We start from the raw sequence: 144,179 nt of genomic DNA on the forward strand, positions 1-144,179 counted from the left end.
TCATTTTATACTATATAGAGATTTGCACTGTTTATGTTTGGAGTCATCATTATTCAAGTACTTGAGTCTTTTTGACACCACAAAAAGCATTTGTACTTGAACATTCTGCAAGAAGTGCACATGTGTAATTAATTGAACTTCACTGTTAAGAAAAAAGGTGGGAGAGTGGCTCAGAGCGGGCATGTCGCCCAAAGCGGGTAGGCCTTCGTAGAAGGAATAAACATTTACAAAATAGGTGTTCACTTATTTCGTTAAGTTCGAAGAGGAAATAAAGCCATAATTGTGTATGAGAATTTGTTCAATATTTTCTATGTCCTATTATGTATAAGTTATGTTAAATATGAAGAATATGCTTACAGTTAAAAAATTAAGTTCGGAAAAATAATTAAATTGTACAATGATCAAGAAAACGGATTATTGCTTGATGGGAATTGTGCTTGCAGTATATATATGAGGAAAATAAGCGTGATAGTCGATAAGTTGAAATAGAAAATTTGTATCCAATCCGTGAATTTTTTCCATTTTGAATAAACGCACATTAATGGCATATTTTGTTTTAAATAATTTTAGGAAGTGTTTTTTTTTTGTATTTATTGTTTGAAATAAAACACAAATCACTTTTTATTTAAGTTCAAGAACCCCTGCTAGGAAATAAAACAGATATTGTTGCGATAAAAATCCAAAAACTACATTTTTCGAGCGTTCTTTGAAAACCTACCCGCTTTGAGCCACCCGCCTCCCCTTTATTTCTCCTAAAATCATGGATCACTTTTTAAGAACATGCAGTAGTTTCAATAATATGATTTTTTCTTTTAATCAGCTCCATTATCAACTGCATAATTAACTGAAGTTTGAGCTGTAAAATAGTACTTGAAAATCACAAACCAGTTTTTTCTTTTTCTTTTTCTTTGAGCAAACACGATTGCTTACTGTTCTCACTGTTTTGATGTTCTTTGATTTTATTTTCTCACCGCCACCCTCTGCAGCATCACCGTCGACCGGGTCCTCACGATGCTGCTCCTATAGCGAAAGCCGTGTCCAGGTTGCATCCATGTCTTACACACACGCGCATACATACACAACTACACACACACTTACACCTACACACACAAACACATACACACACTTACACCTACACACACAAACACATACACACACTTACACCTACACACAAACGCACAAACACATACACACAACTACCCACACATTCATGCCTGCATACACACATACACATACCTCACCACCACCCATACACACAACTACCCACACACTCATGCCTGCACACAGATACAAACACACATGCCCCACACAAACCCCTACACACAAACACACATACCCCCACACACAAACAGACATGCCTACACACACATACCCCCACACACAAACACACATGCCTACACACACATACATACACATACCCCTACACACAAACACACACGCCTTTCATACACACACACACTCGTGATTGCGAAAAACATAATTTGAATTCAAGATGTCAAAAATTCAAATTAATTTTTTTTTAATCAAAACCTCTTAAAACCTTTATTTGAATTTTTTCCTACAAAACAAATAAAACCACTACCGAGGCAGATCAAATAAATGCACTAAATTCATCAAGCGCATGAAAGTCATACTTCGATTCATCACACCTTTATAGACTACTACGGTACATTACTTCATCGATATTTCTATTCACAGTAATGCTAATTTCTCAGTTTATCATGTAACATCATAAATCATTAACATCGGACAGATACTATTGCATTTGTCTCAAATACAGCATTATTATTTCGAATCATTACTGTGGTAAGTTTTGTTTTTCTAAATTTCCAACGTAATTCAGATGTATAATTTCAGTTCATAATGTATGAAACCAAAATAATTTAGGCAACAATAACCTTAAAGAATTAGCCATTAAAATTGTCACGATACTAATTCTTATTTAAATAAACTAGAGCACGATGTATTTAGAAGAGATAAACTGCAACTCAAGAGACTGCTTACGTTTGAAAAATTAATATTCACTGCCACGCGCGACGAGATTCAACACTAATTGGAATTAATTGCTTTGATTGCGTTACAGAAACCAAGCCGTAGTTTTAAATTTCATTTAACAGCAATGTTTCGCGGAGAAGGTGCTATCAAGATAGATTGGAAACGTGATTTGCATTAAGATGAGATTGCTCCTTTAGATTCAACTCATGCTAGCTAAATGTTAAAATTGATTTTCCTTCGTAAAATTATTCGAAATCAACAAAATAATTCTACAGAATCCTACCGTAACTTGTTAACACACAATTCTCTCGGGGAAAAAAAATTAGATGCTTTAGTGATTTGAAAAATAATCGAAAAGTAAAGAGTACTTGTATTCTAACGAGGGGACTTATTCTCCAGAAAAAAAAAATGACATAGTTGTTATATGTATCGAGAGCACGAACCCCGATGTTGAAGGGTTTATTTCTTTTTTTGCAGCTTTTGCAAGTTCGAAACAAAATCGATTGAAACACAATGATATATTTCAACGATTAAATCTCGGGAGTTAGCTATGCAATGCTTGTATGATTTTCCGGTCTTTTCGAGTTATTCTCTTAAATAGAGTGATTTAGTTTTAAATTCCTATATGAAATTCGGTGTCCTTATGTAAAGTAGTCCCAAGTTAGTTTTCATATTTAAATGTTGCATGAAAATTTTTCGAACTTTATCGACGCACCGAAACTTACGCGATTGAAATATGCCATTTTATGCTACATCTCAACAGTATACGTCTCAAAAACGAGAAGCGTAAAACATTAGACTCCTACCACAAGTTCATACCGCCTTTTCTTAAGAATGAAAATGAATATCGCTTTTGGTTCAGAAGATAATTAAAATCATACGCAGACACTTATTTAAAAAGAAAATAAATTCGAAATCTTTAATTAAATGCATCTGGTGAATTAACAAGTATGTAGGACATTTTGTTTAATTCGCCATGCTTGAAAATGGATAGGTATTTGTTTTTTTTTTTATTAAACTAAAGAACTCTACAACTCAATGTTTTTTGTCTTTTTAGCGTAAAGACAAACCAGACATGCCTGACAAAGAAAAGGCAAATACGGGATATTTCTTTAATGCCTTTTTTAAAAAACGGGTTCTCAGAATTACTCTGCTCTCGATATCATACAAATACCAATTCCATAGTTTTCTGTGCTTAATATTTTCAATTGAAATGTAATAAATATCATACAAAAGTTTTAGCTCCCCTCTTACGTTTCGAACTCCGATGAGCGAGTTACTAAACGGTTAAATTTGAATGAAGAAATCTTTACTTTAATGAATCAATTAACCAACGTTTTGAAGAACAAAAACTGCAAATAACTGCATACAAGTGTTACGGTGTGACAAGGAAACACTTTTTCAATGCAAAGAAGTGTGTGCTTCTCGATGAAAAGTCATCTGAGGAAAGCCTACAGTAATTTGACATCTTTGAAATTCAAATCGTTGGTTAATTGATTCATTTAGTTTTCAGCACAAAGGTATTTATTCATTAAATCTTTACTTAATTGTTAGCAAAATTTATTTTCATTTTGCCAATGCAAGATTTTTCTTTTTTTTTTTTTGCTCTCCAAGTAGAAATGCGTTTGTCCGATGTCAGACGTTTTGCTATTACAGTTAGATTATAGTAATATTTTCTCGTTTATCGGAGGGCTACTATTTGTTGGTTTTTTAGTAAAAACGTATAAACCTTATGTTTATAACTATTTAATGAGTTTCGCTATAACTATTAGTTGGGTGCAAATATTTCTTGCAATACACGGATGGGAAAACAGCATACTAGTGGTATTAGAGATTAAACAGTTCAACGAATATTATTTTTAGGTTCAAAAAAACTGAATTACGGGTATATTTCAACAATGAATTTGGCACAGTCACTAACAATCGTTTCATTCTATCAATACCAGCAATACATTACATCTTAATTTTTGGCGAGAATAATCAAAATTATCAGAACTTGGAGAATTTGGCGTGTTTTATTTATTTATTTATTTTTTTTCCCATACATCAAAACAAAGAAATTATCTGCTTGTTAATCCTTGCCAAAAACAATATTGCTGATATGTATAAATTGAATATTTAATTTTCAAACAATATATTAAAAAAGAAAAAAAAGGGGGAATATAGAAACTTCCGTCAGATAAAATATAAAATAATCTGCCAAAAAGAAAACAAGTCATCAAGTATATTAGAAATTCAAGTATGATGAGCAATAACGGCAATAGTCATTATTTCATCAACAGGACATTTTTTCGCCAATTTGGCATGTTCTATTTTATAACCGTTATTAGTTTTTGGCGTCTTTTAAAATATCCCAGGAAACCATATTATCGAAATCTTCACAGTCACTAAACAGCACATGATATTCAAGTTCATTTTTTAATGCACTGTGAAAACCTATTAAACATCATCATTTGTTAAATTTAATCCTGTTAGTTGCATAAAACGTCAACACATTCAATTCGCATTCTTAATATTACTTATTCTTTTGTAAATGATTTAGTAATACCTAGTAACAACTCTAAAATTTCCGATGACAAATATCTTGATCCGATAAGCATTAAAACTCTAGACTCAGGTAAAGATCAATTATTCAGTTTATGCCAAATACGGCCCATTGGGAATGCAACTTTGAAAATCGGTCTTCTGTCTTCCACAGATGCAATGTTTAACTTATACATTATATTACACTATTTGGAATAGTTGCATACAATATCTCTCAACTACGTTGCAGGCCGATATCTTCGTTTTAATTGAAATTTCTTCATTAACGGTTATGATTTTAAGAAAGTTGTGAATTTTCATTAGCTTGTTATAGAATTAATTATCTTTTTAGTTAAGTAAGCTTTTGAATCAAGCTTCCTTTTTTTCAACCACTCTAAAAAAGTGTTGTTTTAAATATTCTTTTCATTCGATATGGCTTTATTTAGACACACGGCAGTGTGTCAGCCAAGTTCGGAAATCAGGCGACACATCTGCCAGTGTGTATCTTACACGAATCATTTCAAGCTACTTTTGACCCCCTCATTTCTCAAAAACTATTAAATCTACGTGCTTGAAATTTTGTATGTCTAATAGAGCTGCATAGTAGTCCTATAATCTTAAATTTCATGAGTGTACCTCTTATAGTTATGGAATTATTAAGATCTGAAAAGTGTCATTTTTAACACTGACTCACTCACTCACTCATCAAAATGTTTACGAACTTCCATACTTGAAATTTGGCATAAAGATAGATCTTCATGCATATGTAAAGGAAAAAATCTAAAAAGTCCAAAAAACTACATTAAAATAGCAAAAAATTACGCTATTTTTTATGAGCATCACGGCGTAATCACTTTACCGCGCGATTGCAAAATATTTTGTCAAATAAATCAAAACAAAAGGGCTCGTCAAACGTTGCCAAAACAAGGTTGTTGATGTTTTAAATTAACAATTAAATTTCTAACCAAAATGGGGCTTTAAACGATACTTTAAATTCCGCTAGAATGAAAAATGATCAATCAAATCATTAAAATTACAAATTTTAGAGCAAAGCCTTTAAAATCAAAAATAACCAGCTTTAAAATTTATAAAATGTTTAGATCTCAATTAAATACAAAGTTTTACAGGAGGAGCAAAAATGGCAGCAATAACTTAACAATTGAGAAATATTTTCGCCAATTCTGTATATTTTACGATCTACGTTATGATTATCCCCCTGAACAATAAATTTCAGACAGATTTTGAGATGAGGCAGCAATTTTCCTAATTGTCGACAAATTTGAGGACGTCAAAGACCAAGAACTAATGTACTTTGGCCTTGCTGATAAATGGGAAAAACAGACGATTACTGCCTAAAATTGGCGATCGCGCCAAGTCCCCAGCTATCAAAATATCTTCAAAACTTCTAATAAAGAGAAACCGCAAACCAGTGAACCGTAAAAGCAGGGGGAAAAAAGGAAATCATATAGTTCTATACGCTTTTGCATTTATAATCGTCTGAATTAGAACATAACATTTGATTTCATATAGTTCTATACGCTTTTGCATTTATAATCGTCTGAATTAGAACATAACATTTGATTTAGCTTTGCAAAAAGTGATGATATCCCAACAAAACATAAATGTGAAAAAGAAGCCAAGTTTGGTCGAAACGAGGTTCGGGGTAGACGGTGTCACCGACAAAAAATAGTTCAGATCTAGATGGTTACCAAGTTCCATTGCAGTTCCACATAGATGTTGGATTTTTCCCATGTTCTTCAATTCATTTAGAAAACAATTTTTTACTTTCTTTGATAATGGATTTTAAAGTTGCGGCAAGTTCTAATCATCGCTATTTTTTTTTTTCAAACTTGCCAAGTTTTAAATCCAATATCAAAGAAAGTAAAAAATTGTTTTCTAAATGAGTTGAGGAACATGGGAAAAATCCAACATCTATGTGGAACTTTAATGGAACTTGGTAACCGTTTAGATCTGAACTATTTTTTGTCGGTGATACCGTCTACCCCGAACCTCATTTCGACCGAACTTGGCTTCTTTTTCACATTTATGTTTTGTTGGGATATTGTTTACTTTAATGTATAGTTTTTTTTATGTAAGGATAAATGAAAGGCAAACAAAGCTGTACAAAAATTAAATAAGGAAGAAAGAGATAATGCAAGCATTGATATTATTGAAGAGAAGGAATGGAATGAACGTTACAGAAAGCTTTTTTATAACCCAGGTGCTCTATAGTTGTAGATATTGGAACAATATCTAAAAATGTATGACAGTATTAAACTGAGTCGCAGTTACAGGTATGTGCTAAAAACAACTTAAAAACAGAAAAGCTGTTGGCATAGAAAATATAAACTCTGAGCTTCTGACACACGGAGGTGCTTTGCTAAATGAAAAGTTACTGCATTTCTTTAGTTCCTGCTGCAAAAAATGTAAAATATCTACAGATTTCCAAACTGAAGAAAAATTGAGGGATTTTTCTACATTTAATTCAAGCATGACAATCCCAGGACCAAAATTTAAAAAAAAATAATAATAAAGGCGAAGTTTAAACCAACAAAAGAGTTACACAGGGTTCTAGTCCACCTTCAACTTTCTTCAATTTTTATACCGATCACATTCTACAATTATGGAAACTTTTAATAAATACCGGTATTTATCTGAATGTATCAACTTTTTTCAATAAATTATTGGTTGCTGATGGCCAAATAATGATTCAATCAAATTAAGATGACCTTCAAAAATCCACCTATTTGTTTTAAAAGATTAATCAAGATTATAATATGGAAATCTCAGTATCAAAAAGCATAACGTTGGCATTTAAAGGAAAATAATCTGTTCGAATGAAATACGTTATTTATCACTAAATTGTAGAGCATTTCACCTATCCAGGACGCGATATCACCTTTGACTATGATAGTTATTAAAAAAAATAATAAAAAAATAAAAAAAAAAATTTGAATTTCGGCTTCTTGAATTCAAATTATGTTTTTCCGCAATCACGAGTGTGTGTGTGTATGTAGACGTGTGTGTTTATGTGTGTGGGGGTGGTATCTGTATTTGTGTGTAGGGCGGTATGTGTATGTGTGTGTAGGCATGTGTGTTTATGTCTGTGTGCAGGTATGAGTGTGGGTAGTTGTGTGTATGAGTGTTTGTGTGTGTAAGCATATGTTTGTGTCTGTGTGCAGGCATGAGTGTGTGGGTAGTTGTGTGTGTATGTGTAGGTGTCTGTATGTGTTTGAGTGTGTGTATGTGTAGGTGTCTGTATGTGTTTGAGTGTGTGTATGTGTTTGTGTGTGTGTTTGTGTGTGTATGTGTTTGTGTATGTAGACGTATGTATGTATGTGTGTGTATGTGTTTGTGTGTGTGTACGTGCGTGGATGTATGCGTGTAAGTGTAGGATATTGACGCAACCTGGAGACGGTTTTCGCTAGAGGAGCAGCATCGTGAGGAGCCGGTCGACGGTGATGTTGCAGAGGGTGCTGGCAGGAAAATAAAATGATAGCCAATCAAAACAGTCGAATAAAAGCAATAAGCAATCGTGATTGCTCAAAAAATCCAGCATACTTGCGGCAATCTCAAAAATTAAAAAAAAAAAAAAAAAAACGCTAAAAAGAAAAACAAGAAAAGAAATACAATCAAAACTCTACATGTCATGGCAGTTCTAACGTTACTATATGGCTTAGAGGCATGGACTCTGATTGCCCAAGATAAAAGCAAAACCCAGGAAGTTGAGATGCGGTACCGAGGGGGGGGGAGGGATTCTTTACTTGTACTTATTATAAGGTTTCAGTTCGTTCTTGATTGTATGCAGTGTTAATACATGTAACTTAAGATATTACCCTTGAGAAAAATTAAAATTAAGTGAATAATAATAAATGAAAAAAAAATCTTTCTTATTTCAAACTAGTCTTTGCTTTAATGCTAGAGCTTCATGTAATATTGGGGTATAAATAATGTAATGTACAAAACATTAACAGTTCGTTTCGAACTCAATGAGCAACATATTTATATTAATTTCAGCAAACAAGCATAAATTGGGTTGTATTGAAAGACTCATTTCTAATCAAGATTTTTTTAATAAAAAGATATTTTAGAAATTCAATAGATTCATCTAAATATCTGCTAAAAAGTTCAAGATTTGGACATTCAAATTCCAAAAAGAAAATGACAAGCAGCCTCCATATCGATCTGATTGTTCAAAGGAGCAAACAAATAGCCGTCTGGTAAAATCTTTTCGAGGTTCCAAAAATGAAATTAGTATTTCTATTTATTAATTTAGCGCCATAGACAATATTTAGTTCTAAAACAATCGTGACATTGCAACACATACGATCATCCATCTCAATGATCTTGTCGTGTGCCATCTAGGATGGCAAATCGAGGTGAGCTGCTTCACTTTTACAACTGTACCGTAATTTGGTGTGAAGTCCGACTTCCACAGCATGCCATAAGGACGGACTCGTTTATACGGAGGCAACTATTCACAACACACGAACGCAAAGGAAGTACAAGGACTCTGGAGAGAGAAAGTACATCCGTGCCCGTACCGGGATTTGAACCCAGGATCTCCGCATTGTAATCAGACTCCTCTGGTCACTAGACAAGGCAGGAGGCGTCTATCTCAATGAAGCACGAAAATCATCAACTTTTTGTGTCTTTAGATTTAGTCTACATTCATTTTAACAATACATATTGTTACACGTTCGGTGCAAACTTCAAACTTTCTTTAAATGACGACACAGTTCTTGAGAAAAGCACAGGAGATTTATTTACAACTATGTACAGGAAATGTAGTAACAACTGCTAAAGGGAAGTTTCCAATTTTATTTTTATATGATAGAGTAACATGTATGAACATCATAGATGAAAAAATTTTTGCGATACGATAAGTAGTTTTTTTTAAATTAATTTTTAAAGTTCAAGCGCTTGTGACGTCAGATGGCATAGGAAGTGACGTCATGCGCTCTTCCGATAGGGGAGAAGCCGAAGGTCACGCATTCGACTTCGAAGACGAAACGCGAGGAATTAGATGCTTATCTCCTCGCATCTAACTCCTCGCGTTTCTGGAACATTAAACCTCTCATCCTCTCGGAAATATTCGAATATCATCATTGATGTTACATGAGGAAGATTATTTAGATTGTGCTTTAACGAATCCGGTCTCCATAGTGTGTTCAAAAGGATTATTGAATTTCTAAAAAATATAAATATCAGCGCGCTCAAAATGTCCCTAGCGAAAACAAGGGATCTTCGGCAGAAGGCTGTCCATTCGCGCCCTGTGACGTAGGCTCGTGACGTTTCAGAAAAGCGCACTTTTGCGCGTGGGTTTTTAAAAATTCATTAAAAATCAACCACGGTGTTTTAAAATTCGGCGATAGTGAATTTTTTAGTTTTGAGGTTCAATTAACAATGTCCAATAGCCAAAATATGAACATTTAATAGGTTGCAACTCCCCTATTAAACAAACGTCAGTTATCACCGTAAACTCAACGATGGCACACGTATTTACATTCAAATACACACAAAAAAAAAACACAGCGCAAATGCTTCACAAAACAGAGCTAATACACACTCTCAGCGCAACTTCTCAATAGAGACTGACTCCCGCCGTCGGCCGTGTCTATTTATAAATCTCGAAAGAGACCTCGCAAATATTCCACAAGATTCCCGAAGTTTCTTTCCATTTTCATTCACAAACCTTATCATTCAGAAATGGAGGGACCATATATTTCATTCGAATGTTAGGAGGGTTGTATGTACATTACAAGAAGCTATTTACAGGTTGCGTTACTAAGATAATTTTAGATGCAAAATAATGGAACAAACGCCTAATTTAGCCAGATTACAACAAATTAATCACAAAAATTATTACAGTTTACAGAATTTGTAACAATATAAAATAGCTCTTTTAGAGTCTCGTGAAAATTCCCACAGCTCACTCTAAGGCCCCTATATATATACGAGCCGACGCATCAGCTTAAGATCAGCCTTTTTGGATCGGAGCGCGTGTTTGAGTGGTTGTCTTTTCTGGCGAGTAATCGCGTTTGGTGATTGTTCACTGCGAGCGATTATTAGCGGCACGTGAATTGTTTATTAAATAAAGTATTATTTTCGGCAAATTTGGCGAAATCCGAAACTTTGTTATGGTAACCCTAGCAGTGCAACAATGAAAAATCCGATCCAAAAAGGCTAAACTTAAGCTGATGCGTCGGCCTGTCTATATAGCGGCTCTAGCTCACTCGGCTAGCTTTTGGGAGTCCCGATTTTGCATATTAAGATAATTAACTGTTACACTGCATGCTTAAATTAACTACACAAAGTTTGAACCCTATGGAAACATTAAAATTTTTTATAGTGAAATCATAAAAGTGCCACATCGTAAAACAAAGTATTATGAGAATTATTATGTGCAAAATGATATTTTCTTCAACACTTTTTTTCCTGATTTTCTTTCTTGATGCTGCACTTCTGCTCAATATTGTATGACACTTGATGAAGTATCTTTCACAAATTCCATCAACTCCAAAAAATAATGAGCTTCACTTTTTCAATTTTTATTTCTCTTAAGATCTTGAGGATTTTTTTCGCGTGTCTTCAAGCACTTCCCCTCAATTATTAAACTTCTCCCCAGGTTTAATTAGCGGAGAACATATTTTCTAGAAAAAAAAACGCCAAATAAAAATGCATTCTTGTTTTGACTGAAACGTGCAATAACTAGATTTTTAATTGCGTTATTATGTAGTTTCTACTTTAAGAAGTAATCAATATGAGCTATATTGGCAGCTTACTCTTGAAGACTCAATGTGTTATGAAATGCACCCCATTTCCACACCTCTGTCATCGAACACGTTATCGATTAACTGCCAAAATTTATCGTTCCAGTGCTGCCAAATTAGCGTTTCAGTTCACTAGCGCTATTCATTAAACAAAGTGTCCATTCTATTTCGAGTTTAGGCGAATATTGTTTGCGTCTTAAGTCCACCTGAATATCTTCCAAGTATTAGTAATTTTCATATTTTTTAAAACTGTTCTCGGTTATGTAGGTATTTGTTAAAATATATTTGGGCAATATGAAGGAAGTTATTCCAGAGCTATTATGAAACGTAGAATATGTTTTCCCCGAAGCGGTTTTTACTGTACATTACGTAGAAACCTTTTCATGGTATATTGCGTCGTAAAGATGAATCTGAGGAAAAAATGCTGTAAAATATTAAAAGAAAAAGCACGCGAAAATAATTTATTACGAGTGAAATGCACATAGCTCGAAGAAACTGTAACAGTAATCAAATATCCAAAGGTAGTTATATAACATGTGCAAGACGAGCTGATGTGTGCATTACATGACTTCTTTTTACCCCAATTTAATGTAATTTCCCCATTACTGTCAATTTTAATGTGATTCAATAGTTTTCTCTCTAAATATCCCCAACAGTGGCCAAATTAAAATCAGGTTTTAAAAAAAATCGCCAAACTTGTCGCGAAGTTGGCGACAAAACTTGGCGGCCAAAAGACTGGCCATATATCGCCAAGTGTCCGCCACATTATAACACCACTTGAGTTTACATCGAAATTAACAATGATTTCCCCCCAAAAAAGGGAAAAAGACCCCCTTTGGAGCATCCAAATGCAACCCAAAAAGAGGTGCACAACTAGACCCTACTAGGAGTCTGCGTAACAAATTTCAACTTTCTAGGACGTACCGTTCTTGAGTTATGCGACATACATCCGTACATACGTACATACAGACGTCACGAGAAAACTCGTTGTAATTAACTCGGGAATCGTCAAAATGGATATTTCGCGTGTCTATACGTCCTTAGGCACTTATCCACGTGTGGTCGAGTCGAAAAAAAAACTCATCATTCATTCGGAGGTGAGTAAAATAGAAATTAAGGTCGATTTTTGAGTGAAAATTTTTTCGCGAATACAATAAATAATTTTTTGTAAAAGGGAGTAAAAATTTTTATTTATTTTTTAATGTTTCAAATTGCTAATACAATTCAATGTCTTGCTGTTTTTTCAACTAGGAGGGAAAAAACTGCAAGAAAGATAAGTTCACCATTTTTTGTCTCGAGAGCCTAACCTCACATTAAGAGGCAGAAAATGTGAGGCGGTGAGAAGCAAGGGATGTAACTAGACTTTATAAAATTTCGAGTAAAACACGTTTAAAGTTCAGAACCTAGGTAGGCTTTCATTGAAACGTTTTTATAAATCTTACTAGATTGCAAAACCCACCAGAGCTACTAGTAACATCTCTTGCCCTAAAACAAAGTAGATGTTCTCCTACTATTTGTACTGATTTTAAGTCCAAATTTTAAATTTTGGCCCTTACATTTCTTTGCTTTTCAATGTCTCTATATAAAATTTAAATCCATGCAAAAACTTAGTAAATAACACGGGAGAATATGAAATGCCAACAAAATTATTGTAATCACAACCTAATGCATATTATAAAAATGCAAACGAGAAAAAAAAATCCAACTATTCGACTGTTTGTCTGCATCTAAAACATTTTAGCAGATGGTCAGAAAAAGAAAGTTTAACAGCTGTGGAGAAGTAATTTCATTGACTGTGGTTTTCGATTCGCCAAATAAAATTGGGTCCCACGAGTCATCTTTGTGGGTCGCATGTTGACCACGCTCCGTTAATTGGACATCACTGCATTAGAGAATGTCCACTCTAATTGAGTACAGTGAAACCAACTTGAAGTCAAGTGAATGACTGAATTGTGATAACATTTTTCATGTTGACTGCAAGTATATTTTGTTTTTCTACAGTGGGAAATTTAATCATGCACAATTAAAAATTCAGGAATCTTTTATGGTAAATATTATCGTAAAATGAAGTGTTTACAGTGCAGAAAAAAAAATACAGTAAAATGTACCGAAAAGAAAAACGATTGCAGCGCCAAGTGATACACCACATGACTTACATTGCAAAGCAGATAACACCGTATTTCCCCTCACTCGATCTGACCCAACTGGTATAAAGGACAGCAGAGCCGCCTGCCAGTAAGAAGGTCCTAAGATCGAGCCTGCGGCTCAAATTTTGCGTTTTTTGACTCTCGTTTATTCTACTGTTGTTGTTGTTGTCGAGTGCCAGCTAGGCTCCCAATTTGGGCTGCGCTTCTTCATTTTTCCAACCGTACCGTAATTTGGTGTGAAGACCGACATCTACAGTACACACATGCCATAAGAACCCGTTTATAGGGTAAGTAACCATTCACAGCGTAACAACACATTCACACAAAGAAAGGACAAGGACAGGAGAGAGAAAGTACGTCCAGGCCCGAACCGGGATTCGAACCCGAACCTTCCTGTCGTAGTTAGACTTCTCTCACCACTAGATAAGGCAGGCGGCTTATTCTAACATAATTTTTTTTTTCGGGATTTTTTAACAGTGTACGAATATTTCAAATTGTATTGCTATAAATACATTCATTTTCAGTAAGTTACCGCCCTAAACCAGGGATAAAGCAGAAATAGATGAAATACACCACCAACTCAATGATTCCGTCCAAAGACTGCAGTTTCGAGCTTATTAGCACTCTTCAGCCCGGCTTCGGAACTGACTGAGCTAGAGGTGGAATATCTCTTAAGGAAGCCAAGAGTGTCAAACAAACTTGTAGCTAATACAGAACTAGCTCTGACCAGATGAGTCACCGAAGCAATGGTTCGATTCAAATCGCAGATTAAAGGCAAGGCATGGTAGTTTCAGTAAGTTGCCGCCCTATAGCCAGGGCTAAGGCAGAAATACGTGAAATACACCGCCAGCTCAGTCATTTCCAGCCGAGGACAGCAGTTTCGCGCTTATTAGCACTCATCAGCCCGGCATAGGAAAGTGACTGAGCTGGAGATGGAAAACCTCTTAAGGAAGCCAAGAGTGCCAAACAAACTGGTAGCTAATACAGAATTAGCGCAGACCAGACGAGTGACCGAAGCAATGGTTCGGTTCAACTCGAATTTTGAAGGCAAGGCAGGTATATTCAGTAAGTTACCGCCCTATAGCCAGGGCTAAGGCAGAAATACGTGAAATACACCGCCAGCTCAGTCATTTCCAGCCGAGGACTGCAGTTTCGTGCTTATTAGTACTCATCAGCCCGGCATATGAAAGTGACTGAGCTGGAGATGGAAAACCTCTTAAGGAAGCCAAGAGTGCCAAACAAACTGGTAGCTAATGTAGAATTAGCGCTGACCAGACGAGTGACCGAAGCAATGGTTCTGTTCAACAGAAAATACTATGCCTTGCCTTCAATCTTCGAGTTGAACCGAACCACTGCTTCGATCACTCGTCTGGTCTGTGCTAATTCTATATTAGCTACCAGTTTGTTTGGCGCTCTTGACTTCCTTAAGAGGTTTTCCACTTTCAGCTCAGCCACTTCCTAAGTCGGGCTGATGAGTGCTAATAAGCACGAAACTGCTGTCCTCGGCTGGAATGACTGTGATGGTGGTGTATTGCTAGTAAATACATTTATGGTTTGAGCGTGTGGAAATATTGATGTGTTTGCAGATAATTTCCTAAGGTAGGTTGTACAAGCTTCAGAAAAGATACGAAATTACATTTGAGGACTAATTTGTCAAAAGGGAACATATCCACTTAAAAAAAATAAATGTATGTCCACCAATCCAATAAATGTAAAATCCACTTAAAAAAAATATACCATGCCACCTCAAAGGCATGGTATATTCAGTAAATTACCGCCCAATCGCCAGGGCTAAAGCAGAATTACATGAAATACACCGCCAGCTCAGTCATTTCCAGCCGAGGACTGCAGTTTCGTGCTTATTAGCACTCATCAGCCCGGCATAGGGAAGTGACTGAGCTGGAGATGGAAAACCTCTTAAGGAAGCCAAGAGTGCACAACAAACTGGTAGCTAATATAGAATTAGCGCAGATCAGACGAGTGACCGAAGCAATGGTTCGGTTCAACTCGAGGATTGAAGGCAAAGGCATGGTATATTCAGTAAATTACATAGCTAAAGAAAAAACTTTCATATGCTGAAGAGAGTTAAGAACGTTGAATGTAAAAAATAAAAAAGGACAGACGATAAAATAAAGGCTATGTCCGAATAGGGCAACCAATTTTAAACTAATTTAAAATGAAATTCTAGATGAAAACGTTGTTTTAAGATTTGGACAGCAGCCAAAAAAATCTCTTTTAAAGCAATTATTAGAATTTTACTTGCTCACGCATATGCAAAATGGCAACAGGAAAGAAATAAAAATTCCTGAATAACGTTATGTTAATTAACGTTTTAATTAATATATCCGCTAATTAAAGTCACACGATTACGAGATTGGTCCTATTGTTTTCTTTGGAAAATTTCGAATTGATCGGTACCTCGTTTGACTCTCGATTCGCAGCGGTTCTCGAGAAGATCGATCTTCAGACAGACAGACGGACGCGAACAGATTTTAATATTATAGTAGATATTAATGAAAATTAAACGAATATTACTGGTTTTACTTGAACAATATGCACTCACATCTCTATTAAGATGAAATGTAAGTAAGAGAAAATGTATAAGAAGAAATAACTGTGCTTCGTATTTTTGAAGTACAAAAATGACAAAGCAGATTTATTAATTTAAAACGGCAATTTCACTCGTTACCACAAACAAACAATTTGTTTGACTAAAAGGTTTTGAAGCCAACTTTAAAATACTAAAAAAGGAAAATGTATTTCAATTAATGTTTCCGCAAAAAAGTTTTGTATCCTTTAAATTTTATGCTTGAGTCAAAAATTATACTTTCTATTTCAAAACTCAACCAAGCAAATATTTCTTTAACATGCTTTAAATTTTGGCAGTTTGATTCCTTCGGGATTTTATTATTTTCCACAATCGAAAGATTTAGAAGGGTAAAAATCAGCTGCGAGCAGATATTTTTCTAAAAACGAGAGGAAGAAGGATATTTAAATAAAGTAGGTTTTTTTCATGCAGTCTGAATTATTTAACATTGAAGCCTCTCTAAAATTGAAAAATCCTAAATCGATGTAAAATATTGAGTGGTAAAAATCGCAGGGAAACGATTTTCTCTTTCAGATTACTTCTTAAAATTTTTACTCTTAAGTTACCTTTCGAAGCGAAATGTTTTATTCGGGCGATTTTTTTTTACAATTCACCCTAGCAACAGAGTTACTGCTCAAATCATCATGTGATGTATCCTGTCACAAACCCAGGAACATGGGTTTTTCTCATAGATAAAGAAAAAGAAAATTACAATAATAAGCTCATTTGCAGTAGAAACATTAACCACAGACCTAGTACGATCGAATTCAAGAATTTCAACAAAGGACACTGTTTAAGTTATTTTATGAGCTGATAGTACATAATCCGTGTAAATAATACCTTTAAGAAGATGATTAATTTTTTACTGAAGATGCAGTTTTGTGAGAGCTTTGCTTTAAATAAAGCGCTTCAACATTGAACATCAGATAAAATGTGTGTCTCTTAGGTTTCTTATTTAGAAACGATGTTTTTTTTTCCTTGAGGGGGGGGAGGAGGATACTTTAGATTATTAGACCAACATAGATCAAGTACATTTTTGGATGGGTTATGTTGAGTTAACATGCTAACCAAAACAATAATATGACCATGAACAGTATTGTCAGAGCAAAAGCCAACTGATCCTCTGCATGTGTAGTATCGACATGCTAGGATAGGCGATATTTCTTACCTCAGATTCTGTGGTCAAACCAATATATATATATATATATATATATATATATATATATATATATATATATATATATATATATATATATATATATATATATATATATATATATATATATATATATATATAAAATTAAGCAAACAGAATTACAAATATTAAACAAATTATAAATAACAAATGATGATAAAAAGAAAAAATGCAAACAGCAATTAAGTAGGAATAGATAAAGAGTGAATCCAGAGCTCATCAGCCGTGGAGGATTCATTAATTATGGTCAAAAGACCAAAATTTTAACTATGAACTAGAAGAGAATGTTTAAGCTCCAGTGCATGTAATATAGAGTAACAATGGGCAAACGCACCACTTTGCTAAACTAAAAACAATAAACTAAAGCTCAAACCTAAAACTAAAAGCAGGGGGTTTCGCCTCGACTAATTAGGAAAACAAGTTCCGATAATTAGCCTTCCACGGGACAGTACCTGCCTATAACAAAATTGTCTTACCTTGAAATCCTGTAAACAAAACCAAATCCATTGTTCAACCTGATAAAAAACATTCCAATTGTCAACAAAACATTAAAAACATAAAAACATATCCAGAAATCAGTCCATAGACATACCGAGTCGTCTGTTTCGCACGTGTAAAAAATTCATACTGATTTCTGGATATGTTTTTATGTTTTTAATGTTTTGTTGACAAATGGAATGTTTATTATCAGGTTGAACAATGGATTTGGTTTTGTTTACGTGGATTTCAAGGTAAGACAATTTTGTTATAGGCAGGTACTGTCCCGTGGAAGGCTAATTATCGGAACTTGTTTTCCTAATTAGTCGAGGCGAAACCCCCTGCTTTTAGTTTTAGGTTTGAGCTCTAGTTTATTGTTTTTAGTTTAGCAAAGTGGTGCGTTTGCCCATTGTTACTCTATATTACATGTACTGGAGCTTAAACATTCTCTTCTAGTTCATAGTTAAAATTTTGGTCTTTTGACCATAATTAATGAATCCTCCACGGCTGATGAGCTCTGGATTCACTCTTTATCTATTCCTACTTAATTGCTGTTTGCATTTTTCCTTTTTATCATCATTTGTTATTTATAATTTGTTTAATATTTGTAATTCTGTTTGCTTAATTTTATATTTACTTGGCTTTTTAGTTTTGCTGCGTTGCGCATCTATGGGCTCTTGGTGTGGTCTTTTCAATATTTTTCACTTTTATTATATATATATATATATTTCCACTGAAAAGTTATTCCAACACAAAAGTTTGACATTAGTATGACCAATATTCCCCGAGATATGAAACGTAGCGTTTTATTACTTACACCACTTTACAATCGTCGTCAATAACACCTTTTGAGGGGAAATATAGCACTTAACAAGGGTTTAAAATTATATATGTGCATAGAGTGGTTTTCCAAATTTATCGAGGTTTTGCAGTGTGTTTTTGCGTATCACGGCATAACATTTGCATTTATTTTTGAATAACAAAAAAAAATATATAAATAGTTGTTTTTTTTTTTTACTAGAACAACATGTCGTTCCTCTGAAAGGGCGATAAGTTCCAATCTCAACTTCTATATGGTCCCTAACTTTGAACTCGAATATCTCTTTGAGATATGAGTGTCAAATTTTTGGTCGAACAAAAGTCAAATTTTTTGTGTTAGTAATATCTTTCAATGGAGATTATTTCTTTAAATATAAGTTAGCGGACCTAAGGCATGTATAAATAGTTAAATATTGTATTTTTTGACCTATTTTTATTTTATTTTTTTATAACTCTGAATCTGATTTTGAAAATTTTTGCAATTGGAAGTATGCTTACATCTAGGATTAAAGGTTGCAAAAATAGAGGTTTTGCAGGTTAAAACGGAACACCCGGTATATATTTCATTTCTAGTAGTGGATTTGTATCTTTAGTAAAAGTGGAAAATTGTCACATTATTCGAGGCTACCTGATAGTTCAAATATTTTTCAATGAAATAGTTTCTACCTGATTTTTTTCTTTAAATGAATAATTGAATGATAAAATAAATTACTGCTTTTATAAATAATTTAAATGTATCATTACTTTAATGTTTTTTGCAATCAGAGGTATACATTTAGGACTAATGGTTGAGGATATAAAGGCCATTTAGGTCAAACCTGAACACACTGCATACTAACAAACATTAAATTCAAATATTTAAAGCTTTACTAAAAAGGGTTTTTGAATTGATAAAAGAAAATGAAAAGATTTCCTGATAAATTTCCTATTAACTAATCCCGGTAGGATATTGTTGCAGGGTATTTTGCAATACTTAGCGATGTCAGGTGGCTGTCGCAAGGTTTATTTACCTCGAGAAACATTAGTCAACTATAGGAAGGATTAATTAAAGTGTACTCTGTCTTCACTTTATGTATTATCAATAAGACTCATCTACGAGCGATTTCGGAAATATTTCCTTAACAAAACAGGACATCAAAGCGAGTATATATATTTGATTTTGTTTTTCAATCGTTATTAATGATATTTTCCGGATCTGGTCTAAAGTTTATGCTCAATCGGAGCAATATATTTAAGCTGCAAAATAACATTTAAGGCAAGTCGTAATTTTGAAATTCCTTATGATCGATAAATGCAATTTTTAATTTCAGTTCTAGTTTTTGAAATTGATTTTGTCCTTTCAGCAACATCATTTGTCAGTTTGATTCTGTGAATTGTAAATCAATGTGTTCAGCTCTATAATTAAGTTCAAATCAGACTCTAAAACAGTAAAGACTACAAACGTATTTGAACAATTTTTTATTAGAGGCACTTACAAGTAACCCTAAATAAGTGTTAATCACCGATTGGAGTCAAGTTTTGTACATCAATGGAACACTTAAAAATATAGAACGTGTTTTTTTTTTTTTATAGGCAACAAAAACCTTTAACAGGGTGTAATTCACCCCGTAAGTATCCGAAAATTTGAAATAAGAGGGTATAATATTTTTTTTATTTTAAATTTTAACTACAAAAATTCAAATAATGATTGAAAATTTGAAAAAAATAAACAAACATAAGTTGACATGCTTCGGGACTTTTCTGAAAATACTATTTAGATGGGCAAACCATCCAATATCACTCCGTCACGGTGACTGACCCCAAAACTTAAATCTATCGTAAGAAGCTCAATAAAAATTTGTATTGTTTAGCTTTACGAACAGGAAGGAAGTTACAGTCATTTGTAAGAACCCACTTTTAATTATTTTTGCATATTTTGAGTTTTATAACAGACCTCTATTTTGAACAATTTTCAAAATAGAAATATAAAAATTGATAGGATTACATATCTTGTGATATGTGTCCTTCATGGCAAATTTTATTTGAATCCGAAATGGTGAGGTAAAGAAGTTGATTTATCTGACACTGAATTGCTCATAGTCAACTAGCCGTGCGACTGAGTAAGATTGCGAGGGGTGGTTTACTCTTATAAATAATATTTTCAGAAAAATCCTGAAACTCGTAATTATTTGAATTTTTGTAATTAAAATTTAAAATGAAAGAATATAGTGTACATTCTAATTTCTCAACTATCCAATATTTAGGGGTAAATTTCACCCCGTTGAAGGTTTTTGTTGCCGATAAATGAAACACGCGTTCAATATTTTTAAGTGTTCTATCACTGTGCAAAGTTTTATTCCAATCGGCGACTTACACTTCGGTAAAGTTATTTGTTAGTAAACAATGAACTATATAAAATAGTTTCACTTTTATCCTTTAAAACACGGTTCTATGATGCAGATGTAAAACAACGAGTTACTTCATAAAAATAAGTTAGAAGGCATCCCATTAAACAATGGAAGAAGAAATTTTCGAAAAAAAAAATGTATGTCATATTTTGGTAATTTTTGCATCTGGGAACATTGGCGTGAATTATGAAACTTTTCTACTAATGCTTTTCATGGGTTACGCTTAACGCTTTTGGCCATGATTTTGTGCTTCTGCAAAAATAGTTGATATAACTAATACAATATTGGTCACACTCATATGCATTTTAAAGGCAGTGTAAAAGTGCTGCATTTCATCCCCTATAAAATTTTCATCTTTGAGTAGCATATGTTATGATCAATCTATCCAAAAAAATTATATAACTCCACCAACTAAGCCTACACATGGTATTTAAGCATAAATACACGAAACACAATTTTATTTCCTGTTAAAAATAAGTTTTTAAAAAATGCAATTTTACCAGAATGGACAACAACAATCTCGTAAATTGTTCCAATTTTTGTGCTAACTTATCAAAAATGGTCTCCTAAATCCGAAAATCCAATTATTTTTTTCCGCCTAAAAAATATTTAATTACTTATTAAGCATTGTAATTGCCCCAAAAGTGCAGCGAGAAGAAACGATACCTGATTGGCCTGACGTCAGTCGTGCCCTCGTTCACCACGCCCCCTTCATTTCGAATTCGTTTTTCAACGAGAGTTTAACGCGATGCTCTTCTAATTTTCATTATTTGATATTGATACATTTGGCATTTGGAATATATTTTCGAATTATAAAGCTTTTTGTATATGATGGAACAAGAATGGTAATAATAATTATAAATACGAGTTGAAAATAGTGTTAAAGAAAAATATCACGGATTGTGCATTTTTTACAAAATGAATAATTAAGTAAGGTAAGATTGATTTTCAAGCCTTGCAATTACAATGTAGAATAATTACATAGCGAATCTTGAAGTTCAAATTTGGGCGGTTGTTTTCTAATTAGTTTCTTAAGAATTAATGCATTTGATGAACTTTAATTTAAAAAAAAAACTTTTCTGTTCGTAGACGTATTTTCCAGTAAACGTTAAAAATATATAAACATTAATTGTTATTAAAAATTGTAAAAAAGTAAAATTAAAGAGCCAAAAAATAAAAAAAAATCGGAAGATGGAAAATTATTCAGGAAAAGGAAAGAAAACTTATGAAGTGACGTAATGTGCATATGTTGATCTATTTCAGACCCGTGTGCCCCCCCCCCCCAAATGCAATTATCACCTACTATTACTAAGTAATCAAGTTGCTATTATTACGTTTTTAAGCAACGGATAGCATTAAGTAGTTTCTTTTAGAAACTGACGTCAAATTAATTTAAGTAAACCTTATTATAACAGAAACAAAAATTACACCTCTTTTAATCTCCAATTTTATCTTGAGTGGGTAAATTTTGCTTCTCCTGCTTTTTCTTTTTTTTTAAATTACAGTACTTTCTACTCATCTTACGCATAATATTTCTCATATGCTGCGTTAAATGAATTCTTTAACTGTGAGTGGCACAAAATAGTACTAAAACTTTGCCAAACGTCATGCTATAGAGCACAGTACTAAAAATACTATAAACATAAGATATTTCAATTCAAAATAAAAGTGCATTTTGATAAATCTCAGCAATTAGCACTAGATAGTTTAAGTAAAATGTTTTTCTATTTAAATCTTAAACGTCATGATTATTTTTATCTTATGCTAATAAGGTATTATTTTTTATTTTCCAGGCATAGACTTGTCAAGTACAGATGAAATTTGCGAAAAAGTTGAAACTCAAATTGCGTGAAGCAAATTTTCAGTAGACAGTTAATTAGAATATTTTGGACGGAAAGTTTGGTTCATTGACATGAACTGAAGCATACGAGTTCCAGAAGAAACGCACTGATGAACTGGATAGAATTTGAATTGCTTTTTTGAGACATTTTTCGCATAGTCATTGCAATACAATTTGATGCATAGCTTGAGCTCAAATGTTTTGCTTTAAATTTAAAGATTTGTTACTCTCTAAACCTAAAACATGCTAGAACTAATCATTGGACAACGTTCGGGAGTGATTCGCGTTAATTATTTTGTCATGAAAGCTATATTTTGGTCTCACATTTAATTCATAAATTTTCGAAAAGCCAGTTTTGTTCGAGATTATAACCAATATTTTTGAGATTTATTTAAAAATGTAAAACACTATGGCTAGCAACGATTCATTTATGGCACTTGTTTGGAGGGTTAAAAAAAGTGGTAAGTTACCTCTTTAAAATAAGTGCTTTCACTTACACCATTTAGTTCTTGTTAGAGTTAATGTTTAAAACATTCTATTAAGTCATCAGCAGTAGCCTATTACACTACCTAACCATTAATTATTGCTGTCATTTTGAAGGCCAAATAGCTGCTATCATTTAAACTTCGATAATAATTTTCCGAAATTTCCTAATATAAATAGTCAACTGACACTTATAGCACCTGAAGCTTATGGAAACTATAAGCAACTGAAATTGTCATAACACATTCTTTGTATACAACTATTTGCATTGCATCCCACTAAAGAGTGTGGTGTTCACTCGTACGTAATACAACAAATGAATAAGACGATGAACGAAATACTCACAGCCTCTTCAAAAATGAATAGATTCAAGGCAGATTTAGTGTCGAAACAGTTTATGTTTCACAGACATGAAGAAAACGGTACGTGTGTAAAGAAGATGAGCCCATATAGCGCTTGAACTAAACTTGCGAATTCGCTTCAAACACTAATTTTCTGTCTACATAAAGTTATTATGATTCAGCAGTAAATAGAGTGAAGCACAACTTTTGATATCAATCTTCATCATGGCCAACATCTGGAATGATACTCGTGCTGATGGGGAAGAGAGCATGGAAGAACTGTTTTCGGAAGAAAAGAACTGCAAAACCAGCTATGAAAATTTCACGAAAAATTTTGAAGGTAAACATATTTCATTAGTTCTTATCATTTTTTTTACGAATTAATTAAATTTGATGCCGTGTTAACCTTTTTACTTCCTTTTACAAAAAAGGAATTATTGTATTCGCGAAAAAAATTTCACCCAAAATCGGCCTTAATTTCCATTTTGCTCACCCCCAAATGAATGTTGAGTTTTTTTTTTCAACCCGAACACACGTGGATATGTGCCTAGGAACCTACAGACACCCGAAATATGCATTTTGACGATCCCCGAGTTAATTACTACAACGAATTTTCTCGTGACGTCCGTATGTACGTATGTATGTGCGTATGTGTGTATGTATCTCGCATAACTCATAAACGGTATGTCCTAGAAAGTTGAAATTTACTACGTAGACTCCTAGTGAGGCCTAGTTGTGCACCTTCTCTTTTGGTTACATTCGGATGATCCTAAGGGGGTTTTTTGGCCCCTCTTTGGGGGGAAATCATTGTTAATTTCGATGTAAACTCAAGTGGTGTTATAATTTGTCGGACACTTGGCGATATATTGCCAGTCTTTTGGCCGCCAAGTTTTGTCGCCAATTTGGCGATGTTTTTTTTTTTTTTAATTTTAAATTTGGTTTCTATTTGGCTATTGTTGGTGATATTTAGAGAGTAAACAATTGAATCACATTAAAAATGTCAATAATGGGGAAATGACATTAAATTGGAGTAAAAGGAAGTCATGTGATGCACACATCAGCTCGTTTATAAACACTCTTGCATGTCGAAGGAGAAAAACATAATTAATGTACATTGCATCTAATCTACATTGGCATGCATTTATATTCGCCGTTCATTCAATGGTTATAAACTGAAAGTACAGTAGTACTATTACATACTGACTCCGTTATAGCTCAACATCGTTAATGTGGAGTTTTCAATTTTTTATTCATATATATCTCCCGACGTTTCGATCCGAAAATCTAAACTTGAACTCAAAATAGGTAAAATGATTTTCTCTTTAATTTTATGTTAGCAATTTCTTCAAATTGAAGCCGAAGTAGGTTTTTTAAATAAATTTAACATTTTGTCTGCAGTCTATGCGTGTTGTGCATCGGGGATATTGATTTTTCCTCTTGCTCTAATATTGGAAATCTTTTAATTGTGTAGGAAAACTACAGAAGTTTTATAAACTACGTGATGGGATGTTCAAGAATTTCAATTTATTTTAAATAAAACTCATCAGAAGTTGTAGAAGTGCCCATTCCTGACTCCATGTCATCGCAAAAATGCATTAATTTTGCAACACCCAATCCAGGAACTTTTGTCTTCAAGTGAAGGAGAAATTAGAGTCTTACATCTCTAACCAGAAATTCAAAAGACGAATGTGGAATTAATCTCACCGCAAAATCACATACTTTGCGCAAATCCATTAGTTATTCGATTTTGTTCCTGAATTTTTTGGAATTTGTGTTGATATTAATATTTTCAGAACGTAGTGATATTGGGAATTGAATTCAAAATTTCCATGTTATGTCATTTTCAATTGTTTTTTCGATTGCCAACAATATTTTACTGTAAAACGAAGAATGTTTCAATTATTTTTTGGTCGCTAACACAATTAATAATTAATTAGTGCGTTATTATTGCAAATAGACATTTTACAATTACAGTTACTTTAAATGATTTGTTATTTTAACAGTAAAAAGATATGAACATACTCTATATTCAACATCCAGCAGTAAATGAATTTTTATCTGCTCATTTCTTGCTTTAAAAATATAAATAACATCACTACGCGTTAGAATATGCTAGTTATTTCTATTTTTAACTCATTATATTCTTTTTGGATTTTTTAATTGGTTAAAATTTTATTGAAGTTGAAAACTTAACAGAACAGTTGGTACTTTTGCATTTATCCAGGTTTTTTTTCTTTGATTAATGATGCATGAATTCGGTTTTAATAAAAACAATCGAGTTGATAGGGCTATTGAAATTTTTCTTGCTCTTATTGACGAGTTATTAACCCTACAAACAAATTATAAGGACTCACTTTGCATTGTTTGCATCGTAACTAACGATTATTTTTCTTTTTTCATTCAAAATTCCTAGCAAATGTTTGAAACAATGATAGACACAAAAAATCAATATGGTAGAAGATACTTAATATAATTTTTTTGCACGAAATAAAATTAGTGCATGGAAAATCAGACTTGTTAAAATGTAGATGAATTCCTGATATTTTATGGGAAATTCTTAAACAATTACCCTGCATGACAAAATTTTACTTTCTTTTCTATAACATTGAGTTAAATACTGTTCAACCACGGATTGCATGGAATTTTCAAACGCCCAGATAAGATGAATCTATGTGAATAAGGGGGAAAAGTAAAAATTTGATGCGCGTATTCCGCTCATTTGAGAGAGACTCTGCTTCTGCAAAAGCTGACATCGCTAAAAAATAATAGATTCGTCCATTTCCGGCTGTAAAACGGATGTTTTTCTTTCCATACAATCCGTGGTCAGACAGTACCTGATTTATGCCAATTTGGACCTGCTAACGAGGAAACATCACGATCAAGGAAATTCAAAAAAATTCCAAATTGGTGGCATTCGAAAGAACATTGGAAAACATGTTTATGGCACTGAAACTACGTGCCCTCGTGACCACGTTATCGAAATATGATGTCTTAAAAATTGCCGAAATTTTTAGTAAAGTCGCCAAATTTAGCGAGTTTTGTTCAGAAATGGAAGGTACGGCGCGAATTCAACATCTGCATCTGACAAGACATTTCACTTCCATATTTGGTCACCACCAAAGCGCGTGAGAAATATCGCATTAATTCTTTACTCGGGGTGACTACAATGGCGCGGGGTGCCGTGGCACAGACTGCGGCATTGAAATTTTTAGGGGCTTGTGTCCGGCATATTAACGTGCAACTGTATAGGGGAAAACGCCACAGCCCGAAATATTTGTTTTTTTTTATTGTAAAAACAATGGAATTTTTTGTTATTCTTAAGACTGTTAAAAAAACTGATGTTTAAAACTTTTATGCTTCTGCGGGTGAAATATTTCCACTGAAAGAGTTTATTCGATGATGAAACTGTTTTGAAAAAAATATGATAACCGTAGAGAAACGGTAAACACACTTTAAAGTCTTTTTTTTTTTTGAAAAGTCGTAAATCTGAAGTCTTCAACAGTATCTAAATACGAAGAAAACGACATTTTTAAAGATTTCAAACCATGTTCTCAAATTTAAAAAAAACGATTTCTGTCAGATATTTCCAGTGTGTTTTTCGTTATGTATATCGTTTTCAAGTTATGTGTAAACCCTCTAACAAGTCAAATAAAAAAAAAACTATTAATTTTTATTTTGCTCGTATTTGAATTCCCTTTTAACGTGAAACATAATTGGTAAAAGTGACTTCAGTATTTTTAAAAAAGACTAAATAACATGCAATATGATGTGCATTTACGTTATAGCTACTTTCAGTTGCAGTGACAGACTTTTTCGAACTACAGGGGTTGTTGTAATGAACGTCGACTATAAAAATTTTGATAAGAATCTGTTATGAAGTAATTTCCGACATCGTTAGTTTTGCTGTGCAAATTTTTGACATTTACTATCCGTTGTTTTCTTTTTTTAATTATTATTTTTTTCGATTTTAAATTAAACATTTTCGCTAGCAGTGGTCAGACAATAAAACTTCATGAATGATAATAACTTTTGAAAAAATAAATAAGAGCTGGGATACTACAATCCATGATCATGTTCTTTCAACATCAAAAACTATCCATTTTATTTTCAATATATAAGCTTTAATAAGCATGTTTTTTTTACTTATTCATATTAATTCTCGTACATAATTATTAATTACTTACAACACATTTCATTACAAGAGTACAAACTTAAATTAGTTAAGTAAAACACACTTGAAATGCACTTAAATTCTGAAATGCATTATTATCACGATTACAAAGTTAAATCCTTCGTTCAATTTCGTTATAAAGTTGTAGCTCCTCTGGATAAAGCTCTCTAGTTTCCATTTCACAGGCTTCATAGTTACTTTTTAATTTTACCCACACAAGTAAAGGGTTGATTCGAAACATCGTTTACGCGCTTTGCAGATGACCAGAAATGGAAATGAGAGTCTTGCTAGACGCAGGCGATGAAATCACGTGGTATTTTCCATTTCTTGCCAAGTCTTTAAATTTGGCGAATTTTCGTAAGATTTCGACAGACTTTGACCCCCCATATCTCAAAAACAAAAGGACGAGGGCACACAATATTTGGGTCAAATTTTTTTCTAAAGATACTCTTTCGAATGCGACCATTTTTAACTTTTTTCATGATTACTGAACTCGTGATGTTTCCTGGTAAGCATAAATATATAAACTAAAGTCCTGTAACACGTACCATTTTAAAGTTATGACAAATTTAATTTCCATAAATGGCTAACAACTGATTTTTTTAAAATCAAATCTTAACATGTTTATTTACTTATACATTGAATTTTAATGCAAAAATGGTAATAATATACACTTATACATACATTATGAGGAGAAATAGCACAGGTTTTAGCAGAAAGTAGAAAAATAATTCGCATGTTATAAAAGAAAAAGACGAAAAATTAATTTTTCCTCGTGTGGATAGTAAAATTATCTTGAATTAGAAACCATCAGTAATCTCCCAAAATTTTTCCTTCCATTTTCATTGGTAACATTCTTTTATACGTATAATATCTTTATCAAAGCGGTCACCTTGCTCATCACTCGCTATTGCTAGATTAGGAGGGAAAAAATCGAACTGAAAATGCAAATGTATCTTCAAGGGCATTTTACACAGCATTCGTTTCATATTTTTGCAAGTTTTTCACTTAAAACTTGGCATTTTTAGTTTAAAGACGGACTAAAAATCCTCGAATTTCCTCCTTTAGACACAACTAAGCCGCTAGTTCTTTTTGGGTGAGAGAGGTTATCGTTCTTCATGAGTTTTTTTATTTGTGGGTTGACAAAAATGCCCTAGTTTTAATGAAACATGACTCGATTCGGGAAAAATGCTTTTAAAATATGAAAATCCTATGCCATTTTTGTCTGTAGCTTTGAAAAAAAGTTTCGATTTTATATGTGAGGGCGGAAGAATTATTTTCTTCCTGATTAAGAGCAAAATTCAAACACTAAGTGTTGCCAGTTCAGAAACTTACAGCAATTCTAATTGAAATAAAATATTATGTTAAACAACAACTGTTGCTGATATTTTTTACATTATATACTAATAAACTGTTCTATACTTCTAATTATTGAAATAAATATGGAATTAAATTATTTTTTATCAAGTTATAAACGAGGGTAAGGGAAAATGTTATAGAGGCTATAACTACGAAAAGTGACGTGTTAGACATCCATATAAATTGGTAATTTTGATTACAATTGTGTTAATAATTTAATACACGTAAAATAATTCATGTTAGAAAAATCGTGCCACACAGTGTTATTATTTTTTTTCATTATGAAATAATATATCGTATTCTGAGCCATGAAGTAACAAATCACTCAAAATTTGAAATTTAATTAATATTAAAGTGAACAGAGTAAAACCAAGAAAAATGCGCTTACAAAGGAATAATGTTCTAAAGCGTTAGTAAAGAAATAATATGGGAGAGAGAAATGTGTATTTTCTGTAATTTGAGTAACGTAAAGTTTGCTATTTCAATTCAGAAAACTTGCATCGATACGAACGATTTGCTATAATAACAATTTTTCTGGTTGAAACTGGTGCTTGTCAAGGTTAGTCTGATCATAAAACACAAACATTTGCTTAATATTTAATAATATTCTAACTTATATTTATTACAAACAACTTTTGATGATATAATCAAATATGAATATAACAAAGTTACTGAACAAATATACTCGTATACTTATGCTATTGAACCGAAGTTGGATTATTTATCAGCCCAATAATTTCAAATTAATCTTATAAGGTATGGAATTAAATGTGTAATGAACCTACCGGGCTTCATAAAAAAATATTTCACAATGATGAGGAAAAACATAGTTTTCCAAACAATACAATTTGCTGCGCAAAGTAAAAACTTAAAGTTAAATTTAAATATTGCATAAATTGTGTATGCAAAAAATCTAGTTTTTAATTTTTACTTAGCCTATTTTTCGTTGACAACTAAAACAGATTAACATAATAAATATTTAAACAAATTATCCAATTATAACAGTAGTAATGGGAACATAACTGAAGTTTCTTACAGAATTGAAACTTCAATTTTTTTTCCCTGAAGTCAAACCATCAAAGGGATTAACCACTACAAAAAGATACCCCTATCTTACCAAACATATTTTCTTAGGAAAAGCAGAACTTCCGAAAAGAAAAGTAAGTTTTTCAGCATTGTTATCGTTTTCGAATTCTTAAAAGAAACCAGCATCATGTGAAAACTGCAGCTGACTATGCAAGCTGAAAGGAAGAATTTTGTCTTCCCTTGGAAATATACTCTTGGGTCCTAATGGAGCCGGAGTTCGTAGAAATAAAAGGTCCGTTGAGTTCAGAGTAAATACGGAGAAAAATATTTTCTGCGGTCTATTTGCTGAGAATGGACGAAAATAGAAATGCAAAACTTGGACTCTATTTAAAAAAAAAAAAAAAAAAACGAGACTTGTGTCTGTTAGAAATCTACAGCAGTGATAATTATGGTTGTTCTGTAGTTAGTACTAGAGGGCTTCTGAATTGAACATGTTATTCCAAAAAGAGATAATAAATACCTATCAGAAGCTGAGGAATCTAAAAAGATTATAAAGATCTGAATTTGAGTCTAAGTAGTAAATTACACTACTACTGAGATTGCAGCAAGTAAGATGGGTCTAACCATCAATGAAAATAAAACTAAATTTTTGATTGCATCAAACAGAAATGTAGATACTGCCCCTTTAAAGTAAACAACTATACATTTGAGAATGTCAAGCAGTTTAAATACTTGGGTATAATAATCTCAAGCAGCAATGACCTATAATATTGAGATTAAAAACAGGCTATCCATGGCTAATAGGTGCTTTTATGGCCTTAAAAACAATTAAATTCAAATTACAATAGCATTAAAGCTAAAACAATTCTATATAAAACATTGATAAGACCTGTTGTCCTGTATGGAAGTGAATGTTGGGCTCTCAACAGGGCAGAAGAAGAGCTTTTATTGATTCTTGAGAGAAAAATTTCAAGAAGGATTTTTGGACCAATAAAACAAGATTACTGTTGAAGAAGAGCTTATAACCGTGAAATTTTCATAAAGTATGGCGAACTTAACATCTTAAAAATTATAAAGGCATCTCGCATTAGGTGGCTGGGCCACGTATTTCGATATGCAAATTCATTCCCCATAAAAAGAGTCACCTTCTCCAACACTGAAGGAAAACGCCGAAAAAGAAGACTCCCTGTCGCATATAAACAACCTTTACTCTGCTAGAGACCATGTAAAAATTTGGAGACTGCTGTTTGGCTACCGTGTGGAAACATCATCCGTCTTCTGAAAAGCTTGTTTTGCACGCTCTAATTATTGTTTCATTTCAAAACAAACCATGTCTTCTAGACATTATGAAAAGAGATAACGTTAATTTAAAACATTCAAACGTGAATGTATAACTTCCGAGGAACGAAATTTGTTCATTACGTTGGAGGGGGAAAACATGGCTGACACATTTGTGTCGACTGGCCAATCAGGAGTATCAATACTATTATAAGGTCTCTAACTGAGTAAAGGTTGTTTATATACCTCCCGGTCAAGAGACGGTCTTGGCCTGCAACAGGCTGTAACACCAGCGAAGAAGAAGTAAGTTACACTAAAGGGAAATTCAAATCATTGTTATTTTCAAATACTTTCTGCTAAGTGACTATAGAAATCTAATTGCAACCGGGATTTTGATCTCACTCACAATTTCATCTTTCTAGAAATAGTTGCAACAAACATCTTGGTCTCACAAAATAACGATAATCGCAACCATATTAAAAATTCAATCAGCTGCGAGAACAGTGATTGTTGCCAATAAAACACAGCATTTTGGCACTTAATGTAGCTTAGAATCACTTAAAGAAGAATAAGCCTATACATATACACTCATTACTTTGAGCAACTTCCAGTTTTTAGCGTATCTGAATTTAAAAGAAAAACTTGGTGGCCCACTGCTACCCTCCTCCTCAAGATAATGAATTAAGTTTTATAATTTTTATTTCTGTTCAACGGGCTATCAAAAGTCACAAAATACCTACGTTGCGGGATAGAAGGAAAAGGTTTGCCTAGCGCAAGCAAAAAAAGGGGGACAAGCTTTTTTTTTTTTTTTTTGAGCAATCACGATTGCTTATTGTTCTCACTTGACTCTTCTGAATTCCTTAGATTTTATTTTTCCCCGCCTCCCTCTGCAGCACCACCGTTGACAGGCCTCACGATGCTGTTACTCTTGCGAAATTCGTCTCCAGGTTGCGTCAATATCCTACCGCATACATACACGCACCTACACACATTATAAATATATACACCTACACACACATACATACACATACAAACACATACATACACCTACACACATACACACAACTACCCACACACTCATGCTTGCACACAGACACAAACACATGCCTACACACACATACAGATACCCTCCCCCCCCCACACACACAAACACAAATTCAAATTTTTTTTTTTAATCCCTCTACTAAATATTTACAACGGATTTTTTTTTTTTTTTTTTTTTTTTTTTTTTTTTCGAATTACGTTCATATGGCTCGAAGCGGAATAGAATTCTACATACAATACACTTACAAACGGAAAATCGCAATTTTGGGACTTACGCTTACAAAAAGAAATTTGTCAATACTGTAGACTAGAGTCGCTATATAGACAGGCCGACGCATCAGCTTAAGTTTAGCCTTTTTGGATCGGATTTTTCATTGTTGCACTGCCAGGGTTACCATAACAAAGTTTCGGATTTCGCCAAATTTGCCGAAAATAATACTTTATTCAATAAACAATTCACGTGCCGCTAATAATCGCTCGCAGTGAACAATCACCAAACACGATAACTCGTCAGAAAAGACAACCACTCAAACACGCGCTCCGATCCAAAAAGGCTGATCTCAAGCTGATGCGTCGGTTCGTATATATAGGGGCCTTACTGTAGACAGCTCATTACATCATCCAATGGTTCTGGGAATAAACCTTTTTTGAAGTTTTTTTGAAGTTGTTGAAATCGTTCTCCCTACACTGTAATGATCTATGCAATAGTGCAAAGGCAAAAATTTTGTGACATTGAGAAGTAAATTTTTTGCTGCGTTAAATACTACTTTTAATAAAATTACCAAAGAAAGGGCAAAGCAATTCTGCTTATTTCTTTCAAATTTAAAAGCAGAACCAACATGAAAAAAGCTTTTTTTTTTTCTGGGTATGCTGTTGGTAAACAAATCTTGCTGGTATTATTCCTTAAAAAGGGTTTTATGCAAAACCCTTTTTAGCTATTCTATATCTTCTATAGAACCATTTATTCTTTTAAAATCAAATCGTATGTTAAAAAAATTAAAAACAATGCTTGCCGATGTAAAATAAAAATATATGGTAATATGAAGTAATTTCAAACTTATATTTGATTTAAGGCCAAAAAATACTTTTGGCAAGCTGCTTATTTACTTTTCTATTAGGTTGTTGAAAACACGTTGTTTACTTTTTCGTACAAAGAGTTCAATTTTTATCCTGAACTTAGTGCATTAGTGCATTCTATAAATTCTTTTCTCCCTTTTTGTACCACCTTAAAAAAAAAAAAAAAAAAAAAAAAAAAAAAAAAAAAAACTGACTAGAAAGTTTTATTTCTTTGTCTAACATAAAGTTCAGGCAAAAAGCATTTCATTTCAATCTGAAGCGATCTTTCTTCTGAACTTTTTCAATTATTTTGTCATTTTATTTAAAAAAATGGAAAAAAGTATTTGCTAAACCAACCTTAACGAAAGAGTTAAAGACAGCTTAATATTTTCACTTTACTTTACCGTCAAAGTCTAAAACTCGCTGAAGTTTTTGATCGTGACGTGGTTTTTTAATTAACTTTGAGAACTTTTATTTCTTAAATTTTACAGGAAATAAAAAGTTTATTTTTATCTTCAGAACTTCAAATTGTGTCCGAAAAAGCTTTAAAGCGTTTATTATTATTATTATTTCTTTTTTTTATTTTTTGGTGCCGTATGTCTTACATATTCTTGTTTAAGCTTTTATGAATGTGTTTATTAATAATGCAAGAACTTGAAGCATCCTGAAGTTTTCTAACTTTCTTTTTTCTTTACATTAATAATGCTTCACCTTTATCACAATGTAAGACTTTTCTTTAAAATCATAATGACCAACATTTTGAAATCAAGACTTAAAGGGAAACACAAGTTTAAAAAAAATACATGCCCTGCTTTAAAAAAAAACTTTGTTTTGTCAATCTTTTACATTTTATTTTAAATTATTTCCAGTGCTACAAAATGTTTTTCATCAAAAAAGTGTGCTTTATTTGAAAACTTTTTGAAGCAACAAAGTTTTATCTAAAACACTAAATTTAACCAGTTTTGTTTAAAATAGTACTTTTTCAAAATTAGAAATTGAAAACTATATTTCTTATTTGTCCGTAAAGCATGCTAGGGCATTGTTTAAAATTGTGTTTCCCGTTTATTTTTTGCAGTAAATTTTGACAAAGAGACGTTGTTTCACTGCTTTTATTTAGTACTTGGGCAGACAATTTTTTCCGTCCAAAAATTTCTTTTGATGAGTTTCTATCTGACTCTGCACACGTTTCTTGAGGATCAGAAAAGAAAAGTTCCGTAAAATTTGTTTTGTCGTAAACACCACTGAACCATTATTTTATTTACCTTTGTTAGGATTTTGGAATATGAATTTTTACTGTTATGCCTTGTCGTGTTAAAAAATATAAGTATGTATAAATGTATGTATATTAGGGTGGGTCGAAAAATGAAAATTTTAGATAAGCAAAATTCTAATAGCAAACAGAAGTTGTGTATTGTCATCATAAACATGGGAAAAAATAATGAAAAAAATTAATATTTCTGTCTTTAAATCGCGCATTGGCAGCAAAGTTTGAAAAAAAGATTTAAAAAAATGATTCATTTTCAAATATTTTTTAAAAAATCCAAATGTTAAAGTTTTTTGTTCTAATACCATTTAACTGCTTTCTTTTAATACTCTTTTCATATATCTTTGAAAATATTTACATTCTTTTAGTTTTTACCTTACGTATAAGCAGCAAAATAATGTGAAATCAACCAAGAATCGACGTTTCTAGTTTATTTTGCATATTGCAGTATTTCGTCTTTTTGATCCCAGTTGTATTTTTTTTACAATGAATGTGCAGAATACAGCTTATCTTTATTAGTTCTTGACTTACAAGAGTTTGAATGCAAAAAATCGGGGAACATTGCGTCATGGAGAAAAACGCGTTTAAAGATTTCAAGTTAAATATAATATCAGTTAAATGCTTACATCAAACGTAGTTATGTCTTTTGTTCTAATAAAGATAGAAACAAGATTCAAACGTTCTTTTAAGCAGAAAAAAATTAAAAGTTTTTAAGTGATTTTAAAAAAAATCAAAATTTGACAATTTTTGTGTCTCGGTACCCATTATTACCCCCGACATATTTGATTTTAAAAAATTATGTTGGGGACATTTCTTAAAGAAGAACAACGTAAATGAAATATCTTTTAGGTTTGAACAATTTTTCGTTCAATTGTGAACAGTTCAAAAAACCTGAGCAAAAGCGACTATGGGCGAATATAAATCTCGTACTTAAAGACAGATTTGCTTCAAACAATCCTTCGCGCATTTTTAAACCGTTCAAAAAACCTTAACATGAGCATCGACGGGAAACATAAGATTAATATAGATTCCGAACTTAAAGGCGAATTTACTTCAAACAAACTTTGCTCGAAAAAGCTTTCAATAAGGATTATGTACAGGAGATATTTTTTAGATTTAGCTATTTTAATGGTATTTTTTTAAAAATTTAATTTTTTTTAACATTTACGACAGCACGAAAAATTATTTTAAAAAATGTGCAGATTCTGAATATAATCTCAATTTCGGTTTTAAGAACTATCAAAGAAGTCATGAAAAAAAATACCATATTTCGTAGAATTTTCATAAACATAAGTCAGAGAAAACTACGACAGTATCAAAAGGAAATGAATTCAAAGATCAAATATTTTTACCAGGGCACAGACACTGTGGGAAAATGACCAGCTCCTGCCTCCAACTACAACTATTAGGATTTTAGAGCCTTCAACTCCGACTTCTATATTCCCCAGAACCAGTGTAGCTCCCTCTTAGGCTCTTACTCCACTGCCTTGGTAGAATTACAAACTCGGAGGGAAAATGACCGAATTCGACTCCTGGAACTAATGCCATCTACTCTCGAATCCAACTCCTTTATCCCAAAACCAGCCCGACTCCGACTCCATGACTTCAACTCCGACTTCACAGCCCTGGTTCTTACTCTGAAATGATCGTTGTTGAGATGGTTTGTTTTTATTTTCATTCTAAAGGTTTAATTATGATTATTATCACTTAATTAATTAATTATGATTATTATTTGGCAACGAGAATCAAGAAGAAATTCGTAGTGTTTTGTTTTACTTCTTTTTGCATAGAAAAGGAAGTGTATTCACGGGGAAAAAATTCCCTCAAATTTTGAACCAAATTTTCCATTTTACTCATCCTCGAATGAATGTTGAGTGGTTTTTTCGACCCGACCGCACGTGCCTGTATGTCTAAGAGCGTATGGACGCCCGAAATATCCATTTTGATAATCCCCAAGTTAATTACCAAGAGTTTTCTCGTGACGTCTGTATGTACTTATGTATGTATGTCTCCCTTTTTGGTTGCTTTCGCATATTCTAAAAGGGAACTTTTACACTTTTTTGGGAGGAAAATTGGTGTTAAGTTCATTGCAAACTCAAGTGATTCTATAAGTTGGTAAACATTTGGCTATCGATCGCCAAGCTTTTGGTCGTCATGTATTGTCGCCAACTTAACAACATGTCACAAAATTTGGCGGGGAAAAAAAAAAAAAAAAAAAAACAATTTTTTGAATTCGGTTTCAATTGGTTGCTATTGGCGATAGAGTTAACCATTGAACCACGTTAAAATTCCGATATTGGGGAAGTTTATTTGTGTAAAACGCTTTTTTTGCTTCGTTTCAGGGCAAACTAGGGGTGGACATTTTTAAAGTGTTTCCTTGCTTACCCCAAGGCACTATTATCATTAAATTGGCGTAAAAGAAAGTCATGTGATGATGCTCCCATCAGCTAGTTTTTCTTGAAGAAGGAGCTGTGCAGGCGATTTCGACGAAAATGTTTTTATTGAAAATGAGATTTATTGTTTATTTATTTTCTAAAATATAATAATATTTTTTTTTCTTGGCATCAAAGAAAGATAAAAGCCGTAGAAGCTGCATGTTTAACCAAAAGAACGAACAACAAACGATTCTTTTCAAATAAAATGCATTTATTTTGATGCGCTTTTTAGCCTACTTTCCCAGTAAAAGTCAGAAAAAGAAGAAAAAAGCATGAAAGAAGGCTTAATGCATCTTAAAAATATCCCGAAAAACAAAAAAAAGTCAAAAATAAATAAAATAGTTAGATAAATATTGAAAAATTAAAAATTGGAAAGTAGGGTATTGAAATGGGGAAAAATGTCTGTCGGTCTGTCCGTCTGTCTGTCGGTCCGTCTGTCGGTCTGTCTGTCGGTCTGTCTGTCTGTCCCCCCCCCCTAATAACTTTTGAATGAATAGTCCGATTCAAAATAAACTTTTTTTCGTTCGAAAGATCTCGGCGACGACATCTCATTCCCATAATTCATTTTTTGATTTTAACTATTTTTTGTTCAATTTTGAACTGTTCAAAAAACTTAACATTAGCATCTACGGGGAAATTCAAGGCAATTCCGAACTGTGAGGCGCATTTACTTCAAACAAATTTTGTAGGAAAAAGCTTTTGATGAAAAAATTGTAGATAAGATATCTTTTTGATCTGAACAATTTTCCGTTCAATTTTGAACAGTTCAAATCCCTTTACATTAGCGTCTACGGGGAAACTGAAAGTCAATGTAGATTCCATATTTGAAGGCGGATTTGTTTCAAACAAATTTCGTTGGAAATAGCTCTTGACGCCAATTCCAGACTCCGACTCCGAGAATTTAGGGGCACCTGACCTTGAATCCGACTCCTGTGCCCGACAATTAATCGGACTCCGACTCCCCGACTTCGACTTTGACTTCGTAGCTTTGGCAAAAATTTATACACGGAGGACAAATGACTGACTCCGATTGTTGGATATTCGTCTCCGACTCCTTTACCTCAAAATGAGATTGACTCCGACTCCGACTCGGCAGCTATGGTGTTAACTGTGAAATAATTATTGTTGATATGATTTGTTTTTATTTTCACGCTAAAGTTTTAATTTAGGTATTCAGTTTTCGGCAAATAAACTCGAAGTCATTTATGTTTCTACATAAAGATATGCGCAGACGATTTTTTTTTTTTTTTTTTTGACGATGAAAAATATTTAAGTTGCCATTTTATTGTCTTTATTTATTTTGGTAAGTGCATTAATTCATTTAAAAATCTATTTTTGACAACAGGGGAAAAAGAAACGATTTTTTTTCTTTTGATATGATGTATTTATTTTAATAAGCTTATTGATTTTAATTATTATTTTTTCGTTTTGAAAGCTGTTAAAGAATTTTTTAATGGAAAAAAATGTATTAGCTGCTTTGTTTAAAAGGTGCTGCTATTTTATTTGTTCGTTTTTTTTATAGATGAGTGAGGAATATTTTATTCCTATAAATTAACTTAAAATAATAAAAAAATACGTTTGAAGCAATTTGCGATTTTAGCTACTTTTGAGAATATTGATCAGGTACTAGAAAGTAGTATGGGTATACGAGAAAGTAGGCTCGTATAGTTCTAGACGGAACTTTTTGTTAAGAATTGCTTTTTTAAAATGATTTATTGCGGAGAAAATATATTAGCTGCATTGTTTAAAAGAAGCTACTTCTTCATTTGTTCATACGTATCTATTTCATCAGATAAGACAGGCATAATATGTTTTTAGAAATTGACTTTAATTGTTAAAATGGTATCTTTGACATGATTTGCACTCTTAGTTTCTTAAAACAATACTAACCAGATACTAGAAAGTCAATGTTGGTATCCGAGAAATTAGACTCGTTGAGCTCTTAAACGAAAGTCCAGTTTCTCCGAGTGTGTGCACTAATGTTTCAATTTTACCCTTTTCAAATGTAAATTTTAAGCTCCCTTTTGTGTGATAGTCCTTAGTAGTGATAGCTAGCATTTGGTACGTTGTTAAGATCTTTACTAAATGAACTAAAATTTTTAGAGAAACGTATTTACGCCAATTACTGTATGAACTCCAACATGACAACCAATGCTGAATGCTGTGAACTTGCAAGAAATTCATCTATTATTAAATCGCTTATCAAATCACTTTCATAGACTCACCAACAGACAGAAACCAGTTTTTTCCTAAGTGCACTAAAACTGGGTGAAGAAAACGAACTTTTTATTGAACGTGAGCTCTATGATTTGCATCTCTCTATTTCAAATTCTATTTCTGATTTTGATTATGTTGATAGAACTTCTTGGTCTAGAACCCTTCATTCTACGGAGAATCATCAAGTTGTTTTGAAAAAGAAATTAGCTAAACTTTGTAGAAATTCGAAAGTTGTTCCTTCGGAAAATTTACCAGTGGTAAATAAAAATGTTGTCGTTAATATTTCAAGTGTTCCTTTAAATAGTTCTCAAATTAATGCTCTAAAATGCAATGATAACTTTGCTCTGGCCAGCAAACCTTCTTTTTCTAAGCTTATTGCTCCTATTGAGAAAGCTTTTAAATTTAGTGCCTTATCATCCAATCAAAAAGATTGCGTTAGGCATCTTATTGCTTCTAATGTGGACTTTAATTCTAGAATTTCCAATCCCGTCTTTACTAATACTGTTCGGCGTACTGTAAAGAATTTAACTTCTAATTCAGATATTGTTGTTACTAAAGCTGACAAGGGTGGTCAAATTGTTGTTCTTGACAAATCATCTTATGTTGACAAAACTAATGATTTGATTTCTTCTGGTCCATACTTAGAGATTTCTAAAGATCCTAGTGAAAATGAGTTAAAGACTATTTCTTCGGCTGTCAAGTCTGTTCAGTCTATTCCAATAAATGTTAAACGCTCTGTTATTCCTTCTATTGCTAATTGCGCTAGATTTTATGCTTTACCCAAGGTACATAAAGCTGGCATTCCTTTCAGACCGATTGTTTCCAATATTGGTACGGCTTCTTATAAACTTGCAAAATATTTAGTCTCTGTGTTTTCTCCTCTTATGAGTAATAATGTATTCACTGTAAAAAACTCTATCGAGTTTGTCAAAAAAATTCAGAATTGCGTTCCAAATAATTCTTTTATGGTTTCTTTTGATGTGAACTCATTATTTACGAACGTTCCGGTCGAGGGTTCATTGTTATGCCTTCAGAGTAGACTGTCTGAATTTCATTTTACCTCTAAGGAAATTGAGGATTTAGTTTTCCTTACTCATACTTGTCTCAGGCAAAGTTCCTTTGTTTTTAATGGTAAATTTTATACTATGTTGGATGGTTTGGCAATGGGAAACCCACTTAGCCCCATCCTTAGTGATATTTACATGCATTACTTTGAGGTCAAGTTGTTTCAGAAACTACAGTTTCAATTCTATGTTCGCTATGTTGATGACTGTTTTGTTCTTTTGAACCACGGTCAACTAAGCATTGATGATGCTTTATCCATTTTAAATTCCATTGATCCTCATATTCAATTCTCTTGTGAAAAAGAACAGAATAATTGCCTTCCATTTCTGGATGTTCTCGTTTCTCGAACTGAGTCCGGTTTTGAAACTACGGTTTATCGTAAACCTTTTGCTGTTTCCTTACCCCCACATAGATTATCGTCTCACCCTCCTAATCAAAAATATTCAGCTTTCAACACATATGTTTATCGTGCAATGAATATTTGTTCTTCACCTGAGCTTCTTAATGCGGAACTTAACTATATAAGAGCTGTTGCTGTTGATAGAGACTATCCGCCCACCTTAGTTGATTCCATTTATAAAAAACTTTGCAAAAAATCTCAAAATGTTGTTCTTAATAGAACTTTTAACACTAAGAATTTAGTTGTTCTGCCTTTCTTCCCTGGTATCAGTTTTCAGGTTGCTAAGATTCTGAAGCGATTCCAATTCCAAGTGGTATTTTCTCCTATTAATAAACTTTCTTTCTCTTCTCTTAAAGATTCTATTCACCCTCTTAATTGCTGTGGGATCTATAAAATTGTTTGCAATTGCGGACTCGGATACATCGGACAGACCCGCCGTTCTTTGAAATTTCGGTTAAAAGAACATCAAAGCTATGTGAGAAAACAACAGCTGAATAAATCCAGTATTGCTCAACACTGTTGGGAATCGAATCACTCTTTTGATTTTAGCTCTTATCAAATTATCCAAAAATGCCCCAATTCGTTGGATCTTGATTTTTGGGAATCTTTTCACATACTGAGGAACCGTTCTAATTTAGTTAACGATCTTACTGCAATTCCCTATTTTTCCTCTGTGTGGACTCCTTTGTTAAAATTGGTTTAGATTTGCTATTATTTTTATGTAAACGTCGTACATTTCTTACTTTTATTTTTTCATTTTTTGCTTTCTTATTTCGTTTTGTGATTAACTAATTCCAATATGTTTATCCTTCACTCTGTTTTTTCTGCATTTCTCCATTTGATACATTGCTTCCATACATAGTTTTTCCCGCTGGTAAATTTATTGCTAATTTATTCAGAGTGGTTTCATTTTTGGACTTTTTGCATTGTTTATGGGTTTTCTTTTAAAATTTATTACTTAACGGTTTTTTCCTGATGGAATTATATAATAAATTTTGTCTCCATGTGTCATTTTATCTTTTTTGTTTTGTTTAATTTCTATTTTTTGATATTTATACTACCTCCTGTTCCGCCGTGTTGCTCTTCTCGGATGACTTTTCATCCAAAAGCTCACACTTCTTTGCATTGAAAAAGGTGTTCCTTGTAACACCGAAACACGTGTCTGCAATCATTTGCAAGTTTTTGTGCTTAATAACGTTGGATTACTGACATTTCAATTTTTCAGCACAAAGGTATTTATTCTTTATTTACTTTATCTAAGGTTTTATAATTGTACGTGTTCTCTAAGTGCAATCACTTTATCAAACGATTCTGAGCTATATTAATGACGCTAACGATGACCCCTGCAACAAGCGAGAAACTAACATTGCGGAATACTTTCTACCTAGCTCAGGAAATTAAAGACTTGCTACCGAAAAGGTACATAGGAACACTTTCTACTTTGATAATAACTGACATTTAAAATCTAAGCTTACTTAAATTGCTTCGTCTTAAGCTTACGCGTGATAAAACGAAAAAATAACATTTCTCATTTAATTGCCACACTACTGTATATCAATTCAAATATTTTACAAAGATGCTTTCCTTACTAAAGCCCAAAGAATGTGTAACGGCTATTTAATTATATATCATTTATAGCTTCTCAAAACTTGATAAGGATACTTTAAATCAACTTTTGTTTACTACCTGGAGAAAAAATCTAGTATGTACCGAATTAATGTTCAGACTTTTTTAGAAAACTAAATCAATATAATAAATGTTTGTTATTAAAAATAATTAAGGGAAAAAGAAAAATGCTTGGGAACAGAAGCTTCAGAATATTTAGAGCAAAATATAAACACAGTGATTTGAACGGAAAAGAACAACGAAATAATTGACGTAAAAAAAATCACTTTTTTATAAATTAAATATATACACCGGTTATGTTTTTTTTTTTTTTTTTTAGTGCAACACATTTGGTTGTTTTTGAAAAAGTTTTTTTTTTATTCAACTAAAAGGACCAAATATGCAAAAATAAAATTATTGCCTTTAGCTAATTTTTCTAGAGAACATTTTCGCAGCCTAATTAATATTCCCTCCAGCCCGCAGGGTATTCTGTAAGATAAAATGCAATAAAAATTTCTTTTAAAGCAAAATAATACTGCGGTCATTTTTTTTACTCGTATAAACATTCATGCAAAATTCATCACTGAATTGATGAGCAAATTTATGTCTCTTTTTTGTTGAAATGAAAAAAAAAGAGCTCACTTTTAAAATTTCAATCTCATTTCTTAAAGTACGAGACTAGTTCCTATTCATTTTCAAAGAATTCCCCCCCCCCTTTTTTTTTTTTTTTGTTATCGTGTTTCAGATATTCATAACAAATAATATAAGTAATAACAAAAGTGGAATATATTAGGACCAGCCTATGCTCTTGAAGTGAAATAATTAAAAACGTTTTTGCTCTAATGAGAAAAGGAATTCAAAAACCAATTTTTAATTAAAACATTTCTTCATGTTATTTGCAATGAGTACATTGATTTAATAAGAAAAGGAATTAATGGATTTAATATTAATTTGCAATTACTAGTCAAATTAAGTTTTTATTTTAAAAGTGAAAATACGATGAAATTACCCGAAGGTTTCATACATTAATATCAAAAAACTTTATTCTAATCAGAAAATGAATTCAAAACAAAATTTTAGTCAAGTATTAAATGTCATATTTATGTGCTCATTAGCTAAACTTTTATATTCTAAAGATTTAATGGACTAGTTAATCTACAAGGTCCGGCAATTAATTTCCAGGACTGACGTAACTGTAGGAGAACGAAAAGCCGGAAGATGGCGCTAGTGATTGCACATTCAAGAGCGTTTTCTGGCGCATGTGCAGTGCGATCGGTGTCATTCTAAAGTAAGTGGTTCTCGTGGAAAAGCGCATTAAAACGTTGCTCTCAAACTCCTGTCGTTGAAGTGAAAATGGAGCAAAGAATCAACATGAAAGTTTGCTTCAAATTGGGGAAGACAGCTGCAGAAACAAACAAAATGTTGAAACACGTGTACTTGAACTTTTGAATAGTTTAAACACTTTCAGGACGGGCGCAAAAACGTCGATGAGATCCACACACAGGTTAGAACCCCTATAACTGGAGAGACCGACGCATCCGCCATTTTGGAGCAAGCGTACAACAGGGAAAGCTAACCTTTATTGGCAATCATTCGCCAAACAGGGAACGAGAGAGTCGGAGAGCGAAGGTGAACATTGGCGAAATTTTGGAAACAGTTGGCGTCGATTCCAGGCTGCCCGTCACTTCGCGGGCTATTATTTATCCATTTCTTTTTTCTTTCTGCATCTACCGGAAATCTGAAGAGTAGAAATCTTTTTTTTTTTTTTTTTTTGAGCTGTTTGCACAATTAACAGCCGAACAACCACCCATTTGACTCAATTTAACACATGCCAAAGAAATGTAAACATCAGCAGCAATGCTATCGCTACGAAGCACTGGATCAAGTTTGCTCCAAAATGGCGGATGCGTCGGCTCCTCCACTATAGGGGCATTAACACAGGTCGGCCGCAGTCCGTACGCACACTGGAAGCAATTGAAAAAGTTCGCATTATGGTGACAACAGGAATTGAAGAACTCGTTTTAATGCGCCTTTCCACGAGAACCACTTACTACAGAATAAAGCCGATTGCACTGCACATGCGCAAGAAAACACACTTCAATATGCAATAATTAACGCCATCTTCCGGCATCTTACTTCAATCCTGGAAATCAATAGCTGGACCTTGTATTTTTGATCAATAAGATTCAAAAATATTTATTTGCTAAAAAATCTAGTGAAAAAACAAACAGTTAAAGCATTTTATCATGTGACTCGCTCTATCAGTCATGAAGACGATACAAGAAACGTTAAGTCATTGCCAAGAGAAATCCGTAAGGAATATCGATTTCTTACCCAAAATAATCGTTATTTATTTTGTTTCATTTGGTAAAAGTTGTAACTAGCTTAACACTATGTAGTACTCAAATAGCTAATAATATAACAAATGTCTTACTTTCATTACTGCTGCATTTTGTTTCAGTACTGTGATATAATTTCAATTAATGCCTACGTAATCAATAAATAAAAAAATATGACTGTAAAATCGAATGAATAAATAAGGGTCGGTCTCTGTAAGAAAATAAATAATTTAAAAAAAAGTCTTCAAAAAGGAACAAGTAATGCAATAAATCACGTGCCTTACTATCTATCCACAGCATCACAACATCACCATACCTATGATCTATTCGTTATCAAAAACAATAAGTCACGTGACACGCTGTCTACCAATTATAAAGTCAACAGATAGAGAAACGCCAATTAGTCGCTAAACGGAATCAATAAGCAATCATGATGTTTCAGTAAAAATAATCATTATTTTATTTATTTAGATATAGGGTCATTCCATGTCAAGTGATCCAAAATTTGGGAAATTTTTTCCCTCACCCTTTTGTATTTCTTTGAAATTTGGCTCATCGATCGTACCCTTTGAGGTAATCAAAAGTCCAAATTTTTTAGGTTTTTATCTCGATTGTTTTTTTTATTTATGACACTTTGATTTTTCGAAAAACCCTCTTTTTTTTCATGGATGTTTGAACATAAAATGGACGATAACTCAGCACCAAATATAGCTAGGAAGATTTGGTAAAAAACATTTTAAAGAACATTAGTTGCTGTTTAATGGGATATGCAATATGACTAATTTCAAAAAAAATAATATTTAAAAAATGAAATTTTAATTTTAAATTTAAATTTTTTAGAAAAGGTATAACGAATTTAAAAAAAAAATCTCAAAAACTTTTGTGTATTTTATCTTCATTTGTGCAAAGTTTCAAGTTTGGATCTCAATGGGATCATATTTTTATGAATTTTTAAATAAAATTTGACTTATGAAATAATGACATTTTTCATATTCTAACTAGTTAAATATAGGGTTCTCTTACTAAGGATGGTCTAGTAAGTAGTAATTGATCATGACTATGCTTGAAATGAGCTGACATGAATGTATAGATTGGTACCCCCCCCCCCCCTCCAGCCACACAACCACTTTTTATCTTTTTTTTTTTTTTTCAAAACTGTATTAAAAAAAAAAAAAGCTGACACGTAAGAGTTATAATCATAATAAACTGGGATGCACGCTGCTAAACATCAGCAGTGACTAAGGCTTATAAATGGGGGGGGGGGTCATAAAAACTAAAAGTCAGAAAAACTTTAACAGACAAATAGAACCACTCATTTGCAGCTTTTTTTTTTCTTTCGAAAAGTGGGACGATAGGGGGAGGGGGGAAGAGCAATCTGGAATGAAGCTTAACAACATGGAAGGTTATGCTCAAACTAGCAAAATTTGTTTTATCTTTAACTGCTTTTAATATATGCATAAATATATCTCGCTGCGTTGCTCTCCTTTACAACTGAAACTAAAAAGAAAACTAGCATTAAAGAAAAGAAGACCGCCGCACGCCAAATGTTGTAGAAAGACAGTTTTATGCGGAGATACATATGATCTGATACTTAGATTGAGTTTTAGTTTAGTGTGAAAAGAATGAAACATAATGAGGGGAAACACTCCTATTTTACTATGATCTTGGAGCAAACTATTTCTTTCCTCCCTCCAAAATTGAAAGTTGGCGCAGGGGTAGGGGATGAAATGAATCATAACTTTCCTTATCAGATAGCGAATTAATCAAGTAAATTTTGTGAAGTTCGGATTGAAAAAGAAACACTTGGTCCGAAAAAAAAAGCGTCAGGTGAGGCGTGATACTATTATGGTGTTAATTGTATGTGTGGGTGGGGGGGGGGGGAATGTACGTCGTCTTGCTTTAAAGAAGAACATTTTTATATGCTTTCTATTCATTTTGTTTTATTTTATTGATTTATTTATTTTTTGCGTTTTGAAAATTGTTTTGAAAAAAAAAAAAGTGGTGGTGCTGGGGGGGGGGGGCTTTTTCTTGCTTTAAAGAAGATTATTTACAAACTTTTAATAAGTTTACTATTTATTTTGTTTTATTTATTTATTTATTTATTTAATTTTAATTTTTGAAATGTTTTGAAAAAAAAAATTAAAAGTGGTGGGGGGGGGGCCTTACCAATCTACAAATTCATGTCAGCTCATTTCAAGCATAATCATGATCAGTTACTACTTACTAGACCATCCCCAGTAAGAAAACCCCATATTTAACTAGTTAGAATCTGAAAAATGTCATTATTTCATAAGTCAAATTTTATTTAAAAATTCATAAAAATATGATCCCATTGAGATCCCAACTTGAAACTTTGCAAAAATGAAGATAAAATACACACAAATTTTTGAGAATTTTTAAAAAAAAAATCATTATACCTTTTCTGAGAAATTTAAATTTAAAATTTAAATTTTATTTTTTAAAAATTAAAAATTTTCTGAAATTAGTCATGTTGCATATCCAATTAAACAGCAACTAATGTACTTTAAAATGCTTTTTACCAAATCTTTCTATCTATATTTGGTGCTGAGTTATCGTCCATTTTATGTTCAAACATCCATGAAAAAAAGAGGGTTTTTCGAAAAATCAAAGTGTCATAAATAAAAAAATAATAGAGATAAAAATCTAAAAATTTGGACTTTTGATTACCTCGAAGGGTACAATCGATGAGCTAAATTTCAAAGAAATACAAAAAGGTGAGGGAAAAAATTTCCCAAATTTTGGATCACTTGACATGGAATGACAATATATTATTTATCTATATATATAAAAATGAATGTTTGTCTGTATGTCATCCATGAACTCAAAAACTACCCGGCAGATTTGGCTGAAACTTTCATCGTTTGTTATTTTTGGTACTGGGAATGTTTATAGACCAGTTCGAAAAAAATCCGATCGATAGTTCCTTTTTTATTCCAATTTAAGTCACAATCCATTGGATAAATACGAATAAAATTATCGGCTGCAGAAATGAATTCGCGTGAAAGATCTCATTGATAAGAAGTTAGCTGTTGCCATTTTTCTTGAATTTGAACAAATAAATTCTTTCTTTACTGTTTTATGACTTTTCATGCAACGGGGGGATTTAAAACTTTTTCTATTTGATATTTTTAGCGATTGATTGATCTTGCAAACTGCGTGAGTACAAAATTTGAGTATAGTCACGGCTTCACTTGATACCTGGACCGATTATTATGAAAATTGCTATATACATGTATTTTTCCACGGAGAAGGTGCATAATATGCTCATTGAAGCCACTCGCCACCAGGTGACACTGCAGAGTAGCAACTTCTGCCCCGTTCAACCGATTGTCATGAAAATCAGTATAATGATGTATTTTTTTTGTTGTCATAGCAACGCGCGTCGGGTACAGCTAGTTGATTTTTTAAATTAAATTTCATTTTATTTATTTATTTATTTGTCTGAATGTGTCAGAAGTGAATTTTTGAGTTTTTCAACCAGTATGACACTATCGAGAGGTCAAAATACTATTAAGAAAATAAAGCTCAAAGCTTTCTTAATAGTATATTTTCAGTACTATGGTTATTTCTAACAACACTTTCGTAAACTTAGTGAAAAAAAAAAACTTTTGGTTTATCATAATAATTTTTCATTAACGTTAAAAACACAGGTATTGTGCCTTTTAAGGGGGTCCGGGACACAAAAACCGTCAAATTTTGCAATTTCTTTTTTTTTATGTTTTTTTTTTTTTTTTTTGCTTAAAAGGACGTTTAAGTCTTTTTCTATCTTAACTAGAACGAAAGATATAATTACGTTTCTTGCATGCATTTAACTAATTAACTAATATTATACATAACTTTAAAACTTTAAACGCGTTTTTCTCCATGATGCATTTCTTTCCCTATTTTTTGCATTCAAACTCTTATAAGTTAAGAACTGATTAAGAAAAAGTAATGAAATTCGGTGCATATCTTTTTTCAAACAATTTACTTTAATTTTTATTTGGCAAATTTGAAAAAAAAAAAAAAAAACGTTTACTGCAAAAAGTGTGATTTTTTAAACAAAAAGTATGTCCGAATTTTTCGAAATTTTCCTTCAAATACTTTCTTTTTTTTTTTAATAAAAATTAAAGCTTAGATATTTGTGCATAATTTTTTTTGAATTTATTTTTAAATTGACTAAGAATATTTTGAGTTTTAGCGATTTAAAGCAACCCCATTTAAAAAAATGATACTTAAATTTAAAAAAGTAATATTTATGTTGTGATTTTGCCTATAAACGAGCTAATGTATGCATCACATAACTTCCTTTTACGCCAATTTAATGATAATAGCGCCAAGGAAACACTAAATATTTTCACCCCTAGTTTCTTGCGAACCGAAGCAAAAAAAAAAACGTTTTACACAAATTTACGCAATTTTAATGTGATCCAGTGGTTAAAATATCACCAATATTAAATATCACCAACATTAAATAATTATTTAAATCTCACCAACATTAGCCAAATTAAAACCAGACTTAAAAGTTTTTTTTAAAAAATCGCCAAATTTTTGCCAAGTTGGCGACAAAACTTGGCGGCCAAAAGCTTGGCGATATATTGCCAAGTGTTTAACAAATTATAATACCAATTGAGTTAGCATTGCAATTGACACTGATTTCCCCCCAAAAAGGTGTAAAAGACCCCGTTAGAAATATCCGAATGCAACCAAAAGAGAAGGTGCTCAACTAGAACTCACTAGGAGTCTACGTACTAAATTTCAACTTGCTAGGGCATAACGTTTTTGAGTTATGCGAGATACATACGTACATACACACATACATACATACGCACATACATACGTACATACGGACGTCACGAGAAAACTCGTAAAAGAATCTATATATATAAAAATGAATGTTTGTCTGTATGTCATCCATGAACTCAAAAACTACCCGGCAGATTTGGCTGAAACTTTCATCGTTTGTTATTTTTGGTACTGGGAATGTTTATAGACCAGTTCGAAAAAAATCCGATCGATAGTTCCTTTTTTATTCCAATTTAAGTCACAATCCATTGGATAAATACGAATAAAATTATCGGCTGCAGAAATGAATTCGCGTGAAAGATCTCATTGATAAGAAGTTAGCTGTTGCCATTTTTCTTGAGTTTGAACAAATAAATTCTTTCTTTACTGTTTTATGACTTTTCATGCAACGGGGGGATTTAAAACTTTTTCTATTTGATATTTTTAGCGATTGATTGATCTTGCAAACTGCGTGAGTACAAAATTTGAGTATAGTCACGGCTTCACTTGATACCTGGACCGATTATTATGAAAATTGCTATATACATGTATTTTTCCACGGAGAAGGTGCATAATATGCTCATTGAAGCCACTCGCCACCAGGTGACACTGCAGAGTAGCAACTTCTGCCCCGTTCAACCGATTGTCATGAAAATCAGTATAATGATGTATTTTTTTTGTTGTCATAGCAACGCGCGTCGGGTACAGCTAGTTGATTTTTTAAATTAAATTTCATTTTATTTATTTATTTATTTGTCTGAATGTGTCAGAAGTGAATTTTTGAGTTTTTCAACCAGTATGACACTATCGAGAGGTCAAAATACTATTAAGAAAATAAAGCTCAAAGCTTTCTTAATAGTATATTTTCAGTACTATGGTTATTTCTAACAACACTTTCGTAAACTTAGTGAAAAAAAAAAAACTTTTGGTTTATCATAATAATTTTTCATTAACGTTAAAAACACAGGTATTGTGCCTTTTAAGGGGGTCCGGGACACAAAAACCGTCAAATTTTGCAATTTCTTTTTTTTTATGTTTTTTTTTTTTTTTTTTTGCTTAAAAGGACGTTTAAGTCTTTTTCTATCTTAACTAGAACTTACCTTGAATTTTGGAGAAGATCCAACGGATCAATAATAAGTATACTTCAGAGCATTAATTGAAATATTTGTAAGCACACACCTCAATATAATTTGCTTCCAACTGTTAATATGTCGCGGAAAATTACATTCAAGACAGAATTTCTCAACTCTTAAATGCACCAACATATTTTATGGTAAACAGTTTTCCCATTAGTTACACCAAATTAAGCCTTAAACGTGAGGCGGATGTACCAAATAAGGTCATATAAACCAATAAAGCCATTCCCGTGTTTTCATGTAGTATAACTAAAATCCGCAAGAGTGTGACTTTATCGTCATCAGCAAGCCTAACTATTCATAAAGCGTTATCAGAAAGCAATTTTAACCGTCAGACAACGGTGTAGTAACGACTTTTGTAAAAGAGTGTTTTTCCAAATTGCCTGATCATTTTAGTTAGTTTTGCTTTTTTAGGGTGCACTGAAATTTAATAATAAACGAGCTGATGTGTGCATCACATGACTTCCTTTTACTCCAATTTAATGTCATTTTCTCATTATTGGCAGTTTTAATCTGATTGAATAGTTTACTCCCAAAATATCACCAACAGTGGCCAAATTGAAACCAGATTTAAAAAAAAAATCGCCAAATTTGTCGCCAAGTTGGTGACCAAAAGACTGGCGATATGTCGCCAACTGTCCGCCAAATTATAACACCACGTGAGTTTACATCGAAATTAACAATGATTCCCCCCCCCCCCAAAAAAAAGGGGCAAAAGATCCCCTTTGAAGCATACAATTGCAACCAAAAAGGAAGGTGCACAACTAGACCCCACTAGGGGTCTATGTACGAAATTTCAACTTTCTATGACATTCTGTTCTTGAGTAATGCGACATACATACGCACATACACTCATACATACGTACATACAGACGTCACGAGAAAACTCGTTGTAATTAACTCGGGAATCGTCAAAATGGATATTTCGGGTGTCTGTACGTTCCTAGGCACATATCCACATGTGCTCAGGTTGAAAAAAAACACTCAACATTCATTTGGGGGTGAGCAAAATGGAAATAAAGGCCGATTTTTGGGTGAAAATTTTTTCGCGAATACAATACTTCCTTTTTTGTAAAAGGAAGTAAAAAAAAAAATGTTTATTGTTCTTGAAGCCAAATTTATGTAATTGACAAAATAAGAAAAAAAAATCATTGTGTACCTTCAATTTATATTGGGATTTGATAACTTGGAATAGTAGATTGTATCCCAATAAAGCAATAATCGGCCTTATGTGCACTCCAATGTCCTTATTAGGACACTAGAGGAGCGGAGGGAGGAAATGATCCTATGCTGCAAATGTTGAACACGAACTGTGCAAGGGTTAACCCTAAAAAAGGAAATGACTTACCCGTGCCCAAAATGTGACGGTAGATTCTTTTACTTTCCACTGGAGTAAATATGGAGCATGTTATAATGTTTTTTCATTTAGGGTAACCGTCTCCAGTAATTGGCAGGTCACCAGTGTTTGGCACATCCAACAAAAATGTCCTAAATGAGATCTACTTTTTACTTCTACTTTTTACCCAATCTTTTAAAAGTAGAAGGCTATATATCAACTGAATGTACATTTACATTAAAGATTACAACTTCAATTCATGTTACTAAATGGTAGCAATGCATAAGAAAGAGAAACAAATGTGGCTCGTGTCAAATCAGAAATTTTTGTTGCAAAAGCTTCTTCTCTGGCTTAAGGGAAGCATGCACATCAACCCGTTAAAAGCTGACTTAAAATATATTTTAATATTGACAATACAGAAATCTGCATTTTTTTTTTTTACCAGAGTTGACATTATTGGGATTCCTAATAAGACCAAGTAGTCCTTCTCAGTTAAAACTGTTGAAACACATACATATTATCTTTGAGGCACTCCGGTTAGTTTTGCCTCACTTATTTTTTTTTTTTTACATTATTCGAATTAAACAATTTTAAAAAAAAAACTAGAAGGTCCAGGGCTGCTTTTTATTTTATGGAAAAACTCGTAAATTAAAATCATAAAATACAACAAATTTAAAGTTACTATTTTTAAGCTATTTTGGAACGCCTAGTTCAAGTTACTAAACTCCTTTTAGTTTTTTCAACTAATTTACATTGTACTCATTCATCAGGCATTTCATTTTCTATATAATTTGATTATCTCACTATCTGTAGCATTTTTTTAGTAGTATTTATTAAAATGGCAAAAAGTAATACATTGAAAATTTTCTCCCGTTTTCAGGGTAACTGATTAATCTCTACGTTAGGCTTCGCTTTATTATTCACCAACTATAGATGCATTCTATGTTTAACCCCTTCAGACCTAGTCCGGTGTACCTGACATACACTTTAAACAGCTGCTAATCATTTAATAATTGATTTAATTAGTTGATTTTTTTTTTTTGTAGTTGACTCTTAACATTCTACTTATTATAATCTGTGAAATTTTTTTTCGTTTTGGGATTGACAACACTGACATATTAGGATTGAGAGATGGAGAGTGGCTCATTTTTCCAACCATAGATTTTTATCTGAAAAGCGAGGTTTTTTTCCTGATTTTTTTGAAAATATATAATTTTAAATTTATCGTTTCAAACGCTTATATTATGTTTTATAATTCTTGGAGAACATTTTATAATGAAGTTTGCTCGGTGTTTTATCGTTTTTGTATATGAAATATTGATTCCAAAAATATAAATCCGGAATATTGGACGCGCCATAACTCTTTTAATTTTTCTCCTACAAACTCAAAATTTTGTCTATAAGATACCCTTTACCATAGTAAATTGTGTACCAAATATCAATATTTTTGGTCAAAAATTTCATAATTCCAACTGAAGGGGTTGTGAGAAACAAAAGGATGCAAGTGCCAAAATTAAAAATTTGGCGATAACCAGTTCAAAAGGTAGGTGAACCCCTCCTCTGTCTTGGGGCAAGATGCCGTACTAGTAGTCCTTGTTGGTGCAGCTGTATAGCATGATTTAGAAAAAAATTTCAATGAAAGCCTACCTAGAGCCGCAACTTTAAACGCGTTTTGCTCAAAACTTGAAAATGTCCACTTCCATCTCTTTGCTTCTCACTGCCTTATTTGTTTCCCAAAACGTACTATCTTTATTTTTTTATTTTACTGCCAAACAAAGTCAAAACATTTTCAGAATATACAAACTTAAACACACGTTAAAATTTCTACCGTAGCCATAGTAACTCAAACTGTAAATGTAATCCAATGAATAAATGTAGAAGCTTAGAATTTTAAATCTATCAATTTCAGCGTTAAATATGCTACCCGTTTGTGTTTTTTTCCTTCTTCTTTGTCAACTTGACCGGTATAATTCCGTAAATAAAAGTATCTGTTTCAGTTTTATGCATGAAAATTGTTTTCATCTGCATTTTTATTTCTAACACAAATAATCAGTACTTGTTTCCCTCTAAATACCGATATTTTTACTTGTCCACTCTTTTTTCTGTTGACATATTTCACGTAGGATAATGATTTGTATAAGCTATTGATACTACAAAAAAAAGGAGGGGAGTGTTGAACTGTTTATAGATTAAAAATTTATGATTTAAAGTTCCGAAACTGCGATACATATTTTTTAAATATTTTATTTTTCACCAAGTTCAAAGTTACTTTGAATGTTGCTAACTATTATCAAAGTTAAAATTTCATTTAAATGGTTTTGATAATTATTATTTCTTAACTCAACAATACTTTAGAAGTTTTTTTTTTTTTTTTTTTTTTTTTTTTTTGTATTCTGACAACAGATCCACCGTGAGAGAGACGAGAGAGACGTGAGGCTAGAAATGTATCCTAAATGACTGTCATTTAATGTTAATTTTTCTCAAGGAATTGTTTTTTTCTTACTTTTGATGAGTCATTTAAAGACTGCTCAAAAGTTGAAGCCAACTGAATCACAAATGAACGAAGTATTAGGCCATGAATCTTATAATGGCCTTATTTGTTGCACTTAGATTATGTTTAAAATTAAGTTGGTTTTTATGTGCTTTTTCAATTATTTATTAATTAATATTTGTATTTCTGCCTTAAACAGAAAGATTTTTCTATAGACTTTACTAATCTGCCTAATCAAGTGCCTAGTAAATTTTCGTTCGTTTTAAGGGGTCTAAGGAACTTTAACCATCAAAATTGTCTACTTTCTGGAAAAATATACGTTATGCATGATTTAATTCTGAACAATTTGATACCTTATTTATTATTATACGCAAAAAACTTTTCAAGTTATCGGAAAAATGCGTAACCTTTCCTTTAAGAGATTTATGTTAACGGCAGCTGTTTAAGCCTGTTTTTCTCAGGTGCCGTTTTCGTTGGTTTCTCGTTTTGCGTGCATGATCTGAACCTAAATGTATTTATTTTTTAAAAATTATTTAGCTATTTATTTGTTTATTTATTTGAAATTTTATAAGTTAATATAAAAACTTTCCAAAACTTTGGACGAAAATATTTTTTTTAAATATTAATTTTCATTTTTAGTTAAAATTTAGGTTCAGATCATAAAAAAAAACAGACAACCATGCATAAAAAGTTTTAGGGAAATATATGAGAAACTTTCTGATATATCACGCACGCAAAACGAGAAACCGGCACCTGAGAAAAATAGGCTTAAACAGCTGCTGTTAACATAAACCTCTATGGGGAAAGTTTGCGCATTTTTACGATAACTTGAAAAGATTTTTGAGCATGGTATAAATAAGGTATCAAATTGTTCAGATTTAAATTATGTGTTACATATATATTTTTTTTTCAAAAAGTCAAACATTTTGAAGGTTAAAAGTCCTTAGATCCTTAATTATTTACCTTTTTGTTTATTTAAGCTCTACTTATTTTGAATTTTGGGGACATTTTGCATATAATTATGATCCGCCCGTCAGGAGTTAACACTTGACCACGACTCGTTTCAAAAAAGCTCCTTTTCCCGAGGTTAACTGCAGTCAGAGTCTTTCATAACCAGATTGTAGGTACATGCTTGTAGTTTGTAGCGGCCAGGAAAACCTTCCATCGAGCTAAAAGATAGAGCGAAACCTTGCAGGCTTTGCGATGCAAGAAGAAAAATAATAACTTTAACTTTCAATTTAGAATTCCATAAATAGGAATTTTAACAAAGATAGCGGAATAAGTTTGTGAGTAAAAAATGCGCTTGATATTTTGGTGATTGTGATTGTAAATAAATGTATATATTTATGTTTTTTAATTCCGCGGCTTAATAATTTTATTTATTCAACCTTCTGATTAATTGTTTGATGTTCGATAATAATAATAATATTCAAGACATCAACATAGTTCTGCACTATACAAGTTTCATGTGGCAAAAATCTTACTTGTTAATTAAAAAAATAATAAATAAATATCAATTACTCAGTAAGCCATGAGCCAATAATTATGAGCAACAGCATTAATTGTACTTCATGTGCTGTAGTTTTATATACAGGTTAGAATTCCGTCAACTTCCTTAATTAAATAATCTTAAAGAGGAAAAGTTTGAGATAAACGGTTAAATTCCCAGCTGAAATACTCTATACGTTATGCGCCAGTAACTTTGAGCAACTGCTACAGTTTTACTTCCATGTGGCGTGGTTTTAGAATCAGGTTAGATACTCATGGGAAAGAATCAACTTGCTTATAAACAGTCCCAAACTTGATAATTTTGAAAACAGATTGATGGTTGACTTTGGATGGTAAAACAGTTCTATTAAATATCTATACCTAATTAAGTTAAAGCTCTATATTAAACTTATCTTCTCCAAGCAGAATATAAAAATGTAAGCAGATTAATTATCTGAGAGATAGTTGCATTAGAAGCGTAAGAATGTTGCGAAATATCTTCAAATCAATAAACTCGTATATTTTTTGTATGTACATTTTTTTGTTCCTTGTGACCCCAAATCACATAAAGATAAGATAAGATAGATAAGGATAAAATTTATTAACAAACAAAATACACATACATAACAGTAAGCAAAATTAAAAAAAAAAAGAAAAGTAAAGTTAAAAAACTTACAAATTATAAAACATAAATTACAAACTTCATAACAAAACATTAAGAAAATCTTGACTATAGTTCAACACGAGTTAGTATTAAATTCTACACTAAAGAGCGCCAAAGGCACTGTCCGCAGTGTTTTTTAATTGGTTTAGTATGGAGTACAAACACAAATATGTATTAGCAGAAATATTTACAAATTAATTTTACACAAGTAGTAAAAATTTTACAGAACAATTATTGGACTGTTTGACTCCAGAAAAAAAAAACACAATAACTCGCATTGAAACATTCAATAGTATAAAAATTACAATACAAAATCCCCCCCTCGGTTGGCAAGTCAGTATATTTTATCAGCTAAAAGTTAATTGTTGATAGAATGTCATTATTTTGTATATATTCATTGACCCCTTGTTTATATTTTTTAAAGTTCTTCTCATTCCTAACATCTTCCGTTAGTTCATTAAACAGCCGCGGTGCCAAGTAAAAGAATTGCTTTTTAATAATCGTTTTATTTGGTTTTATAACTTTATATTGTTTACCTGAAATTCGAGTGTTATATTGTTTTTCATTAATTTCAAACCAGTTATTGTTGTTATGCAAAAAATACAATATTCTCTGTGCATATATTTCTCTGATATTATAGATTTTCTCAGACTTTTGTAAAATAGTATCTTTTTTATTAAGTTCTTGTTTAGATCCATAAATTATTTTCAAAATTTTTGCAGAGGTTCTATTTAAATTGGTAAGATTTGTTTCATAATCTCCTCCCCATGCACAAATACCATACGTAATTATTGAGTTTATCCAAGCATAAAATAAACATCTAAGAAACTTTTTCCAAACTATATTTCTCAATAGACAGAGCCAATGTATTCTACCTCTTAATTTCTTCACAAGTTTATCAGTATGGCATTTCCATTTTAAATTTTCACTAAAAGTTATACCTAAATAATTTATATTTTCGACTCTTTCTATGGTAGGGCAGTTACAGTTATTTGTGCAGTCACATGTTGGTTCGTGATATTTTATGCCTAAATCAATTTTATTAATTCCATTCTTTTTTAAATCAAACTTTATGTATTTTGTTTTATTTATATTAAGAGATAACATATTGTCAGTTAACCATTTATTTATAGCAGTTAAATCAAGTTCCATTTGGTTTTTTATATCATTAATGCTCTTTGCAGAATATGTTAATGCTGTATCATCTGCATATAGAGTAATTGTACCGTATAATTTAATGTATGACATGTCATTAATATATATTAAAAAAAGTAATGGACCTAAAATTGATCCCTGAAGGACTCCCGTTTTTGTTGTTTTATATTTGCTTATACAGTTATTTAGTTTTGTTGCTTGTTTTCTGTCCGTGAGATAGGATAATATCCATTTGTAAGGTATTCCTCTTATTCCAACATTGTATAACTTTTTTATCAAAATCTTTATGCTTACACTGTCAAATGCTTTACGTAAATCCAAAAATACTGCTGAAGTTTCATAGTTTTCGTTAATGTTCGCATAAATTTCACCTGCTAATTTTAATACAGCTTTTTCAGTATTTCTGTTTTGCCTAAATCCGTATTGTGCGTTATGGAAAAAATCATATTTTTCTAAGAAATTCATCAACTGAGAGCTATAACATTTTTCCAATAATTTTGAGAATATTGGTAGAACTGAGATAGGTCTGAAATTATTACAGTCATCTTTAGCACCTGATTTGTGTATCGGTGTAATTATTGCTTTTTTTAGATCTTCTATGAATTCCCCTCTTTGTAGACTAATATTGATGATTTTTGTCACAATTTCTATATGATAATTAGCAATTATCTTAAGTGCATTACTTGTAATTCCGTCACGTCCCGGTGTTTTGTCATTTTGCATATTATCAATAATATTTTTAACCTTACTTATTTCCATTGGGTAAATATACATAGAATTTGTTTGGTGTGTTATGTTATTATTATAGTTTGATGCTTTATCGCCGTTTATTTCCACACAACAATTTATAAAAAAAGTCATTAAATTTTTCAACTAGTTCATTGCTATTATCTACATCGATGGAATTCTTATTCTTAATCCCTGTAATATCTTTAATAATATTCCATTGTTTTCTTCCATCTTTTCCAGCATGGACAAATTTTTTATGAAAAAAATCCTCTTTTTCTTTTTTAATCAACTTTTTTAATTGTTTATTGTATTCTTTATAATTATTTTTATATTCCTTATTATAAGGAAATTGTTTTTTTTTTATATAATTTTTCTTTTTTATTGATCATATTTACTAACTCTTGTGTAATCCATTGTTTTTTTAATTTATTAGCTTTTTTTATCTTCTTGTTTTTTTCCATGAATTCCTTAATTTTACTGATAAAAGTGTTATAAATCTCATTTATCTCCATGTTTTCATCTATTAAGCTAGAGAAATTAATTTCTTTAATATCCTGTTCAAAAGTTCTATAATCGATGTATGTTTTAATTATTTGCTCGCTACTCCGATTACGTTTCAAATGTTTTTCTAATAATTTTTTGTTATCAATTTTTACTAGTAATGCATAGTGATCGGTTATTGTTGTTTTATGTACTGCAGCTGTTACTGCTCTATCTATTCTGTAATTACATTTATAAAAGACATGATCAATACAGGATGAGCTTAGGTCATTACACCTAGTTGGTATATCAACATATTGCTTGAAACCCATAGTGTACATAGTATTAATATAATCATTTGTTGTCGTGTTATTCTGCAAAGTATCAATGTTTATGTCACCAATATACAAAATGTTTTTACATACAATTCCTTTTACCTTTTGTTCAAGTTCTAATATATAATCATTTATACTACATTCAATAGCCCTGTAAATAAAAACTATAAAAAAATCAAGTTCCTTATTATACAAGTATAATGCCTCAGCAGTATTCATTGAAATACTCTGCTCAGAAAAGTAGTATTTCTCTTTAATATAAGCTATGACTCCCCATGATCTATTTCTTTCTCTTGTATTATAAAGTTTGTTATACCCCTTAAGATTATAATTATCAATTTCACATTCCTTAATCCATATTTCACTTAATAACAAAATATCTATATCCATATTTTCAATTGTTATCAAGAGTTCATCTAAATTTTGCCTTATGCTTCTTATGTTCAGATGATAAATGTTTAATACCGCTGTATTGTCTTTTATAAGATATGTCTCTGCATCGTCCACGTTATTAAGTTCAGTGAATTTTTCAATTGAATCATAATCCATGAACACCCGTTCACCTCTGTCTGGAATATTTTAAAATTTCGTTCTCTCCCTTTCCCTTTTTTTTTTTTTTGGAAGTTATTTTGAGCATAAAAGAAGTTTATTTAGTTTCAGAAGTTTATTACCTAGTAGTATATATGCGAAATTCAGCTGTAATCTAATCAATCCTTTTCTCAATTACAACCTTCTTTTAAAATTATAACACCTGTTTACAATCATTATCATAAAGTCAAACATCACATCAGAAGTAAGTGCGTAACGCTACAGTAAGTAGAGCTCGTGTATTTCTACTGAAAAAAAACCTGTATGTAAAAAATTTTAAAAATGCTATGAATATATAAGTTCCGTCTAAAACTACATCATTTAATTGCAGATGTGTCTCAAACTTAGTTGTGGCTTACGAAGTATTTGCTCTTGAATCTTTTATTTAAAAATAAACAAATTTGAGACCGTTTAATGAAGCCGAGATCCTCTGATTGAGATCCTTTCAAAATTAGATTAATGGTTTATAGATTAATAGAAATTTAATTTTGACAAAAAAATCAATTTTGAGCCCACTTAATTTAAATTTGGCCTTTTTTTTAACCGACTTCAGAAAGGAGGCGGTTATCAGTTCATACCGTATGTATGGTTTTTTTTTTTTTTTTTTTTGTCCACTCATAGCGTCTCACCTAGTGAACCGATTTTGATGATTCTTTTTTTAATGGATAGAGGATGGCTCAACTTAGGTCCCATTACTTTGTTTGACCATATTTGTTCTTTAGAAAAAAAGTTATGGGCAAAAAACAGTAAATTTCCCTATTAAATGATGAAAATGATATTGTAGCAAAGTTCGCACTTTGCATCCGTGGATAACGGTGGCTCAGTGGTAGAATTCTCGTCTCCCACACGAGTGACCCGGGTTCAAATCCCGATTAGGACAAAGTGAATTTTACTAAAATTTCGTTTCTACTGTTCCCCGTATTTTCTCGAATGTTCTATTAATGTCTGTATCTTTCAAAGTCTGGAAAGTTCCAGCACTTTCTCAAGTTGCATATAAGGAGATGTAATGTTCATTCGTGGTTCTGAATAAAGATCTCGAGTTGAGACTAACGAGTATTCGCTTCATTTGGCTTTCACATTGTCTTCGCTGTCTTCATCTACGCGACAATATGAAACTCATTGTTATAAAAGTTTGGTGCCATATAACTGTAACATTAATAGTAATTGTAATGATAATTTTGAATAAAGGCTTTTCTAAAGCAATACAGTGATATATTGCCGCACGTCTTACTAGGTAACTTCATAGTTTTATTGAAATATCTACATTTACACTAAAAAGAATGAAATAAAAAAATTTTGAAAAAAAAAATAGAACCGACTTCAAAATTGCTCTAAAAAGTGAAAAATAATTTTATTCTATAAACACCATCGATAATACTTTTAAACATAATTTTTGAAGTTGGCGCAAAAACAAAAAGTAAAATCCATTGTAACCATGCTTCGTTCATATTTTTATCAAAAAAATCATCCAAACTTAGGAACGAAACATTTATATCGTTACTCAAATATGCTGTCATCAATGCGTAATGCATGTGGTAGTGAAGAAACTAGATGTGGTTAAATTTATACTTGTAACTGAGTTATGGCTGTGAATGATTTTATCGATCGTTTTTGCGCCAACTTCAAAAATTATGTTTAAAAGTATTATCGATGGTGTTTAAAGAATAAAATTATTTTTCACTTTTTAGAGCAATTTTGAAGTCGGTTCTATTTTTTTTTTTCAAAATTTTTTTAAGTCATTAACTTTGAGACCGTTAACTACTAAAACCAACAGTAACTCGTGTTTTTTTTTTTTTTTTTTTTTTTTTTGCTTGTACCATACTATGGCATGTAGTTAATCCCATACATATTTCCAAGAAAACGGACAATTGCCCGTTTAAAACAATGAGTGTTGAATTAAGTTATTTTTGCTACTATGTTCTTAGCATCAAGTATGTTCTTAGCATCTCATAGTATCCATGGGTTACTCATCACATTTGAAACAAACCGATCATATATTTAGCACCATATATTCACGACCTAAAGCTTTAACCTCTACTCAAAGGCCAGCAATTCAAATTTGAGGAAAAAGAATCTTTACTTTTTTTTATCATAATACCACTAACATATACTGAAGTTTCAGGAAAATTTAGTGCAAGCTAAGAGGACCTTATTTTTTTGACCAGCTTTTAAAAAATGACTCTTAATATGTGTTGCATATTTATCTTCCAATACGCTTCTATTAACATTTTATTTCAGTAAAACGAAGATCTTTTCATAAAGAATTCAATATTTGTGTTCCAACGAGGACTAGATAGTACAAATAAGGCGCAATTGCAGCGAAGATAAAATAAGAGCGGTGGGACTGTTTTTGCCACATTAAGACTCTCAAGACGAAATAAACATGATTAAGATGCTTGCTTACTTTATTTAATAGTTTTTTTTCTTTTACTTTTTTCCATTGAAGGAACTTTTGTCATTAGTTGCGTCTTTTTTCTAACTTGTTCACATTGCCAACACATTTGGATTAAATTGCTGCATACTTTGTTTTCACGTTAAAGCCCTTTATAGTTCATAAAATAAAAAAAAAAACTGGTTGGAAAGTTTGGTTTAAATAATTTTGAAGCAATTAGCAACTGAATTTTCACATCTTTTTCCTTTACTGACTTTCTTTATAAATTTATTACAAAAAAAAAAGAATAGATTACTATTATTACCGTTAGCATTTATTGTCAAATTCCAAGCTGAGTAACTGTTGACATTGCAGTCACCATGGTATGCTTCTAAGTTGAGGTCACCTTTCTCAACGTTGTACCAAGTAAAAAGTTTGACACGATTGATGACAATCTAAAATACATTACTGGTAGCTCTGTCAGAAACTTTTTACTCATTAACCCAACTTTTAAATATCATAAAATGTATAAAAAGACGCCACGCCTTTGTAAATGAATTATATATATTACCGTTAAAGTATATAATGCAGTTTTCTGTATAGAATACCTAGTTATTCGATGAAATAACTGATCGTGTCCGTTAAAGTGTGTAATATGTTATTAATTTGACACTTTAACTAGTTATTACATGAAATAACTGATCGTGTCAGTTAAAGTGTGTAATATGTTATTAATTTGACACCTTAACTAGTTATTTTATGAATTAACTAGGTTATCTATAAATTAACTAACGAGAGACAGTCAAAGTGTAAAATAAGCAATTTATCTAATGAAATAACTTGGTATTCTATAAATAAACTAATAATAGACAATTAAAATGAAAAAGAAGCAATTTATCTAATTTATGCATCGTATAAATGGTATTTATGGAAACTTACCACAAAATCATTTCTTACAACAAGGATTACTAAAATGACACTTGCAATTACAAAGAACATTATTTCTAAAGCAAAAACATTTTTGTTGACACACTGGGTTGACACCTATGGCCTGGAATAGTTCATAAATGCAGTAGGGGTGGAAGGTAAATGTATTTGTCGTGCAAGATATATGATGTACATTGTTTTCCTCATTAACGGGCTGCAGATCGTTATTCTATGAAATAACTAGTTAAACCATGAAATTAAAGAGAGTTTTAGACTTTAACGGACCAATTAGTTATTCCATGAAATAACTAGGTTTTCCATAAAATAATGGATTTCTTACTTTAACGATAACATATGTTCACCGAACTTCAAATTGCAAAAAGGCTGTTTACATGGGGTTCAAGGTCACAAAGAACTTTGCTTCAGGATATCATGCTTCAGGACATTAGAAATCCTAAAAACTCTATTAGTAATTCTAGTTTTTGCTTCTGAAATATAATGTATAAAAGCTTTAGTGTGTCTTTCATGTTTTTTCCAGATCACTTGTCCTTTTGTAGCGCAGCATGGGACGGTCTGTCTTGTTGGCCAGCAGTGAATGCAGGTTCGGTTGCAACTGTGCCATGTTTTCATGAATTTAATGGTGTCCTGTATGATACATTAGGTAAATAATAAATTTTATCATAAAATTAGTTGTTTGAACTTCACATTCTCTAAAGAACTCTTTCGAGTTTTTTTTTTTCCCTCGTTCTGTCAAAAAACTTCTAAACAGTGTATGAAAAGTAGCAAAATCATGGATTGTTATGAATGGCAGGTTCCGTAGAATTTAGTATCTCTTAACCGCGAGCCATTTGCTTCTAAGAAATATGTCAATAAACTAAGTCTTTCATAATTTCGTGATTTCAGTTAACAACTATAATTAAATCTGCTCGAAAATATATTATGGTTTCCATTTTGAAGAAAACTATGTTTGATTGGAAATATACTTTTATCTTTATGACTTTTATCTTTACGAAAGAGAAGTATACGATCTTTTCAGTTCAAAATTATTTTTCTGGATTAAAAGATGCATCGGTTTAGTTTGCAAGTTCCGTAAAAGAAAACCTCCCGTTGTAGCAGGTAGCAGAAACTAGATTATACAGTCGAGCCCGCTTAATGCTAAATAAAAAACAGCTAATTCACCACGAAAGATTATTCTAATAAGCGGGATAATCCATTATACGGGATCAACACGATAAATAACAACGGTTTGGTACAACGAAAATTTAGTACATGGATTGGGCATAAAATGTTTTGTACGTTTGCAGAACAGAATTTAACATTAAAAAGAAAAAAAAGAATACGTGTATGCAAGATGAAGAAAGCACAAAAAATGAATGAAGAAATAAAAAGAAAACTTGCAATTTTTCGAGGAAAAAAACAGCCATTGGTTATTTGTTTTTTTCTGCAATAGAATAAATGTTCCTGATTGTTAATTGACTAGAGGATAATCTGCTCGCGGATAATCTGGAGTTTACTGTATAAAGCATTTTTATTGAAAGTTGATATTACTGCATATCATAAAACATAATAGTTCTCGGCCGACTTTGAGACCTCAAATCTCGATAACAGGGGCACGAGGGCAAATAATTTTAGTGTCAAAAATGCCTCAATATGCTCTTTTAATTTAAACCCGTTTTAACTCTTTTCATTATTGAGCTATTCGTGTTTGTCTCTGGTCAGTATCAAAGAATCGATGACGTCATCGAAATTAAAACTAAAATTGCAGTAATACGGATGAGATAAATAAATACATTTGTGCTGAACAGTAAAGTAAGAAAAAACAACGTTAAAAAAAAGCACAAATTTGCCAATTACAGCAAACACGTGTTTCGGCGTTACAGGGAACGCCTTTTTCAATGCAAAAAGTAATGAGCTTATGGATGAAAAGACATCCTACAAAAGCCAAGAGCAGATAAGCATACAGCTTTAAAAGATAATAATAGCGGATTAGCGAAACACCAATGAGAAAATTATAAACCGATCAGGGACCAATAGGAATGCAAGCAAAGGCCGGGAGCTTCCGCTTAGGTACGGTAAAGCCAGAAAGAAAGAATTTAATTGGACAAAGATTAAGCCGAAGCTTAAACAAAAAGAAAATGTCGGTAACCGTGAACCACAAGAAAGAAAATGCTGAATTGAAGAAAAAACACCACGAAATAAAATAAACAAAAACAAAAATATTCGAAAAAAAGAAAAATAAAGTTAAATAGAAGAAAAAGGGGGTGGGGATGTCAACCAAGACAAAAAAGGTAAAAATAAACAAAGGAAGATAGATACAAATGAATGGGAAAAAGGGGGATGAGGAAAGGACATTATTAAAGATATGAGTGCCAAATGTTGGAAAAATATGGAACTGCAGTAGATCATTAACTAAGTTAGAACTGTTCATCAAAATATGAAAAGATTCCCAAAAGTCAAGATCTGATGAATTGGGACATTTTTGGATAATCTAATAAGAGTTAAAATCAAAAGAGTGATTCGAATCCCAACAATGTTGAGCAATACTAGACTTATTTAATTGTTGTTTGTTTTTTTTTTAAACTTATTTATTTATTTATTTATTTTTGTTTCTTGTTTTATTACATTAAATGCATAATTAATTTATGTGTTCGATAAACGTTACCGAAAAAACCCAAACTTCCTTAAAAAATTCAGTATGAGTTAAACATTTATTCAATTTGAAAATCTTAAATAATCGAAGATCAATTCCCGAAGTGAGCCTCTATTAATCCTAACATACGTGTGTTTCTTAAGGATAGGATCAACCTTCCGGAATTTTTCTTGTTTCAGAAAATGCCACGCGCACATGCAGCGAAAATGGCACATGGGCCAAGAGATCCGACTACTCCAGATGTAAACCGCTCTTGCATGAAGAATCACACATTAAAGTAAGTAAAACATTTTCCTCGAATTGTCTCGAGCATTTTTTCGAAAAAATGTAATAACTATTAAATTTAAATCTAAACTTGATGCTCTTTCTCGCCCAAATTTAGCTAACATAACTGGTGCGTAGTGGCATAGAAACAATGTAATCAATAGAGACAAATCATTTTTTTTTCTTTAAGTTGGTATTATTAGTTTAGCCAGCAAAATTTAAACAATTCACATTTGCTCTCACTGTAACATTTCAGAGTAAATCACTTAAACTTACTATTGGGTCATTTATCGCCTAATGCCATTGCCATCATGTCTCCGATTTTGTCCATTATTATTTTTTTTACGAATATATATCTAAGAAACAAGACCAAATTATTTTTTTTAGATTTTTTGAATAAAAATTACGTTTTGGAGATTTTTTTCAAAAATTCGATTTTTGATCATTTGTCGGAGACATCGTATTGCAATGAATTTAGAAAAATCTATCTAATTTCTCTTTTAAAAGGAAGATTTTAAGAAAACAAAAACTTTGCAGTTTATAACTGCATTCAATTGCGAAGACTGTCGCAATACGAGCCATTTGAAACTTTTATCGATCGATGCGCTTTTGTTGTGATGCATGTAATAGAGCTACTACAGGCTGTAACTTTTAACAATTGTTCTAAACCTTCCATAAAACTAAAATGTTGGTAAAAATCATCTTTGTGTAATAAATTTGTAACATGTTTTATACTCATCAGTTTGTGCCCTTATGTGCATGTAGCGCGTCACTATTGCGTTTGTGACCATATGTTCCTCCACGCTTTTTGCTTCTTACTGTCCCCTCTAAAAACTTTTAAAGTGTTTCCCAAGAGTTTAGATTCATCCTGTATATATTAAGTGAGTTCAATATATATGAACAATTTGAATTAAAATTTAGCATGATTCGTTAAAAAATAGCAATGTCAGATATTCTGCTACTGGACCATTCCACGGAAAACGGTAATTTTGTCACGCCTGTGACGCTTCATATATTTTATAAAAAATAATAATTTAAAAGGAGGGTGAACGAAATTTTGTAGCGTAAGAAATCACAAACGCATGTGTGGCTTCTTAAGCAAAACCTTTCTTCAAAAATTATTTATTTTTTAGGAAGTATAGGAACCGTCACGTGCGGGACAAAGTGATCATTTTCAGTGGAATGGGCATATACATATTTTTCTTTTCAATGGTTTAAATAATTATTTCTAAACTAATGAGATATGTTTCCTTTACGTTGGAACCATAGCTTTCAAAATCTACAATTTGTTTCGTCATTGCTGCACTAATAGAGCAAAAATATTAACTTATTCACAAGCAAGTTACCAGTGGTTGACTTTGGATGTCAAACACGTGACGCATGTAAATAAATTTTATTTTGAATAACAAAGTTGTTTAATAAAAATATAATTGTATCAGAAGCATCTTTGTATTAAATGTAAAGATTAAAAAAATTGCTTACCCCTGTTTCATTAAAATATTAAGACATATGACTAAATGTTAATGAAATTAAAGCGTATTTTTGTCCCGCACGTGACGGTGGAATGGCCCTACTGATATTTTGCGCCACCGAGAATCTACAGTAAACATGATTGTTAGACATTTTTTTCAGACATATTTTCTTATTCTAAATAATTACAATCCAGGCAAAGCTTAACTATTCTAACTTTCTGATGCTCCGTAAAAGCACGTATACATATTATCTGACTGACTGCAACTATCACTAGCAATCTAAGCTCAGAATAATGTGGAATGGGAGAACAACGAATAGAACAATGAATACGATACTCATTGGTCTAACGTTAATAGCTTTGCCCGCAACTAAACCCATTTTTTTGTGATTGTCTTAGGTTTTATGGGATATCAAAGAAGCAGGCACAATTTATTACGTTGGATACGGCATGTCTCTTTTGGCCCTCATGGCAGCTCTTTCCATCTTCATTCATTTTAAGTAAGTATTTACTTTTGATTTTCTTTAATAAATTTAAAATTATTTTGCGTATACTTTTGTTTTGGTTTAAATTATATTTTATATGAATGAAGTACAATCAATAGCATAGAAGTGAAGAAATATCCCCTTCATACCTGGCGTCCGGTATACCGGACACACACTTTAAACAGCTGCTAATCATTTAATAATTGATTTAATTAGTTTATTTTTTTGTAGTTGACTCTTTACATTCTACTTATTATAATCTGTGAAATAATTTTTCGTTTTGAGATTGACAACACTGACATATAAAGATTGAGAGATAGAGAGTGGCTCATTTTACCAACCATGGATCATCTGAAAAACGAGGTTTTTTTCCTGATTTTTTTAAAGATATATAACCTTTAATTAATCGTTTCAAACGCTTATATTATGTTTTATAATTGTTTGAAGAACATTTTACAATGAAGTTTGTTTGGTATTTTATCGTTTTTGTATATGAAATATTGATTTCAAAAATATAAGTTTGGAATATTGGACGTGCCATAACTCTTTTAATTTTTCCTCTTACAAACTCAAAAATTTTTCTATAAGATACCCTTTACCATAGTACACTGTGTACCAAATATCAACTACTTTGGTCCAATATTTCATAATTCCGACTGAAGGGGTTAAACAGTAAAAGTAAACAAACAATGTAAGGAAGCAAAGTTACGAATAAATTTCTTGCACCTACGTTTTTGAAGAATTTTCAAATGGCTGTTTGATTAAATCCGCAATTTGCATATTGAATTATAGATTGATCTTCCTCGTTGCTTCTGTCGGATGTCTTTTGATCTATAAGTTCACTTCTTTCGCATTGAATCCTTGTAACCCCGAAACGCGTGTATGCAGTTTCCTACACATTTCTGCCTATTTACGCTGCTTTATTTTCTTTTGCTTCTTTTAGCATACACGATGTTTGCTAAATATTAACTACGCAGAAATATGCAAGATGTCGATAGATCTGAAGTGATTTTCTGTACACAACTTTCGTTAGAGAGAGTCGGCAGGAATGGGACAGCGCTGCGTTTATGACGAAACAGGATGGGGAAGATTAATTCTACCTTGTCCAGTTGCTGCAGAAAATGTTCCAAGCCTTACACGTAACACTGCTGGACAAGCTATAAATATTTTTCATATCTTATTTTGGCATAAATGAAGCTCTTCCTTACCCCACTCCCAGCATATTTGGGAATTAAGCGGCTACTTTTCTTATTTTCTTTCATGAAAAGGAGAAATATTTTACCACTTCTTAAGAACTCCTAAAGCATTTTGTGACATTTTTTGTTAATAAACCTGCCAGTGTTGCTGAGAGTTCTTCGACTGCATGTATAATTCACAAGGTAGTAACAGTCCATCAAGACACTTCGTAATGCCACTTCACAAGTACCACTTTGAGGTGAACTAAGTGACAAGAAGTCGCATTATAAATTTAAATCACGTGGGCTCTCAAAACTGTTATCTTTGTTTAGAAAGGGAAAAGGTATTAAGTTTATATTTTTAGAGTCTTTCCGTTTGCTTAGCTCTTCATGTCGTTTTCTGATTTTTTTTTTTTTTGGCAATTGGTCTTATTTTTGCTCGCACTTTTTAGCCTACTTTCCCAGTAAAAGTCAGAGAAAGGAGAAAAAAGCATGAAAGAAGACTTAATGCATCTTGAAAATATCGCGAAAAACAAAAAAAAAGTCAAAAAAAATAATAATAAATAATTAAATAAATATCGAAAAATTAAAAAGTAGGGTATGGAGATGGGGAAAATGTCTGTCGGTCTATCTGTTGGTGTATCAGTCTGTCTGTTATGCACTAAGTTTTCGGCGGATAAACTCGATGCCTTTTATGTTTCTACATAAAGACATGCACAGACGATTTTTTTTTTCTGACAATGTAAATTATTTCTTTAAGCTGACATTTTATTGTTTTTTTTTATTTTGGAAAGTACATTAAATCATTTAAAAAATTATTTTTTTGGCAACAGGGGAAAACAAACGATTTTTTATATGGTGTATTTATTTTAATAAGCTTTTTTTTTTCTTTTTGAAAGCGGCAAAAGATTTTTTTTAATGGAAAAAAGTGTATTAGCTGCTTTTTTAAAAGGTGCTGCTATTTTATTTGTAAGTTTATTTATATATTTATTTATTATAAATCTAATTTTTTAGATAAGTGAGGCATATTCTGTTCCTAGAAATCATCTTAAAATATTTAAAAATTATGTGTGAAACAATTTGCGACTTTAGCTATTTTTGAAAATACTGATCCAATACTAGAAAGTAGATATGTGTATACGGGAAAGTAGGCTCGTTTAGTTATAGACGGAACTTCTTGTTTGGAATACAGATCAAGGTTAAACGCTCTTCAAAAGTAGGTATAAAAATAGCAATGCTTAAAATTATATTCACTTGAATATTTAAGTCACTCATTTATAACTTGGAGTAAATTTTTAGTCTGTTCCAGCATGCAATCTATTTTTGTTAAATTACAAGATTTTTCTTTTATGTAGTTCTGTTGTGTATAATTCTTTTGCAATGCTAATCCAAAGCGAATGCCCGTTAATCAGCCACAAAAAATTATTTTTAATGCCTTGCTGTATTTTGGTTCAACTAGTATGATTCAAGAGATGTATGTTGCAGAATGCAATGTATAAATAGTTTAAATTCAGCAAATAATAAATGCAACCCAAATTCAAAACAATAGAATGTCAGGAGTTCCGAAAAAGAAAAACCTATAATAACGTGGCGTAAAATGGACACAAGAAAATATTAAAAGAGACGCATGTTAGTTAGGAAGTGTCAAAACAATTTTCAGTACTTTTGTAGACAGAATTTTAGCAATTCAAGTTTTGCTAACATATTTTTTAAATATGCAATTTTTTTTTCTAACAGGTCAAGATTAGAATAATAAACTCATTGAATTTTAAATTTTAAAGACGTGGAAAATATTTGCTCACCCAATAGCCAATAAGTTGCAACAAGTATTGAACTTGGCTCTCGGAAAATCTTACATTAGTTTTTAGCAGAAAATGGGCAGTCCAAATGATATCTTTTGCAATAAAGAAATCATACATTGTATCATTGTATAAAGCCAAAAAAAACAGCAACAATTTATCTCAGATCAAATGAATATTTTATAATTTACAGCATGTAACAACTGGCGGAGGTGAACGCAAAATCTAGGGAATGTATTAAACTAATCGCTTCGAAATTGCTTTTTATTTCAATAAGTGATGGATCCAGAGTTGTCGTGGTGAAGTCAACTCTGGATCCTTTCCAACATTTAGACGATTGCATAAATAGGAGTTTCAATCGCGAATGTGCAAAGCAAAACTGAAAATGAACATGAAACAGATACGTGCAACTCTCTCTCGATGATGCAGTGAAAAGCTCATATGGGGGAAGCAAGACTAGGAAAGTTTTATTCAGTGTTCAAATCTTGGTTTTGAATATCTAGTGTTGTAGGAGATGTTTGGGTTTGGCGTTTAAAAAGTGACAGAGAAATCCTATGTAAGACGCTCTGTCAAATTTTCGACATCCGTTTTTTAGTCCAGTCGATGAACACATTACGCGATCCTTTGGAGTCAGTTTGAAATTTGTGAATGGCAAGTGTTCCATTTTTTTGCCATTATAGTGCGTGTTTGAAATTCTGTAATTTTTGATTGGTTGCATAAAATATAACAAAATAGCATATCAAATTGAAGGAAATTTAATGCTCTACACCTTTGTCGTCGACAATTTTCATAAATACTGATTCTGCGAGGAACTAAGAGCAAATGTTCCACAAAAAGAGAGATTTTTTCCGAAAATCATCGATTTTTCATAATGTATACCTGGAAAATTATTGGAAATTTGACACATATGTGTAGAAACAGTTTGATAGTAAATTTATTTAGCTTAAACTTTTATTTTAAACGCATTTTTTCCACCGTTTCCGACATTTTCTCGAAAAACCTAAAACTTTCTCCCCCCTCCTCCCACCTTTAACTCACCCCAGGGTCGGGGTTTTTTACTATGTTTACTTACTCACTACCCCTAACAATGTTCTGAAGTCAAAAATTATCGCATATTCCATGCACGCTACACCCCTGTTTTGAGCACTCATTGACTGGACTATTTGTATGGGAATGTATATGAGTGCTGCTAGAACAGGACAGCTGATCTGAAATTAATGGGTAAAATTCGCAACATCAAACAGAACTCCGATACATCTTAATAGTAACACTGGAATACTGCACTGCATCCTCCTTGGAAGATTTATGGAGTGACACATTTATCTTTCAGCAAGATAAGGCTTTGTGTCACACTTCGAAAAGACTCTTACATGACGAAGAGAAAAATGAGTTTTTTTGGTTAAGTAACTTTTCCGATGTCAATCCGATTGAAAATTTGTGGCTTCATCCGAACAAAAAGGTTCGGGACCCAGTTCCTATCAACAAAATAGAAATCATATTTTAGTAAATTACCGCTCAAGCCAGGACTAAGGCAGAAATACATGAAATACGCTGCCAGCTCAGTCAATTCCAGCCGAGGACTGCAGTTTCGTGCTTATTGGCACTCATCAGCCCGGCATAGGAAGCGACTGAGCTTGAGGTGGAAAACCTCTTAAGGAAGCCAATAAGCACGAAACTGCAGTCCTCGGCTGGAATCGACTGAGCTGGGGGTGTATTTCATGTATTTCTGCCTTAGCCCTGGCTTTCGGCGGTAATTTACTGAAATCACCATGCCTTGCCTTCAATATTCGAGTTGTACCGAACCATTGCTTCGGTCACTCGTCTGGTCAGTGCTAGTTCTGTATTAGCTACCAGTTTGTTTGGCACTCTTGGCTTCCTTAAGAGGTTTTCCATCTCCAGCTCGGTCGCTTCCTAAGCCAGGCTGATGAGTGCTAATAAGCACGAAACTGCAGTCCTCGGCTGGAATTGACTGAGCTGGCGGTGTATTTCATAGAAATCATAGTTGAATTGAAGAATACGTGAAATGGCACAGCTGAATGGATTATCAGCGATGAATGTAAACAGCTGGTGGAATACATACGCGCATACATGAAAAGATAGGAGCTATGATTCTAGTAAATAGTGACGAAACAAAGTATTGATATTTTTGCTTGATTTTTTTTTTCTAATTTTCTGATTTTTTGACTCCATATAAACCGTCATCATTATAAACTTTTGAATCATTCCATTTAAGATTTATTTGAATTATGAATACATGAAATGATATGTGCACTCAAAAGCATACAAAAGACCACACGTTCATTTAAATGCCTATCTTTTGATTTTTTTTTTCATGAAAAGAAAAAAAATTCTATTTGAATTCGGGTTTTTGTTGGGAGAAGGGACGATATTTTTAGTAATTCAATTGCATTTTTCACCAAGGAATCTGCGGTGCCTGAGGAATAATATCCACACCAATCTACTGGCTACGTATTTCTTTTTGGATCTCACATGGATTATTACCGCCACCTTGCAGTCTTTACCGTCTGTAGAAGGATCAAAGGTATTTTTAAAAGCTCTTTTCAAATTGTGTTACTGATGTCAAAGTAGTTCGGAATCCTCCTTTATACATTTTTGTAATCAACATTAAACTGTATGTGTTTTAAGTATCCGTATTTATGCGATGTTATCGCTTCTAGCGCTGAAAAGGTATCATCAACAAAAAAAATTGAATTTTGACATCTTGAATTCAAATTACGTTTTTCGCAATCACGAGTGTGTATGTAGACGTGTGTGTTTGTGTGTGGGGGGTATGTGTGTTTGTGTGTAGGGGTATGTGTATGTGTGTGTAGGCATGTGTGTTTGTGTCAGTGTGCTATCATAAGTGTGTGGATAGTTGTGTGTATGAATGTGTGTGTGAGGGGTATGTGTAGGCATAAGTGTTTGTGTCAGTGTGCAGGCATGAATGTGTGGGTAGTTGTGTGTATGTGTACGTGTCTGTATGTGTGTAGGGGTATGTGTATGTGTGTGTAGGCATACGTGTTTGTGTCTGTGTAGGCATGAATGTGTGGGTAGTTGTGTGTATGTTTTTGTGTGTGTGTATGTGTAGGTGCCTTTATGTATGCATGTGTGTATGTGTAGGTGCCTTTATGTATGCGCGTGTGTGTAGAACACAGACGCAACCTGGAGACGGCTTTCGCTGTAGGAGCAGCATCGTTAGGACCCGGTCGACGGTGATGGTGCGGAGGGTGGCGGTGGGAAAATGAAATCAAAGGACGCCAAAAACAGTCAAATGAAAGCAATACGCAATCGTGATTGCTCAAAAAAGAAAAAAGAAAAAAAAAAACGAAACCAGACCTTCAAAGCACAAATAGCAAACAAATACTCTTGAAAAGGCATTTTCAATATCTTTCAGCTACTATTTGAAGATAACAAAAAAAATATTCAAAGCTAATCTACAAGTTGTTTAATAGAAATATTAATATTAATTAAGTTGAGGATACTAAGTGTATTATTCGCAACCATTTGAGATAATTTTTGATCACTCAGCATCTTCAAAAATTGTGGCCACATCATGCTAATTAAAAACTCTCATCCCACAGGAACACGAAAAAAATCCTATTTTGATACCTACTCCAACATTTCTTGTTTTAAAAAAGCGCCTGTTTCGGAAGACGTGTCACATTAAAAGTTTTTTATTCTTCTCCCACTCTTCATTGAGTCTTTCTTCGGTGTTAACCTCGATAGCAAATTCATTAAATTGACTTTCTTTGTGCGCATATTTAAAAAATATGCTGCATAGCCACAAACATTGCCACTGAGGGTTTTTATATTTAGAGACTGAAACTGTTTTAATTAATTTTGCCTTTTGTTGCAGTTTTGAGAAATTAAAAAGCAAAAGTTTGGTTTATAATGTAAAAGAAGCATTTCTATTTTTACTTCCTTTTCCAAAAAAGGAAGTATTGTATACGCGAAAAAAAAATTTCACTCAAAATTCGACCTTAATTTCCATTTTGCTCACCCCCGAATTAATGTTGAGTTATTTTTTTTTCAACCCGACCACACGCAGTGCCTAAGAACGTATAAACACTCGAAATATCCATTTTGACATTCCCCGACTTAATTACAACGACTTTTTTCGTGACGTCCGTATGTACGTATGTATGTGCGTATGTTCGGATGTGCGTATGTGCGTATGTATGTCGCATAACTCAAGAACGGTATGTCCTAGAAAATTGAAATTTGATACTTAGACTGCTAGTGGGGTCTAGCTGTGCACCTCCCTTTTTGGTTGCATTCGGCTGTTTCTAAAGGGGTCTTCTGCCCCTTTTTGGAAAGAAATCATTGTTAATTTCGATGTATACTTAAGTGGTGTTATAATTTGGCGGACACTTGGCGATATATTGCCAGTCTTTTGGTCGCCAAGTTTTGTCGCCAAGTTGGCAACAAATTTGGTGATTTTTTTTTTAAATCTGATTTTAATTTGGCCACTGATGGTGATATTTAGAGAGTAAACTATTGAATCACAAAAATTGCCAATAATGGGAAAATGACATTAAAATTGGAGTAAAAGGAAGTCATGTGATGCACACATCAGCTCGTTAAAGAAAAATGTTACAAGAATTTTATTTCTTCTGAAAACCTCTTATGTTACATTATTCTGCGTAACGTTTTTATATCTGATATACATTTCTATAACTGTCTACCATAACTTTCTTAATGTAAGGTCTTGACTTAATTTGTTAAAAGTGTAACGAGACACAAATTTTTGCCGCTCTATACTGCTAACTGCTTACATGTGCCCCTAGATACTATGTTTACAAATGCCTCATTTTAGAACCACTTTAGAACTAACTTGCAAAAAGTAAAAATTCTTAATTTAATTTTAGAAAAGTGAAACTTACTTAAATGCTCTTATAATGATGTGCAATTATCAAATTTGCTTATTAGTTAGCTAAAAATTTGTTCTCACGTGAAGAAGACAATCATAAAACTATATATGCAACACCTGCTACTCATTGCTCTAAAAGTTTGGCCAATTTACTGCCATCACTTGAGAATTTTTCAAGGTGTTTCGCTTGAAACGATCCAATTGAAACAGGGGTTCTCACACTTTTAGGCTCTGCCCCCCCCCCCTTGAACACTGGCGAGAGCTCATGCCCCTCCCCCTCCCCGTCAATGCGAGGTCACAGTCAAAATTTGAAATTGAAGCCAGTTGATATCGCTAAAGCAGGTTATTAAAGAAAAAAAGTTTCGTAAACAAATTTAACATTACTATGCATAACTCAGTTTTGAGCATTCTTATTAGAACATAAGAAATTAAAGAAATGAATGCAAATAAATTGGAAGCTATCTAGGACCAAGATGAGGTTGATTATCAACCTCTAACAGTAGTAAAATTTATAAAGTTCAAGAAAAACGTGTAAAAATTGTTTTTGTAACCATTGAAAATCGTTTAGCCATACTGCCAAAGCATTTTAAAAAGTATTTTCTTTGCTGACGACAAACTGATAGCAAATTACGAGTGGGTTACCAGATCCATTTCATAAGATTTTCGAAGCACTCTCCATTGATGAGGAAAAAAATTCATAGACTTTACGACAAAAGGCGAAACCAAAAGGCAGTTTAATAATAAATCACTATTTTAATTTTAGTCAGGGGCAGAGGCTTCTTTTTCTAAACCGAAAACAAGGCCATTTCGCAGTCTATTACCCTTTTCAACATCCTACCTTTGTGACTCTGGATTTTCTGATTTGGCTTCTTTAAATAAAAATCTCACTAGTCAGTTAAATATAGAAACAGAACCGAGAGTAGCTATTTCTAATATTAAGCCTTACTTCGAAAAAAATGTTCTTCAATACAAGCCCAAGGAAGTGACAAATAATTACGAAATTTCTTTTTAATTTGGTATTTTTTATTAAGTAAAATTTGATTCAGAAGTGTTTAATAAGATAATTATTAAATATGTTGAAATGCATTTTCTTTTCTATTTGTATGTCTGCTTTTCCTTTCAGTCAGTTAATCAATTCTTTTAAATAATATTTTCTCTTGGATATTTTCGCGTCCCCCGCCACTCGAGTGTGCTCGCACCCCTTAGGGGGCGCCCCACAGATTGGGAATCACTTTATTCACTAGTTCCCCCTTTCTCCTAAATTGTATCCACTTTGAGTTCTTCGCTCAAGATTTCATAAAGAGAATCCAGCCGATTGCTCGGATGCTGGTTTTGGTTCCGCTGTTGCAAAATGACCCATAACCTTTCGGTAAAACTTTTCAAAATGTTAGAAGTTTCATGCCCTTGAATCTTTAAACAATTTCCTCCTTTGATACTTTTTCTACTCCTTAACAGTTGTCAAAGCTCTATAAAAAAAAAGAGAACTGCTTAAAACGAAATTTCCCCAATACTACCGCTCTATAGCCACGGCTATAATTATAGCTATTGGTTTTCAAGAGCTTAAAAAAAATATTTTTAGGAGCGTTAAATGTTTTCCTTTATAAGTACCATATAAGGTTTCTGTAAAAATAATTTTTAAAGAAATTGTGCTAAATGTTTCCTTTTCATCTTAGGTGACGTGTATTCTAGTCATTTTGTTAACATATTTGATGGTCACCAATTTCTTTTGGATGTTTGTCGAAGGTCTTTACTTATACATATTAGCAGTGAAGACATTTTCCATAGAAGTCGTTAGAATACATGTATACGCTCTCATTGGATGGGGTAAGTAGGGTAGAATCAAAAGTGACTCTTATTACCTAAAATTTAATCTCCATTAAAGGTAGAGTAAAACATTTGCCTTTAAAGGGGTTCGGGACACAATTTGAAAAACAAATTATTAAACAGTTTTAGAGTTTCGAAATTTTATACTCTGCTTCACTATCTTTTTTCATCAGCAAAATCATAACATAAATATTAAAAAAATATATTTATAGTTAATTAATTTTTAAAAAACGGGGTCGCTTTAAGTTGCTAAAACTCAACTTTTTTTCATAAGTCTAAACACAAATACCTAAGCTTTAATTTTTATTCAGCAATTGAAAAAATATTAATTCAATGAAAAATAAAAAATATTTGAATGAAAATTTTGAAAAATTCTAAGATACATTTTTTTTCAATAAAAATCACATTTTTTTAAATAAACATTTTTTTTTTAATTTACCGAATAAAAACACGAGTAAACTGTTTGAATAACATAGGAAAAACGCGTTTTTAAAGTTTTAAAGTTAAGAATAATATCAATTAAAAGCAAGAAACAAAAAAATATATCTTTCGTTTTAATTAAGATAGAAACAAGATTCAAACGGCATTTTAAGCAGAAAAAAAAAGCATTTTTTTTAATGATTAAAAAAATTACAAAAATTGGCGATTTTTGTGTCCCAGACCCCTTAAGTGCTGATAAGGTTAAATTTTTAAATCACATATCACTATATGGCAACTCAGAAGTCTGGTTCAATCTGTGACCAGCATAAGATGTAAGATTTCCAAGTAAAATTCTTCTGGAAAACAATTTTTTTCAAATCAAAGTTTGAAACTCATTTGGCAATGTTTTGGCTTGTTGTTGAGAAACATGAAAACAATGGTATTAGAAGATAAGAGTGAGAATTTTAACTTCACGACGTCAGATAGTTCTAGTTTACAAAAGTATAAAATTTGAATTATTTTATGCATCAAAGCAGGTTATTTTCTTACCGTTTGATTAAACGCTATTTTATTCAATGTATCTCTTCTAATGCTAAACTATAATAGAACCAGAAGACCATACGATAATGAAGTAGTGAAAAAGATTCGAATTAGTGGCAGTCGTAAACTATTTGACCTCCTGTCTCTGCGATCGAAATATAAGGTCTTATAATCAGGCGAAATTTGAAGAAAAAAAGACAAACTTAGCGAGTTTTGATGAGTAACGGGAGACATCCTCCACACACTTTGCAGATGGATGTCTTACCGCTTGCAGAAGGTGAAATCGCCAGCGAGAAACTAGTTTCATTAAATTCTCGCCAAATCTTTAACTCAGGCACTTTTTTTAAAAAATTTGGCATGCTTTAGGATCTTATATCTTGGTAACGGGGTAACGGGGGCATAAGGGCAAATATTTTTTGTGGCAAAATGTCTCAATTTGCTTTTTTGATTGCTACTTATTTTCAACTGTTTTCATTATAATAGTGTTCGTTTGGGTCCCTGGTTAGAACAATTAATAGTGCTGACTTTTTTTCAAAAGAGTTGTTGCTTAAACCATTTAAGAGCCCAAGAAGAGAAGGCTACACGACTCACGCAGAAAGGTACGACTTCAATTTACAGAACACCAAAGGAAATCCGTTCTAGCTCAGATAGCCAAAAGCAGAACAACTCCTAAATCAGCACCTCCCAGAAATACTGATTTTAAATGGGAACTTTGAGTACTTCGTGACTTGCGCCTCAGGCACCCTTTGCGAACACGGAAGATCTTTGACTGACTGGCAGCGAACCCATTACCCTCCAGTTAGGATTCCAACGTCTTAGCTGTCCAGCTACTAAACGAATCATTAACATAATTTTATCTAGAGCAGCTTCATTAACACCCTCCATTGCATTCAAGAAAATACTTTACAGTACTCAACCCTTTGTTGACTCCACCTAGCTTTTTAATTTTTTTCAGCCAAAATGACAGCATGGACGGATACAAGGGAGGGGCAACAGGGGCGATCAACCCTCCCTTGAAGCAATTTTTCCAGCAGATTTTTCCGAATTGAAGTCCTAAAATGCAATTGAAGGCGATCTTTGATGACGTTAAGAAAAGATGGTGTTCGAATCTTCCGAAATTTTTTCTGAATTGAAGTTTCAAAAAGCAATTTTAGACGACCTTTGGCGATGTTAGGAAGGGGTTTTGAAACATTCTCTCGGAATTATTTCAAAATTGATGTTCTAAAATTTAATCTTAGAATACCTCTTTCAACGGAAATGGAAAGGAATAACTTGGAGGACTCCCTTGGCTAATCTCTATGTTTTAGCTGTTTAAGATTAAAATCCTGTTGCAGCAAACCAAGCTTATAAATCAGGTACGTAACAAGAGTTATGTTTTAAAATAAACCGCCCCCTCTGTGAAAAAGATCTGGATCCGTTTCTGGATATGAATGACAGTGGCATCAACTGAAGCCACCTGCTCTATGCTTAGTATTTTATGGGCTAAGTCTCAATATTTTAACTGCATATATTTTTATTGAAGGTGTCCCAGCATTGATTGTGGTCTCGTGGGCATCAGTAAAGGGATATTTAGCTCCCCTTTCGAAAGATTCCTTAGTTGACGAGTAAGTACCTTTAGTAATTGCTTTTAATATTGTATTGTTGTGTGTAGTGCAAATAAATATGGGGCAGTAAAAAGCAAAATGATGTAAGTGACAAAATTAAAAATTTGGAGATAGCCAGTACAAATGGTAGGTGGACCATTCCTCTGTCTTGGGGCAAGCGATAGTACTAAAGGGTGTTTTTTAGAGGTATAGAACTTTAAGTTGGCAACACTGTTTGATATGTGTGCCATTTTGATAGCTGTCACTTGTTTTGTGTTCAGTTTGGTTTGCCATTTCATCATGAATAGACAACAAGGCGGAGCAACATGCCACACAGCGCGTCACAATTGATTGAAAGAAACGTTACGGTGAACGAAAAATTTCGCGTAATGGACCCGTGAATTGACATGCAAGATCATGCGATTTAACACCGCTGGGCTACATTTTGTGGGGCTATGGGGAGTCTCTGGTCTGCACCGATAAGCCACAGAAAATTGACACCTTAGAAGTGAACATTTGCCACCTATTACTGACATACGGTCTCTATTGCTGCAAAAAGTGAGAAAATTGGACTTTTCAATTGAACTTTTTCCGAGCCAGCCGAGGTGGCCATATGCCAGAAATCATATAAAAATGGCGAAGAAGCATCTTTCGAATAAAGCAACATTCATGGCAATTAACAACATTAAACTGTGTCTTATTTGAACCTAAAGTTCTCTACCTCAAAAAAAAACACCCTGTAGTAGCCTTAGTAGATGCTGCTGTACATCACGATCAAGAATTTATTTCTAATGAAAGCCTGCCAAGGACCTGAACTTGAAGCGCGATTCACCCGAAACTTTAAATAGGACTCTTACATCTCTTTGCTTCCCACTGCTTCATATGTACTTTGGATTCAAAAAAAGGGTACACAATGCATGAGTGGAAACTAATGCAATTAAACTACCACATTTATTGAAATAAAACGCGCTTGCTACATTTTTGCGATCTCGTTGTTTGAAACAGGGATTAATGTTGCCGCTGTCTAATGAGAAAAAGTGTATACCAATCAAAAAGACGAAATGAAACAACACAGACGCGAAAACGTGGGAAATACTATCAGAGCGAAATATCAAATCTAATTTGGTACAGTTGATTTTTTAGTACTTTTTAAGTTAAACACCTCTAACATTCAAGCATAAAAAAGGTGTATTCCGTTTTTACAAATTTAATCACGAATTTTGGAAAATAAAAAAATTGTAAAACAGTCATTCACAAAAGCTTGAGAAACAGTTTTCTGAAGAAAAAAAAAACTTTTGCAAGTAGTAATCATATACCAAACAACTTTTAGGCAACTGCCGACATTAATACACTGGGTTGCAAAATAACACGAGTAGCTTGTGCTCTCGTGATATCAAGACACAAATTTGAAAGTAGTTATCAGAAAAGTCTAATGTGTGGAGAAGCACACATGCATATAAAATTCAAAAATATATAGAAAATATAAATTATCTGAAAAACAGGTGTTGCAAAATGATGTAAACATGGGACGAAATTTCCCTCAAACGACAATATAAATTGTTTAGAAATATTAAATACGACTTGCAAAATAAGGAAACAAAATACTGTAAACTCCCGACTATCTGCAGAATACAGCCTTACTTCAACCTAAGTGCAACCGCAAAATAGGTTTAAATAAAACGATACTATTGTATGCAGTAGCTTAAAAAATAAAACATACTAGTTTACATTTAAACAATAGGCTAAAGTGTGTAAAAATGTATGCGAAAGCTAAAAGAGAAATTATCATTATTGCAAACAGATTACACACACACGTGTTCAAACCCTGAAAACAGATTTACTTAAAAAGTTCAAGTTGTGGAACACCAAAATAACATATACGGAGGATAGTTTTTCCAAATAAGACTGAGCTGGTCACTTGTTTACGTGTGTAAATAGTGTACGTCAAAGAATCAGTATCTATTGTAAATCTAAAGCAATAAGTGGGGCAGATCACAAAATCAGTAAGCATTGTAGATCTAAACCAGTAAATAATGTAGATCTAAAAATCGGTAAGTGGAATAGATTTTGAAAAGTAAGTACTTTCAAATGTGTCCGCAAAGTTAACTTTAGGATTATCTGATCTAAAAAAGCTTAGAACGGTTTTGCGAAAAGCAAGATTCTGATTTTTCGTGATCAAAGACTTTAAGCAAGGGCTATCGCCAAAAAAAACTGAAATCAGTGTAATACTGAATTTTTTTTGATTAAAAGGGAATTAAGGAGCAATAAAATTTTCAAACAGTCTGTCAAGGCTATCGAAAAGGGGTAAAGAGCCATTAGAAATAGGATGAGCGATGATAACACAACTTAAGGGGCACGTGCAAGATGGTGTCAAAAAAAGTGCGTTCCCCAGCATATTCAACAGCTCTAAGGTGTTGAAGTGCAAGAAAAGAAACTCCCAACCACGTATAAGCAAAACAAACCAGCAGAATCAATGGGATTGTTATCCATACAAAGTACAATAGTTTGGAAAATTCCAAATTATTACTTGCCTGCAAAATAGAAGATCGTGCTGTAAATTTCATGAAATAGAACAATAGTTTAAACCTAATCTTCTTTACAAAAAGACTAGGAGATGAAAGTAATTTTCTTCCTTTCAAACTATATTTAATGCGAAGCACCTCATGTTTACATATAATGACTTTCTAGTTGGAAGATTTGTGATCTTTCTCAATCATAGTAGGGTCATTCCATGTCAAGTGATCCAAAATTTGGGAAATTTTTTCCCTCACCCTTTTGTATTTCTTTGAAATTTGGCTCATCGATTGTACCCTTCGAGGTAATCAAAAGTCCAAATTTTTAGATTTTTATCTCTATTATTTTTTTATTTATGACACTTTGATTTTTTGAAAAACCCTCTTTTTTTCATGGATGTTTGAACATAAAATGGACGATAACAGCACCAAATATAGATAGAAAGATTTGGTAAAAAGCATTTTAAAGTACATTAGTTGCTGTTTAATGGAATATGCAACATGACTAATTTCAAAACAATTTTAATTTTTAAAAAATGAAATTTAAATTTTAAATTTAAATTTCTCAGAAAAGGTATAATGAATTTAAAAAAAAAAAATCTTAAAATTTGTGTGTATTTTATCTTCATTTGTGCAAAGTTTCAAGTTGGGATCTCAATGGGATCATATTTTTATGATTTTTTAAATAAATTTGACTTATGAAATAATGACATTTTTCAGATTCTAACTAGTTAAATATGGGGTTCTCTTACTGGGGATGGTCTAGTAAGTAGTAATTGATCATGATTATGCTTGAAATGAGCTGACATGAATTTGTAGATTGGTAAGCCCCCCCCCCCTCCCCCACCACTTTTAATTTTTTTTCAAAACATTTCGAAAATTAAAATTAAATAAATAAATAAATAAAACAAAATAAATAGTAAACTTATTAAAAGTTGGTAAATAATCTTCTTTAAAGCAAGAAAAAGCCCCCCCCCCCCCCCCCAGCACCAACACTTTTATTTTATTTTTCAAAACTATTTTCAAAACGCAAAAAATAAATAAATTAATAAAATAAAACAAAATGATTAGAAAGCATATAAAAAGCTGGTAAATGTTCTTCTTTAAAGCAAGACGAAGTACATTCCCCCCCCCCACACACACACATACGATTAACACTATAATGGTATCACGCCTCACCTGACGCCTTTTTTTCGGACCAAGTGTTTCTTTTTCAATCCGAACTTCACAAAATTTACTTGATTAATTCACTATCTGATAAGGAAAGTTATGATTCATTTCATCCCCTACCCCTGCGCCAACTTTCAATTTTGGAGGGAGGAAAGAAATAGTTTGCCCCAAGATCATAGCAAAATAGGAGTGTTTCTCCCCATTTTGTTTCATTATTTTCACACTAAACTAAAAATCAATCTAAGTATCAGATCATATGTATCTCCGCATAAAACTGTCTTTCTACAACATTTGGCGTGCGGCGGTCTTCTTTTCCTTAATGCTAGTTTTCTTTTTAGTTTCAGTTGTAAAGGAGAGCAATGCAGCGAGATCTATTTATGCATATATTAAAAGCAGTTATAGATCAAACAAATTTTGCTAGTTTGAGCATAACCTTCCATGTTGTTAAGCTTCATTCCAGATTGCTCTTCCCCCTACCTTTCCCCCTCCCCCTATCGTCCCACTTTTCGAAAGAAAAAAAAAAGCTACAAATGAGTGGTTCTATTTGTCTGTTAAAGTTTTTCTGACTTTTAGTTTTTATGACCCCCCCCCCCCCCATTCATAAGCCTTAGTCACTGCTGATGTTTAGTAGCGTGCATCCCAGTTTATTATGATTATAACTCTTACGTGCCAGCTTTTTTTTTTTTTTTTAATACAGTTTTGAAAAAAAAAAAAAAGATAAAAAGTGTTTGTGTGGCAGGGGGGGTGTACCAATCTACAAATTCATGTCAGCTCATTTCAAGCATAGTCATGATCAATTACTACTTACTACACCATCCTTAGTAAGAGAACCCTATATTTAACTAGTTAGAATCTGAAAAATGTCATTATTTCATAAGTCAAATTTTATTTAAAAATTCATAAAAATATGATCCCATTGAGATCCCAATTTGAAACTTTGCACAAATAAAGATAAAATACACACAAATTTTTGAGAATTTTTTAAAAAAAATTCATTAAACCTTTTCTGAGAAATTTAAATTTAAAATTTAAATTTCATTTTTTAAAAATTAAAAATTTTCTGAAATTAGTCATGCTGCATATCCAATTCAACAGCAACTAATGTACTTTAAAATGCTTTTTACCAAATCTTTCTATCTATATTTGGTGCTGAGTTATCGTCCATTTTATGTTCAAGCATCCATGAAAAAAAGAGGGTTTTTCGAAAAATCAAAGTGTCATAAATAAAAAAATAATAGAGATAAAAATTTAAAAATTTGGACTTTTGATTACCTCAAAGGGTACAATTGATGAACCAAATTTCAAAGAAATACAAAAGGGTGAGGGAAAAAACTTTGGATCACTTGACATGGAATGACCCAGTAGCCTTTTTCTGTTACAAAAAATCCATGATACATGGAAGTAATTTCATTCAAAAAATGCATTTTCTTTTAAACGTAGATTCGCAATTATTCACACAAGAATAAAATATTGTATCATTTTGTATGTTAAAAGACAACTCATTGTTTATTTTTAAATTAAATTTTGATGTACTTCAAACAAAAAGAGAGTCATAATGAACATTATCACAGTGATTTTGAGGCCTTTTGAGAATTTCAATCTGTTACGTAAAAGTGATTCATTGTGCATCAAAGTTATATAACACGAAATTCGGTTCAGAACTACCCATGCCTACATTCCCGGATACTAACATTGACATTCTAGCACTTGATCAATATTCTCTTCGTGCTGAAAATTAAAATAATGAGTAATCTAACGTTTTGAATCACAAAAATTGCAAATTATTGCAGACACGTGTTTCGGTGTTACAAGGAACACCTTTTTCACACTTCTTTACATTGAAAAGGGTGTTCCTTGTAACACCAAAACACGTGTCTGCAATAATTTGCAATTTTTGTGATTAAAAACGTTGGATTACTGATTATTTTAATTCTCTTAATTAGCTACAAGTGCAAATTATGTCAAAAATATCTTTTCAATATTTTAAGTTGATTTCTAAAAAAGTATGTGTCTCTCCTCTGATGAATAAAAGAACAATCAAGGTAGAAGCACCTGTTGAACGTTTTTTAGCTAATACATTTTTTCCGTCAAATATAAATAGTCTTTCTTTTTTATTTTTGGTAAAATAATAGCGTCGTGGGATTTATATTTCCTCTGTTGCCAAAAACTCAAAAATAATAATTTGTCTACTTTAAAAAATTAATAAGTTAATAATTATATGTACTCTTAAATAAATGATCTTTGTCACAATCGTCTGCACAGCGCTCTCTGTCTGATAAGAAATAAAGCAAAGTAATTCTCGTTGACAAAAATAAAATAAATGAACTGAAAGTTAAGCATGATAATAAAAACAAATCATCTCAACAATCATTATTTCACAATAAGAACGAGGGCTACGGAATCACAGTTGGAGTCTTGAAGTTGGAATCAGATTGGTGTTGGGATCAAGTAGTCGGATTCGAGGCTTAAAAAATCCAAGAGTCGGAACCGGACCCTCCTCCAAATCTGAATTTCTGCCACAGCTGCTGGCGATGTCGGACTGATTTTCTGGTACAGGAGTCGGATTCAAAGGCTTAGAAATTCTTGAAGCTGGAGTTGAGATTTGGTAAACTTTCCCAACAACTCCGCAGGCCTGGTATAAACATTTACGCTTTGAATTAATTTAGATTTGATTCAGTCATATTTATCTCTTACTTGCGTCAATGCTAAGTCTATGAACTATGTTTTTATTTTTTATTAATAACTTTTTTTTCGATTTCTTGAAACCGAAAACTATATTCAAAATCCATACAATTTTTTCTACTTTCTGGTGCCAAGAAATAATTTTTCGCGTTGTCCTCAATGTTAAAATTTTTTGAATTGTTCAAAAAATACCCTGAAAACTCTAAAAAAATTATTTTCTTAGGCATGTTCTTCATCAAGATCTTTTTCCAACACAGTTTGTTGAAGCAACTATGCCTATAAGTTCGAATTCCTTAATTTCCCCGTAAGCACTTTTGTGCAGTCTTTTAGAACTGTATAAAATTGAACGAAAACCTGTTCAAATCAAAAAGTGAAATATGGGGATGAGGTGAACTTGCCAAGATGCTTCAAATTAAAAAAAAATGTTCGAATAGGATAATTTACTCAAAAGTTATTTGAGAGGAGGGGGGGAGACCGGCCGACAGAAGCATCTTTTTTTTTTTCTATCTCAATATCCTACATCTTAGTTTTTAATTTTTTGATATTTATTTAATTCTTTTATTTATTTTTGACTTTTTTGATTTAGCGATTTTTTAAAGATGCATTAAACCTTCTTTTTTGCGTTTCACTTCTTTCTTTTATTTGTACTGGAAAACATTCGAAACTGTCAAAAATTTTAACTGCCGGGGGCAATGAAATTTTTTGTGATATAGATTTTAAAGCGCAATGTTATAAAAAATATTTTTAAAAATGTCGAAATGCAGTTGTGATGAAGAGCGGTTAAGAAAGTAATTATGCGTATATATAAGTATACCTACATATATTTAATGTTTTCTTTTCAGTTGCGTCTGGCAGACTAAAGACAGCACAGATTACATATTTATTTGTCCGGTTATTGTGGTTCTTTTGGTAAGTACATACCTCTTTCATTTAGTTTAAAAAGTATTTTGACTCACTTTCATTTTTCAGTTTTAAATCTTTGCATCTCACCCAAGTATAAAAAAAGCAATTTCAAAAATCAGCATTCAGGGTTTTTTTGAGCAATCACGATTGCTTATTGCTTTTATTTGACTGTTTTGATGTGCTATCATTTTATTTTCATCCCGCCATCGCCACCCTCTGCAGCATCGCCGTCGACCGGATCCTCACGATGCTGCTCCTCTAGCGAAATTTCGTCTAAAGGTTGTGTTCATATCCTACACACACACACGCATACATACACACACCTACACACACACACACATATATATGTATATATATATATATATATATATATATATATATATATATATATATATACACAGACACCTACACACCTACACACACACTCGTGATTGCGAAAACATAATTTGAATTCAAGATGTCAAAATTCAAATTAATTTTTTTTTCTTACAATTATAAAAAGGTTTTTCAAGTTGAGCATCATTTTTAGTGATAGCTTCTGTAGAAAACGGTTGATCAGAAATTGAAGCAAAGTGAGTTGCTTCAAACGGAGGTTCGAGTTTTCTTTTAATTTTTAGTTTTTATTTTATTTCTTTTATTTATTAATTAACATTTTCTAAAATCCTAAGACTGTTCCCGAGAGCTTCCATAAGAAGAGCATTTTATATTGTCAGTAATGATGATTCGAGTTCCTTGTTACCATTGCAACTAAGTTCAAGTACTACATTATATGTCTTGCTGCAAAGTTATCTCATGTTATTTTTACATCCTTATGCATCTCCTTCTTAATAGCATAATTAGCTAGAGCTAAACTCAAAATAGGAAGAAATTTTCTTTGTTTTCTTTAAACGATACAATTCGAAAACCACATGTCTTCAAAAATTCCAAAACTACCGATCATATTCATTAACTATTAAGAATAATTGTTCCATATTTGAAGCCAAATGGTCAGAAACTGGTTTCTAAAAAACTAATGGAAACTTACATAGCAATTATAAAATGTGTGCGTAGTAATGGTTACAACAATTGTTGGTTTGTAAATGTCTTTCCTCCCGTGTTCTTCTATAATAACTAGAAGAAAAAAATACAAGTTTTTAAATTGTGTATGTGTTTTGGCTCAGCAGATTTATTCAAATATGAGGTACTGTCCTCGTTTAAAAAAGGTTTGGCTTCCCGGTTTTTAGCTATAGTGGAGTTGTTTCCTTCAGTCAAAAGTAGTACTTTTAGTCACTGAAATTGATAGAATAAGCAAAAAAAAAAAAAAAAACACTGACCCAGAAAATACTTTTATTTTCCCAACAGTTACGGTCTTGATGACGTCACAAAAGATGCTATTTGACGCATCTTTCATCCGCGTTTCCACGTTATGATAATGAAGCAGCGAATTAAAATTGCTCTCTACGCTTGCTATCAACCATATCGTTGCCAATACACGTGATTAAAGATGCGAATTAAATATTTTGCACTGTGAATGACAACACTGAATGACATTTCATCATTTGTGATGTCATCGGCATAAGCTTAAACAATGAAAGTGCACCGATTTAAGTATTTTTTTTTAAATACTAAACTTATTAAACTTAAACAAATTCTTTAAAAAAAATGGTCAGATCCTATGTTTTTAAGCATGCTCTTTCAGAAAAAAATACTTTTAAATTTTGGAAACGACCCCATTCATTATTTTTAATTTAATATCAGTTCCTGTTTGTGATAATCTCGAGTGCTCACAGTTACAGCAATTTTCCTCATTGTGTATTGATTTTGCATTTTCTATTCAACAGGTGAACGTGTTCTTCATGTGTAAGATCATGTGGGTCCTGATGACTAAGCTGCGAATAGCAACAACAGCAGAGTCGAAACAATACAGGTAACACTGAGACAATGACGTAAATTTCTTGACTAAGATAAGAGACTCCTACTTCAAAGGAAAATATAAAATCTTGAAAACTGCATGCCTTAACTGTAGAGAAAAAAGGAAACCCTATTTTACAATTTTTTTTTCTTTCTTGAGAAAAAAAGGCGAAAGAAAATAAAAGTACATTTTTGCATATGCTGGTGTACGCTTATCAATGTTATATTTTGTCAAACTTTAGGGCCCATGCGCGATCGGAAAATGTCAATAGATTTCCATAATTCTTTTTTTTCCTTTTACTTCCTTTTACAAAAAAGGAAGTATTGTATTCGCAAAAAAATATTTACTCAAAAATCGGCCTTAATTTCCATTTTTCTCACCCCTGAATGAATGTTGAGTTTATTTTTCAACCCGATCACACATGGATAGATGCCTAAGAACGTACAGACGCCCTAAATATCCATTTTGACGATCCCCGAGTTAATTACAACGAGTTTTCTCGTGCCGTCTGTATGTGCGTATGTGTGTATGTCGCATAACTCAAGAACGGAATGTCCTAGAAAGTTAAAATTTGGTACTTAGACTCCTAGTGGGGTCTAGTTGTGCACCCTTCTTTTTGGTTACATTCGGATGCTCCAAAGGGGGTCTTTTGCCTCTTTTTGGGGGGAAATCATTGTTAATTTCGATGTAAACTCAAGTTGTGTTATAATTTGGCGGACACTTGGCGATATATCGCCAGTCTTTTGGCCGCCAAGTTTTGTCGCTAACATGGCGACAAATTTGGCGTTTTTTTTTTTTTTAATCTGGTTTCAATTTGGCCACTGTTGGTGATATTTAGAGAGTAAACTATTGAAACAGATTAAAACTGCGAATAATGAGAAAATGACATTAAATTGGAGTAAAAGGAAGTCATGTGATGCACACATCAGCTCTTTTTTTTTTTTTTTTGTCTTTATAATTCGCAGCTTTTCCACTCTATTATAACTTCGAAATAAATAAATGAGTTTTTTCGGGTCAGTCACCCTATTGCACAAGGCGCAAGGTGCTGCGATCTCTTAATACGCTTGATTGGAAATGCTCAGCCAGTGCTTCGCTCCGCTATTTTATTTGTAAACTACTTTTGAATTAGAAGTAGCAAATTCAAATTTGGATGTATGCCCTTTTGATATGAAAGGGAATGAGTGGATACCGGCAAATAAGGGATAAGTTCCACTTTGCTGTAAAATAAGGGCATGGATATACGCAGTTTAGGTGGTAAAACCAATGTTTACGTATTTTTTAACAATATATATGAACCACTTCAGGACGAAAGAAATTCATGGGTCGAAAGGATTTATATTAAATATTCTGAAAACGAACAACAAAAAAAAAAAAAAAAAAAAAAACGAAAAGTGGATATAATCCGTTTTGAAAGTAAACTCCTCTGTTACAACTTTGTTATGAAAGTAAAATACAGTGAACCACGAAGAAACAAAATTTTTCGATAAAAAGAAATCGGGAAATTTTCTCACGACTCTTTTGTAATAACTGTAGCTACACTTTTTCGATAACACACTGCTTGTTGTTAACGCTTTATTATCAGTTAGCTTTCTGATGACGATAAAATTACGATTTAGCGAATTTTTACAATCGTACATTCAAAAATGCGGGGTTAGCTTCATCGGTCTACGTAGCTATATTTGACGCACCAACTTTATTAGTATACATTTTTGCCTTGTACACTCCTATAACTAAGTTTAAGTCCTCAAAACCTATAACTATACATTATCTAATCTCAAAAAGATACGTTAACCAACTTGGCTAATGATTTTTCTCTGCAGATCTGCCCTAGTTCATTTAAAAAAATTTACTCTCATACTATTAAATGTATAACTTAAAAGAAAATGCTTATTAATGAAAGTAAAAAATACTTTTAATTTTAAAGTTTTTGAAAACTTTAATTAGAGTTCTTAATGGAAACAATCCTCTAATTTCATGTCCGTTTCATGGAGTATTACGATTGATGATATCAAATATTTACATTGAATGAATATTTTCGCCAAAGACTACAGTTCCTCGAAATAATACAATGGACGAAGAAGGGAGCCGGAAATTCTTTTAATTAGTTTTAATATTCACGATAAAAATATAGAATCGTACGAATAATTAGAAAATTGAAAACGTCATCAAGGGTAGAATGACTTACATACGATACATGATCGAATAGCTATATGGATTAAAGTTTTGTTTCAAATATCTGGGTTTTAAAAAGAAACAATACTTAAACATTAATTATTGTCTCCGATGATCCTTATTACACAAACTTCTCTACGGTTGCGAAGAATAAACAAATGATGCAAAAATATCTGAAATTCATTTAGAAAAGAATTTAACAAATTTTTCAATTTATCAAAAACACACACTAGGAGATAGATGAAGTTTCAAGATTAAAATAGAAGTTTTCGATTTAATCAAATGTAGCATAACGTAACTTCGAAGTATTTGAATCAAACATGATTAGTGAGAAGCAATTTTGTAGTTTATTATCCAGTATTGATTGTAAAGTAAATTTAGATGCACTCAATAACAAAAAAAAAAAAAACGACGCAACAAGAAAGAATTGTCAAAGTGAAACGAAATTTTACATACGTGCACTCTAAAAGAGTTTGTGTAACTCCATAGAATCGGTGTCAGCATAGCTGCTTTCGCTGCTCGGGAGTAACTTTCCTGATGTAACTGGTGTAAAGTTACACATCACTTGTGGAAGGTTACTGGGCCATTCCACGAAAAACGGTAATTTTGTCCCGCACGTGACGCTTCATACATTTCATAAAAAATAGTAATTTTGAAGGATGATGAATAAAATTTAGTTGCTTAAAAAATCACAAACGCATGTGTGACTTCTTAAGCAAAAACTGTCGTCAAAAATTATTTCTTTTTTTATGAAATATAGGAATTGTCACGTGCGGGACAAATGACCATTTTCAATAGAATGGGCATATATATACTTTTTTTTCAATTGTTTAAATAATTATTTCTAAACGAATAAGATATGTTCCCTTTACGTTGAAACCATAGCTTTCAAAATCTACTATTTGTTTCGTCATTGCTGCACTAATAGAACAAAAATATTAACTTATTCATAAGCAAGTTACCAGAGGTTGACTTTCGATGTCCCGCACGTGACACATGTAAATAAATTTTATTTTAAATAACAAAATTGTTTAATAAAAATATAATTGTGTCAGAAGTATCTTTGTATCAAATGTAAAGATTTAAAAAATTGCTTACCCCTGTTTCATTAAAATATTAAGAGATATGACGAAATGTTAATGAAATTTAAGCGTATTTTTGTCCCGCACGTGACGGTGGAATGGTCCCACACCATTACGCTATGTAACTATAGAGTAAAGTCTCGCTAATTTCTGCGTAAGGTTACACCAGAATTTTCAGATGCACCTTCTTTCTGCACCTTCAAGGGAAATTCGGTAGACTTAATGTAATTGATTAGAACCTTCCTCAGTTACTAAGAAAGCTCCAGAAGCATCAATGGTAATGCCAAAGCTAAAACAGAATTGCCTGCAGTTCTAAGTTTAGTGGATCTCATTGGGAGCTTAGTCAACCGGGACAGGCAGTAATCGAACTAAAGCCGATATACCTTTTAAATACGCTCAGTCAATCTTTTAACGAGTAGCTAGAAGTATTTTCTACGACAGTGAAAATTCTACAGTCGTGCAACTTGTAACAATTCAGGAAGCCTTTTTGCAGATATACTTGATTTTACGGGGAAATAGATGAAAACCCGTAAAATCCCGTAAAGTTCCACGGAAATACACAAAGCAAGAGTGATTTCCATTTGGCCAAGAAAGCCTGGTTTTCGTTTCGCTAGCTGATCTACGCATGCACTTTGAATTCTACTGACTGCAGGTGGGAACCATAGTGCAAGGTTCCTCCAATAATTTGAGTTTGTAACAGTATGATACTACACGTTGTTTAACGTTACATTCATTAATACTGGTCACCTTACACAAATTTCTTACAGTGTGAGGGCAACATTAATATCAGAAAGTGATCACAAAAGAAAAGCAAAATGACCATTTATTATTAGAAAAGTTACAAATTAAGTTGTACTCTGTTGAACCACCTTTAGCGTGAATGTACGGAGACAATATGAGGCGAGCATTGAAGCCCGTATGTAAGCAGCATTAAACATGCGATTAAAAATTTAATTTTTTTTTTTTTTTTTTTTAAACTCCACGCGCATAGATAGTTTTCTTCAAACGTGGGAATATTGATGGGTTAAAAATTTGCGAATCATTGGATTATTTTATTCTGGAATGGTGAAAAGATATTCCTGTGTCAAAGATTAAAAGATGTTTGACTTTCTGAGATTTGAGTTTTCGACAAAATCATAATTTTTATGGTAAAAGATGGCTTTAAATGTTCGAGAAATTTTACGCATGGATCAGACAATTATGATATCTTGCATAAGTAGTCAGAGAAGAGGAAAAAGAGGAGACTAAATTTTGAACTCGGTTTACACACCACTCGCATCAACTTTCAATGTTAGTGGTTAGGAATATGTTTCTGAAAATGATTAAAATGGTTGTTATTTTCTGATTATGTATGAAAACGTTCATTTAGTTTTATTACTTTTCATAAGTCATAACCCTAATATATACTTATCAAAGGTATATTTTACATGAAATCATGACACTTAATAGACACAAAAAATATAACTACGTTAGTAACCATATTAATTACCTAAAAAATAGCTGAAGTACTGCATCACTGACAGAATCTACTGTCAGCGTTTCTCAAATAAATCAAAATTATGTAAGAAATTAAGACGTTGGGAGACATTTAACGACCTTTAAGCTAAGCAGGATATTTTCGTGCGGATAATAGTACTTTTTATGGAAGACTGAAGGTTTTGCAAGTCTCAACTATGTTGATTTTGGGTACCAGGCATGTTGCGTCTCGAATCTCGATTTTTACGACTTCGTTTTACTTCCGTCCGTAAGGCTACGGGTAGAATGTTTTAGAACTGGAATATGGATTTTCTTCTTTAGGAGTTTTCCTAAGCGGTTTTTGTATGTAAAGCAGTGTTAAAAAATTATAATCATGAACTGACGATGCTTAAGTTTTAAGAAATAATGAGAAAATTACATTTATGCTAGAGGATTCATGCTAATAAATTTTTATTTGCGAAGTAAGTAATATTTTGGAAGCCAGTATTTTTTAATCATCGAGTTTTGGAGAAAAAAAATATATTGATTACGAACAGGAATAAGAAATTTTGATGCACTAGGTCAGGTTTATTGAAAAAAATGTCACTTATTCTGAGATACCGGAGGAGACTGTAGTACACCTGCTAACTGGTTATAAAGAAATATTTCATGACACTATGGAGAAAAAGTCCCTGTTGCGAAACGAGTTAGACAATAGTTTATTCCCCATTTAACGGGATAATAACTTTTGCTCATCGCAGTTGGGGGGGGGGGGGTAAGGAGTTTAGCTTTCTTTATATGAAATTACAGACTCTTGCTTCAGAGGTTTTAAGAAAAATTATATTCGCTGTTGTTACGAAATAATATTTAAAATGTTATGCTAAGAAGTTTTTTGAATCAAGATAATTACATGAGTTAACGGTGTTACATTTGAGAAACCAAAATTCAAATTTCGACAGCAATTATTAAGTTATTCTTTGTAATATCTGCTTAACCATAGGAAGCTGCTGTTAAAAAACTTTCGCATATTTTTGCAATTGGAAAATTACTGGTTTCTTAATAAACGAAGAACAGATGAGATGCCGTCTTTTCAACACTATAGTATAAAAAACCTAACCTCTCAGTATCGTAATGCTGTGATTAGGATCTTTGTAGCCTTTATAACTCTGCCAATTAAGGTTTGCTCCAACTATAGTTTGCCTGTATTTGAAATCTAGTTGTTAAGCCGTCGCATCGCCTTACTAACGTTGATTTTTCTGTTGACTTTATTATGCCTAGGTTTTTGGGGAAATTTATGTTCAAGAAAGATATAATTCTGAGCAGAGTTTCGAACTGGAACTAATCCAAAAACCAGAAAAAAGGCTCATTTTCTGATACGAAACCGGAACTGAATCGAAAAACAAATGTCGTGTTATTGCTGCTAAATAGAATTAAACGGAATAAAGCAACGTTGTTTATACAAAATTTATACCCTTTATTATACAAAATTTACTAGAACTAATTTAGTTTGTGAAATGTCAATATGAAAGTTTTAAATAATTCAAGTACATTTGTAAATATTGTTCGGACAGGCCAAGAGTAGGACTTTCCGGTTATTAAATAAATCGGAAGAATTAAATGAGATACCTTTATTACATGAAGGGAAATAAGTATTTCCCATAATTAGAAATTAAAAATATCTCCCTGAGGCATTCTACTCTTATTCCTCCAGGACATGGCCCTCTTATGCTTCCAGACACCCGTATATAAGCGGCTTGTGAATTTAAATATTCTATCATTTATGTCTCAACACAATTAAAGGTCTTTTACACAATTAAACCTAACTTTGCAGTACCTATATCCAAGAAAATGTGTCAAAATGTGAGATAATGAGAGCAAGTAAAGTTTTTTGGACTGTATTATATATTATGACGTTTTTAAGACTATCGGTATTACATTACTGATACAGAAAACTTCACAGTACAGTCGACTTTCGCTACAACACGATCCGACTTACGCGAAATGGCTATAACGCGATTTTTTCCCCGGTAAAGAATTTTATTCCTAACGCGAATTCTTCACCCGCAACATAAAAATTTTCCGAAGGGAATCGCAGTTTTTTCGTCAATGAACCTTCATCCTTTGGCATCGCTGCGGGCGGAAGTTTCCACACCGTATTATACTGAACATCGCTTATACAAATAACTACTCCTCATTTCCCATTTATTTTTTTCATTCTATCTGGGAAAGATGATGAAATATTATGAAACCTAAGAGCGCTGTTTCATTTAAAGTTTGTGAAGATAGAAGGAAAAAGAGAAAGTTTCTGAACAAATATAGTGCATTTGTTTTTCTTACTCCATAATGTACGTACCGTAGTGGTTTATTTTACGTCTTCCTTTCCCATTGATCATTGATTTTGTGCATCGTAGCAGTTTTTTATGTTAAATAAAACGTCTTTTTTTAAACACAATAAATGAAAATTCAATTTTTTGTTTAAGAAATAATAATGTATAGTTAAGAAATGGTCTTTAACAGTTTGAGGTGGTGTTTACAAGTATCTTTAATCGTATGGGTATGTTTATAAAAGTTTTTACAATACCCTTTTCCACAACGCGAAATTCCAACTTACGCGAAGGATCTCGGAACGCATCTCTCGCGTAAGTCGAGACTCGACTGTACTTTTTTGTCACATATATTCCTATGTGTCCATAATGTTTTGCAAAGCTGACGCATGTGGTTTTGAATGACCGCTATGGTTTCATACATGACATTAACTTCCAATAAATAAACTGAGTATTTTTGTAGGAAAGCAGCGAAGGCCCTCCTGGTATTGATTCCTCTGCTGGGTATGACGTATGTCTTAGTCATCGTGACCCCAACTCATCGCACAGCAAGAGTTGTGTTTTCGTACCTTCAGGCGGTGCTGTTATCGACACAGGTGAGGACTCCAAGTCTTATCGCTTGGCGCTTTTTGTCGATAGTAGGAGATTTTCATGCTGTAGTAATATTAAAGAAACATGTATTTTTGGATACAATCACACGGGAACTTTTTTTTTTTTTTTTTTTTGATGGACTAAGATAAAAATAAAAAATCACGGTCATATATAAACATATAAAGATGCTTCGATTATCGGGCATAATAGGTCACTTTAAGAATTATTTATAAACGGCCAAATTTTTCCGATTAATAGGTGAACAAAATATTTTCCAAAATATTTTTTCAAGCATACTAACATGAATACACTGGTTAACAATGAATAAATGTAATTTTCATTAAACATTACTATAACATGTAGAGTAGACCGAGGACCGAGGAGTTTCTCTTTTTATGCTAGTGGTTTGCTTTGCGGTTTTTTTTTTTTTTTTTTTTTTTTTTTTTTCACTTATTTTTCGGCATGAAACCAAATTTCGGCTCTCTCTCTCTCTTTCTTTTCAGCCCCATGTCTGTTTTTTTTTTTTTTTTTTTTGAAAAATGTTAGATGCATCGCACGTAGCATGGTCAGAGTCGCACAGACATGAAAATTTCAGTACGGAGCGAAAAGAGCGTTAAGGGCTAGTAGAAGTACGACAGAGCAGTAAGACACAGTAAGAACTTGCGTAAATGTGCCCCGATGTCAATGCGTAAACTTGCCCGTTGCCAAGTTTGGATTTACCTTTAACGGGCAAGAAAAATTTAATAACATTTTCGTTCATACAAATACAATTCTCAAAAAAGAATAAAATTTTGCCGATTTTTATATATTTGTTGCTACACCGAAGCTCGACCAAAACTTGTGAGAATATTTGCAAAGGAGCAGCATCAATCTGTTATGACTGTTGGCTCTCCAGTTATAACTCGTTTTGTAAAAAGAGTACTGCATAAACGTGCCCCTTAATACCCTAGTTTAAAAGTGTACAGAGAAAAACAAAACAAATAGGTTGGAAATAGCATAAAACTGAATGATATATTGTAGGATTATTACCTAAGTTTATGTTATGATATAGCCACCCCAGCTTTTGATGACAGAACATTTTTTTCGATTGTTTGTTCCTTCTAAAACTGTACATATGATTTTGCAAATAATCTTTAAATAATTAATTTTCGATTCAACAAAAAATAAATCATTACAAAATATGATTTGGTTGGAAAAAGGTATGTAAGATACTTTATTTTATTTTTGTTTACAAACTAAAGGTTGACGTAATATGTTTTCTTTTTTTTATTTATTTATTTATTTTTCCTTACATGTATACAACGCTACAAATTTTTTTCATGTATCGATACTTTTCTCCATTAGCATTGTGTTTTAACCTAATAATTTCAATGAATGAAAGTCTTGGATTAAATGCCTTATAATAAGTAAAAAAACAAATTTAAATTAAGGAGTGGTCCTAAATTAGCCTGCTGACCACAGGCTACACCCTAATAATTAAAAATGTTCATTTATAGATAACGTAATGTAATTTTATTAACAATAATATGAAAATGTACTCGGAGAAATTGGATGAAATTTTGTAATTATTTTGGGAAAATTAGAAATGTGGAGAAAAATAAATTGTTTCTCAGAAATAAATATTAAAATATCTCCAAAGTAAACTATTTCTGACTAAACATAAAATTTCATAAACTGTTAGTCTTTGACGCAACAGCAAAAATGGTCAAAATAAGATGCAAAGTAAAGACATCAAAAGTTCGAAGCGAAAAAAAAAATCCCTAAATTGCACTTGGGGATATCACAAGCATGAAAAATAATTTGAATACAAAGAGTTTGACATTAGTACGACCAATATTCACCGAAACATGAAACTCTGTGCTTTCTGTCGTTTTCTTTTCTTTTTTTTTTTTTTTTTTTTAATAAATAACTACTTCATAATTGGTGGAATAATTTTCATGACAGTGTTTCATACAATCCTTATAAGAGAAGCGAATGTTGTTTTTCGGCCTTTTTCTAAATAATTAACAGGCGTCGATCATCAACCTTTGAATTGAAGAACAAGAGCATTTTCAATAAAGCTGTTGAGTCTTCTTTTATGATGAGAGGATTTTGCTTTATTAATCGATCGATTAGAATTATACATTGATTCAAAATATTTAGAGGAAAAAGTGACTTAAATCATGTGCTGACTACAAAAAAAATGAAGTAATAAGAAAATTAAATAACAAAATCCTGCTTATCAAAAGATAGTGTTGTATTTGGAAAAAAATATTTGGGGATTTTATTGGATTGATATCATCATAAACGATTTTTTTTTAGGTCCAAGAAGGTCAGTTTATTTTACTGGCGGCAACTTTCATTCTAAACTCAGATTTTTATATTAAGAAGAATTGTTTGAAACCAAATTATATTAACTTAAAAAAAGTTATTTTAAAAATATATTAAATTTGAATAATTAACAATGATTGAATAATAAACAAATGTATTACAGTAAAGTAAGAAAAGCAACGTTAAAAAAAGCACAAATTTGCCAATTACAGCAGACACGTGTTTTGGCGTTACTCGGAACGCCTTTTTCAATGCAAAAAGTAATGAGCTTATGGACGAAAAGACATCCGACAAAAGCCAAGAACAGATAAGCATGCAACTTAAAAGATAAAAATAGCGGATTAGCCAAACACCAAATGAGAAAATTAAAAACCGATCCGGAACCAGTAGAAATGCAAGCAAAGGCCAAGAGCTTTCTCTTAGGTATGGAACCCAGAAAGAAAGAAATTCAATGGGACAAAGATTAAGCCGAAGCTTAAACAAAAAGAAAATGTTGGTAACCGTGAACCGCAAGAAAGGAAAAGCTGAATGGAAGAAAAAAACACCACGAAGTAAAATAAACAGAAACAAAAATATTCGAAAAAAGGAAAAATAAAGATAAATAGAAGAAAATGGGGGGGGGGGGGAGTCAACAAGAAAAAAAAAGGTAAAAAAAAAAGAAAGATAAAAATGTCAAAAAAAGGAGGATGGGGAAAGGACAGTATTAAAAATATGGGAGCCAAATGTTGGAAAAATATGGAACTACATTTGCAAATTTTTTACAATAAAAACCAAATACTTCAAGCAACCGTGTTCCTTCTGAGTCACCCAACCCCCAAAAATACTACAGTACTTTCAGTAGAGAAATAATTTTGAAAGTTAATTGAAGAGCTAAAAATCCTGAACCTTTTTATCCGAAGCTTTATGAAACCAATACGAGTGATAGGTTTCACTGACCAATTAAATAGATGCAAATGAATACGTATGATTAATGCAGAACCCGTATGTTGATATTGAAGGGAAAAAAAACACCATTTCGTTGATGACTTTAGAGTTGATGATTTTATTCCTCGGTTATTATTTTATTTCCGTTTTTTACCTTGCTTTGAAATTCCAATTAATTGTATACATCTATTCCAGGGCTTTACTGTGGCAATTTTATACTGTTTTTTGAATGGTGAAGTAAGTAGCTTTGTTTATCTAATAACTATTTTTGCCGTTCCCATAAAAATTAGTTTTGTGTTTTAACAGAAAACAAATTACTGATTGCGTTGTTCTTGAACTCGTTTTGATTCAGTTATGTATTTATTCAGCTGTTTATAAAGTTTCTTTCTGCAACACGTCTGTTTGAAATTTATTTTAAACTGCTATATAATTTTCTACTCTTTGATTCTCTAGTTCTAAACTCATACCAGAAATTGATGACTTATTATGATCTAAGAGAAGAATTTTCATCGGAAATGGAACAAAATGCACTGAGGCATTTACTTATAATTAAGTCATGCCCAGCCAACATATAATTACTTATAGAGATTAGTTAGATTCTGAGTGTCTGTGCCAATTGTAGTAATGTGTTTTTTGCTATGATAATCCAAATAAATTTGTTATGAGGGTTGAGAAAAAGAGTAGGGAGAAAGAAATAGATTAACAACGTCATCGACTTTTATAAAGAAAAAAAAAGAAACGAAACGGAACTGAGGTATTTGCTTGTATTCAAGTCATCCTGAGCGAATATAATTATTTCTGAAAGCTATATTAACTCGACGACATAGCTCTTTTTTTAGCAGTGTGTTTATACTACTACTCCACATGAATTTTAATGTCATGTATTGGCCATATCATGAACGATGCTTAGTTGTTGTTTTCGGGTTTATTGAAAAATTAAACATCCTGTAATAAGAAAACTGTTTGTTTATAAATAAATGAATACTATAGTGCAAAACAGTAAAGGTAAATAGTTAACTGAAATAACGTTATAAATGCACCTATTGACAAAAAATTTAAAAGTAACTAAATTTTAAGTTTGTGTATTTATAAGGTTCTATTATGTAGGTTTGGTTGGGGTAAGTGGGACCCCTTTTGACAACAATTCGTTTTCGAAACCGTATACAAAAGTTTTGAAACAAAAAAATATTTAAACTTATTGTCTTATTTTATCTTACGACCAAACGGCACGACCTTGAGGGTTACGGATTTCGACAAAATTCTAGCAATAGGTCCATTCTCACTAGGTATGAGCGCAGGTAAAGCGGTTTGACTGCATAGGCCCTGGTTTGGCTGCAACGAGGGCCCAAATTTGCTAGTTTGGCCCTAGAAATGCAATGGCGTTTCCATTGGAATTTCAGACTTCGACACTATGTTCGATCTCCCAACACCTTTGGCATCTTTTGTTAGTAAATTGAGTATAAGGGAGAACACGTATTTATTTATGAGCACTATCTAAGTTATTTGAAAAGTCAAAACGATTTTGTATTTTTTTTTTCTTTTTTGTGTGTGCCATGTGCAATAAATCAGAGCTTTTTCTCCTCTACCATTTTTGCTTATCAATGTGGGGTATACTTGATAGCAGATGTTAAATATCCAGTAAAAGTTAATGTTTTCATCAGCAAACGATAAATACTTTTTACTATCACACGATCAATATAAAACGAAAATAATTAGTTTTTCATTTGCAAACGATAAATATCCTGTAACTATGTTATTTTGGCATTCAAGTTATTGAAATTAAAAGTAATAACCAATTTAAATTTGAGAACCGCTTATTAAAAATTAGTATCCAACGTAATAAATTTGAAAATAAGCATGCAAATGGCTCATACTGCAGTACAGTAGCAGAAAAATGGATAAAAATGGTAATTTTAAAGGAAACTCCGTTGCATCCTGGATCCAAATTAACAACTTCTGACCCCCGTTGCAGTCGAACTAGGGCCTATGCAGTCAAACCGCTTTACCTGCGCTCATACCTAATGGGAATTGACCTATATCTAGAATTTTGTCCAAATCCTTGACCCTCAAGTTCGTACCGTTTGGTAGTTAGACATTATTGATGAACTAAAGTACATCATTATTTTCTATAATAATGCTTTAAATCTTCTCAACGATTAGATTTTAAAAAATCAGATGAGTGTCCCACTTACCCCATAATAATGGTAAATGGATCACCCCCATTTTATTCAGATTTAAATCAAGCATATCTAAAAAAGCGGTACGGAGGTTTTACTTGATAAAGTATGTGAATTTTTAGTATGAATTATTTTTTATAAACACATCTATTTACGAGATATTTACTGTCCTTTAACTCTGTATGACACAAAATGTTTAAACAAAAAACAAATTAACTACATCTGAAATTTATTGAAAGCCTATAGGTTCATATTTTACTTTTAACATGTAAAGGCGTGTTGAGTAAACGTAATCCAGTTGATTAAGGTCAATTTCGATAAACTAGTAAAAACTAAAAGCTGAAAAAGAAATTGCAAACACTAAATGGCTGCGTCTGGACTTCATCCACAATAATAATTCCAAAATTCTCTGCACCAAGTCAATAAAAACTCACTATTTCTATTCGTTCTTGCAACAGTATATTTTTTTTATTTTGTATCATCAAGTTCCAACATTATACCAACAAATATGGTTTACTACACCTACTTTATGGTTTACTTTGATGTAAGTTTCACAAATACATAATCACCAGCTTTAGCGGTTTTTTATTGATGAACTATCAATTCCTACTAGATCATCATAGTTGTCTTGTGTTTCACTAATACAAATATTTGACCAGAGTTGCTTTTGATTTTGAAATTCTTATCATTATAGGTGAACCTACTTACCCCATATTGAGGGGATCCCCTTGCCCCTTACAGCAAAAACTTACGGGGTAAATGGGGCCCCTCCTCTTAAACACTTATTAATAATATTTTATACAAATATTCTTGTTGCTGTATGAACTTACAAGTTAAATTACACATAAAAAATTAATGATCATAAAAAATAATGAAACTAACCTTGAATAAAACTGGAATAAAACTAACCTGTTGCTTAATCTCGCAAAAAAATATTTTTCAGGGTTTTTTTTTTTTTTTTTTTTTTTTTTAATGCAATAGAAAAAAAATTCTACGAAACTCAAACATGCAGAACCAATCACTGTGATGAAATTTAACATGATCAGTGTAAAAACATTTGAAAGCTTTATCCATATTTCAGGTTCAGGGGGTTACCCACTTACCCCAGCGACCCACTTCCCCCAACCAACCCTACTTTTATTCACCGAAGATTAATACGTTCATAAAACTTTTATAAATATGTTATGGTTGTTAGTATGATCTAGCGTAAAAGAGGTTGTTAACCGGTATAAATCTGTGGTGTATCAATAGTCACGATGTGATAGTAGTCGAACAGTTTTCTACTGATATTTTCAAAAAGAAGTGAATGAAGAATTTTTTTTATTTTCGCTCGTAAAAAATTAACATTTTAAAAATGTTACCAAATTTTTTGAAGCAAAAACTCTTTTTTACAAAAGAATAACAATCAAAATATTAATGCGCAAACTAACAGGAAAGTCGCATACACGTGCTTTGGACATACAACCAGCCCCTTCTTCTATGAATAAGAAGTGAGCTTGTTTATGAAACGAGATCCGACAACTCAGAAGAAGCTTTTTAGTCAGATGGCTTTTTAACCCTTACCTCACTGCTTTTGCATTAAAAAAGAGCTCCTCGTAACACCGAAATCTGAACGTTTTGTCAAGTCTGCTCAGAAAACTGGACGTTATGTCCTACCTGTCCAAAACTGTGGACGTTCTGTCCTTGGACCTTTTGTCCGTTGGACGTTATGTCCGTCGGACGTTCTGTCCGTCGGATGTTTTGTCCGTTGGACGTTTTGGTCATGGATGTTATGTCCGTGGACGTTTTGGATCTGGACGTTTTGTCCGGATCCCCTCCGAAACACGTGTTTTCAGTTTTTTGCTAATTTGAGCATTAATACGTTGTTTTGTATTCTTTTATTTTTTAAGCACGATGGTATTTATTCAGTTTATTCTTATCATCATTATGTTCATCCGATTTTTGAAGGAGAAACAATTTATCACGAAAAAAAAAAAAAAAAGCTTGTAAGCTGGAGTATTTAAGATTTTTCTTTTACAAGGCAAGTGAAAAGATTCCCTTTTGCAGGTGCAGAAGTCAATGCACCATTTGCTGCGCCGGTGGACAACTCGTCGCACCGTCCACGGATCGCAGAGATATTCGCTGTCCTATCGTTCTTCCCAATACGACAGAGACAACAACTTGAAGCTTTACCGCAGCACACGCGGCACCCAAAACAGAAGCAGCTGTGCGTCCTTCACCACCACCACAACCACCAACTGGCCATCCAACTGCAACCGCTGTGACTGACGAAAACTGAACCGCGCGGACAAAACCCAGTCCAAGCGAACGACACGCGGGAAACACGTGCATTTCTGATGCGTTTCAGGAAAAGTGCAAACTAATCTGTTGTTCTTCATTTGCACCCAAATTCTTCCGTCGGCATTCAAGAAAAAGTCACTAAATGCTCAGGTTTTAAGAGAATGCACGTTCCATATCACTGCCTCGAGTCGCCCTGACGTCGCAGGTGGTCTAGTGGGCATTCTCGAGGCGTCGTGATGACTAGGTGTGACGTAAGATTGTAAGATACAGTAAGACTTTTTACTTTCCTTTTACAAAAAAGGAAGTATTGTATTCGCGAAAAAAAATTCACTCAAAAATCGGCTTTAATTTCCATTTTGCTCAGCCGCAAATGAATGTTATGTTTTTTTTTTTTTTTTTTTTTTTCGACCCGACCACACGTAATTATGTACCTAAGAACGTATAGACGCCCGAAATATCCATTTTGAAGTTTCCTGAGTTAATTACAACGATTTTTCTCGTGACGTCTGTATGTACGTATGTATGTGCGTATGTATGTCGGATAATTCAAGAACGGTGTGTCCTAGAAAGTTGAAATTTGGTTCGTAAACTCCTAGTGGGGTCTAGTTGTGCACCTCCCCTTTTGGTTGCATTCAGGTGTTTATAAAGGGGTCTTTTGCGCCTTTTTTTTGGTGGGGGGGGGGAATCATTGTTAATTTCGATGCAAACTCAAGTGGTATTATTTGTCGCCAACTTGGGGACAAATTTGGCAATTTTTTTTAAAATCTGGTTTCAATTTGGCCATTGTTGGTGACATTTAGAAAGTTAATTATTGAATGACATTAAAATTGCAATAATGGGGAAATAACATTAAATTGGTGTAAAAGGAAGTCATATGATGCACACATCAGCTCGTTTTTTTATTCATTTGACTCTTTAGTTCCGAACACTTCAACGTGGCGTATTGTCAGTTGAACCTCTTGATTCGTTATTGCAATTAGTAACTTTGGAGTAGAGACAATCAGTGCCAGATTCTGAGGAAATTTTGTTCCTGATAGAACTTCTGCGTAAAAGCAGGCTTGGATCTGCGACCCACAGTGTGGAGAGGCTCACGTCCCTAAGGGGCCCAACGAACACAAGAAATTGAAAAAGAAAATGAAAAAAACTAGCACTAAGACTTATTAGCGTTGCAAATATACACTAATGCCATCTGGGGAGAAGCCCTTCAGATTTTGTTGCAGGGGGCCCAAAATTTATAGATCCGGTCCTGCCAAGAAGTAGTAAACTTTTCGACGTAACTACAGTAAAATCCTTCTAATGCGGACACTAACAGGACATTTTTTTTGTCCGCAATAGAGAGGTGTCCGCAGGACAGGGGTTTAATAATGTTATTTACATTGAAACTGGGGAATTAAAAATTGTCCGCATAAGAGGGATGTCCGCCTTTGAGGGGTGTCCGTTAGGAGGGGTTTCACTGTACTACCAATGGAATGCAGTGCCTTAGTCTTGAGATACAGTAACCGAAATCCAGTCATCTTTTTTTTTTCAGCAGTTAGTCATTTTATTTAGGAGTAAAGCAAGTAATGTCACTTATAACGCAAGTACAAGTAAACTAACCTAAAAGTATATGTGCATTCGTAATGTAGCATGGGACAATACTCTCTTGAAATGCTCGAAACTTCACTGGGTTCTTGCATGTAAGTTAGTTACATAATTAGAAAAAAGAATTACAAATTTTAGACCACTTTTCTAAAAACGGATATTTTTACTGGTTATTCCCGCTCCCGCTCTCAAGTATAGGATAATTTTTTAGACTAGAAAATGGGGCCGTGGTAGCCCGATCGGTAGAGTGTCGGATTCGGGGCCGGAGGTTCCTGAGTTCTAACCTCGACGGTCGAAGACCCACCGTCGTCATTAAAGGGGACTGGGCGACGTTAAATATGCTCGTGGTCTCAATGTCCTCCAAGTGAAACGATACCTCTGGGGGTGCTAGCACCAGGTAGCTATTAGCTCCTGGACTAGTTCTAAATTCACATTAACTGTTCGATCCGGTGATGGTGCTGCCATCTATCGGTATATAAAATAATGGAGGCAAGGCACTTAGTATGCAGTCCTCGACATAAATACAGTTGCAGTCAGTTGTGAGTCTGAATAGGAATAGGAATAGACTAGCAAATCGCCCGTCATGTTGATGACGACAGGAGCGTTACTCGCTCATTGGCTATTTTTTATAAGACTAGTGATACCCGCACGGCTTTGCCCGTAATAGAAAAATCAAAGAACTTTTGGTTCGCCTGTATATTTACAAATAATGTATGGTGAATTTTCTCGCCAGTTGGCTTGTACCCATCTTACGGTTCCACGTTATGATAATTTCGTATCTCGCCAATTGGCTTGTGCCCATGTTACGGTTCCACGTTATGATAATTTCGTAATTTACTCGTCCATCTTATGATATTTTTTTTCTTAAAATTGGAATAGAAAAAGAACCACATCGAATTTTCGAAAAATCGCTTCGAGGTGCACACCCCCATGCTACATACTAACTTTGCCGAATTTCATGAAAATCGGCAGAACGGTTTAGGCGCTATGCGCGTCACAGACATCCTACAGATATCCAGACATCCAGACATCCTCCGGACAGAGAGACTTTCTGCTTTATTATTAATATAATAATAATAAAGATAAAGATGATTCCTTAAATTATGCAATACGTTAACTGTTATAAAGTTGAAATCGTGCAATTAGTTCATCCAGTGAAGTGATTAATTCGAGATTCTGCATAAGGCCATTAATATGTTTTACAGATTTAGCGACTTTTTCTTGAACTCCGACAATGTACCATTTTTTTCTTCAGTGTGACATAATGCGGTGCAACAAAAACGTCAGAACTTAAAGTTATTTGTGCCATATTGTTATTTGAAACTAAATACTTGTCATGCTAAAGGCACCATGACCATAAAATTACGTGTCCCAATTCACTTTAATTTTTCCTTCTTTTATATAGCTTGTATATTTCATTTGTGTTGTAGCAGCGTTCATTACTGCTTAAAAATGGCTTAACACATAAATAATTTGCTTTTTTTTTTTTTTTAATTTCACGCAATGAACAATATGTATTGGTCTCTAAGATATAATAAAGACCTGCTAAAGCGGATGTTTTTTTTTTTTTTTAATTTTCAAAATTGAACAATACGCATTACTGTCTATGGTATAATAAAGTCCTGTTTAAGCGATAAACAGTTTTTGCGGTGTTCTTTCTTTCTTTTTGAAAACTCCTTTCTACTGTAAATTTTAAAAGATTGGTTTCCGCAATTGATTCTGAATCTCATGCGGCACTACAAAAAACCTCATTGACTCTACATACGCTAATGAACATATTGTACTATGATACAACATACAAAACGAATGCTCGTAGATATATATACAAGTATATGTATCTACTTGTATATACATTGTACTTCCGATTATCCGTGTGCGGTTTATCTGGTTTGCGGATTATCCGTGCAGTTAAAAATTTAAAGTTAAAAATTTTTTGCTAATTAAAGCTAAAAAAGTATGCAAAATTTTATTACATATTTCATTATTCGTACTAATCTATTACTTTTTGCACTAGTGGAGTATCGTAATTAAACTCGAAGTATTTTATATACCACCATGTGATTGTACTTTACTTGTAGCCTCCAAATACACGCTTTTCCCCGTGCTTGGTCATTTTCGGATTATCCGTGTTTTTCTATTATCCGTGTATCAATTAGCACGGATAATCGGGAGTATATTGTACATCGCAACTGTGATTCGTTGAAGCAATATTCGATCGAGCAAGAATTCGGTCTTTTATAAAAATTAAAAGTAAAAATTTTGGAGCTTTTATAAGGCAAATAGTGATCACTAGCGGAACTCCTGTCAAATTTCTGTGGAATAGGTTGAAGACCTCCACAAATTTTGTAACACTTTTTTAATCAAAACAATCAGTTCAACATTATGTTTCAGAGAACTGTGGAGGTTTTTTTCAACACCGGAAAACTATTTAATTGGGTTATTTATTTATTTATTTATTTATTTTATTTTATTTTATTTTTTGAGCAATCACGATTGCTTATTGCTTTCATTTGACTGTTTTTGACGTTCCTTTGATTTTTCCCACCGCCACCCTCCGCAGCATCACCGTGGACAGGCGGGCTCCTCACGATGCTGCACCTCTAGCGAAAACCTTCTCCAGGTTGCATCCATGTCCTACACACACGCGCATACATACACGCACCTACACACATATACATATATACACCTACACACACATACATACACCTACACACATACACATACACACAAAAACACACACACACGCACATACACACAACTACCCACACACTCATGCCTGCACACAGACACAAACACATATGCCTACACACACACACATACCCCCACACACACATACACACAACTACCCACACACTCATGCCTGCACACAGACACAAACACACATGCCTACACACACATACCCCTTACACACAAACACACACGCTTACATCTACACACACACTCGTGATTGCGAAAAACATAATTTGAATTCAAGTTTAAGAATTCAAATTAGAGTTGATTGGGGAAATGGCGGGGTCACAGGTCTTTTTTTTTTTTTTTTTTTTTTTTTTTTTGTTCTTTTCAAACCAATGCAATTTGACACGCTCAGGTTCAATGAGATGACTTCTCCCTCCAGTTCGGTTATTTTCTATTCCAGACTGATGAGTTCATAAGAAGGACGAAGCTGCAGTCTCTGGATGGGGTAATCGGGCTTTCGATATATTGCAACAAGTTCCGTCTAAGCCATTTGTAAGTGTATTAAATTAATTATATATTGAAATAAATATAATGAAAGAGGTATTTAAGACTCGCGGAGTAAAACGTTCCAGTTAAGCAACAATTTAAGTTTTTTTTTTTTTTTATTATTATTATTTGAAATGCGACTTTCTTAAAATACAAATTGATTAACTAGAAATACTGCTAAGCAAGTGTACTTAAAAACAACGCTCCGCGCCTGCTGTTATTCATCGTCTCTGCTTGACACTATATGAATAATAAAAGTTGCTAAATATTAATAACGTTCATTGATCATTCTGAAAAGTTTTTTATTTTACAGTAATGTATGATTTAAAATGGATGTGTCTGTTTAAAGATTCCAATATTTGTATTGCTGATTTATGAGCAGAGAAGAGGAGGATACCTTTGAATAATTTTCTACGATATTCAGTTTATTCAGATCTTAATTATTATCGTTTTAATATTACATGCTAAAAATAATACATTTCTTCATAACATAAGACAAAAACAAAACATTTTACAATTAAATTAAATTATGCATAAAATTTTAAAAATGTTACCGCATTCCTATTCAAACCTGCTCCCATATACCTTTAAACGACAAAGCAAAAATTATAATTGAACAGAGTTTTATCAAAAAAATTGCGCTAATACGCAGTTCAAAGCTATCTAAATATAATTCAAAACAAAATTTCCCTACTTCATTTACTAAAATTACAAAAGTTTTACCATTTGTATATCGTATTTGTTGGTTCTCGTAAAACGGAGCCGCATTGCTAAAATCTTTTCCCTTTTATGAGCGGGTTTTGTGTTCAAATTCAATTAAATTTATCTCGGGGCTCAATGTCAGTATTATGCTTCGTGTTTTCACATGCCTACCTCTTTTATTATTATTATTATTATTATTATTATTATTATTTTATGTTTCGAGTTTTAGCGCAGTCGTATTAATTCTGGACTGAGAGAAGTTGGAAGTTAAAGCTTGTGGGGTCCTATTCTTTTGCGAACTTTTATTATGTATCCATCATAGGTAATGATCTGAGCTTTAAAAACATTTTTTGTAAAACTTGTTGCGGAAAATGAAAAATTCCATCGCTACAAAAACCATATCAATAGAACTTGAAAATAAAGTTAAACATACTCTTTAGGGTCCGTTTATATAATTCTATTTTATGTACAATCAACATTCATAGACATTTATAACTCTTTTCTCTTAAGATTTATTTGTTCAATGCTGCTCTCAAAAGTACCCTATCATATGAAGGTAATTATTGGAACAATTTATTCAAACAAACGACACATAGCTTATAAGCTAAATCTACTATATTTCTTAAAATAATAAAAATTCATTAAGAATTATATGACTAGAAGTTTATTAAATTAAAACTTACAATTTTATTTTCTCAAGTTAGGGTTCCAGACGGAAAAAAATGCAAATTTTGCTCGGACAGTATTGAGCATGTAAAATCGTGATAGTCTGCATGCTTTGTTACAGTGAAGTAATTGTAAATTGCTGCTATTGAAAAGGTTTTCCCCACTTTTCGCTGACATTTAAAATTTCTTCCCCGTTTAAAATAATATATTAAAAAGTAAGGTTGAAACTGAAAAACAGGGAGAGAAGGAAATTTCCTGTCGGAGAAAAGTAGGGGTCACCATTAAAAATTTACCCTTTTTCTTTCTTCAAATAAGTGTTCATAATGTTCAAAGTCACCCTTGATTCAAAGCCTTGATTACTTATCTACTTACTTTCACCCTTGATTACTTATTGAATTATCAGCTCATGTTATTATCTATCAACGAAATAAAATATATCTTTTTAAAATTCTTCATCGGTCTTCTATTGCTTAAGGCTTACGGTAATTATCTCAATATTATTACTCAATAGTAACGAAATTTTGGATAACAAGTACCTCAAACATTCTGGTAACAAACGAAATATTCGAACTGCTTTCAACTACAAAATAATGTAAGTATGAAATTTCTAAAAAGATATTGGATGGAGAAGTCCTCGATGTTTCTTTAGGTGACAAGTCTTTTCATGTTGACAGTAAATTGTCGTAAGTGGATGCACTTCTATAAGAGTCGGTGCACTAAAAATTAAGATAACATATGTATCCTTGTTTCTGAGCATCAGCAGATAGCTTAACAGTTTGAAAGCTATAAATATATTTTAATCAGAAAAAATTTGAAACACAAATGCTAGTTTAGCCATTTTTTTAAAGTCAAAACTGTCCTATTACTTCTGTCATAATTCATGCGCTAGATTTACTATGTTAGTATAATGGAATCTGCTTAGTGCAATAACCAATTTGACACGGAGTATTATTCTAATGAGCGGGTTATTCCATTATCCGTGATCAGAGTGACAAATTAGATCCCGGTTAATGGCATTTTGGCTATCTCGATCGGTTTGGTACATTGAAAATTATTACTTTAAGCGGGATGCTCTTTTAACCGATTTTCCACCAAGCGGATTCGAATGCATTATTGATAACTAGAAAGTCGCCCGTCAAGGTATGACGGGTGCTTCTACTCTTCTGCATTGGAACGAAGCCATTGCCTGTTTGGTGATATTTTGATAGTTAAAATTTTAACCCTAACTCCAGTGGATTAACCCTAAACTCCAGTAGATAGAGTCAATTGTTTTCGTTTCTTCCTCCCCCTGAAATGACACAGTCTTACCAGTAAAACTGTTAAGTTACCGGATCGAGTTCAGCCTTGCCACAATAAAGCCTTTCCCTGCATATTAAACATTACCATTACTAATTATCAAATTATCTTGCCGTAGCGCGAGTTTCATTGGTGAAACACTGGAGTTACTCAATCATAGGCTATTATTTATATGAGGATGTATTTTACAATTCTTAAACAATCTGTCAGTTAGAATTTAAGGATTATTGTCATTGAGAAGAGATAATGGAGGGAGTGAAGACTTATTTGTGAAGCCCAGACCCCAAGTCACGTGACAGATTTTAAAGCAAAGCATTGGAAGAAATCAAGTTTCTTTCGCATGTTTCAGGTAGAAGATGCCAACCATACGTCGTTGATGAGTCACGTGACTTGGGATGTTTGGGTCAGCTTTTGCTAAGCCAATGATTGGAGTTGCTCTCTCCATTTATTCCTGCTCTAAGATTATTGTATACTTGCCATAAACTTTTTGGTGTCCCCCCCCCCAAGTTTCGCCGACACAAAATTCCCCCCCCTCAACTGTTTTTCATTTTCAATCATACATTTTGATATAGTTAGGGGGGTGAAATTTATTTTAGGGGGGATGAATAGGGGGGGGGGGGTCGGCGAAACTGGGGATAAACTAATTTTTCTTTATTCGAATACAAGTTTCTAAGATTTAATTTACACGTTTTGATTTTTCAACTAAAGTTATGCAGAATGTTTTACTTTGAATTACTTGAATTGTTTATTACCTCTTTGATGAGATTGCATCATAAATTATGCGTTACATTTGTTTACGAATTATAATGTTCTGTTTTCATAAAATGGTCTGCATTGCATTCCCCTATATCAGTATAGTATTATGCTAAGTAAATGTGCCATTTCTTGTAAGTTTGTATGTATTGTGTATAAAATTTATATTGTGTATTCCATTGTTATTATGCTTGTTACGGCTACTTTTGAAAGTTTAGAAGCGTTATAATGTAGGACTTTGGCTCATTTTGTAAATGTGAATAGTAATGCCAAATACTGTTTTCTTGACGAATTTGAAAGTTTAGCTCACGTTTGTAAATTATGCCTTTGAGATTATGTTTTTCTTTATCTTTCAACTTTCGGCAGCTTATGGAGTTATTTTTCTGAGCTTGCCAATAGCTTCTAATTTGGTGTCATTGCGTGAATATATTTTAAAACAGAGAAAAGGGATTATTTTGGTAATTATGTTTTAAAAAACTCTCCTATAGATAAATGAATCAACATTTTTACTGTAATTTGTTACTATATAGCGCTATTCAATCAGCGTCACTTTTCCAGTTGTCTACGTTTTATTGTTGGTATAGTACAGGGTGTTTCAAAATGAATAGCGGAGTTTTAACATGTTATAATATTTATTACACAAACTTACAGCCACAAGTGATATATTAAATGAAAGAGAAACTCAAACAGTTTTACATTATAGCCTACAAGTGTTCAGTGTGAGCACCATTCGTCACACGTCAAGACGATATGCGAGTTCTTTCCAAACTTTGATGAGTGTCTCATTAGTAATTGCTGCAACAGCTGTTTCAATCCTGTTCCTTAATTCGGGAAGGTCGGCTGGCAGTGGAGGCACATACACACGGTCCTTAATAAACCCCCAAAGATACGAAATCACGCGGCGTTAGATCGGGTGACCGTGGAGGCCATGGGAAACAAGCCCTGTCATTAGGTCCCTTACGGCCAATCCAGCGGTCGGGTACAGTTAGGTTAAGCCAATCGCGTACCTCATTATGCCAGTGAGGCGGCGCACCATCTTACTAAAAGATGAAGTTTTCTGGTTCATCTTGTGTCAGTTGAGGGAAGAGCTATAGCTGTAAAGTATCCAGATAAGAAGGCGGATTGCAGCAGAAACATTCCACGCGCATGCGCACTGATGCCAACAAACAAAACTGAGTTTCTCTTTCATTTGATACATCACTTGTGGCTGTAAGTTCGGTGTTATAAATATTATAACATGTTAAAACCCCGCTATTCATTTTGAAACACCCTGTATTTCGTTGTAGATAGCTTCCATTTTTGCACGCGAGAAACATCATAAAGGTGACGTCTGTGCAACCGTATGGAACAGACGTTTTTCCACGAACAGGTCGAAAGACGCTTTCAGGGGAGGGTGCAAGGGCGGCCGTTAAGAAAAAGGAGTCGAGTTGTTTTTGTTAATTTTTCGACAGAACTTCGTTCTCTTTGTAAATATGTATGAGAAAAGAAATCCCATCGTTTGTCATGTCGCTGTCACAATCTGGAATGAATAATTCATTCCTGGCACAATTGATCTTGCTGTTGCCCGCTTCTGACATCGCCATCATGTAGGAAAAGTAAATCAAAACTGAAAATATTTCAGACATCTTTTATTTAGTTGAGAGTTGTCGCAAATGCAATGCATTGAATGAAAATACCATCAGTCATTGATTTTCGGTTTCAGGTTTGTCTTGCTTCCTGCATCACTGCTTTAAAGCTTATGCAGCGGGCATTCAGAGCGAATAGAACAGGGTGGATTCCATGTCGCCAACATTTAACAGGGTATTTTGTTTCCATTGTCACGTGATCACCGAATTCCAATAGAGTCAGAATGATATTTTTGGCTGTCTTGATAAGTGTTTCGTATCTCTTGATTCGACGTAGTTAAACCAATAATAACCAATGATCACCAATAAGTCATCGCGCCAAGAGTAGTACGAGCCAAGAGGGATACTTGTCATATGACGAGTATTCTCACGTGTCATGTGACACGTATTGTCACGAGACAGTGAGTGTCCCTTGACATATATCACAGCGGTGCTTTTCTGTCTTACCCCTGAGACTTAAACGGACCGGAGTTCTCATTTGACATCGTGATTTCTTCGCGTGAGCACGTGATAAAGTGGCACGAAATGTAAAAGTTCACCTAAGTACCCATTCCCACTCCAACTTGTTGCTATTATTCGTATTACTGACGTAATTAATAATGAAAATATGAAAAACCATGCAAGCACCTGTTACAAAGTGTTCAAAGAAACTGTAAAATACATTTGTGTTATAGTGTATGTAAGAAGTTTTAAATATATAGCTGTTTCAAGAAGTATTATATAAACGTTGATGGTGGACCTTTCCGCACAAGTAAAATCGTCGCAAAACAGTATCTGAGTATTAAAATTAATTTCAAAATATGTGAAAATTATTTACATACATTGTTTTTACAAACATGTAGGTAGATATGTACAGTATTTTACCGCCCATTAGCAATGGCTAAAGCAGAAATACATGAAATTCACCGCCAGCTCAGTCATTTCCAGCCGAGGACTGGAGTTTCGTGCTCATTAGAACTCATCAGCCCGGCATAAGAGTGAGTGAGTGAGTTGGAGGTGGAAAACCTCTTAAGGAAGCCAAGAGTGCCAAACAAGCTGGTAGCTAATACAGAATTAGCACTGACCAGACGAGTGACCGAAGCAATGGTTCGGTTCAACTCGAATATTGAAGGCAAGGCAGGTATATTCAGTAACGAAAAGCACGAAACTGCAGTCCTCGGTTGGAAATGACTGATCTGGCGGTGAATTTCATGTATTTCTGCTCTAGCCCTTGCTAATGGGCCGGTAATTTACTGTATATACCATGCCTTGCCTTCAATCTTCGAGTTGAACCGAACCATTGCTTCGGTCACTCGTCTGGTCTGTGCTCATTCTATATTAACTACCAGTTTGTTTGGCACTCTTGGCTTCCTTAAAAGGTTTTCCATCTCCTGCTTAGTCACTTTCCTATTACGGGCTGATTTGTGCTAATAAGCACGAAACTGCAGTCCTCGACTGGAAATGACTGAGCTGGCGGTGTATTTCATGTATGTAGGTAGATATTTGCAGAAGAAATTACATGATCGGGCTTAAGTAAAGCTTTATGGCACATTTGAGAGTCAAGAATATTTTTTATTAACTATAGGACTACTAACATTTTTGGAACATCTTATCATAAAAATGACGATTCAGACCACGTTACTCACGGAAAAGAATGCAAAATTCACGTGATATTGATGAAAGTTTCTAACTTCTGCAGTGACGACTCGTAATTAAACCGTTCAAAATTAGTAAATGCACTTTAAAAAAAAAGTTATTGAAATAAATATTTTGTAAATTATTACATACATGTTCTTCAGGGCTACAAAAACCCGCTTTTGAATGCTAAAAGCATTTTGAGCTTTTGTATACGAAGGAGCTTCGGAAGCAGCTCGCATCTGTGATTCAATGTTACAATCACACATATAAGTTTGTTGAAGCAAAGATTACCGGAAGGTATGTGTGATAAAGATTCAATTTTAGTGATTTTTAGCTAAAAACAGATATACTAATTATGAATAGATTCAAATTATTTTTCTGGTGCTTTAAAAAAAAGTTATTTGTAAATAGATTCCAAATTGTATTTGCAAGATTGTGGACAAGAGATTGCTCTGATTCTGGTCTAGATAAAAAAAAAAAAAAAAGCTGTCTTTAGGACCCATCCAAACTGGTTAAAGCACGTGTAGTGCTTGGTACGAGGGATCCTGTAGTGTAATGAAAGATTTAGTTTCACCATCCATGTTACAGTTGAATTTATGGCGCTTAACTAATGGAAGCAAATTTTCTTTAGTTTATTTTACTAGTCAATTGACTATCAATATTTAAAAATAAAACGTTATGAATTCATAACTTGTATAATCTTCTCTAATCTGGCCCTAATTGTTTATTGCTTGAACCCCCCCCCCCCCTCCCCGAGATTTGGCAGGTTCTTTTAATTGATTTAAATATTCATTTAGATGTTTCGACAGATGTATTACCTACTGACAGTAAAATATTCGCTACCGGAAAATACAAAACAATAGTCAGAACTGACTACAAGTATTAGAATATCAGACTGTAACAAATGTAAAAAAAAGTCACTTTTTTTTTTAACCTTTTTCTGCTATTATTTTTTGTTGAAGTAGTTTAAATCATTCCTTCTTAAATAGACTAAAATATAGTATTCATCAAAAGAACTGTGCTTTTTATTTTGTTCTTGGATAGTCGGGAGAATAAGAACAATGTATGAAAAAAAAAATCCAAAATTTAGTCGAACTACACTTTTGCATGCTTTGTATAGATATACGCGTGTATGTATATGTAAAACAAGTTATATGGAAACATCAGGCATAGTTTAATTCAGGCATATTAATCGAATGATCATGGATTCAATGCCATGCGAGTGGCCCCTATAGGTCTTAAAATCTGGCAATTGGTCACCGAGCAGCCTGTGTCCAAGAGACTGGAGAAAATGTTCGTGTTCTTTGACCATATGCTAAAGTTGTGGTGGTGGAGATGACTAATGGCGCCATCTGTCGGAGACTAAGGCATCATTTTGAGTGAGAAGCTATGGTTGTCCCTCCTCACTGCAACATTATAAAATGATTTTCGCTTACATAGTATTGACATGAGTAAAAAAAAAGGGGGGGGGGAATATGTTCATAGAATCGAAGTAAAAAATATTTAACATCATTCCAGTAATACAGCATGAAAAAAAAAAAACTTGCACAATATTTAATATAACTCTTTACGCAACATGTACTATTATTTCGCCATGTGTTTAACCTGCAAGGTATACTTGACTACTAACAGTATTATCTATATTTTAAAAGCGATTAACCTAACAAAGTGAATTCAATTAATGTCACTGGAGGAACTGCTAGTGACGGAAGAGAAGAAATTTATTCTTGGAGTTATTTAGCTTACTCAGCTAGATTAAAACTTACTAACACGGTTTTAGTGCTATTACCGACGCTTCCATGATCGGAACAAAATGCAAAATGTTCCAAAAGTGATAATAAAATAAGTATTTTGTCCCGTGTTCTGAAAAATGAATTCAAACTGAAACCGTAAATTATGTTCCCAATATAAATTGTCAAAAAATAATAATGTCATATTTAATCGTGTAAGTAATGTGCAATATTATTTACACTGTGACTTCTTTTTCCCTTCTTTTTTTTATATTGATGTTTTTGAAATGAGTGATGTTATATCAGTTAATATGTGCGAAACTTTTCATTTCTGGTTTAAGGTTATTACTGATGCTTTTCCAAAAACCCAATTTGTCGTGAGCTTGTTATGTTTTGAATGTACTTGAATGTTCTGTTATGGAGTTAAACTGTATAAACATGAAATAAACGAATGAAAAATCATTGGCTTCCTTATTTCTTGCTGTTATAGTTTCAATAACTCTCATGAAAAAAAATGCAATGCTTGTTTTTTTTTTTTTGTTATTTTGTTGAGGGAGAAGTTTTTTTTTTTTTTCATTAGGTACACTTTCTTCTGTAACGAAAAATCCGTTTGTAGAGTTTTTACTTCCTTTTACAAAAAAAAGGAAGTATTGTATTCGCAAAAAAATTTTCACCCAAAAATCGACCTTAATTTCCATTTTGCTCAGCCCCAAATGAATGTTGAGTTTTTTTTTTCGACCCGACCACACGTGGATATGTGCCTAGGAACGCACAGACACCCGAAATATCCATTTTGACGATCCCCGAGTTAATTACAACGAGTTTTCTCGTGACGTCTGTATGCACGTATGTATGTGCGTATGTGTGTATGTATGTCGCATAACTCAAGAACGGAATGTCCCAGAAAGTTGAAATTTGGTACGTAGACTCTTAGTGAGGTCTTGTTGTGCACCTTTCTGTTTGGTTGCATTCGTATGCTCCGAAGGGGGTCTTTTGCTTTTTTTGGGGGGGGGAATCATTGTTAATTTCGATGTAAACTCACGTGGTGTTATAATTTGGCGGACATTTGGCGATATATCGTCCGTCCTTTGGTCGCCAAGTTTTGTCGCCAACTTGGCTACAAATTTGGCAATTTTTTTTATTTTTGAGCAATCACGATTGCTTATTGCTTTTATTTGACTGTTTTTGGCGTCCTATCATTTTATTTTTCCCCCGCCACTCTCCGCACCGTCACCGTCGACCGGATCCTCACGATGCTGCTCCTTTATCGAAAACCGTCTCCAGGTTGCAACCATGTCCTACACACACGCGCATACATACACAACTACACACACACACGCACACATATACACACAAACATACACGCATACATACAGACACCTACACATACACACACAAAAACATACACACAACTACTCACACATTCATGCCTGCACACAGACACAAACACATTTGCCTACACACACATACACATCCCCCCCACACACACATTCATACATACAACTACTCACACACCTATGCCAGCACACAGACACAAACACATACACACACATACCGTCTACACACAAACACATATACCGTCTACACACAAACACACATACCCCCACACACAAACACACACGCCTACATACACACAGTCGTGATAGCGAAAAACATAATTTGAATTCAAAATGTTAAAATTCAAATTAATTTTTTTTTTTTTTAAATCTGGTTTTAATTTGGCCACTGTTGGTGATATTTTAGAGAGTAAACTATTGAATTATATTAAAACTGCCAATAATTAGAAAATGACATTAAATTGGAGTAAAAGGAAGTCATGTGATGCACACATCAGCTCGTTTCTATTGTTTTATCATAAACTTATGTACGCAATAAACTTATGTATAAAACGCAGTTCTGAAAAGATTTCGATTATTTTTAACTGAGCGCAAAACACTAACGCAGCCAGAATTTATCTACTGTGGTATGAGGGGTTTTTGTTATATATTCCATTTATGGACACAAATTGACATGTTAGAATGGTTGGCAATATAAGTTAAAACCCAAAATTCTGGAGGGTTGACATACAACACCGTCCTTGCGACGACCCTGGAAGTTTTTGCTTTCATAGACGCCAGCTTCAGTTTTCGATGTTAGAGCTAACTAATTTCCTATAGCTATAGTCTGAGCAAGGAGAATCGGCGTGTCAATGTCAAATAACGTTCCAACTGTGTACCCTTCACCCCTTCTGGTTGTCATAGTTACGGCACTGTGAACTTTTCTCCCACGTTGCTTCTGTAAATGTTATGTTTTGCAGAAGCAACGTGCGGGAAAAGAGTTTCGTAATCATGACAAAAAGAAAATGAAAACATTGGAGAGTGGGAAAGTTATTTGGCCCTGACACGCTGATTCACGATACATTCACTATATAATATTACTCAAATAAGAAAACTTGATGAGGAAAGGATTAAAAAGATTTTTTGAAAATCATAAATAGTTATTTTGAATAAACTTTCTTTAAAAGTGCAAGGCTTTACAAACCCCTGTATAATTCAAAAAATCAGTAATCCAACGTCAGAAAGCACAAATATTGCAAAATATTGCAGACACGTGTTTCGGTGTTACAAGGAACACCTTTTTCAATGCAAAGAAATGTGAGCTTCTGGATGAAAAGTCATCCGAGAAAAGCAACACGGTGGAACAGGAGATAGTATAAATATCAAAAACAGAAATTAAACAAAACAAAAAAGATAAAATGACACCTGGAGGCAAAATTTATTGTATAATTCCATCAGGAAAAAAACCGTTAAGTAATAAATTTTCCAAGAAAACCCATAAACAATGCAAAAAGTCCAAAAATGAAACCACTCTGAATAAATTAGCAATAAATTTACCAGCGGGAAAAACTATGTATGAAAGCAATGTATCAAATGGAGAAATGCATTTAAGAACAAAGTGAAGGATAAACATATTGCAATTAGATAATCACAAAACGAAATAAGAAAGCAAAAAATTAAAAAAAAAATAAAAGTAAGAAATGTACGACGTTTACATAAAAAATAATATAAAAAATAAACCAATTTTAACAAAGAAGTCCACACAGAAGAAAAATAGGGGAATTGCAGTAAGATCATTGACTAAATTAGAACGGTTTTTTCAGGATGTGGAAAGATTCCCAAAAATCAAGATCCAACGAATTGGGGCATTTTTGGATAATTTGATAATTGTTAAAATCAAAAGAATGATTTGATTCCCAACAGTGTTGGGCAATACTGGATTTATTCAGCAGTTGTTTCCTCACATAGTTTTGATGTTCTTTTAACCGAAATTTCAAAGAACGGCGGGTCTGTCCGATGTATCCGAGTCCGCAATTGCAGACAATTTTATAGATCCCACAACAATTAAGACGATGAATAGGATCTTTAAGAGAAGAGAAAGAAATTTTACTAATAGGAGAAAATATCACTTGGAATCGCTTCAGAATCTTAGCATCCTGAAAACTTATACCAGGGAAGAAAGGCAGAACAACTAAATTCTTAGTGCTAAAAGTTCTATTAAGAGCAATATTTTGAGATTTTTTGCAAAGTTTCTTATAAATGGAATCAACTAAGGTGGGCGGATAGTCTCTATCAACAGCCACAGCTCTTAAATAGTTGAGTTCCGCATTGAGAAGCTCAGGTGAAGAACAAATATTCATTGCACGATAAACAAATGTGTTGAAAGCTGAATATTTTTGATTAGGAGGGTGAGACGATAATCTATGTGGAGGTAATGAAACAGCAAAAGGTTTGCGATAAACTGTAGTTTCAAAATCGGACTCAGTTCGAGAAACGAGAACATCCAGAAATGGAAGGCAATTATTCTGTTCTTTTTCACAAGAGAATTGAATATGAGGATCAATGGAATTTAAAATAGATAAAGCATCATCAATGCTTAGTTGATCGTAATTCATAAGAACAAAACAGTCATCAACATAGCGAACATAGAATTGAAACTGTAGTTTCTGAAACAACTTGAGCTCAAAGTAATGCATGTAAATATCACTAAGGATGGAGCTAAGTGGGTTTCCCATTGCCAAACCATCCGACATTGTATAAAATTTAGCATTAAAAACAAAGGAACATTGCTTTAGACAAGTATGAGTAAGGAAAACTAAATCCTCAATTTCCTTAGAAGTAAAATGAAATTCAGACAGTCTACTCTGAAGGCATAACAATGAACCCTCGACCAGAACGTTCGTAAATAATGAGTTCACATCAAAAGAAGCCATAAAAGAATTATTTGGAACGCAATTCTGAATTTTTTTGACAAAATCGATAGAGTTTTTTGCAGTGAATACATTATGACTCATAAGAGGAGAAAACACAGAGACTAAATATTTTGCAAGTTTATAAGAAGCCGCACCAATATTGGAAACAATCGGCCTGAAAGGAATGCCAGCTTTATGTACCTTAGGTAAAGCATAAAATCTAGCGCAATTAGCAATAGAAGGAATAACAGAGCGTTTAACATTTAATGGAATAGACTGAACAGACTTGACAGCAGAAGAAATAGCCTTTAACTCATTTTCACTCGGATCTTTAGAAATATCTAAGTATGGATCAGAAGAAATCAAATCATTAGTTTTGTCAACATATGATGATTTGTCAAGAACAACAATTTGACCACCCTTGTCAGCTTTGGTAACAACAATATCTGAATTAGAAATTAAATTCTTTACAGTACGACTAACAGTATTAGTAAAGACGGGATAGCAATAAGATGCCTAACGCAATCTTTTTGATTGGATGATAAGGCACTAAATTTAAAAGCTTTCTCAATAGGAGCAATAAGCTTAGAAAAAGAAGGTTTGCTGGCCAGAGCAAAGTTATCATTGCATTTCAGAGCATTAATTTGAGAACTGTTTAAAGGAACACTTGAAATATTAACGACAAGATTTTTATTTACCACTGGTAAATTTTCCGAAGGAACAACTTTCGAATTTCTACAAAGTTTAGCTAATTTCTTTTTCAAAACAACTTGATGATTCTCCGAAGAACGAAGGGTTCTAGACCAAGAAGTTCTATTAACACAATCAAAATCAGAAATAGAATTTGAAATAGAGAGATGCAAATCATAGAGCTCACGTTCAATAAACGAGAGGCGTTTCCTAGTTTCTTGGATCGAAGCTCTAAGTAGAGCCAATTTCGACCGAAAAATAACTTTATCAATTTTTACAGACCGTGGAAAGTTACATTTCAAAGAAATAAAATTCGGAATAACTTTCCTGATTTTGATTATGTCAATAGAACTTCTTGGTCTAGAACCCTTCGTTCTTCGGAGAATCATCAAGTTGTTTTGAAAAAGAAATTAGCTAAACTTTGTAGAAATTCGAAAGTTGTTCCTTCGGAAAATTTACCAGTGGTAAATAAAAATGTTGTCGTTAATATTTCAAGTGTTCCTTTAAACAGTTCTCAAATTAATGCTCTGAAATGCAATGATAACTTTGCTCTGGCCAGCAAACCTTCTTTTTCTAAGCTTATTGCTCCTATTGAGAAAGCTTTTAAATTTAGTGCCTTATCATCCAATCAAAAAGATTGCGTTAAGGCATCTTATTGCTTCTAATGTGGACTTTAATTCTAGAATTTCCAATCCCGTCTTTACTAATACTGATAGTCGTACTGTAAAGAATTTAATTTCTAATTCAGATATTGTTGTTACCAAAGCTGACAAGGGTGGTCAAATTGTTGTTCTTGACAAATCATCTTATGTTGACAAAACTAATGATTTGATTTCTTCTGGTCCATACTTAGAGATTTCTAAAGATCCGAGTGAAAATGAGTTAAAGGCTATTTCTTCTGCTGTCAAGTCTGTTCAGTCTATTCCATTAAATGTTAAACGCTCTGTTATTCCTTCTATTGCTAATTGCGCTAGATTTTATGCTTCACCTAAGGTACATAAAGCTGTCATTCCTTTCAGGCCGATTGTTTCCAATATTGGTACGGCTTCTTATAAACTTGCAAAATATTTAGTCTCTGTGTTTTCTCCTCTTATGAGTCATAATGTATTCACTGTAAAAAACTCTATCGATTTTGTCAAAAAAATTCAGAATTGCGTACCAAATAATTCTTTTATGGCTTCTTTTGATGTGAACTCATTATTTACGAACGTTCCGGTCGAGGGTTCATTGTTATGCCTTCAGAGTAGACTGTCTGAATTTCATTTTACTTCTAAGGAAATTGAGGATTTAGTTTTCTTTACTCATACTTGTCTAAAGCAATGTTCCTTTGTTTTTAATGCTAAATTTTATACAATGTCGGATGGTTTGGCAATGGGAAACCCACTTAGCCTCATCCTTAGTGATATTTATATGCATTACTTTGAGCTCAAGTTGTTTCAGAAACTACAGTTTCAATTCTATGTTCGCTATGTTGATGACTGTTTTGTTCTTATGAATCACGATCAACTAAGCATTGATGATGATCTATTTTAAATTCCATTGATCCTCATATTCAATTCTCTTGTGAAAAAGAACAGAATAATTGCCTTCCATTTCTGGATGTTCTCGTTTCTCGAACTGAGTCCGGTTTTGAAACTACAGTTTATCGCAAACCTTTTGCTGTTTCATTACCTCCACATAGATTATCGTCTCACCCTCCTAATCAAAAATATTCAGCTTTCAACACATTTGTTTATCGTGCAATGAATATTTGTTCTTCACCTGAGCTTCTCAATGCGGAACTCAACTATTTAAGAGCTGTGGCTGTTGATAGAGACTATCCGCCCACCTTAGTTGATTCCATTTATAAGAAACTTTGCAAAAAATCTCAAAATATTGCTCTTAATAGAACTTTTAGCACTAAGAATTTAGTTGTTCTGCCTTTCTTCCCTGGTATAAGTTTTCAGGTTGCTAAGATTCTGAAGCGATTCCAATTCCAAGTGGTATTTTCTCCTATTAGTAAAATTTCTTTCTCTTCTCTTAAAGATCCTATTCATCCTCTTAATTGTTGTGGGATCTTTAAAATTGTCTGCAATTGCGGACTCGGATACATCGGACAGACCCGCCGTTCTTTCAAATTTCGGTTAAAAAAACATCAAAACTATGTGAGGAAACAACTGCTGAATAAATCCAGTATTGCCCAACACTGTTGGGAATCAAATCATTCTTTTGATTTTAACTCTTATCAAATTATCCAAAAATGCCCCAATTCGTTGGATCTTGATTTTTTGGGAATCTTTCCACATCCTGAAAAACCGTTCTAATTTAGTCAATGATCTTACTGCAATTCCCCTATTTTTCTTCTGTGTGGACTTCTTTGTTAAAATTGGTTTATTTTTTATATTATTTTTTATGTAAACGTCGTACATTTCTTACTTTTATTTTTTTTTTTCATTTTTTGCTTTCTTATTTCGTTTTGTGATTATCTAATTGCAATATGTTTATCCTTCACTTTGTTCTTAAATGCATTTCTCCATTTGATACATTGCTTTCATACATAGTTTTTCCCGCTGGTAAATTTATTGCTAATTTATTCAGAGTGGTTTCATTTTTGGACTTTTTGCATTGTTTATGGGTTTTCTTGGAAAATTTATTACTTAACGGTTTTTTTCCTGATGGAATTATACAATAAATTTTGCCTCCAGGTGTCATTTTATCTTTTTTGTTTTGTTTAATTTCTGTTTTTGATATTTATACTATCTCCTGTTCCACCGTGTTGCTTTTCTCGGATGACTTTTCATCCAGAAGCTCACATTTCTTTGCATTGAAAAAGGTGTTCCTTGTAACACCGAAACACGTGTCTGCAATATTTTGCAATATTTGTGCTTTCTGACGTTGGATTACTGATTTTTTGAATTTTCAGCACAAAGGTATTTATTCGTTATTTACCCTGTATATTTGTTTTGATTTAGTTTAAAATTTGGTTTCATTGGGATGCAATCCTACTGGAGAATAAGTTTCATTTGCTGTTAGTGCTTAAAGAACTCTACAGATTTAAATCTGAATAATACTAAAGAAATTCTTAGGATAATGTTAAGATTTAAATCAAAACCGATAAAATATCTGCAGATATTGAGCAGAAATCTAAAGAATACCTGCAACAAACTTGTGTTCTTTGACTGACCGCCCCCCAGCCTTTTTTCTACTTACTCTGGAAGACTGGAGATAAATGCTAGCTAATACATCTACTCTCGTCTCATGCAAAAATGTTTTATGCATCTTATGATCGCTTTTTTGTGTATTCAACTTTTGATGTTTTGAATGGAAATTAATGCGGGGGGTCTGTTTTTGGCACCAGTTACTTTAAGTGGCGGGAAAAGTTAAATTTAATATAACCTGCTCTAACGTGCTTGCTTGTACTTCAAAAAGTAATCCAGAGGTTAAACAAAAATGGCGGAAATGGAATGCAAGGGTTTTAACTAAATTTGCTTACAGATGGATTCCAGATATGGACTAATGTTAATTAATTTCCAGCAACAATCACTCACCATTTTCGAAAATTTAAAATTTTCCGATTTCCAAATTTAAAAAAAATATGGATAGTGCATGGAAGATATAAATAATTTTGTAATGGCCGCAACATATTACATTTTTTTCTATTGATGTACCGTAAACGGGGGTTACTTGGAACCGAAAGTTCATATCTTTTGCGAGTACTACACTGATATTTTTTGTTAAACCAATAATGTGCACTGATAACCTTTACCACTTTTCAGACGTTCAACTACCACCTTAAGCTATTTCTAAACAAAAATTTTAGCTCTTTATAATTTTTCCCTATTTTTAAAAAGTGAGTTCAAGTAGCCCCGCGCTGGGACTACTTGGTCCACTTCAGCAAATCCATCAGAAAAAGCTGTAAAACAGGTGGTGGGTATCAAGAAGGACCAATGATTTTGAAAGAAAACTCAAAACGTACATTCTAGTGAGCAAACTATTTATATAAATTGTAAATTATTTATGTAAATTAATATAAAACCAACGTATACATAAAAAACATATTTTTAGGCAAACATAATTTCTCAAATAGAAACATAATCAAACTACAGCAAAAACTAATTGAAATGCTCATTATTTAAACATTAGAAAGAATGAAAACTCCTCTCTTTAGTGACTTGGGTGGATTAATTTTCTCTGATACTATTTATAATACCTGCTCTTCCTCTGCTCTTCCTCGCTACAAATACTACAGAATGCCCAGGCTTGTTTTGTGAACGATATTTTAATTTCCTTTTCAGAATTGATATACTTAAGTCAAAATGCGCTGATGCCACTCTCTATGACATTTCTCCGGAATTAATTGACTCTGGACACAATTTTAATTTTTTCTCTTAATAATCCACATATTTCCTACTTCAAAGGGTTCTCTTTTCATCCCCAGATCTGCAAATGAACGGGTATACTTAGTAACTAAACTCTTTGTTTTAAAAGATTACAAACCTTACTTACGCTGGGTTCAAGTAGCCCCATTTTAAGGCTACCTGTGCACGTTTAGTAACTCATATTAGTTACTGTGTCAACTATATAGCTATGTGCCTTGAAACACTATTATTTTATTAAGAAATAGAATGCAAACAAAAAACTATATTTACCCTGATGATACCAGGTGTTTTCATGAACTTACATGTGGCGAATATGCAGACACAAAAAAAAGCAACTATTTAGACAACTTGCAATTATAACCTCAATCAGAAAAAGACGAAAATAACAGAAACTTTGTTTCATGCACCAGCCTCTGCCTCGTATTACTTACCTGTAACGGATAAAGTTTTTAAGTTTATACATTGAGTTTTATAGGACCAGGACGGATTTTGAACACTTTTTTCTCATGGGTTCAAGTAGCCCCTGGAGGCTCAAATATCCCCGGTTTACGTACGGTATCTTGTTGAAAGTTCCTCTTTGACTGAGATAATAACTTCAATTCCTGCAGTAAATGCTAATCGGAGTAATGTTGATTAAAACAGATGTAGTATTATACATGCGATATGATGATCTTACGGAATTCAGTAGTTTTGCTATGTCATCCACTAGGACAGGGATTCCAAAAGTGGTTGCCGCAAGGCGATACTTTTGGTGGGGGGCGCCGCAGTGAGAAAACTCTAAATCTTCATAGGGGGTCGAGAAGTTTAGAAACTCCTGAACTAAGAAGTTAGCAATTATGTCATGAGTAACATCTTCAGTGACTTTAAAAAATAGAATGACCGTTATTGAATCAAGTCTTCTTTATTGCTGATAAGGAAATATAAATTATGTTCTGTAAATTCCTTATAGGCTATTATTTAACGCAAGTTTTTCTGAAAAAAAAAGTGTCTAATATGTTTGTTTTTCCCCGCTATATGGTTGTTGAATTATTTATTTATTTTTATTCACTGGAAGTTAACGCAAGATTACAATTTCAAAGTGTCAATAAAGTTTTTAAAATGTTCATACGGTACTATATTAAGTTCAACACACTTTCATATTTTAAGAAACCCAGTCTAAAACGCTGTTTTTTTTTTTTTTTTTTTGCATGTTTTTTAATAACTTTCTGAACCATTTTCGAAGACTAAAACGAAATGATTTCATAAATGCAACAGATATATTCCTACCTTTTGCAATAAAACGAATTGTAGCACATAAATCGGAGTTTAATAAGCAAAATCAGCGAGGCTTTTGATAAATTTAACAATACCATAATGTATGGTAACTTTGAACTATGTGGCCCAACTTTGCACCGCTTGGTATATTTTCCGATGTTTGATGTAAAAAAGGCAAACGACTATTTTATCAGAATTCTACTCTTTACTTTACGACATAATTGGCATCACTGCACGAAGGAAATAGTACGCACTTCTTCTACATAAAGTTACTATTCAGAAGTTAACATTTGAACGTTGAATTAAAAGCATTGAAAATCATTTACTCCCTACTATAAAAAAATAATAGAAATTATTGATGCTACGAAATAAAAAGAAAGCAATTTTTAAACACTCAAAAGTTGTTGTTTTTTTTTTATGTTTTAAGGGTTTACAGTACTCAAAAATGATGAAACGATCAAAAAACTTTTTATTGCTTATTTCAAAACTAAAACCTATTCTCAACACAGGGAAAAAGTTCCATTGCTTTAGCTCAAATATTTAAAAAGTTGTGAGTGGATTTAGGGCATGCTCCCAATGTGTTCTTATGCAAAAGAAAAACTTTAAACTGCTTTTTCTCGATGATGGTTTTTTGTGTTTTCATGTCATTAGAATCCTAAGGATTTTTTTCTATTAAAGATACAGCTTTAAAGTAATACTTTTTGCAATTGGGATAACATATTTGACAAAACTGTGCATTGGATAAGCATTTTATAAATTACTCAAATGTTTAGAGCATGTTAAACCTTTAAAAACTAATTTTTAAAAAAAACTTTGATTTTTTACATAATTAATCACAGAAAGTTTTCTAATAAACTCATAAGCAAATGAATGCACAGATTTTTAGAGATGATTATAGTGATCGTTAAGCAAAAAACATTTTTTTAATTAGTGCAAAAATAAAAAAGCCTTAGAGATTTCAAAAAAATGAAATTTTCTTCAATTTTTTGAATTTTTAAAAAAGTAAGCAATATTTTAAAATTTTGAAAATAAATTTTTGATTAAGAAATAAGTATGCATGTTATGGTTTCAAAAAAATATATAATTTACTTAAATCTAAAAAAAAATGTTCGAAAGGTACTGTGACTTCTTAAAGTTGCACTACTTTTAGAAAAACAACGTATTTGCAGCATCCTTATCACGTGGCTCAAAGTTACCCCAAATTAACAGGAAAGTTTTAAAACATGATACTAATTGATTTTAATTATTTTTAAAAGTAATGTCTCTTAATTTAGGATAATTATGAAACACTTTAGGAGTTCTTCCGTTTTATGCCAACAGACTAAATAACACTTAAAATATAAGTTGGGAAATTGAGGATAGATTACTTTTGAATTAAAATTAACCTGAATGACTTCCCGTTAAAAAACCTTATTTATGCTGTCCAGATTTCATATTTACTCATTAAGGAGTCACAGTATCTTTCAAGCAATTTCTTTTAATTTATATAAATTTTATATTTCTTTGAAACCATAACATGCATACTTATTTCGTAATCAATAATTTATTTTCAAAATTTAAAAATATTGCCTACTTTCTTTGAAAATTCAAAAAATTGAGGAAAATTTCAACTTTTTAAAATCCCTAAGACTTTATTTTTGCACTAATTTAAAAAACGTTTTTTGCAAAACGATCACTATAATCATCTCTAAAAATCTGTGCATTCATTTGCTTATGAGTTCATTCGAAAATTTTCTGTGATTAATTATGTAAAAAATCAAAATTTTTTTAAAAAAAATTTGGTTTTTAAAGGTTTAACATGCTCTAAACATTAGAGTAATTTGTAAAATGCTTATCCAATGCACAGTTTTGTCAAATATGTTATCCCAATTGCAAAAAGTATTACTTTAAAGCTGTATCTTTAATAGAAAAAAAATCCTTAGGGATTCTAATGACATGAAAACATTTCTTTTGCATAAGAACACATAGGAAGCATGGCCTAAAACCACTCATAACTTTTTAAATGTTTGAACTAAAGCATTGAAACTTTTCCCCTGTGTTCAGAATAGTTTTTTGTTTTGAAATAAGCAATAAAAAAAATTTGATCGTTTCATCATTTTTGAGGTACTGTAACCCCTTAAACTTTATACGAAAATAAAAAATAAATCAATAAAATACATTCAAACCCACAACAGGATTCATATATTCCCTTTTTCTTGCATTTCCAAAAACAAAAGTGTATCATCAAAATCGGAATTTTATGATATGAAGCGGAATTTACTTATAAAACTTTACCAATACCTAAATGACACAGAAACTGGTAAAAATAAAAACGTGATCTCTAATACGTTTCTTCCCTGTAACGACCCATTAAAAAAATCAAGTTAGGAAGAAAATGTTAAGTATGATATAATTACGACACCTTGATAATATTTTCTTAGTTTCTGAGTCACTTTTTAAAACAGTGATGTAGCAAGGAAAAGTACCTCGCCACCTGTTTTAACTTTCGTTACATTCATTTCTTGTAATCGCAACCTTTAGCATCCATAAAAGAATGTTAGCTGCAGTTGAACAGATTTAATAGACCATGCTCAGAACTGATGATAATAGCATTCCTTTAGTTGCTTAGCAACGTTATAAGCAAAAGGTATGCATTCTTTCTAGCAAATTTATCCTGTTAACCCAGACGATCAAGTCATTAGAAGAACATGGTTATAACTAAAAGTTATTGATTTTGAATAACGGAATGGATTAAAAGATATTTCGCTTTTATTAAGTGGAGTAAATGATTAGCTATGAGCATTCATAATTATTTTTGAGAAATTTGGATACAGGTGTTGCAGTTCAAGGTGACGGAAAATACAAATTACAACTGCGTTAGAACTTGAAAATTACACTTTTTTTAGCTGTGATACGTTTATTAATATTCAGTTATTATGTACGGGTTTTTTTTTTTGAGTAATCACGATTGCTTATTGCTTTCATTTGACTGTGTTTGGCGTGCTATCATTTTATTTTCCCACCAGCACCCTCTGCAGCACCACCGTCGACGGGCTCCTCACAATGCTGCTCCTCTAGCGAAAACAGTCTCCAGGTTGCATCCATATCCTACACACACGCGCATACATACACAACTACACACACACACACACACACACACGCACACACACATACACACGCACACATACATACACACACCTACACACGCATACACAAGCACATACACACACTCATACATACAGACATCTACATATACACACACACACATACACTCAACTATCCACACATTCATGCCTGCAGACAGACACAAACACATATGCCTACACACACACACATACCCCCCCCCCACGCACAAATACACTCATACACGCAACTACCAACACTCATGCCTGCATACAGACACAAACACACATGCTTACACACACACATACACATACCTCCTACACACAAACACATATACCCCACACACAAACGCACACGCCTACATATACACACTCTCGTGATTGCGAAAAACATAATTTGAATTGAAGATGACAAAATTCAAATTAATTTGTTTTTTGAAGTAAGTTAGAATACATTGAGTTGATCAGTAATAATTCCACTCGCTCAATTATGGTCATACTAATAAAGGTAATGATAATGCTACCTGGATTAAAAAATTTCCACGTAATATACAAAGAAAAAATATTCAACAATGCTAAAACACTTATTTTTCTTGTAATATATTCTAATTTAAAATTTCTTGACTCATCAATTCGAGTAAAACTAATATTATAGAACGGATGAGTGACTAATTGGTTTTGAAAGCATTTAAAATTTAACGTTTGCTTTATTTATCATATGCTTTTTCAGCAGTCCTAACTAATAATTTCGAGTCAAGATGGTAAAAGAAAAAGAAAAGGAAAGAAAACGAATATTGTGGTTATATGTGCCCTAACTAAAATGCTGACTTTTAAGTGACAAGTTAGGGGTGTGATGCAAACAGTAGCTTGCAGTTCTAGTCAAAAATTTAAGTTTTGAAACGCATTAAAAACTTTTCTCTTTGTTCTGAAACTTCACGTATTGTAAATTTTGACGTATAGTTTCTTGTTAATACACAAATATATTTTTCAAATTCAAAACACGATTCAGAATATAAAAAAGCATTGTTTTTTGTGAGCAATTTTATTTAATGTTTTGTCTGTTGAAAATATTTGTGTCTAAATCCTACAAAAAGTTACACCAAAAATGGCAAAAGTTCCTTCTGCATTTTGAAATAAAAGTGCTTAAAAAAAGTTTTTGACTCAAAAATAATTCGTTGGAAAACCAAATGAAAAAGAACAAGGAATGCGCTTAGGGGATTGGTGGGATATTTTTTTTTTTTTTTAACTCGGAAATTTTGAAATAAAAATCAAGGGAAACATTGGATAAAAAAAAAGTTTTTTTATGAAAAAACCACGCCGCATACGTTTTCCTTTGATATTATTATTTCCTTTGATATCCCCTTTAACGGACATTTGGAAAGAATTCAAAAACAGAAAATCGATGCCGATTTTTAAAATGAGATAACGCTACCTTAAACTTTACTTTTTTTTTTCTTAATTTTTACGGCTTATGACGTTTTACAGATAGAAAGACGTTTTTTGTAAAGAACAAGGCTTATGGTGGAAAAAAAAATTACACGAAGGAACGTAAAAAATTCAAAACTAAGCGTATGTTTTGTATAAGAGCATATTTTATTACTTGATTTACTGTTGAAAAGATACTCTCTATGCTTTGATTGTACGTAACTATATAATGAAACATTGTAGTCATGGTGTAAATTTTGAAAGCGTTTTTTTTTTTTTAGCCCTGTTCTTCATTTGTTTTACAAAATATTGATCTGTATAAAGAAATAAAGCGTAATTGAAATTATCAAAGATATTAGAATAGAGTATTCTGATGACATAATAAATTTTTCGCTATTGGGATATGAAACAGTTTCTTAGCTGACGATATTCGATAATCTAATAGTCATGCAACTCATTAGAGAATATTTTTAACTTGAAATCATATATAATACTTCTCAAAGTGTGCATGTGTTTTTTTGAGCAATCACGATTGCCTATTGCTTTCATTTGACTGTTTTTGGCGTGCTATCATTTTATTTTCCCACCACCACCCTCCGCACCATCACCGTCGACCGGCTCCTCACGATGCTGCTCCTATAGCGAAAGCCGTCTCCAGGTTGCATCCATGTCCTACACACACGCGCCTACATACACAACTACACACACACACGCTCACACATGCACACACACAAACACCTACATACACAAACAAATACACACAAACACAAACATATATACACACACAAACACATATACACGCGCATACATACAGACACCTACACATACATACAACAACCCACACATTCATGCCTGCACACAGATACAAACACATATGACTACACACACATACACATACCCCGCCCCCACGCATACAAACACTCATACACACAACTACCAACACTCATGCCTGCACACAAACACACATACTCCCCACACACAAACACACACGCCTACATAGACACACACACTCGTGATTGCGAAAAATATAATTTGAATTCAAGATGACAAAATTCAATTTTTTTTTTTGAGCAATCACGATTGCTTATTGTTCTTACTTGACCGTTTTTCGCGTCCGTGCCTTTTTCATCTTGCACCAGGCCTGCAGCACCACCGTCCACCGGCGGCGGCGCGGCTGGTCCTGAGCACTGTCCCCCGAAATCCACTTTTGCTGGGTGGTGGCGTCCATGTCCCACACACACGAACGCCTACACACACACACACGAACGCCTACACACACACACACACGAACGCCTACACACACACACACACGAACGCCTACTCACACACACACACACGAACGCCTACACACACACACGCACGTACACAACACTCACTCACACACATGCATACCCATACACTTACGCATCCACACACATGCGCCTACACAAACACACGCTCGTGATTGCGAAAAACATAATTTGAGTTCAAGATGCCAAAAATTCAAATTTTTTTTTTTTTTTTTTTTTTTTTTTTTTTTTGCGGGTATGACTTAATTTTCTCAATAATTCATCTAAAGTAGTGTAGGGCGGGGCAATTTTTCACTTGAGCGGATAAAGCTCCTCAACGATAAGTCTCAATCGATTGTTATGCAACCTCATGGATTAGTAATGTATCCCTTTTGAAAAGTGTCCATAGTAATTTGTTGCTAATAGCACACGTTTAGGAACTACAACTTCTGGAATGCAAAAAGTTAAACTTGCTCAACGTACCCCGTAGATGGGGTACAGCAAGGGTATGGGACAAGTTGAGCACTTATAATGTCTAGCCAAACCATAGGACAAATGATAACAAGAGATGAAATAAAATTTGTTTGACAATCAACTCTTTATTTATAGACTTTTAGTGACAAATAACAAAACTTAAAAGTTTTTCTATTTTTTCGAGTTAAATGAAATGGTTCTGGTTTTCGGATTTACAGTTCCGAATTATGTTTTAAAAACTTTGTAAGCCAATATTTCCGGGCCATCTTATTTAGAGTCCAGGTAGTGGAATTTTAATGCTAAATTTAACAGCACATTCGTAGGCAAGGCGACGAACGTCTTTTGGGGAATATCCATAATAGATTGATGCCATTTGCGGCAAGTATTTTTTTTATCGAGTCCTCCAGTTAAGAAGAAAACACTTGCCTCTGTTTTGCATAACCCATGAATGGATCACCACCTTTTAGTTTCTTCAAAGATATTGTCAAAGTCCTCCGTTTGATACCGAATTATTTCAGGGCGGCATTCTCACTTTTCCCCTCATTATTGACAGCCTTTTCAGCATTATTCAAATCTTCAGAAAGGAAAGATCATAGCGAAGTTTTCCTTTTATAAGTCCACATCCTAACAAGAGCAAAAAACATATTACTACTTTTATTTTAAGTCGCGGGGGTCAGTTAAGCAATACTTGCTCAACTAATCCCAAACCAAAATCTTAAAATAAAAGTTGGATTACGAAACAACGGTACGAATTATTCTATACATATCAAAAGTGCAGTAAATGTATGAAAGAAAAAAACTTGCCTGACAGAATACATCCACAAAATAAATAATATGCAAGTTGACTTCACTCATTTGTCGAGCTGCAGTTGATGATCGTGCTTTGAGTTTCCCTCCCATAACCCTTTTTTTTCACCATTTGATGCCTACGCGTATGGTGAATAGTTTTCGAGGCTCAATGTGCCCCTATGCACAAATAGCCACACCCTACCCTAAGGCATTAGTTTTAAGATTTTTTTTCACCATTTTTGTGGTTTTCCGAAAAAATCAATTTGTACTTTTTTCTTCTTTTTTATAATAATTAATATTTAGCATTGCATTAATGTATAGCAACTCGCGAGGGTGGCATATTTGGAGCAGTTGTTTAGATTGGCGCAGCTGCTTGCATCTTGCGAACGACGCATAGGAAATAGGTTCGATCACCCATGGTCAGAAAATATCTTTTGAATTAATTATTTTCCGCCCCAAAATGCTCATTTTCATGAATATATAATCCTAAGCTCCTTGAAAAATTCTGAAGTACAGTTATGTCGTTTTTTCAAAATCAGAAATGAAGACATTTACTTTAATATAGTAAATCGTAATATAATGTTTAAAAGTTTTTTTTTTTTTTAATAGAGGCCTTTATTTCAATAAACTTTGTTATTTTATCACGCATTGCGCTAATGCATAGCATCTTCATAGGGATGCCCATAAGGAGTAGGTGAAAGCTTTGTGCAAGTAACGCAAAGGTCGTTTTTTTTAAATTTAAAAACAATTTTTATTTATTTATTTTATTTTATTTATTTATTTATTTTTTTTTTTTTGCTTTTATTCGCTTTAATACCAACAAAAAATTGCGTTCAACAACAGTTTACGCCTCGCCATATAAAAAAAATCATTTTTAGTGTGCCTAGAAAATTTTAAGACCCATCTCGATTTATCCAGGATCTCATCATCAGACCTGTACCAGATGACCATAGGACCACCTGGGAAGTATACCCTTTCAAGCAAAAAAAAAGGATTTTCAAAATCGGTCCTCGCATCTTCGAGTAATCGGAGACCATACATTAAATGATTGCGACGACTTTTAAACCTCCTCCTTTTTCGATTTAAAAAAAAAAACAAAACAAGGACAGAACGAATAACGAAGTAATTTATAAAAACACAAGTTGAAATATTCAGTAAGTTACCGGCCTATAGCCAAGGTTAAGGCAGAAAGACATGAAATACACCGCCAGGTCAGTCAATTCCAGCCGAGGACTGCAGTTTCGTGCTTATTAGCACTCAGCAGCCCGGCATAGGAGTGACTGAGCTGGAGGTGGAAAACCTCTTAAAGAAGCCTAGAGTGCCAAACAAACTGGTAGCTAATATAGAATTAGCACTGACCAGACGAGTGACCGAAACAATGGTTCGGTTCAACTCGAATATTGAAGGCAAGGCAGGTATATTCAATAAATTACCTCCCTATAGCCAGGGCTAAGGCAGAAATTCATGAAATATGTCCTCGGCTGGAATTGACTGAACTGGCGGTGTATTTCATGTACAAGTTGAAATGTTTAAACGCTCACATAGACTAAAACGCGTTTTTGTATTCTTCAAGACCTATTATAGACGATCCTACATATAAAGCAAGTGTAGGAAAGGGGTGAAAATTTCACATCCATATGCATCAAGAGCCCAAACATTTCATATTTTTGGAATATATTTAACATCTTTTTGCAGGTCCCACACCTTATTCATCGAAATTATTGACTTTCTTCACACGTCATTCAAGAAATGTCATGTAACCCAAAAGCATTAAACAGGATTGAACAGAAAGCCATTTTTTAAAACGACACTTGCCCTTTCACTTCCAATAATAAAGCTCATTCGCCGTACTGTTTTACCTCTTATTGATTTCGACTTTTTCAATCTTTCTTTTCTTCCCATTTCAGAGAATGACGACATAAAACTTCAATTTCACCACTGATCTCTGAGATTCGAATCCCCTCGCTGTTGACGCACTTAGTAATGAGAAAGGATTAAGGGTACTTCTATCCTAATATGGGTGATAGAAATAGCTTTTTAAATTCTTTAATGCATGCATTTTACTTGAAAGTATTTGCTATCTTTTAAAATTTGAAAAAGGATTTTAATGTAGGTTTGACAAAACAGACATTTCCGTTGAAGTTCTTGGAAGTTTTCAACTTTGGACGGACGTCTAAGAAACGTAGCGATTTTTTATAATCTTTATAGAAATCGTAAGGCTGTTTGTGTCGGCTTTTCGACTGAAAATCAAAATTCTTGGAAAAATAATTTTATATGGAATGTGTTATAAACAGAATCACTAAGCCGTCATTTTTGAGAAATATTTATATTTATTTTTCTCTAAATAGAAAAAAAAATATAGAATAAAATTTATTAAGGAATAAGTTTTTTTTTCCATTGCATATTTTTAATACTTTTTCAAAAATGTGTTTCCAAATCAAGACAAGGTACCGTTGCCTCTACTGAAATACGGTTTTTTTTAGGTAACCAGAATTAATTTACCACAACATTAGCAAGAAAAAGGTCATTTTATTATTTTCAGCGCCTGGAAGTTGAACTCGCTTGTAACGAACCCTGATCTAACAATGCCCGGATATCACGTAAAATTCTACAATTTTTAGTCTATAGGAGCATAACTCTCTTTTAACGAAATAACCTCGGTTATAGCGACTAATATTTTTGTTATTTACATAACTTCTACTGACTCCACCGCTTCAGCTTAGCTAATATTTTCTTGGAAAGCTTCCTGTAATGTTCCGAAGTCAACCAAAAGTTAGTCATGAGTTATAATTTCTGTGAACAATTGATGCTGGCTCTTTTTTTTTTTTTTTCAATTTCCCATTCCGGAGTACAGTGCTCCGAATATTGTTGTAGCTTAAAAGAAAAGCAGATGCAAAACAAAACTATGATTGAGGCTAGGATACGACGATTGTGTAGAATTTTTAAGTTGAACCAGCTAACACCCCTCACATGTTCAAACGGCGTTGAGAGCGTAGAAAACTAAACACTTTTTACTTCCTTTTACAAAAAAGGAAGTATTGTATTCGCGAAAAAAAATTTCTCTCAAAAATCGGCCTTAATTTCCATTTTTCTCACTCCCAAATGATTGTTGAGTTTTTTTTTCGACTCGACACACGTGGATATATACCTTGGAACCTACAGACACCCGATATATCCATTTTGACAACTCTCGAGTTAATTAGAACGAATTTTCTCGTGATGAACATGTGTGTTTGCGTATGTATCTCGCATACCTCAAAAACTGTATGTCCTATAAAATTGAAATTTGGTACGTAGACTCCTATAGGGGCCTAGTTGTGCACCTTCATTTTTGGTTGCACTCGAATGTTCCTAAGGGGGTATTTTGCCCCCCCCCCCCCGGGGAAATCATTGTTAATTTCGATTTAAACTCAAGTGGTGTTATAATTTGTCGGACACTTGGAAATATATCGCCAGTCTTTTGGTCACCAAGTTTTGTCGCCAACTTGGCGACAAATTTGGCAATTTTTTTTATTGTAAATTTGGTTTCGATTTGGCCAGTGTTGGTGATATTTAGAGAGTAAACAGTTGAATCAAATTAAAATTACCAATAATGGGGAAATGACATTAAACTGGAGTAAAAGGAAGTCATGTGATGCACACATCAGCTCGTTTTCAAATAGGTTTTAAATGACAATGCCTTTCTGCTCATAAGCAGTGCCCGACTAATCGCGGGCTCCAGGTCGGCTTTGATGCCAGGACGCTAAAAAAATGCATTTACGACTAGTTGTTTTAGACGCAATGTTATACTGAATTTTCGTATAAGCTCTGGAAATTAATTAGTCTAGCGTCTAAATGTTTGTTTGACTCCAAAGATTTTTCGATTTTGCGGTGTCCATGAATACGCTCCGAAAAACACTGGCAATAGAGTAGAGCGAGACTTTGAAAATCAAGCTGTGAGCTCAATTTTTTTTCCTTTCGAGTAATCTTATTCGAGTGAAATGCAAATTTTATAATTTTTAAATTTTCAATTAAAATGAAAGTTCGTTCCCGTAAAACAAACACAAAAATAATTGGGTCATCCTAAGGAAAATATCTAGAGCTCGTGCAAGGAAGACTTTAGTTATTCTTTCAAAACTGCTAAAAAGAAATTGTAACTAAGTGTCTATTGCTCCTTTTAGCAACGGATATCATTTTCATTAAGAAATTTTTCCGGGGGAAAGTTTTATCTACGTTTTCTAATTTTTTCTTTATAATATAAAAACAGGGATTCTTTTTTATTGAACGTCTCAAAAGGAGTGTTACTTAAAGGTTGCAAATTGAACTGATCGCTCAAAAAAGAAACTATTATCTAACGTTCACTTCATCTATTTTTTAATCTCTGAAAATTATTCGTCTTTTGGTTTGAACAGACGAAAAAATAACATAATAGTTTACAAACTAAAAAAAAAACACTCTTTTGTCGCAATATGAGCTAAAAAGTAAAATTAATCATTGGATGTTAAGTATGATAAAATAATTGAGCAAACAATTAACTCTAATGTAAAAAAAAGTGTAGAGCGATGTTTATCTACATTTTTGCAACGACAACTAATGGAAGAAACTCAAGACAACTGATATAAAGTCCCCCACGCTTTTTTTTAAAGTTAATTGTTTGGTCAATTATTTTATCATACTTAGCATCCAAAGATTTTTTTTTTTTACTTTTTATCTCATATTGCTACAAAAGTAAGTTTTTTTAGTTTTTTAAACTACAGGTATTTCGTTATTTTATTATTTATTTTTTTTTTAGTTTCACTTGTTTTACGAAAAAATATTTATTTTAACATAATTCATGATTTTCGATATTCATGAAATCCTCCCCCCCCTCCCCCCCCCCCCAAAAAAAAACGACTAAAGGACTTGTGCAACATTCGAAACGATGATCGCTCGAACTCCAAAAATAATAATGATATTCCTTAAGGTGTAATAGTCGAGTTCTAAAAATGTTCAACTTCTCCTTGCCTGTCTAATCCAACTATTCCGTATCGTTCATCAATGTACCTGTGTGGAAATCATATTTATATTACTTTAAAAATTTGAGATACATTAAAAAAAATTATTGTTCAACAATGACCGAGATCAACAATGAATTTTCATTCGAGGGCTTACCTACATTTTCGCATGAAGTTAGTTTACAACAATTAAAATTTACGCTCTAATTACCTTGGAACTTTCGAACTAATTTTATCTTACGCCGAAAAAATTAAGGGCTTCTATCGATATTTAATTCTAATTTTTGAAAGCATTTTTCGTCCTCATAGTAGTGGATTTAAGCAAAAATTGATTAAAACTGGAAACAATTAATAATGGGATTGTTTCCTTCAGTCAAAAGTAGTACTTTTTGTCACTGAAATTGATAGAATAAGCAATAATAATAATAATAATAACATGGACCCAAAAAATACTTTCATTTTCCCAACAGTTATTTTTTAATTATTTTTTTAAAATGTCCAATATTTCAACCAAAGCGTGGTCTTGATGACGTCACAAATGACGCTCTTTGGCGCATCTTTCTACAACGTTCCACGTTATGATAATCAAGAAGCGAATTAAAATTGCGTTCTACGCTTGCTATCAACCATATCGTTGCCAATACACGTGAGTAAAGATGCGAATTAAATATTTTGCACTGCGAATGGCAACACTGCACGGCATTTCATCATTTGGGATGTCACCGGCAGAGCGTAAATATGAACGTGCAGCGATTTAAGTTTTCTTCTTTAAAATATTAAACTTAAAAAAAATAGTTAAAAAATGGTCAGATCCTATGTTTTTAAGCATGCTCTTTCAGAAAAAAATACTTTTAAACTTTTGGAACCGATCCCAACAATAGTTAATTCATTTGATCTATATAATATTACATTGTCATCGGGTATGAGGTGGCATGGCAAATTTCAAAACAATACAATCACAGGAAGTGAACAAAATTGGAGTTGCAAAGTTCCGTTATAAGATACATACATACATACATACAGGAGAAGCTAATAAAAGCGTGTTAAAAAGAGTTCCCTCTTTATTGATATTTTTCTCTTAATCTCTACTAATAATAAAGCTGAAAGTCTTTCTGTCTGGATCTCTGTGACGCGCATACGCCTAAACCGTTCGGCCGATTTTCACGAAATTCGTCACAGAATTAGTTTGTAGCATGGGGGTGTGCACCTCGAAGCGTTTTTTCAAAAAATCGGTTTTGTTCTTTTTCGATTCCAATTTTAAAAACATTTTACCCTGCAAATTATTATAACGTGGAAGAATAAATTACCAAATTATCATAACGTGGAACCTAGGCGAGCAAATGAACATCATAGCCATACTAGCGAGAAATTCTCATCCATTATTTGTAAACATACAGGCGAACCAAATGACCTTTTAATATTCTACTACGGGCAAAGCCGTGCACTTATCGCTAGTTAACTAAATAAAGAAACAAGTTGTTTAAAGAACAAATGTTAATATTATGATGGATTAAATTCAAACTACAATTAAATACGTTTAGACCTAATAAATTCATATTACACTAGCTGTACCCGACGCGCGTTAAATATACATTATTATACTGATTTTCATGACAATCGGTTGAACGGGGCAGAAGTTGCTTCTTTGCAGTGCCACCTGGTGGCGAGTGGCTTCAATGAGCATATTATGCACTTTCTCCGTGGAAAAATACATATATATAGCAATTTTCATAATAATCGGTCCAGGTATCAAGTGAAGCCGTGACTATACTAAAATTTTGTACTCACGCAGTTTGCAAGATCAATCCATCGCTAAATATATCAAATAGAAAAAGTTTTAAATCCCCCCGTTGCATGAAAAGCCATAAAACAATAAAGAAAGAATTTATTTGTTCAAACTCAAGAAAAGTGGCAACAGCCAACTTCTTATCAACGAAATCTTTCACGCGAATTAATTAATTTCTGCAGCCGATAATTTTATTCGTATTTATCCAATGGATTGTGACTTAAATTGGAATAAAAAAGGAACTATCGATCGGATTTTTTTCGAACTGGTCTATAAACATTCCCCGTACCAAAAATAACAAACGGCGAAAGTTTCAGCCAAATCTGCCGGGTAGTTTTTGAGTTCATGGATGACATACAGACAAACATTCATTTTTATATATATAGATAACAGTAAATCATACTGTTTCCAATTAAAATTTGAAAAAAAAAAATCTTGGAAAATTTAGCGCCTTAACTGCTTTTTAGTAAACAAACTTCGTTTCTGTGCTGGAAACGAGAGTTTAATCCTTCGAAAACTAACACGGATCTTATAACTCGGTCTAATATAGAAACGTAATCTGTTTAGTTCAAGAAATAATCTTCGCTTCGTAGCTTCAGTTAAATCTTTCGTATTAAGCTTTGCTGCTAAAACTTAGTTTACAAACGGGGACCTTGTTTGGGTACTAATAAAGATTAATGACAAAAATAAGTCTATGTATTGAGAAGTAGCTTTCAGAAAAGCCATTGAAACTATTTTTGCATTTTATGAATTGCATGTTTTATAGTTTTTATGAACGTATTTTTTTTAAGAGAGTAAGGCTATTTTATAACTTATGCTTACTCCGTTTAACTCGTCACTTTCGGAAGTAAATGAACCTAGTTTGCCGTGTGCACCACCATCTCATTCGAAAGAGTCTCTCTCTCTCTCTCTCTCTCTCTCTATATACATATATATATATATATATATATATATATATATATATATATATATATATATATATATATATATATATATATATATATATATATATATATATATATATATATAAGGGTGTCCCAAAATTAACGCAAAATTTGAATTTGCCACAATTTTTGCTGTAAATTGTTGGCAGCCACGGAAAAAGAACAATTTGACAGCTGGGAGATTAGGGTTAGTAAAAATGGAGTGTTATGCTATTATACAGCCAGCGAAACAATTATACCCTAGATCGTGTGATTTTACGTCATTAGACTTCTTCCTATGGGGTTATTTGAAGTCAAACGTCCATGTCAACAATCCCACAACCACCCACGCATTACCTAATAGCGATATCGAGTGCCAATAACAGTAAACTGCTTGACCCGCCCAAACTTTCATTATTTTTCAAATAATTGTTCGATAATGAAAACGCATTATAGAATCGAAAACGCTCCATTTGTAATAACCCTAGACCCTCAGCTGCCAAATTGTTCTTTTTTCAAGATTGCCCTCCATTTATTGCAAAAATGGCGGCAAATTCAAATCTTGCGTTAATTTTGGGACACCCTTTATATATATCTTTAAGTTTTAAATCAAATCATAAATAAAATTATTTTTTATACCTTCTAAAGGTTAACACACTTACATAATTCAAATCTCCTTCGATGAAAAGAAATCAACTACTTGTTGCATAAAATAGTCAAATACAAACTTAAACGATCTTGTCAAATTGCAGTAATTTTTAAGTATAATATTTGAAATAAGAAGTTTTCATTTTTAAATCAAGTAATTTTTCCATATGTAGGAAGACACAGAACTGAATATCAATAATTTGT

General features: G+C 32.8%; 1 protein-coding gene across 1 annotated transcript; it reads left to right on the plus strand.

Moving 5' to 3' along the window:
* The first annotated feature begins 23,792 nt into the window (after positions 1-23,792).
* On the plus strand, positions 23,793-104,854 carry LOC129234271 (diuretic hormone receptor-like). Its single transcript, XM_054868266.1, has 12 exons — positions 23,793-23,907; positions 63,850-63,972; positions 66,141-66,238; positions 68,096-68,196; positions 73,577-73,697; positions 77,699-77,849; positions 80,332-80,413; positions 87,600-87,666; positions 89,481-89,566; positions 97,048-97,180; positions 100,605-100,646; positions 104,633-104,854. The coding sequence occupies exons 1-12, from the start codon at positions 23,793-23,795 to the stop codon at positions 104,852-104,854; spliced, it is 1,341 nt and encodes a 446-aa protein (XP_054724241.1).
* The last annotated feature ends 39,325 nt before the right edge of the window (positions 104,855-144,179 follow it).

The sequence above is a fragment of the Uloborus diversus genome, chromosome 1 (genome assembly GCF_026930045.1).
Source record: "Uloborus diversus isolate 005 chromosome 1, Udiv.v.3.1, whole genome shotgun sequence".
NCBI lineage: Eukaryota > Metazoa > Arthropoda > Arachnida > Araneae > Uloboridae > Uloborus > Uloborus diversus.

Bases quoted from the DNA above. Each gene is read 5' to 3' on its own strand.
- LOC129234271 (XM_054868266.1), top strand. From the start codon at position 23,793: ATGGCCAACATCTGGAATGATACTCGTGCTGATGGGGAAGAGAGCATG. The intron at 66,239-68,095 runs GTAAGTAAAACA...TGATTGTCTTAG, and splicing joins ATGAAGAATCACACATTAAA to GTTTTATGGGATATCAAAGA. The intron at 73,698-77,698 runs GTATTTTTAAAA...TTTTCATCTTAG, and splicing joins CGTCTGTAGAAGGATCAAAG to GTGACGTGTATTCTAGTCAT.